Source organism: Onychomys torridus, chromosome 9, assembly GCF_903995425.1.
Source record: "Onychomys torridus chromosome 9, mOncTor1.1, whole genome shotgun sequence".
Taxonomy (NCBI): Eukaryota; Metazoa; Chordata; class Mammalia; order Rodentia; family Cricetidae; genus Onychomys; species Onychomys torridus.
Window position 1 is genome coordinate 59,186,973 of NC_050451.1, and position 143,491 is coordinate 59,330,463.

Below are 143,491 nucleotides of genomic sequence, written 5' to 3' on the forward strand. Positions count from 1 at the left end.
TGGAGCATCCCTGAACAGTGTTGGACAAATACTGACCCCTCCCTGCTTTTTTTCACTCATCTGCCAAATGGGTATAATGTCTTTCTTAACCATTTTGAAGCATCTCTCTGAGGGAGAAGCAAGATAGTGCCTTTTTAAAATTCATTCTTGGCTTCATTTCACAATGCATTTGAGGCAGCTTCTAAAAATACCTGTGATAGAAAGAGATAAAAATAAATACTATATGAAATCATCCACAATTGTACTCTAAGCACGTTTTTCTTATTGTCACTCATAGCTGTGTGGAAGTGATAATAGGAAGATTCCCAAACTCATTTCTAACTTAACCTTGGCCTTTGGGGGCTCTAACTGAAAAGCAGGCCTTATATGGGAATCTCAGACCCCTAAGCTGCCTAGCTGCGAGACCTGAGGTTTGGTTTTGTCTCCCAGGGGTTTGGGTAGCTAACTGGGGGTCAGTCCTGACTCTTAGCAGCTCCGATTGGAAGTGTTCCTTCATTTTCCGTTATCAGCAATGCCCAGTCTCTTCCGCCTGTGACCTCTTACCTGGCCCTGGGCTAGGTGCTTGCACACCAATAATTAAAATGCCCCAGTCTCTCCTACCGGGGATCAGAGGAGTCTCAGGGGTGAAAGCCACTGGCCACGCTTGCCTTGACTTGAAGAAGTTGACTCATTCCTTCTCACTTTAATTCTTACTCTGTAAGATGAGCATGACGATTCCACTGTTCCACCCCCAGCCCCTCAGCAGTGCTGGAAGGATCTGCTGAGACAAATTGCTATGCAAATGTATGGAATCACCATCACTCTTCAGCACAATTGGAAAGTGATTTCAAAAATATCAGGTCCATTTGGATTTGGGAGCAGACAGGACCCAGAGGCGCTTTCTTAAGTACGCCACCAGGGTTTTTCAGTTTCTTTGCAAGACTGGAAATCCAGAGCACAAAGTTTGGATCTTCCCGTGGTGAACATGGAGCACCTGTCACTTTCAGAGCACAGACTGAGCAAGGAATTATGTGCCTAGCACTGAGACTGGCAGTGTAGGGTAAGACTCCATTACAGGCTGAATTGTGTAGCTCGCATTTACATGTTGAGGTCTTAACTCAGGCTATGACTGTCTGTATTTGAAGACAAAAATTTTAAAGATGTGACTGAATAAAAATGACAATGAAACTGGAATTGTAAGTGGTCCACTAATTCAGTGTGACTGTTGTCCTCACAAGAACAGAGATTGTGGACACGTCAAGAGACGATGGGGATGTACATGCACAGAGGAAGAGTATGTGAGACCAGGCATGCATCAGCATGCCTGTGATCCTAGCATCTAGGAGACAGAGTCAGAGATGGGGGTCTGGGGGAGGAATCAAGAGTTGGAGACCACCCTGGGCTATAAACTGAGTTCCAGGCCAGCCTGAACTACATCATGAGACCCTGTCCTAAAACAACAACCACCAAGACATAAGGAGCATGCGTGGATATAGAGAGGATGGCATCTACAAGTCACGGAGAGAGATCTGAAGTAAACCCAACTCTACCCACACCTGAGTCTCAGACTTCTTGTCTCCAAAAAGTCTAGAAAGCTTATTGTTTAAACTTGCAGTTTGTGGTATTTTGTTATGGCAGCTTGGGTAGACTAATGTAGACACATAGGGAAAGTATGAACTTCTCCTTTGCTCCTCTAGTACTACTTATAACACAGGAAAGTCAAGGCCATAACAAGAATGATGCGGTTTCCGCTCTTAGAAAGCCTCGAATCCAGTGGAGGCAGCGGCTTCCTTCTACATGTGGGGCTGGGATTAACACCATAATGGAATAGAGGGGCCCCCTCATTATGTATGCATGTACATTACAAGATGACTTTGTATGGCATTGAATAGTGTTGACTCCAAATGATGAAAGCTTAGGGAAAATATAAATCAAAGAATACGGAAGGGGCAGAGTTGGTGAAGAGAGACTTGAAAGATCAGGGGAGATTCAGGTTTCAGGGCAGTTTAAGTTCAGTAGGAAGTGGCTTTGTGGAAGATGCCCACGCTAGGGCACCTGGCCATGCTCCAGGAGACTGTCTAAGACAGACTTCCAGTCTAGGGAGCAGCCACCCTCTGCTGTTCTGTAGTCGCTGGGGCTTGGCTGGCCCTTCTGTGGTTATTTGTTGCCGTTTTTCCAGGCAGATGGGGACTGCTGGCTGTTCATCAAGTTAGCAATTAACAAGTAATTCATTAGACACCTAATAAACAAATTATTAACCTGGCAAGCCATGTCCAGCCTCTGACTCGGGAGAAATGGCTATTAATAAGGTCTTGGAGTGGCAGTTGTGGTTTAGTGGTTAAGGTACTGGGCAGGGCGACAGGCGATGTGGGTTCTGGTCTCTTGGGCCAAGTAGCTTTCCCTTTCCAGCTCTTATTTGACTGCTCATGCAGTAGGGCTAATAAAACTCAATTAGTGGGCAAATGAAGTGTCAGGAACAGTCTATATGAATGTAGGGCATTGGATTATGTAAAATCAAAGTCCTCAGCCCACTGTACACTATTTCTGAGCCATCACCATACCCTCCCTGCTCCTGACATCTGGCAAGCATAGTCAGACCTTTATGTGCTTGGCTTCTACACCCATGGATTTCAAAAGAGTGCAGATAAAAATGTATGTGTGTGTGTGTGTGTGTGTGTGTGTGTGTGTGTGTATCCATTCATTTATGAGAGTGTATATGTGGAGGCCAGAGGCCAACATTGGGCCTTGAGAAAACATTTACCTTGTATTTTTAAAATTAATTAATTTTTGTGTATGCATGTGGGTATGTGTGTGCCATGGCATGTGTGTGGAAGTCAGAGGACAACTGCAGGAGTTGGTTCTCTTCTTCCATCATGTGGGTCTGAGGGATCGAACTCAGATTGTCAGGCTTGGTGGCAGACACCTTTACCTGCTGAACCATCTCACCAGCCCTTGTTTATTCTTTGGAGAAATGGTCTCACTGGCCTGGGGCTCACTGATTCGAATAGGCTGGCTGGTCAGTGACACCCAGAGATCTGCTTGTCTCCCTCTCTCCAGCACTGGGATTAAAAGTGTATGCCAATATGCTTGAGTTTTTTCCTCTTCATTTTATTTATTTACTTATTTAGTGTGTGTGTGTGTGTGTGTGTGTGTGTGTGTGTGTGTGTGTGTGTACACATGTGTGCTCTGGGGATTGAACTCAGGTTGTTAAGATTGGTAGCATTGTACTGTATTTTGGTTACTGTCTCTCTACCCCTATCAATCCCCTCTTCTCCCAACCTGTCTCTTCCCGATGTGTGACTTTTGTTGTGTGGTGCATTTAGTTAACCAGGGCCATTGGTGTGACCATTGGATTGAAACTCTCCAATGGAGTCTGGTAGAGGCACTAGTGGGTATACAACTGAAGGCAAGGACTCTTCCTGTCCCTGCATTTACCTTCGTCTGTCACTCTTCTCAGCAAATAGTTTAGGAGTGAGAGGTAGGGCCCCTGAGACCCTCCTCCACCCACTTCTGCCTAATGACAGGCCAATTCTTGCGTTCAACATGGGCACCCACTGCTCTTGTGTGTTCATGATTGTAAGGATTATATCCCTATCTATCTTCAAGCTTTGACAATCTTCCCCATCTTCCATAAATTTCCTTGAGCCATATATGGATAGCCTAAGTATCTCATTTAGGGCTGGTCACTTGTCTGTCACTCATTCTCAGCATCTTGTTGCAGCCACTGCATTCAATACCATTCACTGGGAAGAGAAGCTCCTCTGAGTAAGTCTGAGAGTAGCATTTGCCTGTGAGTACCTAAGTATTTAGAAGGTAGTTTGACAATCACTGTCATTTTAGCTAAACAACAGTGTTCTGTTGGTTCCCTACTCAGATCTGTGACCATCTCCACAATGGGTTTTTGATTAGTTTTACCATAGCAAGCATGGATTGTCTCCTGTGGAATGGGGCCTCAGAGTCAAACCACAGAGTGGTTGGTTACTTCCATAACAGTAATGCCACTATTATAATACCACAAATGGGCATCTTGCCTGGTAGATTGTTCTTGTAGGGTTCACAGCTGGGTAGAACTGTTGCTTTTTCTCCCTCAGCACTAGGATAACAAGTAGATGCCACCACACCCAGTTGTTTTTAATGTCAGTTCTAGAGATTGAACTCAAGCGTTATGCTTGCAGGACGAGTACATTACTGACTGAGCTATCTCCCCAGTCCCTAGCACAACAGATTTTTAAAAAATAATTTTGGGCTGTTATTTCAGAAGGGCTATGAAGGCTGCTGGGGTGGGGATAAAGGCATTATTGATTGCTTCCCAATTTGTTTTTGAGATGTGGTCTTTCACTGAACCTGGAGTTCATTGATTTGGCAAGTCTAGCTGGCCTGCAAGCTCCAGGGATCCTGTTGTCTCTGTCTCCTAGTGTTAGGACCATAGCTGTCTTTAATGTGGTTTCTGAGAATGTCAATTCAAGTATTTATGTTTGTGCAGCAAGCATTTTACTGATGGAATCATCACCGTAGTATAAAGCAGTTTATGAAATCCTCAGAATTTCTCAGTAAAGAGAGGACTGTAGGTAAGACAGGAGGGGGAAGGGCTCACAGGACAGCATGGACTTAAAGCATGACTTCATAGCGTTTTTCTGATTATAGAAATAACATGTTCTGGAAAAAGGGGGGAAATTGGAAAGAAGAAGATAGAGAGTCTAAAATCCTATCACCCTCAGATAACTGCTTTTGACATTGTCATGTGTGGCTTGGGAGGGTTTTGACAGACAGAGACAATGGAAGGCCATTCTAGGTGGAAAGGAGCCACACGTAAAAGGTTATGGGAGGCGAAGGAAGGTGATGGTCACTTTTGGGGATAGATCTATGGACTGGGCAGAGTGGACTGGGGTGTTGGGGCAGAATGTAATTAAAAGCTGGAAGAGGGGAGGAAGTATTGGAAGTGGCACCAAGGTTCAGATTCCAGGATAAGAGAGTGGGAGGGATGGTACGACTGGAAGCCTCAGGCTGGGCACTTCAATAACACCCATGGAATGATGGAAGTTACTGAGATAGGTGTCCCTTTGAGGGATGCTGCCAAAACCTCTGCAGGAAAAATAGACTGATGGAGGCCAGGAGGGGTCCATTGAAGGACCTGTTTTGATTCCTATCTAACAGATGTGACTTCCCTTCAGATCCTTGCTTCATGTCTAGGGGATATGTGATACACAGGTACATTTTTGTGTCATGCAATAAATACCAGGGAAGTTTAAGACAGCAAAACCTCTTTTCTATAATACATCAAAGGGAATGAATAATGGCCACCTCAAGTGGCCCTGTTTAATGGATGAGGAAATTTAGGTTCAGGGAGGTAACGTGACTTACCCAAGGTCATGAGTCTAGTGACAGAGCCAGGCTGAGAATTTGGGTTTGCAAACTGTGTGTAACTCGTGGACTGGTTCCATGGGAAATGACTTGTTTCCCAAAATGGATTATTTTTTGGAAACAATATTTCTGATAGAATCTGTTATTCTAGTTGGTTTTTCTAAAACTAATTTAAGACTATGAAGAACCTGATATTTTTCTCCAGTGTCTTCATAGATCAAGTGGCTGGCTGTACAATTGTTGGTTTCCCTAGGTTATTGTGAGGCTTAAATGAGCTAATACAGGAAATATATGTCTGGCATGTAGTAAATGCTCAGTCAGTGTTAGCTATGATTACTGTCATAGGTCTCTGCTCATTGGAATCACAGAAGTAATTGGAGTCTGGTGGTTCCTCTTCAGTTCTCTGCCGTGATCAGTTGCTCTGGAGTTAGCAAGAACACGTTTAGTCCCAGGTCACAGCAATTTCTTGGCCCCAAGAGAGTCAGATTCAGATGTCCTTAAAGGACCCTTGGCTTAATCAAACACCTAAGTTGTGCGTGTCATAGAATACCCAACTTTTGTCCCCTGTGATGTCCATCAGATATTCCTATTAGCCCCAGGGTTAATAGATGGGCCTGTAGAGTGGGTCCCAACTAATGGGTTATCACCCAAACATATGTACCGCTTCTGACTTGCTCTCTGTCCCCTAGCTCATGCTTCTCCTGCGTCCTTGATTGAAGAGCCCATGTACTCTGGGTTGACAAGCACTCATGGCCATGCATGAGTCATCCTAGATGTCTAAGAGGCTCCCTGAAGCAGAGGCATCTGCCAAGGTACACTGGATATGCTCCATGTAGAGAAAATCCTCTGAGTTGCACTCATTTGCTGTTACAAACCTAAACCAACATAATAACTTGGCCAGAGATAGACATTTTGCATGAACACTTTGTTCTGTTGGAGCTTTCTTCTGTTTATTATAGAGTAGTTTTGCATCCTTATCTTTTTTCTATGCTCAGAATAATTAATTTTATAGCCAAAATGTTCCCTAATTGTAGAGATCAGCAAAGTTTGTATGTTTAGGAAAAGATGTCTCTAAGACTCTTATTTCTATGTATATACATTCTCCAATTAGCTTTGTTTCCCCATTGGACACTGGTTCAATCATTGGAGCTTACAGATTCGATGACACTTACTTGTTTGTATATCTACATCTCCTTTCTAAGCTGGAGCCTCTGCTGCCTGTCATATTGAACAACAGAGGCAACATCTTATAGACTTCGTCTTTCAGTATAAATTTCTGTGTCCAGAGTTGAGCAAGTAGGCAGTACATTGTATCATTGAACACAGAGTGCAGGGCAGGGCATCTGGCAAGCTTTAACTCTGACAGGACTGTCAAGGAGGTGGCTGGCAGTGGAGAATGTGCCCAGGTCCCCTTTCTGCCCCTCCTATGGCTATGTGGATCTCCTGGGGCCTACTCAGTGTCTGTCTCAGAAAATGGCAGCACTGAGCTGGCTATCAAACAGCTGATGTTATTCAGGGCGGTTTTTGGTTACACCTGTGTGGTCTACTTAAGCACTTCCAGAATGCATAGCAGAAGTATAGCACTGGATAGCCTGTCTTTCTGCCTCCCACTCCTGGCTGCTCCCTGTGTACAGAGGGAAGATCCTATTTCCTTATCTAAGTTCAAGAGGCTAGTGGATGGGATACCTGGTGTAGACACTGCGATCAGAGCACCAAGTGGCAATCTTGTGAAGAAACGCCTGTTTTTCCCAAGCCTTCTTAGCAGGGATTTCTTTTAATGGGTTTTCAGAGTCCAGTGGGTTGGTCTCTGCCTACAAACCCCTTCTTTCCTATCCCCAAAGATGTGGAAAAGCGCCTCTCTTCTGAAACACATTGTAGATACCATACTGTCCTTTCATATGGATGGGCAGGCACAACACAGGTCAGCTTGAGTGCCATTTGAAGGATGCAGGGAACTGCTATATATCCATGTCACCGAGATTCCAGATAGATGGGAACTCAGGATTCATGGAACTGGCACTCACACATGAAGGAAGTGAACTCAGAAGCTGCAAGTGCCTAATGCTGCTGTTTTGTGAGCTGCTATGAGCAACGTCAGCTTGATCAATGAACACCAAATGTGTGGTAAGGGGAAGGAGTGGTCTGAGAAGGCTGTGGATTTTCTTCTTCATTTCATTCCAACCCTTTTCTTCTGGAGACTGACTTTGCCTGTCAGAGAGCCATTAGCTTGCATTAAGGCCCAGACTGTTAACATTTCTCCCAAATGCACATGTTTCAGAGAGAGAGAAGTAATAAGAAGGCATTGAAGAATCCAATGATTGATTGCTATTGATCGCAAAAAAAAAAAAAAAAAAAAAGAAAAGAAAAAAAAAAAAGCCCATGATCAACTTTGCACGTTCTGGAACACATTCCCCATTGGCAACTGGAACTAAATAGATTGTTGCTTCGCTTAGGATTTGTTTACCAGACTCACTTGCAAAGCTGCAGCTGGTGGAGAGGAAACAGGCAGCGGTCAGTGTGATGGAAGGTGAGGTGGTAAACTCAAGATGTCCCTGGCCAGGTTTTCCCTATGCAGTGGGATTATCAGGGGGGCCATCAGGTGAATAGAGACACTGACTCCACTTACTCCTGATTGGTTTTCTGTCCCACTGCTATGGTCACTGAGTGTGTGTGTGTGTGGGGGGGAGTGTCTGTTGCAGGAAACAAGAGTTCTCCCCAGGTTTCTTATTACCAGTTTTCTGTGGGTTGTATTCTTCTTATCCATGTTGGTGGAGAGGGGGTCAGTCAGGTCTGGAACTTGAAGTTGTTGCTTCTTTTTTCTTCTTCCAACTAAAAAAAAAAATATCGAGGTCCCTGGGCCAGAGTGCAGAGGTTGGAGGATTACACTACTAGCATGTTAGAATGAGGAGGTTTATTGGGTCAAGCAGGAATTCTAAAGGGTTGGATTCCCATTAGTGTGCTAAATCTTTGTAGAATTAGTCTTTAAAGTCAAGAGCATAAGCCAATCTAGTTTGAATTAAAATAATTTAAACAGTAAAAAAAATTCCTCTGGTCAGATTTATCAATTTTTCCTATGGAGAACAGAACAGGAGGAAGCAAATATATTTATTATATGAGTCAGTTAGATTCCTGAGACTTCTAGGACAGGAAAGAGGAGGTGGCGCTAGGCCCAGAAGAGGCATTATTTGTCCATCCATCCATCCATCCATCCATCCATCCATCCATCCATCCATCCATATCCATCCATCCATCTATCATCTATCCATCCATCCATCCATCCATCCTTCCATCCATATCCATCCATCCATCCATCCATCCATCCATATCCATCCATCCATCCATATCCATCCATCCATCCATCATCCATCCATCCATCCATCCATCCATCCTTCCATCCATCCATCCTTCCATCCATATCCATCCATATCCATCCATCCATCCATCCATCCATCCATCCATCCATCCATCCATCCATATCCATCCATCCATCCATCCATCCATCCATCCTTCCATCCATATCCATCCATCCATCATCCATCCATCCATCCATCCATCCATATCCATCTATCCACCCACCTAATACTTCTTGAATATCTATGTACCAGCCTCTGAGGGTATAGTGACAATGAAGATATAGGTTCTACTTTGGCTTTGGGTTGAAGGGGTATGACAAAACCATGAACCTTTTCAATAGGGTGTGAGAAGTGCTAACAGGGACTTCCACAGTGGGACCAGAAAAACTCAGTCTCTCCACCTGTGAAAGGGGATGCTCTTCTTTCCCACAGAAACCCATGTGCAATGGACATGGGGTGCTCATTCCTGAAACAGATGCTGTAAGGTGGGCTCCATGACTCACTGCTCAAAGATGTGGGCTGCCTAAAAAACCCATCATAGTTGCCTGTCCATGCAGGGTGTCTCATGCACTTCAAAGTGCTGTAGTGTTCAGCATCTCGCTTAAGCATCCTGCCTTGAGGCTGGCAGGGTCAGCAACTGCAATCCCAGAGGATCTGAGGTCACATGCTCAGCTGGGAGCAGAGTTGGTGGCAAATGCACTCCACTGGCTCGGTTCCCAGGTGGATTAGATGGAAGGTGACTGGAGAGCCTTGAGATGCTGCACAGATAGGCAAGAGGACAGAGGCTCTCATGGTACACAAACCCTCATCCATTGTTGGGGCAGAAACAACTTGAAGGAAGGGTTCATTTCAGCTCATGGCTTCAGGGGTGGTTATCAGGAAAGGTATGGATGGTGTTTGTGGTGGTACTCTGGCTGTGGTGGTGGGAGCTTGTGGTAAACCTTGTGCTAGAATCCCAGGTAGATATCATTTCCAAAGACCATCCCACCCATTTCTGCTAGTTAGGCATAGTCTTCAGGTTCCACAACCTCCCCAAAACAGAGCCACTATTTGGGAACTAGGTATTAAAACATATAGACCCGAGGGGAACATTTCAGCCTCACCCATCCCCCCATTTCTGGGGAATCATTCTGAGGTCTCACCATATCACTGTTATCACCTCTCATACAGTATCAAGCTTCTCTCTGGGCTAGCAGCAAGAGAGAACTCAAGCCTCCATCTGGGACTCTTCCATGATGCCTCATTGGCTGGCTAGGTGTCGTCGCAGGACAGCAAGAGGATGAAGGACTGGAGCCATCTCAGCACAAAGGGGCATTTTCACAGAGCATTTTGGAAGACTGCAGAATGCTGAGCTCCCATTGCCATCAGGAGTGAAGACCACAGTCCAGTCAGCTCCTTCTCCTTTTAGGAGCCGGGAGACAGCAGGTGCCTAAAGTGCCGACATTGCCATCCCAGGGCCCATCTGTCAAATGTGGTAACTTCCTCCTGGTGAGTACAGCCTGGAATGGGAGATGATGAGGCAGCCTCTGCCTTGCTCTGTTGAAAACAAATGGCATATACATCAGATCAGCACCCAGGCAGCGTGGCTGCCCACAGGTGTGTGCAGTCTGTGGGATGCCCTCTATACTCTCCTGATCACTGTGGGCATTATTCTTGTTCCTTACAACTTCTTGGGCCCGAGAGTCGATGATGGTCATGATTCCACTATTAGTCATTTGCTCTTTTGTGTTTGAACACACTTTCTCAGGTTTCCCTACCATAGGAAACCCAATAAGATAGCAGGAAAACACCAGTGCAGGGAAATCGCAGCCTAAGGAGAGAAAATTCTGGATCATGAGAAAGGACACTCTCAGAACAAGAGGTCAGGGTGATGGGGTGGATGTGCAGATCAATGTGGAAATGTAAAAACTCCACACTGGGCAGAGGGAAGACACTTCTGCTTAGAAAGCAGCACTCTAGTTCTCATTTTGTGTCCAAAGGCCCCTGCGAACTGCTTTGCAGGCCCTGGATACAGAGTTGGGCCTTTGAGTGACAGTCCATCTCACACCTAGTGCTTATGTTCCACCTCCTTGCCAGGCTTGGCTAAATAAAGACATGGTCCCAGTGGGGAGCCACTGGGGCTGAAAGCTCTCCTGGGGGTGCCAGGCTGCAGGAGCTGCTCAGGAGTCTTGGCAGAGGCAGTCACTGCCCCTGTCTGTCTTAGCCTTGAGTAACCTGGCAGATGGCCAGTGGCCTGTGAGAAAGGCAGCTGGGTGGGTTGTTCCAGGCAGCTGGGGGTTGTCAGGTACAGCGCTGGTCCTAGCACAGGGCTGGGTGTGGTAAATATGTGCCAGCCACAGGCAGCAGAACAGTCAGGGCAATAAGGAAGGCAAAGCCATATCTGGGGTTTTAGCTTGCCGTAGCTCTGCAGAAGGGCAAGTGTGCCGGCAGTGAGGAAGGACTGGGGTGTAGCCTTTTTTGGAGGTCTGATGTAGGGAGTTCAGGTCACCAGCTGTAGGGAGTTCTCTCTCCCCAAGTGCCTTGGGTACTTTTCCCACTGCTACCCCCCCCCCCCCCCCCCAAACAGCCACCTCTCCTGGGAGGAATTTTGAGTGATGTAGCACATCAGTAGGTTGGATTCTTTCTTTCCTTCCCAATTCTGAAAAACAGTCAGAGTTCATTCCTTACTGTAGGGTGAGAAGGACCTGCTTTCTGGTCCCAGATTTGAAACTGGCTGTGACCTTGAATGTGCCCTGACCTTTAGTTGTGTCATGGACAGACTTCAACCCAAGTTTGTCCACTTTGAAGGGAGGTTAGTTTTGGTCACGTGTTCCTCTGGGACGCCATAAGACCTGGATGGGGAGGGTGTTCCTGCTGTGCGGCACTGCATCTCCACCTGAGAGAGGGTACATGGCTTAGGGCAGCAGCTACTTCCTGCCTCCCGCACCCCTCCCTCTAAGAAATTGTAGCAAGCAGGCTTTTCCTTCTCTAATGGGCCATGCTGGAGCTTAGGGGGCTCCCTGGGATGGGTGAAGTCACAGAGCAATCCCTGGGGCTTGAGAAGGGGCTAAGTAGAGAGATTCTACCTTTTGCAGAGATCCTACCTCTACAGGGGATGAGAAATACTAAGAACACCGACTGAAATCAATTAGAGGAATCAATGCCCCTGAGTGCAGGATGCTCTCTTCCTCCTCTGGTCTCACTCACCCTGCTGTGAAGCCTTGTTCACTCTCAGAGAAGCAGAAGGTTTAGTTAACCCCCAGGCTAGCTCCTTCCTTCAGGGCTGTGCCTTGGGATCCCTAATGACTTGGACCAAGGCAATGCCAGTTGGGGCTCTGCTGTCACTAGAGAGCAGCAGGGGACTGGAAGAGGGCTGGTAAACCTAAGATAATCCAGGCTCAGGACACAGAGCTGGACATTATGAACCTGTTTCATGTGGACAGGATCCTTTCTAGCCTCAAGCTTTGAACTCCAAAGATGAAGCCAGACAGGCCCAAAGTATAAATAACAAAAAGGATTTTGAGTCTCATGATTTTTTTTTTTTTTTTTTTTTTTTTTTACACAGACAGGGAAGGGAGAAAGGGATTGTCTCAGATGTCCTTAATGCAGATACAGAATTTATAGGCCTAGAGAGCTGCTGTCATTTTGTTTACTCATATGGAACCCAGATTGTCTAATACAGGTCCCTGAATCTCAGCTGCCTGACTTTATCCCACTTAGAATAGTGCTTTGTTAAACCACTAACACAGCCCACGGAGTTAGTATAAGAATTAAAGGAGTATTAGCTTATATTCCACCAGTAAGTTCACTATTTTTTATTTTCTCCCCATGGCAAAGCCCACAAAATGAGAGTTGGTGTCTTTATCCAAGCCTGGCCATCCTCAAGGAGATGTCAATCCCCCTCTTCCCCTCTTCACTGTGTTCATATTGTTACCAACATCTCACAGATTCATTTTAGAATGCACAGTCTTGACAAACCCCCTTCTGTAAGGGGCTCTCATTACCTAAAGCCAACACTGTCACAAACTGCCCCCCAACTCATCTGCACCTTTCATACCCATGTCATATCTGTATACTAAAATTATGAGGTCGCATACTTGCCCAGTGCCACATACCAGACCAATGGCTGCTTGAGGCTCAAGTCTAAAGCCTGTGCTATGTGGCCCTGGACCATGCCTCCCAGTTGGATCTTTCAGATCTCCTCCCAATGGGTCTCTTCTGCTTGTGCTTTTAGCTCCTCTCAACTACTGGATGTCTCAGTCCTTCTTCACTGCAGCAGCCTCACTCATAACTCCCGTGCCGTCCCTGGACAAATTTGCTCACACCTCACGATGAGTCTCACTTCCACCAACAGTGAGATCCCTTTGGACAGCTGTCCTGAAATCTAGTGGTACTTCAGGTTGTGCCTGCTCTTTTCACAGAGGCGATGACTACCTCCATCTCTAAATGCTTCCCCGAGGGAGACACCCCAGCCCTCTGCCCACAGTCTTTGGTGCAGTTTGGAGGGGAGATAAAGCATCTGGTAAAATTATTCTGGTTGGCTGGTGGTGAATGTCCTGGGTTGGGCTGCTGTCCTGTGGTGGAGCACACCTCTGTGTTTCCTGGTGTGTTTTAGCACGATGGGGGTGCCATTTTTTTTTTTTTTAAACTCTTGGTTGGTTTTCTGCTGTAGGCAAGACAGCCCTTAGCCTTCGCCCTTACAGGAAGGAAGAGATTCTGCACTTTGTGTGGGTGGTTTACTCTCTACCTCCTTACTCTTTACTGCTCTTGCTTTGGATAGAATCTTCTCCATAAGACAAAGGAGAGGAGACATTAAGGTTCATGGTTCTCTTTCTCTCCCCCTGAACGCTGTGATGCTGAGTCTGTGTCCAGGGGCTGCCCACCCCCTCTCCATGCAAACACAGGTACAGAGAGGTGGGGCTCATGAAAACTGAAAAGGACACAGGGAATCTAAGTGTGTCATGTCTCATTTACCAAAGGACACCCCCCACCCCAATAACTTCCTCTTGTAAGATCTGCTCCCATCTTCTAGAAAACACTCTCAGCTTCTCTTGAACCCTTGCTGTTTTTTTAATCTGTTTCTCATTACACTTAGATCCCATAGCTTCATTCTTATTTTGGACCCCGGAGGGAAGGAGTGAGACAGGCATTCGACCAGCGGCTTTGTGTGCAGTATCTTGTCTAACTTGTACAAAGTTGCTTTTTAAGCAATCTCTCCACTTTACATATGAGATAATTGAGGGTTCGGAGAGATTAAATTGCCCCCGCCTAACACATTCTCTTCAGTAGAGCCTGCTGAATGGACTGAACCCTATCTAACGGCAGTTCAGATTGGCATTTGGAAGATGGTGATGGGTCTTGGTGCAGATAGGAGGGAAGAGGGTTCAAGGTAAATATGTCCCACAGCCACACAAGCCAAATGGTCATGGTGGTGAGTACTTTTCCTTGTCCTTTTGAGGATGGTCCTGAAGGCCTGGAGCATCTAAAAGTCACTCACTTCCTACTATCAGAATCCTATATCCCTGTTCCCACGGGAACTCAGTAGAGCTCATCCCTGGCTCTCTTCTTCTGCTTGCTCAGTACTCTTACTAAGTAAGTATGGTGGGGGACAAAACTGATGTTTTAGAGCCTTTTCCTTTTTATACTCAGCTAGTGCTTAACAGAGAAAAGATGTATGTATGTGGTCTGAGTAAAGGAAGGATTACTCAGCAGTAGCTTTGAAGCCTCTAGGGTATCCTTGAAAGAGAGACCTTTAAGGGATACAAATGGGTGGAGGTGGGCAATGCCTGGACCATCAGAAAGCTCTGGAAGTAGATGAGTGAGTGAAAGGCCTTTATTTATTTAATGACGAGGCTCTCAGCCTCTGAGGGCTTCTGAGCTAAGAGTCCCTAGAGGTATAACTCATATTGCTTTTCATCTTTTAACCTACACTTGCCTACACTTGGCTGACATCAGATCTGTAAATTCCCTACTTTTTGGAAAGAACCTAGGAGACTTCCCAAGAACCTTTTGTAAAACAGAATTGGCCTGTGGGAGGGCAGAGAGAAGCCAGCATTCTGCTGCTGCAGTACTGAGCATTTCCCCATTTTCTGCTGGTACCCTCCACTACCTAGATATCACAGTGGTTGTTATTGGATGTAGGGTCTAGGAACATTGTCTTTCAATGGGCTATATGAGACACCTATTAGGTACTCCCCACAGTTGGGTAAAGCTGCCTTCCCGCCTAAATCCACAAGATGGAAGTTGCTCCCTCTAGCTAAGGCTGCTGGTTTTGTGAGTGACCCCTCTCTTCACACTAAGCAGATTTCTAGCATTTCTTCTATTCCACCGCCTTGATATTTAGCAATATATTTTTTAAAAGATACTCTCAAATGAGCTTTGGATGTTGACTGATTTCTTTCTTTTCTTTTTTTTTCATCGTGGAAAGTTGATGAGACCCCGGTGTAAACCAGGCCCTAACAATTAGGGTGTGAGGGGCTGCAGGTAAGACACACAAACGCCAAAAGCCAGGGATTCAGGGTAGCTGAGGGTGTGTCAGAGGGGAGCACAGAACTAGGGTGCCCAGTGTACGTGGGTTGTATGATTCTGAGAGCGCTGCTGTGTGTGCACTGGCTGTCTGCCTCCCTGCCACCTCCTTCAGCAACCTCACTTCGCCTTCAACCCTTTCCCAGCCAGACGCTTCTTTTTCCGTAGTGCTTCTGGGCTTTTATTGTAAATTCCGTGACTCAAACAGTCCGGTGAGCGGGGCCCAAAGACAGATGGATCAATTGTCCCCTTCCCGGCTTGGGGAGGAATTTCTATCCGGAGGGCTCTCCACCTGCAGCCCCCCCTCCCCCCGCGACCAGGGAGTGGTCAGCAGTTCCCTGACCAGCTCTGAGGAGCCCAAGCAATCTCCGAATTTGGGGTGGGGGTGGGAAGGAGGCCTCGGTGCCCTGTGTCTTGGGACACCCCAGTAGGTTAGGGTGCGAACCCAGGCTAGTTCGCTGGCCTTGGAGGAGGCAGTTGGGACGCCTAGACAACGTTATTCTTTCTGGTCCAGGGGATGAGAGACCAATTGGGAAAGGAAAGTCTGGAATGGCTGCAAAGCTGGTATGTGTGTGTGTGTGTGTATGTGTGTGTGTGTGTGTGTGTGTGTGTGTGTGTGTGTGTGTGTGTGTGTGTGTTGGGGGGTTACTGGCAAGAGAGGCGCCAGTGTGCTGTGAAAGTTCCCAAGCTCCACATGCAGAACACATGTGTAGGAGCTCCGGGCTGGACCCAGGCTTTCAGGATGCTCTCCTGCTTGGAGGGCTGGCCTGCAGGGCATCTTTGGGTACCTTAGTTCCTTTGGGGTGCTGCCCAGACCGGCTTCTTATGAGGGATACATCATCTTGCAGAGAGTGATGCTTTCTTCCAGACCTCCACCAGGCCAGGGCTTTTCTACTGCCCTGCCCCCCCCCCCCCCCATGCATCCAGGATGGCTCCCGCACCGGGGGCCTCAGTGTCCCCCAGCCTCACTCAGCTTTCCCAGGCTTCCAAGACTTCATGGCCCTGGGGGAGTTGAGTGCAGGGGTAGTGGCACTTGCGAGGCGCAAGCCCTCGTCTAGGGGGAACGAGACATTGCAGGGAGAGGAGGGGGGCGTGGAGTCTTCGTGGGCTTCTTAGGTTGGAGAGTGGACACTAGCCCAGGGATCCAGTAGGTTTCTGGCCAAGGCGGCAGGCTAGTCCCAGGAAGGGCGGACAGCTGAGCAGAGGAAGCCAGCGGTGGAGCTCACCCCTAGGCCAGCGGTTCCTGGCGCCAGCACCACCGCCGCCTTGCTGCCACCACCGCCGAGTCTCCACCACGGCTGCAGCAGAGTGTCGCTGCTCCGCCGCGCTCCCGCGCTCCGAGCTGCCAGCCGCCAGGGAGCCGGAGCGCCGAGCCCCGGGCAGAGGAGTGGGGAGAGGCGTGAGCCTGGGCGAGGGAGCTGTGAAGGGGGAGGGAGCGGGCGGAGGGAGGAGCAGGGAGAGAGGGAGTAGGGAGGGAGAGGCAAGCGAGGGAGAGCGGAGATCGAGAGCAAAGAGCGAGAGCTAGGGAGAGGAGAGGGAGGGAGGAGAGAAAGACACACGCAAGCACAAGCACCCCGGCACTGGAATTCCATTAGAAAAAAGTGAGCCGAGCAAGGGTTAGCGGGAGAGATTCTTCTTCTTTTTTTAAAAAAAATCTTTTTCTTCGTCTTGGTGTCAAAGAAGCGACTCTGGTCTCCCGTCCTAGAAGCTCCTACTGGATTGCTCCTTTTCCGTCGGTGGATTTCTTTTCTATTTGCGTTGATTCTGACCCCCCTCCCTCGTTGCTTTCTTCTAGCCCTTCACTTTCAGATCGCCTCGCCCCCACCTCTCCAGTCCCCTCCTGGGAAGTGCAGGGGAATTGGACCCGCGGGGACTCACGCCTTCCCGGACGCGCGAAAGGCTGGGCTGACCTCAGGACTAGTCTGTTGGCTTAGAAGGCAGCCAGACACGTAGCTACGTGTGTTTGATTTCAGTGGCAAGGGGGACGTCGAAAGGCAGCCCACCACCCGCCTCCCACCCCACCCCCTCCAGCCAGCAGCCAAAACCCCAGGACTCCGGATCTTCCACCAGCGGCCCAGCGGGATCTCTGCATTGGATTTGGGGGTCATTATCATTGCTTGGCGGTTATTATTATCGTTGTTATTTTATTTTTATTTTTTTTTTAAGCCAAGAGAGAAAGACACACACACACACACAACTGTGGGATTTATTTAACATGATCTTGGCAAACGCCTTCTGCCTCTTCTTCTTTTTAGGTGAGTACCTGCAGGTGGCGAGTCTGGGGGCCACACGGGGCTGCGCGTCTTCAGGCGCCCGCTGGAAGCTGGGCACGGGGGTGGGGGGTGGGGTGGGGTTGGGGGCTGCAAACTGGGCGTCGCGGGAGACACCAGGAGAGCGCCGCGCTGAGAGACTGGGCCGGGGCTCTGGGGGAGACTCCGGGGAGGCGAACAGCCCGGGAGGTTCTGGAGGAGGGAGCCGTGCGGTAGCTGGCTGGTTGCACCGAGGACTGAGAAGGAGACTTCCAACATTCAAACCTTCTCCGCACGCACTCACGCGCGGCGCGCGCGCACACGCTTACTTGCAGCCGGTGATAACGCTCATTTCTCTCAAAATAATGGGTTCAATTTGCAGCAAGTTAGGAAGAAAAAAAAAATACAACTCTTAGTGTGGAAGAAAGGAGGGAGGGAAGAGGATGGCGGGTAGCTATCTAGCTAGTCTCTCCTTTCCTGATTGCTCTCTGAGTTGGTGGGTTTCTGCAGAAGGTCCTGGTTTGGATGTTTGCGGGGAGCCCTTGTAGTCACCTCCTACTTGCCAATCAGTCTCAGGAAAGCACCCTATTTCCCCACTCTCGGAGCACTTTGCAAGTTTCTTCCTACCCATTGACTCCTTTCCCACCTAGACCCAAGCCAGATGGATTAGCTTGAGCGCAGGCTTGCAAATGGGTGTTCAAGGCCTTCAGAGCAACCACCCTGGGGCCTGGGGCTAGAGGCATGAGGGAAGAGGCCAAAGTTTGCTCCTTGGGAAGAAGAAGATGGAGTGGGGAATGTTTGCAAAGGGGGAAAACAGATCTTAAAGACCACTCACTGCTCATCCGGTGGGCCCCCTCCCTCTGTGACAGGGAGGAGTGGCTGCCCAGCGGTTCGGAGCTCCAGCAGAGAATCCCCCCTTCCCTTATACTTTGTAAAAGCTCAGCTGCTTGGCAAGCAAGGTCTAGGGATAGATTCCGATTTCTTCTTGCATAGGTGAAAAGATGTTTACAAGGCTGTATGTGGATTCTGTGTTCTGGAAAGTGTGTGTGTGTGTGTGTGTGTGTGTGTGTGTGTGTGTGTGTGTGATCTGCTTCAGCGCAGGTGCTGTTCTGGGGGGTGATGGTGTCATGGCTTGCTGGCAGTCCAGAGTGACTTAGGCTACCAAGCAGGATCAGGGGATCACCTTTACCTCCAGCAGAAAGGGTTATGGTCAACCCAGACAGGGAGGTAGATTTTGCTGATGGAAGATGTGCATGGTCTAAGAAGTGCCCTCCAGATCGGTCCTGCAGATTGGTAGCCTGGTAGAGTCAGTGTTGGCTGTATCCTGGGCCCTTTGCTTGCTTACCGACTTTCTACCTCCCAGCTTTAGCACTCCCAGGGGACAGTGCCCTGCCCTGGGGCGTGGCCTTCACCAGGCTTGCTTTCACTAGAGGCAGTAACCCTGTAAGGTAGCAGGGACCGAGTAGGAGGGCAGAAGATGTTCTGGGTTCCTATTCATCCTGCAGCCCTTCCTTCCCAGCAGCCTTAGGGAAGTGGACTCTCATTCTGAATGAACTGTCACAAAATTTGACCTTTTCTTCATTGATGGTCTGAAAACACAGCTTTCTGGGGCATAGAATGATCAGAGCCAAGAGGAAAAGAAAATTGCATTTCAGGCAAAACCAGCCAGATTGCCTGCTGTTGAACTGTACCCTAGCACCATCAAAGATGCATGCTTCCAGGTGCAGGGGTCCTCCCCGAAGGCCAGCAGTAGAGGAGGATAGCCCCCTCCAGTAACAGACCTCAAGTTGCACATGGGGTGTTCCTAGCTGAGGAGACTGAGGAGTCAGCTCTTCACAGAAGTGGCCCTGGTCATCCTGCACATAATGGGTGTGTATGGGTATGTGAAAGCCATGTATGTGGAGTATGAGCAGAGAGCAGAGAGCAGAGATGTCCTCCACCACCATCTGCTATCCAGGGCAAAGTGGGAGAGGAGAGGGTTGACTGGCATTTCCTTGGGTCATGACTCTTCAGTCCCCTCTCCCTTGAGAAGTCCCTTTCTAAAGCTGGGCAAAGGGCTCAACGGAATGACAGACTGTGGGATTCTGAAAGGCTCTGATAGGACAGGATGGAGCGATGTGAAGGAAACTTAAATCCAATGGTCCCTTTCCTGGCTGCCTAGAAGACTATGGTTGGGAACCAGTTGGAAAGTCAATTCAGAATGGAGATTCCTTAGCAGCTTGAGATTTCAGCCTCAAGTCAGCAGTTTGGCTGGGGGCCATGGTGAAGAGTTATGTGTCCCCCCCACCCCCCATCCCAACAAGGGCCTTCAGATGCCTTTTCAAAGGCTCTGAGTGAGATCTAGTGTTAGAGGACTGCAGTGAAGAGAAAGGCCTTTTAGCCCAGCCAAGTGTTGGCATACATGGAGAGAAGGCAATGGAGAGTGACTGGAGCAGAGTGGCCAGAGGACCCATCTCTAGTGGCACTCTAGCACACATCTGGCTCTTGAGAGGATGCTGGATGTTGGAGGGCAATCTGGACCTCCACCCTCCTCTCCCGTGTTCCTTGGAACTGCTGCACACTGTCCATTCTTGATAGATCCAAGTTTTCTTCCTTTAGACCAGGAAGCCAGCCTTTTCTTGATTCTTGGCTAGCGGCTCCTGGTTGCTGAGATTCCCTTCTCTGCCCGGGCTTGGCTGCTTCTGGGAGTTTTGAACCTGAGTTCCAGAGGTAAGGACAGTTGGTGAAAGGATTATCCTGGTCCTTTGCAGAGCGTATCAGTTGACAGGACAGGGAGGCTCTTGTTATTGGCATGGGAGCCCACAGAGGTTTGTGTTAAGGACATCCTAGGGACTCTGGGCTCAGTTTCAGGGTAGGCAGAGAGAGTTGCTTTATCGCTGCACTCTCTGGGCCTTCTAGCCTGACTTCCAACCTGTGTGAATTCCAAGGCCTTAAAAGACCCAGGATGTGGGCATGTCCCATTCTGAGCCTCCCTTGGACAATTCAGCCTTTAGCTCAGTCAGGTAGAAGGTGAACTCCTGCTGCAACCTTGGGACAAGTCAGTGGGAGCTCAGGATTGGCTGACAGAGAGGGGCAGACAGGTGCAAGTTGGGGGCGTGGTGATTCAGCTGTTCCTGGGTAGCCCAGAGGCACTAGAGTCCTGTAAAGCGATGTAGGAATCTGCTGAAGCCTAGAAAGAGAGCTGCTACCTCAGCGTTTGTGGAGGACACATCTAAGGATAGTGCCTGGGCAGACCTTGCTTCCAGTAACTCCTGCTCCGTATAGGTTTCTATCTCATGTTTTGTCTCGGTGTGGTTATGTTCTTCAGCTGTTTCTGTTCTGGGACAAGAGTACGGTCAGTGAGAGAAGAAATTGCCCTGTGCTCTAACTGGAGCCTCCTGCATCGGGAGTCCAACTCCCCTCATCTCCTTTGCTGTTTCCTTGTGGGAAAGGCCCAAGGCCCATTGGGACTGATTTCTTTCCCCCCAGCGGGGGCTCTGGGGAATGATAGGCTTGCTGTGTAGAGCTCTACCTGTAGGTGTCGCTGTCTCCCTGCAGAAGCTCCCCCATGAGCAGGGCCTCCTAGGGAGAAGGCCGGAGAGTGGCTGGGCAAGAACGGGGTGGGGGAATTCTGCGGTATTCTGAGGAAGGGACTAATGGCCTAGAATTTTATTCTGTTTTGGAGTGGGAGCGAGTGGAGGAAGCCTCTCAAATTATTCTTTGGGTCTGCCAGAAGGCAGTCTTTGCTCTAGCAGTGGTGTGGGGCTTTTTTTTTGGGGGGGGGGGCGGTTTGGAAGGTCTGGAGTTTAGCAAGCACAGGGAGACAGAAGATGTCGTCCATATCTGGAGGAAACCATTTTGGGAGCTTGGCTTTGAAAGGGTCTGGCCAGCTTCTCTCTGCCCTTCATGTCCAGTCTTCAAGCCCCTCCCTTCTGAGGATACTGTTGGAAGCAGATAAGAGGGGTGGGTTAAAGCCAGCTCAGGCTGGAAGGCAGGGCCTGAAGGAGGGGAGTTATTATTATTATTATTTTTTTTCTGTAATTGATTGATTAGTTTGCTTTTGGAAGGAATAAAAAAAATAGGTCTTTCAGAGGAGTATGGGGGAGAAAGTAGGAAAAGGAGGCTCAAAGGGAAAAGGTGATGAGGTCTGCTGAGAACAGAGCCCCTGGGAGACGGAGCTGGCAGAGGCTAGTCCTGAGAGGGAAGGAGCGCCGAGGAGAGCGGTTTTGCTCCTGTGCTTGGCCCAGTGCATTCTCTTTTGCAGGGGGCTGGGGTGGAACTTGGCCATGCAGGCACTTGGTCAGGCCACCGTCTGGTGTGAAGTTGGCAAATATGGAGAGGCAAGTCCTAACAGGGGGCTCTGCTTCTCCCTCCTGGGCCTCCTGGACCTCAGGGTTAGGCTGGTTTCTGGTTGTCTTCTCAAAGCCTAACGATATGGAACGATGAGGCTAAGGGACAGAGGGGGCTTTCTGCTTCTCTGTGTGTGACCTTGAGTTGTCCCCCTCCTTTGGACCTGAACTTCCCTGGAGTCTGATGTTGAGGCTTGATTCTTGGGTCTCTCTGAGGTCCAGACAGTCTCTGAAGGTTCATTGACTTTTAGTGCCTTCAAACCAAGGCCTTGGATGGAGCAGAGGTTTGTAGGAGTTGAAGTGAGATCACTCCGCACAAACCCTACCACACAGTGTTAAGGCCCTGACATTCTGTCTGGACTATTGGCACGGTAGCCCACCTACAGTTTTCAGTGAAGGCCTTCCTGGATTTATCCTGAGGTGTTCCACAGCCTAGGATTATGCTCCGGAGGAGATGAATGTGAACCATGGCTGTAGGGGAACATGGCTGACGAGGTTGGGTCTGAGTTGACCTTGATCTTGGTGTTCTTTGGTATAAAAGCGGGTGAGAAGTTCCTTCAAGCCTTAGGCCTGCCTTGGGGTCGGAGACTATGGTAGCCCTCATTCATGCTTGTCTTCCCTCCCCACTACCCAGACGAAACCCTCCGCTCTTTGGCCAGCCCTTCCTCCCTGCAGGGCTCTGAGCTCCACGGCTGGCGCCCCCCAGTGGACTGTGTCCGGGCCAATGAGCTGTGTGCGGCTGAATCCAACTGCAGCTCCAGGTACCGCACCCTTCGGCAGTGCCTGGCAGGCCGGGATCGCAATACCATGCTGGCCAATAAGGAGTGCCAGGCGGCCCTGGAGGTCTTGCAGGAAAGCCCACTGTATGACTGCCGTTGCAAGCGGGGCATGAAGAAGGAGCTGCAGTGTCTGCAGATCTACTGGAGTATCCATCTGGGGCTGACCGAGGGTAAGCCTGAGTGGGCCCCAAGGAAGGGTGGTGGTGGTTAAAGGAATGCCTGCTGCCAGAGGTTCGGAAGGGAGGAGCTGGCAGAAGGGTGATCTGCTCTGCTCCCCGCGTCACCCACAAGAGGACCTAGAATCGAGGGGAAGTAGCTAACCGTCCTAGGAGGATGATGGCGATGGAGGAAGGGAAATGGCAAGGATGGAGGATGAGCTGGATGATGGGATGCGAGCAAGGGCAGTATGAGGTTGTGCCCAGGAGAGGGAAGAGGCACCAGGCAGATAGAGAACGGGAGGTACCAGCCCCTGCCACTCTGATGCCCTGTTGCCTGGAGCCGAGCCCAGAATCTTGCTCTCTTCACGTGGTCTCTGGGTCCAATGGTTGACCTAGGCACTTGATACAGAGCTTAGGAGCTCAGGATGGGACAAGAGCAACAGGTCCTAAGTCTCTAGGCAAGCTCCTCCCAAGTCTGCCCAAGGCAGAATCTGAGGGCCCCTCCCCCAGTGACATCTCCTCAATACTCCTCCTCTTTGGTCCAGACAGGGCCTTGAGATTTGCATATACTGCAGGATGATGGGTCACCTCGGCCAGATGTTCATTGACTAAGTCAGCACGCATTCGCTGAGAGTGCATTGTGACTTGTGTTACTGGGCTAGTCTAGAATCTGGTGTTGTCTTTGCCTTCATGGACCTTACAGCCTGGGATGGAGTGCAGTAAAAAAGGAACTTGCCATTTGAAGGCGTAAGTGTTATGATGGAAAAACCCAGGGCATGGTAGGACACTTCTGAGGGGCATCTAAGCCATCGTTAAAAAAATCTAAAGAGCCTTCTGGGAAGGTGCTGACTCTAGGCTGGGATGGAGTCACCACCCAGGTGAAAGACTAAGAGTGGGCAGGTGGTGGGAGAAGCAGGTTAGGGTCAGGCGTGGGAATTGAATCTTAAAGAAGAACTGGGAATAATGAGACAAGGCAGAGTGTGGATTGGAAGGGTTGGGGGCGAGGAGGGAAGAGACCTGATGGGCAACAGGAAGCCTGAATGGTTTTAATTCAGATTTCAAGGGAGCTGATCAGATTGATACTCCAGAAGAATGTCCATGTAGTTCTAGGGAAGACAGTCAGTTGTAGGGACTGTGACCCCAGGCAGGGACAAAGGCAGGAAAAGACAGGGCAACCAAGGGGAAGACAGATGTAAGTGCTTCTGAACAAGGTAGAATCAACAGGTTTTGGCCTGTGAGCTGGGAAGGGAAAGCATGGCCCTGGAAGACGCCCAGCTTCCCGTGCCTGCAATGGCTTTGAGTAGTAGAAGGCAGGAGATGTGGCGTTTCTCTGGGGCTCCCTACCTGTCATTGGGTCAAGCCCTGCCGACATGCAGGCACGGAGCTCAGGGGAGGATATGGTTCTAGAGAGATTCTGGAGTGTACATGAGCCTGTGCTTAGAAGCTGGAGCTGAGACAGAACGGTGCAATCACAGAACGAGGGTGGTGAGGGAGCTCCTGGACCATTGTCATTAACGGACAGGCGAGGGAAGGGATGCGCACAGGTGACTGGGAAGGCTCTGGAGGAGGATTGGGAGGACCATCAAGGGAGCAGAGAGGACTCTCAACAGCTCACACACTTCAGCTCAAACAGGAGAAAGGCTGAGGTATCCGTGCTGCCACTTGGGTAAGCCTCCTAGGAGGCTTCTGGGGACAGAGCCCTGGTTAGGGAGTGAATGGAGGCAGAGGATTGGACATGATGAATATGGATAACTTCTCCCAGATCTTTTTTTTTTTTTTCTTTTTGTGAAGAGAACAGAAGGATGACCTATTTTCTCTTTTAAAGGTGAGAGAAGGTGGGGCTGTCTAAACCCCAAAGGAGGAGAGGAGTGGTGGAGAGGCTGGGGCAAGACAAGAGGAAGGTTCTCTGTGCGTTTGTGCCTCTGGGAGTGAGGACAAGGGGTGGGTCCAGGGATGGAGCTGGTCCATTAGCCTAAGATGAGAGAAGAGTTCCCTTGCAGAGTACCAAAGGGAGGGTGGGAGGAGGGAGGAGTCTCGCTACAGAGTCCGAAGAGAGAGGGATCCCCAGCAGTCACCCAGATGGCTTAGATATGCTCTGAACGTAGGAAGTACATATGTTTAGTTATGGTATTACTGCCATCAAGAGCAGAGTGATTCCATAGGCATTAGGTGCCTACTTCTCCCCAGCAATTCCATCCTGGAGCTAGAAACCCTGAAGAAGGCAAGGCTGTCCTAACACACATGTTAGGACACGTGGAACTGCATACCTAATGGTCTGCCTCTGGTATGCACATCATGGAGCCTCTTGCTTTTCGGAGTGGATAGTTCTGTCTTTCGTTTTCATTTTTCAGAGGTTTTAAAAAGTATTTATTTTGATTACTTTTAATTACGTGCAGGTGTGTACGTCTGCACGCGGTTGTGAGCATGTGCCTGCAGGTGCTCATGGAAACCAGGGGCCCAGGATTCTCTGGAGTTGGGAGTTACAGACAGTGTGAGCATGCTGGGAACTGAACTTAGGCCTTCAGAGAGCTGGTGGAGGTGGGCTAGCATGGGTTGCGTAGCAGCAGATCGGGGAAGTGATGGAACTGAGTAGAAGGGCCTTGGGCTGATTGGATTTCTTAGCAGGAGCAGCCCTCTCGCCTTGGTGGCTCCCTTTGGCATTGTCATACCGGTGTACAGGACAACCTGTGATCAGAAGCAGTAGGAGTGAGACACTTCTGTGTGATGGTAGCAGTGAGCGTGATGCTGTGTGGATTGATTTGTCACTACCATGGGATCTTCAAGGCCCTCTTGGACTTGGAATACCTCACTGCACATGGCTGTCTTTGGTTCCATGTCTGGAGATGACTTTTGAGTTCATTCAATGACCACCGGTGACTACTACTGTATGCCTCTGAGGGTATAGGTCCCCCAGAAACTGTAGAACCTATGCTTGCCATGAGAGGGTTCCAGAAATACACTCCAGCTTGCCCCCTTCTATGGACGCTTGCCTCTTCTAAGAGGCTACCTCTTCAAGTCCTAGGTCTCAGGGCTGGAGACTTACTATTCAGGATCCATCAGGAGAAGCCAGGAGGCCTTTGAGCAGGAGGTTATATCCCTGTGAGTGATAAGGTCTGCCCAAGAGTTAATAATTCATGGTAAGGTTGAGTCATTTTGCTGGGGGAGGCTGTAGATACCTTCTCCTTATACCTTAATAAGGCTTAGTAGTTGGGCTGAGCCTGGGGCCCAGGGATGGGCAAGACCCACCAAGAGAGGAGAGATGGGGGGAGGGCATGGGACCTTGCTCCTATTCTTGGTTTCCCTTTGACCCTGAGGTGGGTGGGACTTGCCCAGGTTTTTGATTCCTCCATCCAATGCCAGAACCCCATACCTGTAGCAGGAGCTGAGGTGGTGCTGGAGGAAGGAGGGCCAGTGTGACAGGCGTATGGACCCCTGAAGACATGGCCACTGAGTGTAGGGAGTCAGAGCTGGAATCCGTTGACCCTGTTTGTAGGGGAAGCCGAGTCACAGGGGCAGAATGACTGTGCAGGGCATACAGCACGGTGGTGGCTGAGTCCAGGGTCCTCACACCATATCCAGGTTTCTTTTGGTGGTGCCGAGGGTGATCCTGTGGCCTGGAAAAGGGCTGTTGTGTGTGTGTGTGTGTGTGTGTGTGTGTGTGTGTGTGTGTGTGTGTGTATGGTGGTCTCTTTTTTTCTTGTCATCACAACCATGCATGGCCACAGCGGGGATGTCACCAATGGCTGCCCCAAAGGTGACTCTGAAATTCAGGGTCCCCGATCTTTAGACCATGAAGAACAAAGGCCCACCTCATGTGTCAGTGCCCAGGATCTGCATCCTGGATCTGGATTTGGTGGCCCAGGCTTGACATTACCTGGCGCTCCTAACAGCAGGAACAGACCATTTAAATGATAGTGGACATAGAGATGGAGGACCCCTGGTTAGCCAATGATGTGGGTTGTCCTACAACCAGACACAGGACCACAGGGCTGTGTTTCCTGCAGTTGGGCAAGGGGGCAGTTGGGCAGTGCAGGGCCAGCAGAACTCTGACCACAGGGCCTGTTGAAGAGCCACATGATACTTGGGAGAATGTCCCAAAGTGAGAGAGGACTGTACTCTAGTACTACCACCCCAGGTTTAAAGTCAGGTTCTGCTGCTTACTAGGCAATGAAACCAAGTCACTTTGGAGCAAGTTACTTCCCTCTGTGCTCCTCGCTCCTTGTCAGCATCATAGGGGAGCAATAGCGCCTACCTCTCAAGTGAAGAAGAGAGCAAGTTAGTGTGTCTGAAGTGTGTTTGGGGCTGCGGCATGCAGAAAGTGCAGTGCAACTTTAATTTTTTTTTTTTTTTAAAATCCTAACAGCAGTTCTCACACTCTTACATTGTTTGGGTCTATGTATGGCAGTGCCTGGGGGCCCCAGCCCCAGGAGTCTCCCAGGAGAGAGTAAATTAAGCCTCAGTGGGTGTAATGGGTGGCACTTAGACCATGAGAGGCGATGGAGGAAGCTGCAAACAGATTCTAGTGGAGCACACTCTGTGTGTGTTGGGTGCTGCCTGGCATTTCCTTGAAGCAAAATGCAGGCTGGAACCCCTCTCAACAGGAGGGAGTGAGCTTCTTTCCCATGCTTTGACTTTCTTTGCCCAAGGTTGCAGGTATCTTCTCTAATGAAGAAAGTAACTTCTCTAACAAAGAAAGTACTCAGTAGCTATGAACCATCCCAGGGCTAACTGGATCTCTAGTCCCGCTTCTCTGTGGCCTCTTGGGCTGGATAAAGGATCCTCTTATAGGGGAAGTCTCTGTTCCCTCTTCCAGGGACACCCCTCATAGATGCTGCTCACCCAGGCACTCTGTAGGCAAGGGTGCCTGCCTGTGGCGCCAGGCCCTGCTGGATAGGAAATCAATGTGTGAGGCTGTGGGTCACCCCCTGTCTGCCCCTCCCCATCACCACACACTCAGTCTGAGCAAGTTTGCATTGATTTCTCCTCACTGGTCAGGTCTCCTGGGGATATTTCCTTTCTTGCAATGTGTCCACAGAGGGTATGGGATTCTCGATAATGTGGTGGGGGTCTCCTGGGCTTCCCAGGCCATTTATTTCCTGCCGTTCACTTGCCTTTCTACCACAAGCCTCTGATGCCCTCTGAAGTTTTGAGGAGGCACATGAGCTAGCAGGTCATGGATAGGTTAGAAGGGTATCTGTTAGAGGCCAGGGAAATACCTTTCACCTAGTGACTTTTGATCTTCCTAGCTAGATTCTTTCTGGTGACATGACGTGAGGCAAAGGGGAAATTCTGAGTGTGGGTCTTCAGGAGACCGCATGAGCCCTGGGTCTGCCACACGAAGCTGTGTGACATCCCCACTCCCACATGCTACATTGCTGGGCTACCCATGAGCCTTCTCTTGTGAAACAAGGAAGTTGAACTATACATTTTAGTAGGACCTCTGTCTCCAGATTCTGTGATTTGCACTTGACCTTCCCAGGGCTACCATTTCTCCCAGACTCCTTTAAAGAGGGTTGGTCCTGCAGGGAAGTCACATGGCAAGCAGTCATACCTGCTCTAATTGGTGAGAAATAACTTGTCACTACATAGTGAACTTTTACCCCTAGCTTGCCTGCACAGCATTTTCCACTTCAGCAAGGGCTGGCCTCCCTCACACCCTAGATGGCTTGGGATGTGTTAGTAGAATTTTCTTAGGCAGAGTGCTGTCTTCTGGTTTGCCTGAGAGGAGCCTGTGTCTCATGCCCCACCTCTCTTCCAGGTGAGGAGTTCTATGAAGCTTCCCCCTATGAGCCTGTGACCTCACGCCTCTCAGACATCTTCAGGCTTGCTTCAATCTTCTCAGGTAAGTGACCCTCACTGGTGCTTGTCCTGTGTTTTCCTCTCATCCCTGTGATGTAACCCATTCATCTCTTGGACTCAGGGGTCTTTCTGGTCTTCTGTTGACTCCACCCTCCACCTGCTTGCTCCTTACCATTTTTGAGCCGTGGCTGCCGGCTGTTAGGAAGCTCCCTGGCCTTCTTCCTTTGGTAGTGCCTGGAACCTAGCCTCTGTCTGGTTCCTTGGTGGTCATGGATAGATCTTGAAACCTGATGCCGCTCAGATATTCTGTCACCCATCTCATCCCCATTTCTCTTTCTACTTCTCTGGCTCTTCGGTTTGGCATGTTCCTTGTTCAGGTTGCTTACCAACCTCTTTGTGCCTCAGTTCCCTCACTTGTGAGTGAGGAAGCCCTTACCTGCTTGGGTTAGCAGTGAGTCAGTGGACTGTAAAGCATATGGCATGCTGAAGGATCCTTGTGTGTGTTCTGGAAATATTGGTCATGTTTGTTGTTATAGATTTAGGCTCTTTCATCCTAAACATCCAAATCCAACACTTCTCTAAAATTTAAAACATGTTAGGTACCAAGATGATGCTGTGGGGGGCAAGCTCTACATGTGACCTTATGTGATGGGGCAAAGTGAAAAAGCAGGCATATTGAAAGTATTATATAAGAGGCCCTTCAGGCTGAGTGTATCTGCATGCATGAAACAAACCAATTTTGTGTTTGGGTCCCATCTCGATGACATCTCATTATGAATATGCAAATAGCCCCCAACCGGTGACCATTTGAAATACTGAGCATGTCTGGTCCTTAGCAGTTCAGATAAGGCATTCTCAGCTCCATTAGTGTCCCCACTGTCCAGTCTGCTCTGGGTTTCCTTTCCACTGCTTGAGCCACCAGAGAGGCATCTGAGGTGGGAATCACCTGCTCCTGGGTGATTCCTTGAGGAATGAAATAGACCGTGCCGGGCTCTTGCTTTGCCTGTTGGGCCCATGCTTGAGAATGAAATGAGGCATAGAGGAGTGTTTTAGCCAGTAAAACACTCCCTTTGAAAGCACAAGGACCTGCGTTTGATTCCCAGCACCCATGTAGAAAACGTTGAGCATGGTGGCACAAACTTGTAATCTCAGAGCTGGAGAGGTGGAGGCAGGAGGATTCCCTGAGGCTTGCTGACCTGCCATCTTAGCCTAATTGTGAACTCCGGGTCAGTAAGAGACCCAGTCCCCATGAAGGTGGATGAGATTCCTGAGGGTGATGTCTAACATTATCACCTGGCCTCTGTATGCACACACACCTACGCTGCGCATACATGAACACACATACACACACCTGTACATGCATGAATGTCCATGCACACACATATGAAAAGCATTAGAAAAAAGGAGTAGGTGAGATTTGTGCCTTTTTTTTCTTGTTATTCTCTCCTGTGTTTGGGAAGCGCTGGGGCCAGCATTCTCCATTCTGGAACTGTTCTCTGTCTCTTTCTGTCTCTCTGTCTCTGTCTCTGTTTCTCTCTGTGTGTGTGTGGTCAGCTCTTACCAGCTCTAGTGACTAGACTAAAGCTTGTTCTCTGAGTCTGAGTACAGGGATCTGGGCTCTAGGCTTTGGAACCTTCTAGGGCTCCTATTACTCTGAACTCTGGTTCTTCATAGCAGCAATGGGGACACTTTGGCTTTGTCAACAGTTTTTTTAGTGTGTGTATCACAGAATGTTTAGCATTGTCTGAAGAGTTGTCTCTAGATGCATTTACACATTCCCAAGGTGTGAAAAGCACAAATGTCCTCAGACACTGCCCAATGTCCCCTGTGGGCAGACACATTGCTTGTTAAGAAGCACTGCTCCAAACTGTGAGCTTCCAAGTCTCTAGAACAATGCTTCTCAATTACCCTTTGTTATTATTGTCCCTCTAAGGAGGGGGGAATAATTCCCTCAGGGAGAGAAATTAAGTACCAAGAAATAAAGTTGGTGTCATAGGGTTGAGTTTTGGATGGCCATCAGCCACTTGGAATGTTTGTTTTTGTGCACCCAGAAGACCAAATTGCTACTTTGATATGATACCTGCCCTTCCATCTGAAGATGCCTCCTTTAGATGATCCCAAGGGGGATGGAGTGTGTGTCCGTTGTGGGAGAGATTCTGGATTCTCATAAGAAGGGAGGCAGAGGCCAGTGTGTTGGTTGTGTTCTATTACTATACAAAATTCTCAACTTAGGGAGGAAAGGCTCCCTCTGGTTCACAGGTTCTGAGGTGTTAGTTCATGACTGGTTCACTTGCTGCTGGGCACCCACGGCAGTATAGATCCAAACTGTTCACTTCATATCTGGGAACTGAAATAGAAGAAGAGAAAGAGATCGGGACTCTCTAGTCTCTTTGAGGGCACACTCTCAGTGATCTATAGACCTCCCACTAGGTCCCACCTCTTAAACTTTCTGCTCCCTCTCATTGTGCCAACCTGGGGAGCAAGCCCTTCATATATGGTCATTTGGGGCCATTTAAGGTTAAAACTATAGAGCTAGGCATGGTGGCACATGCCTTTAATCCTAATACTCAGGAGACAGAAGCAGGAGAATTGCTAGTTTGAGGCCAGACTGGTGTACATAGTAATTTTAAGGGTATCCTAGGCTAATAATAAGACCCCATCTCAACACAACAAAGCAAACAAAGGACTCAAACTATAGTAGCCAGAGAGTGGTCACCTGGACATGGTCTTGGCATTATGGAAGTAGATGAAGATCTCATGGCTCCCACTACTATAGGCTCCCTATTAGAGTTCTATCCAACAGTAGCTTTGTGCTTAGAGTAGGCTTTATTCTGGCTCTGCTTGTAGGTACAGTGATAACTGTCTTAAAATTTTGGCCACCCTATGTGGCTAGGTTATATAATCGACTGACTAAAGCCCCTTCCAACTAACATTCCAAATCTTACAGTTTCGGATTAGATTGGAGTATAAATCCTCTATGGATTGGTCCTTCTGAGATTGTGCTCTGAGGCTCACATGCAGGATGAGGACATTGTTGGCGTAGCCTGCTGTGTTGGGTACACTTTGGAGGTCTAAATGTACTCAGTGTCCCTGCTGCCCATTGATTAGATGCCAGCTGATAATTACAGTGTAGATATGTGCTTTTTGGGTTTGCTCTGTGAATGCTGGAGGTCCAAGGTCCTCACCTTAACCCTGGCTCCTATTGTTTCCTGAATTCAACCTTTGAGTATCTTCCTAGTAGAAAATCTTTATGTAATAGACACTTGGACACTGTGGGACAAGGGTGTTGACAAGACAAATGAGGAGACCACTGGATGTGCAGCTTCCAGAGCCAGCATCTTGCTACCTGCTGCTACCCGCTGGCCCTGATAACTTGGGCCAGGAATAACTCTGGAACTGTATTCTAGTCCAATGCCCTCTGTAAGGCCCAGGCATCGGATGCTGTGGTGCTCCATTATAGTTTGGGTGTGATTTGTCCCTCATAAACTAATGTCTTTGAAGCCTGGTTGTGTTTTTATTTTGGGAAGTTGCAGGCTTCTGGATAGCACAGCTGGTGGAGGAACTCTAGGTTGGCCTTCTTATAATCTAGCCCTGCTTCAAGCCCCAGCCCCCAGATTCCTGACCCATGCTATGTGAAACCTGTTACTTCAGGCTTCCATTTTCATAGGCCAACTGACCCCCATATATATCCTGCCATGATGGATTGTGTCCTCTCAGACCATAAGCCAAAATAAACCTGTCTTCCTTTCAGTGGCTTCTGTCAGGCATTTGGCCACAACGATAAGAGAAGTAACTACCACATGGTTCCGTTGACCCTTTTGGTGGGCAGTGGACTGGATCAACACAGAGTCCAGAGCCATGCCTGGCCCAGTTACCACCGAGTAGCAGATAGCAAGATGCTGGTTCTGGAAGCTGCACATCCAAATGTGATGTCCTCATTTGTCTTGTCAACACCCTTGTCCCACAAAGTGTCGAGTGTCTATTACATAAAGATTTTCTGCTAAGACACTTCACCCAGACCAGCCCTGAAGTTGAGCCAGGGATCAACACTCTTGGGTGGGGGTGGCTGGGAGGGGAGACCCTGGCCTGGGCCCTACTCTAAGAAACCAAGGAAGCCATTGTGAGGAGTCAGCAGAAAGAAGGTAGGAACCAGAATCAGGAGGCCAGACTCCTGTGTGGTATGTGCCCCAAATCTCCCATGGGGCTTTGGGCACATGGCTTCCCAGCTCCAGACTTGAGTTTTTTGTTTTTGTTTTTCCCTCTGAGGGATGAAGACGTGAGTTTTAGCCCCCTCATCTTTGTCCCACAAAGGCATACAGGAAGTGGAAGCATCAGTAGGCAGTGCAAATGAGCTTGGACCTCAGGCTGTCATAGTTTCCTGCCTGGTGCTCCATGGGCTGGTGAGTCTTTGGACAAAGGTGACCTGAGATTCTGTACCAGAGCGCTGGATCTTAGTGGGTGCTGCCCTGGAGGATGACATGTAGTTGATAGCGAGTGCCTCCCCACCTCCGGATGTCTTTGCTTGGCTGTGTGCAGCACCTCTACCATTTCTCTGAGAAGTCTGTGTTGGGGAGTGCCAGGTCTGCCTATCCTCCTCTTAGTTCACTCTCGCTAACTGGGTTCCTATGGAAAGAGGGAAGCTGTTGTATCTTAGGGGTCCACTTGCCTTTATCTTTTACCATTTCCTGTCTGAGGTTGGAGGCTGCTTTTGTTACAGGGACCCCTAGAGCATGAACTCTTCCTCTCTGCTGGGTGCTTGGAAAGTCCTTTTGGGATTCAGTTGTCAAGAAAGGCTGGCAGAATTTTTACAACAGCTCTGGGGAAGGCACAACCTCATCCCTCCCCTCCTTTCTTCATAGTCTTACTTGGCAGGCCCTGGGTTCAATGACAGATCAGTCAGTCCCAGCCCAAGGCCAGCCGGGGGCCGTGTGGCTGTGACTGACCCATAACAACGGGGATGTTAGAAGCCTTTACTTTAACACGAGAAGAGAGATTTCAAGGAGAAGTTGGCCTTGCCTTTTTTTTTTTTTTTTTTTTGAATTCAAACTGTCCTTGAAAACCTAAACCACAGCATTTGAAGAGGTATCTGGTATAGGTGAAGAACATGTGCTAACAGTCTTGAGAGCAAATTCAGGCTTGGCCGCTGAATATGTTAATCAGCTTTCTACTATGGTGACAAAATACCTGAGATAAACAGTTTAGAAGGAGGGAACGTTCATTTGGGGTCATGGGTTCACTCCATGGTTGTTTGGCCACATTGTTTTGGGTAAATGGTAGTACACCATGGTGCAAGAGTGTGGAGGAAGGGAACTACTCACTTGATGAAGAGAGAGAGTGGGGTCACAGTCCTAGTACCCACTCCATGGGCATGCACTGTGGCCTAACTTCCTCCCTCTAGACCCCTTCTGAAGGTCCTACCAGCTCCAAGCTGGAGACTCAACATTTGGCTCTGGGAGGACTTTTAACATACAGGTCATAACAGATTGTGTGTGTGTGTTCTTGGACCTCACCATGGCCTCTGCACTGGAGTGGCAACATCTGTAAACTGGGCATATGCTGTATACCTTCAGGGGTGGTGAAGAGACTTTAGTTAAAATTGGTCAGGTAATTTAGCTTCTGCACATGGAGACCAAATTGGGCTTGCTAGTTGGTCATCTTCTCTCAGGTGGACCTGGGCCATGGAGATAGGAGGTTGTCTAGACAGGATGCCAGGGAGCAAGGTGCTGAAATTGACCAATATTCTTGTCTCAGGCTTCTGTGACCCTCTAAGTGCATCTGGAGAGGCAGGTGAGGGTGGAAAAAGGCAAGAGAGAAAGTGAGAGCTTTTAGGCAGAGAGTTTCTCTGGAAAAGGCTGTAGGAAGATGACCTGATATAATGGGGTGGGGGGGGGGGCGTGGGCCAGATGGAGAGTAAAGGACTTGGCTGGACACCAATGACCAAAAAGGACTGGTTTGAGCAAGCAAGGGTGTCTCTGACAGCTCTGGGGCCATGCCTAAGGAACACAGAGAAGTGATGGGTACATGGTACCATGTCATTAGGCTCTGTCTCTGCATTCTGGATGAGATCCCCAAGGGAGTCTCCAGGGTCTCTACATCCCATACAAGTATTGTTTGAGACATGTATTTGAAGCATATTTGGAAATCAACCCCTTACTTTGTTTTCTATAGCTGGAAGGGTGCCTAAATACTCAACAGTAAATAAAATTGAGGTTCAGAGAGAAGGGACAGACGTAGACTAGGGTTCAAGTTTTACTTTGAGCTATGCCTAGCATGTCCTTAGAAGTGTACATAGGCCAGCAGAAACATCTGTCTCCCAGGATTTCTGCAAAGACCAAATGAGATAATGTAGGTAAACACTCTACCTGGTGTGTTGCATGGAAATAAGTTCGCTATTTAGAAATGGCCGCAGAGTAACTTCTCCAAGGTCAGATGGTCGATAGGTCAGCCTAGATGGCATTTGAGAAGTGGTTGTACACCTCTTGTTTGCTGGACATTACCTCTGACAGCAGAATAGAGCTTGCAAGGGCTAGACTGGAGGTGACCAGGTGATTATTTTAGAGGACAGTGGCCTTACACTGTCCAAGTCTTACACAATGATAGTCTTCCAGTGACTAGGTGGGACAGGTGGTGGCTGGTGAGAGGCCTGAGCTCAGGGACTTTGTGAGGCTTGAGGGTAGAAGGCTGGTTGTGTCTACTCAAACTGGCCTCGACCTTGGATGCATCACCGAGAGGGCTAGGGACATTCTTACTGATGCTCCAGTTTTCTCCTTTTTGGGGTTGCAGGATAGGAGAGAACTCATGTCCAAGATGCCTCTCAGGCTTCTTAAGGGGACACCACTCTATTCTTGGTTCCAAGACATGGTGCTCCATCATGGTGCTCATTCTTAGGTTCTAAGCATGTGTGTAATTGTGGTGCACGTATTTTTGTGTCCTGTGTATACATTCTTTTCCGTACCTCCTGGGTACCTACCTCCATGCTTTACACCTATTATGTATGCCTTGAGAGCTCTGGAGTGAAGGATGATGTGGACTTTGAGGTCGGCTAGTTTAAGCATTGAATTCTGGTCTTGCTATATTCACTGTGTGACCTCTGGGCCACTTGGCTCTCCTGAACCTAATTTTTCTTATCTATAGATAGAGTAGGTCAGTTGACCTGTGTCTAGTGATGACATAAGGACAGCTCCTCATGTGGTATATGGCACCCAGGTGGATGGTGACCACTATCTGGGACTGGAGGGAGAGAATGACTCAGTGGGAGTGTTTGGCCTGCCCAGGTAAAGGTAACTGAGGTTTCCAAGCAACTGTGAGATGCTCCACGTGTGCTGGATCTTAGGAATTCTGAGGTGCAGAGATGAGACATACCTTGCAGGACACAAGAAATATACAGAGAAGGTGGGGTCAAGGTGGGCCATGAAATGAAAACCATTTTATTCAGTCCATATGAAGTGTATGTGGGAGACACATGCTGTACAAGGTGAGACCCGTGTCCTTATTGTAAAAGGGGACATACAGAACCTTGGCTGAGATACTCCATAGGTGGTTTACTGTTCATGTGGTTCAGACCAAATGCTGCCCCAAAATTTCAGGGGAAGCAGAAATCAGCAGTGCCTGGGATATCAGGGAAGTCTTAGACAATCAAGGGGAACTTGGGAATGACAATCTTTTTTCTTTGTATATATATGTGTGTGTGTTCATCTATCTGTAAGTGTGTGTGTGTGTGTGTGTGTGTGTGTGTGTGTGTGTGTGTGTGGTGTTCATGTGCACATGCACTTGTGTATACCCATGTATAGAGGCCAACGGTCAACCTTAGGTGTTGTTCTATAGGTACAGTGACCTTGTTTTTGAGATAGGGTCTCTCATTGTCCAGGAACTTGTTGTCTACAGTAGTTAGGCTGTGTGGCTAGTGAGCCTAGGGATCTTCCTATCTTGCCTCTTCTCATGCTGGGAATATAAGTATGTACCACCATTTCTGGATTTTTCACAACTATTCTTTGGTTTGAACCCAGGTCCTCATGATCTTATAGTAAGGCCTTTACTGACAGGTCTAGCTTTCTAGCTCTGACATTTTTGACAGTACTATGGCTGGGAAGCCTGGATAAGCTTGTGATGAGAGGGCCCCAAGTATCCCAAGCCTAGTGAGACAGGGAATGTTGAGTCCTGACCATTGTGACACAGTGGAACTTTGGGGTAACTGCTTGGTCAAGAAGGCTCAGTATCTAGGGAGGTGAGTGCGGCTGTCCTTTTGAGAAAGGATTTATCTCTAGGCTCCAGAGTCAGTACACTTTGAAGAGCATCCTAGTGGCTCCGGAGGGAAGGTTGAACCCAGTCTAGCTCTGCTGTATGTCTAGGGAAGCCCCTGTTGTCCCAGCCTGTGCTAGCTCCCTGGTCCACTGCGGCAGAGATGGGCCTTACAGCCTGGGCTGTGCAGAGTGATGGGAGGTTCAGCTTTATTGTCCAGAAGCCAGGCTGTATGATCTAGAGACTCCTGTCAAACAGCCATGGAATGGAGGATGTAAGCAGGTGGTTGGGCTGGAGGATCTGGAGGATTTGGAGGATCTGGAGGACCTGGAGGATCTGGAGGATCTGGAGGAGCTGGAGGAGCTGGAGGAGCATAGCCCCTCCCTGCCCCCTTCATGGTGGCTCAGGCGATAAACTGCTTATCCTCAGGTTGTCTCCCTGAGCCGAATGCAGAAGTGTGTTATTTAAATTTCAAAATCACATTCTTCTTCTAACAGCTGTCAGAGACTCTGAGTGTCAACGAAAATTGGGCTTTAGCTGTAGCTCTGTCATCCCTTCATTCCCCGCCCCCCTTTCACAGAGAACTCTGCTAGCCAGGGAGAGAGGAGGTGGGAGAGGGGACCATTAGTTGGCTTGGTGGGGGCGAGTGCCCCATGGCTATGGCCGTGCTGTTGGGTGTCTGGGACCAGCAGAGGATGAGCCAGTGTTCCTACCTAGGAGTACCAGAGCTGTAGAGATCTGTGTACCTCTCTTCTCTTCCCTGTAAAAGCTGGGGGACCTCAGGCTCCTGTCAGTGGATGGAAGGATTTGCTGGTGCTGAGGTGTGATCAGGGTGTTGATGACTTCATCTCTGGTTGCCTTTGTGTTCAAGGAAGAAATTTCTGGGAAAAATAAACCATCAAAGAAGAAATTTAACCTCAAGAAATGCTTTTTAGTGGTCAAACTTCAGGTGCTGTGGCTTGAGCAAGACTTTTTTGGGGGGAGGGGTGAGGGCATTTTTCCTTTGACATTCTTCAGCCTGTAGACAGCCACCAGCTTGCTCCTTTTGTGCATGATAGGCTCTGCTGGTAGCTGGCATGTGAGGTGGCCCTTAGCTGGACACTTCCTGCTGTCATCAGCTCCTGAGCTGGCTCTCTTGGGATTCTGCACTCCACAGTTGGCCCCTGCTTTAGCCCTTAACCTACTCTAGTTTATCCTGATAGAAGGTAGGCATAAATGACCTGAGTTCCCATGCTGGATACTCTCCTTCCTAGCATTCCATCCACTCACCCATCCATCCATCCGTCCATCCATCCGTCCATCCATCCTTCTGTCCATCCATCCATCCATCCATCCATCCATCCATCCATCCATCCATCCACTCACCCATCCATCCATCCGTCCATCCACTCACTCATCCGTCCATCCGTCCATCCATCTGTCCGTCCGTCCATCCATCCATCCATCCATCCATCCATCCATCCATCCATCCATCCTTTTGATCCTATGCCTGTAGGGAGTACAGAAAAAGGACCACAGCAAGGTGAGAGCCAGTGTAGGGACCCAGAATGGAGTGAGAACAGGGGTAGTGTAAGTATGTGTGGCATATGTGTGAATAAGTGTGAGTAAATGTATACATGCATGAGGTGGTGTATACAGGCCAATGTGTGTTGACACATGCTGTATGTATATGTGAGTGTGCATGTGTGGTGGTTTGTGCATGTGTATGTATATATATATTCTTGTATGTATATAGATATATGTGTGTCAGGATACATGAGTAGCAGGTACCTATTGAGTATGTGTATGTGTGTGTAGTTATATGTGAATATGTGTGAATGTGTGGTATTATGTGTTTATGGGGTGGTTGTATGTTTATTATGTTTGTGTGTGTGGTGATATGGATGTCTGGTAATATGTGTTTATGGGATGGTGTGTGTGTTTATTGTTTATGTGAGTAGCTGTGTAAGTCAGTATGTTGGTGTGGCTTGTATATGTGTTTAGTGTGTATGTGGGGTGGTGTGTGTGTGTAATGTGTGCTAGCATGTGTGTATGTGTGAGTGTGTAATGTAGGTTTCATGAGTTTAAGTGCATGGAGTGTTGTGTGGGTTAATGTGTGTAGTTGTATAGTGGTGAGTTGATATATTGGGTCATTTCTGTGGTTTTACATGGGTAGTATAATTGTGTTTAATGTGTTTGTGTGGTGCTGTGTGTTTGTGTGGGTGCTGGGCGTGTTTAACATGGCATGACAGTATGTGTGTAATGGTGTGTGTAGGTGTGGCTGTAAATCTGGGGCATCAGCTTTCTGTGGGCAGAAAGGAAGGGAAGGAGAGGAAGGGGGCAGAGTCAGGAAGGTAGAAAAGTAGAGCTTGGAGACACGGCTCGCCCCAGGTCAGAACAGAATCTAAGCTGCCGCCTCTTAGGGAGAACCACTCTTCCTAGCCTCCTTTCTGGAAAGTTCTGAGAACATGGTTTTGGGATGAAGACTAAGGACCTTTAGAAAATAGCAAGGCATTTTGGTCTGGCCTACAAAAAGAACTCGATTTAAATGTGTGTATAATTTGGGACATCCTTACCTGGAGGCTGTTTTCACGAGCCCTTTCCTAAGAGGCGTTTGTTTCCAAATATTCCCAGAAAACCCTGGTGTTCTTATCTAGGTGTAGAGGTGCACCACTAACTTGAATCAAAGACTCTCTGTTCTTGGAGCCGAGGTGCTGCAGATAGGGAAAACCAGAGACAGGCCCAGGAAAAAATTAACAGGAAATGCACAATTTTGACAATCACTAAGCCAACACTAAAATATGATGTTGAGTAAAGTGATTGTGAACATCTAGTTATGACTCACAGGAAAAACTTAGCATGGGGGAGGTCAGGGGAATGGCAGGCTTGAAACAGGTAGGGGAAGACCCAGCGGGGAAGCCATGTGTGGAGGTGGGACCTGCAAAAGGCCATGTAGCTACACCCCTGAGTGAGGTGCAGGATGATAATGTTATGGGGGGAGAATGCTGAGGTAGGTGGAATGATCTCTACATGATGTGGATCAAGCAGTTAGGAGTTGGGTTTTTAGTTGAGAAGTGATGGGGAACCATTGGGAATATGTTAGATGATTGAGCAACACAGTACGATATAAGCATTTGAAAGCTAGTCTTATTCTAGGGAGAACAGATGGTGAAGAGGAGGCAGGGGCATGGGCAGGGGTGGCGCTAGTTAAGATGTTACCACTGACGTCCAGGTTAGGGGCAGGCAGACAGAGGAGAACGGAGCTAACGAATGGGCTTGGGATAGATAGATTGTGTAGGTGTGTGGAATGAGAATTATAGCTCAGTCACAGTTTTGGCTTGCACAACAGTGATGCTGCTGTCATTTATTAGGATTGTAAAGATGAGGGAAAGAACAGCCTGGGGTGGAGTGGGCAGAAACCAAGAATTCGGTTTAGTCTATGTTAGGATTGAGATGTCAGGTAGGCCTTCACTGGGAAATGCCGAAGTCAGGGGCAATCTATAGAGAGATGTTAGTGTGTAGATGGCATTTTAAGCGGTGGAAGCAGAAGTTTAGAGCATGAGAAAGAGAGAGAGGCTAGGATCTAAAAAGCAGAGGGCTAAGGTGAGGGCTACAGAGGAGGAAAACCATGTGGGAGGGGAAGACTGGGTGGGTACTAGCTGTTGGAGAAAGAAAGTGAAGGGACGCCAGGTATAGCCATAGCCAAGCAAGAGGAGCTTGGAGACATGGCTACCTCCCTCCCTTATCCACATGGAGCAACCCTAGTCTCCTACTGAACTCCTAGGAAGGGTGAGTGAGCAGATAGATTTGGGGACATCACCCTCTCAGGCTTCATTATGAAGAGGAACAGGTAAGGGGGTCTGGCGGGCCAAGGGAGGTTTAGTTCTGTTTGGGGATGGGTAGCAAAAGCTGTGAGTTTGTTCACTGTGCTGGATGGAACGTGACAGGGAGAACTTGGAGGGCATAAGAGGATAGTGGAGGGGGCAGGAGGGATGTCCTTGAGCAGTGAGGAGGGATGAGATCCACATGGCAGACACAAGCACAGGAGGCCAGGTGGCCTTTGGCAGGGACACTTCTGCCTCCATAGTAACAGAAGGCAGAGCTGGGTTGCAGGTGAGATAGGCTGGTTGTTGCCAGGGAAGGAAGGTGAGGGAGTTTCCGTTCAGCTCTTTTGTGTCCTTATAAAATATGAGGCAAAGTTCTGTGCTCTGAATGTCTGTGCTCTGAATGTCACTCTCCCACCCAGTTCATGTGAAATCTTAATTCTGAAAGTGATGGTATTAAGAGGGCTTCAATTTATTATTTTTATGAGAGAGAGAGAGAGAGAGAGAGAGAGAGAGAGAGAGAGAGAGAGAGAGAGAGGAGAGTGTATATGCATGAGTTTATGTAATGTGTGTGTGTGAAGGTATTTGTGGAGGATAGAAGAGGTCATTGGATTTCTGAGGAAACAAGGTAATACCTTTTAGACAAATAATGACATAGGGAAACATTGTCCTTGTGCTGAAAGTGAGTGCTTGCTAGACATCTCGGACTTCCCAGCCTCTGGGGGGGGTGGGATTCTGTTACTTAAAGGCCACCTGATGTGTGTTCTTTTGTTACAGCAGCCTGAACATACTAAAACAATGTTGTCAGATCAGAACAGTGGGAAGGAATAGTCCAGGGAGATTGAGTCAGGAGAAGCTGTGAAGTAGCCTTTATAGAACATCTGCAACATAAGTATAGGCATTTAAAGTGAGACCAGCCATTTTGGATGGTGTGTCTCTGAGTGACACTCAGATGGAAGGAGGCTTTGCTTCCCTGAGATTAGTGTGTTAGAAGAGGGACTGATAAGGTGATGTGTTTGACTGGAGGCCAGGAAGTTAAGCCTGTAAAAGGAATGTTTGATATGGGATGGGATGGTAGAGAAGTGGTCAGAGCAGTGATCTATCCCAAATTTCGCTGGGAGTAGGAATTCCTGAGAGGAAGTTGGGGAGGTGAGAAGAAGGTGGTCCAAAGTTGGGAGGTTGGTACAGATACCTGTGAAAGCAAGGCTGGGAGCATGGCTGTGGCAGTGGGCAGCAGAAGAGTGGGAGAGGGTCATGGCAGCAGGAAGATGACCCATGTTGTCAAGACCATTTCTGTTGAGTGGAAGACACACGAACGACATGGGAAGACATGACAGACCAAATGAGTCACTCCTAAAAAGGAACGGGGGAGTTGATGGCTGACAGCCCCACCAAGGAGTGGGGGCAGTAGATGGTGCTATGACCTTCCTAGGAAGACAGATGGCATAGAAATGTGGAAAGGAAAAGAAGACCTCTCTTTCTGCCCTGGACTGAGAGGTTAGCTGTTCACCAGCTGGCCAGTGGCCTCTTCTTCCATAATTAGTGTGTTAAATGAGGAAGTCACTGGTTTTGTCAAATGTTTTTATTTATCTACGCTTAATCTACACTAAAATTTTTTTAGAGATTTGTGTTGAATGGTTTCCATGGCTTTTGAGCTTTTTGCAAATGTGCTTGGCAACTGTATTTTAAGATGTATTCAGTTTATTTTAGAAGCTAAGGGTTGTGAGTTGATGTATATTTCCTGTGGTGAGAAAAGTCTATTTCATAATCAGTAAACAAAGTTTTAGTTTACAGATTAGAGCCTCATGTCAGCAATCATTCATCACAAGTAAAAAATGCTGAAGAAGGTCAATCATACCAACATAAAATACCTCAACTTTAGTTTTTATAAACACAGAACTAAGACCGATATGCGTCTGTTGTATTTATGCAAACTCCATGTCCCAGAAGTATATTTCAAAGATGCAGAGACCTCAAATATGACTTAAAAAGTCCCTTTGCATGGGGGAAAAAGCTTAAAATTTTAATTTGCAGAACCACAAAAAGCAGAATAATCTTCCCTTTGATGAATTTGAGAATAAGTTTTAATTGTGTTTAAAAATTGTCAAAATATGACATGATATTAAAAAGGATTCAATGTGATTCTTGTTGTTGTTGAGTTCCAACTGCATTTTGCCATTCATCAAGTTGACTTCTGGTGGGTTGGCCTGCTTTCAAAACGTCTGCTTCCTCTAAAGAGTGCTTGTGGTTTTGTGCTGGGGTCACTGGACGTGGATTGAGACTTCTTGGACATGTCTGGGGAGGGCAGTGCTCTGGATATGTAGAGTAGTGGGGATGAGGATTGAGGTCCTCTCAGTTCTCTGGGCTTTGAGTGACAACAGAGGGGATTGGGAGGTGGAATGTTGGAATTGGTCCTGTTATCTCTTGGGAGAAACTAGAGTACCATTTTCTGTAGATTGGATTAGGAGCTTCAAGGATGGGGGACAGATATGATAAGGGGTCTGAGGCCCTGCTCTATCAGATTTCCTGTATGGAGAAGAGGAGCTCTAGAGATAGCCTCTTGCTCATGGAGGTGGACACCAAGGGGCCTTTGCTCTTTGGATGTAGTGTATAAAGGTAGGAACACATGGATCTGGTTTTTCTATTGGCAAGGAGTGATGGATGTTGCAGAAATGGAAAGATGGAAAGAGGCACTTTCCAACTAGGGATCTTATTTTTAAGCAGGCCCTTGTTGCTTATGTACTAAGAACTGGAGACTCTGAATGACATTGGTAATTAACTTTGCAATACTATCAGAAAACACTAGAGCCAGCTGATTATCAAATAAAAAAAAAAAACTCACTTAGCTCAGATTGAGAGGGTCAAAGCCCAAGGCTTGAGAGGGGATACTTCCTTGTGTGAGGCATTTATAGGAACAGATGGTTACATCTTGGACCTGAGCAGTGAGAGTGAGGCCAAACTCAGGCTTTTCTGACAATTCTCCCTCTCTCTAGAACCACCATTCCATTAGTGCTGCCTTCAAGAGCATGTACCAAATGATGAAGAGAACTCCCAGTAACCCCCACCTCCAAATCTTCCATCTCCCTGTAGTTGGGGATTAACCAAATTTTCAACCCATGGGCCCTTGGGAGACATGCAACTTACATTCAAACTCTAATGAATATTTTTATCTTCACCACTCCATCTCACCTTGGATGTTACTTGTTTATACACAGGGTGAGCACTGTGGCCCCATCTTGCACACGAGACAAATGAAGCTCAAAGAAGTTCCTATAACCTCTACGCACTTGTTATGCTAGTCAGTAGCCCATGTCTGGATAGTCCCACCTCCCAAGCCACAACAAGGCCAGAGGACCCACTCTTAACACTAGCCACCAGCAGAGAATGGGACCTAGGAGGCAGAAGGAGAATTTTTGTTTGTCTATGATTCTCATCTCCTCTGTTCTAGAATGTGAGCTTCAGGCAAGTGGGAGTCTTCTCAAGTTTGTTAATTTGTGGTGTTGCCTTTCCAGTCCTTGACCAGTGCTGGGAGAGAGTTCTGAGTTTTCTGGTTGCAAAACTGAAGCTGCAGTTGGGTGGCCTCTTGAGGACAAGAGGTGACAGATTGCAACATGGGCTCCCCACTTATGTCTCTTCTTCTGCCCCTCCTTTCCCATACTCTATTGTTCCAGTCATCCATCCTGCTTTGGTAGAGTTTGTTTATCCTTTATCTCGTTGTTAACACACCCCTAACTGCGTGGGTTCTGTTGACCATCCAGTTGACTCTCCTTTGATGATGCTCTTGACTTCACGACACCAGATTCTCTTGATTTCTTGATTCTCTTGATTTCTTGATTCTCTTGATTTTAAGTTTCACTGCTTCTCGGTCTGCACTAAACATTGGCATCCATAGTTCTGCCCCATCCCTGGACCTTTTCATCTTTACTCTCATCCTCAACCTAGGCAGTCTTGTTGAGTTAGGTGGCCCCTCATGTCACTTGTGATTAGTTTGGTGTCTAGCTCAGATGGATCCCTGATTCTTCTGTCTTGTCACTGTCTCCATCTGGCTACTTACGAATTTTCTCATACCAACTAAGTTTCATCCTGAAGTACCCAATCAGTTCTGGGCTCCTCTTTTCTTCCCTGGTATTCTTTGTCTAATGACATCATCACCATCTACCTGGTGTATGAAACTCTAGTCTTCTTGAGTTCTCTCTCCTCCACTCGAAATCCAGCCAGGCATGCTGTGTTATTCTCCACTTAATGTGCCAAATGAAAAGGAGCTACAGTGACCACCTGACCAAGCTTTCCCCTCTCTGACCTGCTACTGAAACACTCATCGCCTCTTTAGCCCATTTCTCCCACCTCCTTCTAGGTACTGACAAATGAGCTATTGTGTCTTCTCCTTACCTCCTCCAAGTGCTTATCATTTTAGAGTTAAAACCTAAAGTTCTTATCCTGCTCTACAAGGCCCCATGGCACCCCTCCTGACTGTCCCTCCACATTATTTTCCCTCTAATATTTTCCTTGTTCAAGAAGCTCCAGCCACCCCATTCTTTTAATTTATTCATTTTTTTTTTGATTGAGAACGTGCCCAAACCATGCCATCTCCTGACCTGTGCATGTGACCTTTCTTTTGCTTGTAATTCTTGGACCTTGGATTTCTGTGTGTGCTGTGCTGCATTCTCAAACTGATGTCACCTCCTGGCAGACATTCCACACCTCCTCTCTCCATCATTCTTTTCTGAATTTTCTATTTCCTCCATCACACTTATCAATCCTTCACATCTTTTTATGTATATGTGTTTTATTACAGTTTTCCTGTCACTGGAATCTATGCCTTGGCATGTAGTCAGTTCATGAAAATATTTGTTGGTTGATGGCTGTTTGACTGACTGCTAACTGCCAGGCCATGGTGCCGTTGATGGGGAGCCTTTGGGTGCACACATGTGCAAATGAGGTTGGGGGGCAAGTGACCCATGGGCAAGAAGGGGAGGTTTGTGGCAAGAAGGGCAATTGAAGTACCTAGGTCCCTGTGACTTGTGAGTGTCTCAGAAGGCTGTTTGGGATGGCAAAGTATACTTTGATGGTTGAGGGTAGGGAGGAGATAGGAGGAACAAAACATGCCTGAGAGTCATGCTTAAGTAATAGCAGAGCTTCGAGCTACCTTCTGCTCAGGTGGAACTGGTCAGCGGTGAGCTAAGTGGACTAGGTGTGTGTGCCTGTGTGCCCGTGGATGTGCCTTTGGGGTGTGGTCACTAGCACCCGAGCCTTGTTTCTAGGTGTTGGGTTCAAACTTTGGAAGGAAGCTTAGAATCATAGGGTAGGTGCAAAATCCAAGTAACAGCCATAGAGCCTGTGACTCAGTGGGTCTTGTGGATGCCTGAGATTATGAAGTCTGAGCACCTCTGCTCACAGATAGTCTCCTGCCTCTGAGTGCATATACAGTAAAGTTGAAATTTGAGATGGATACGACACACAATTGAAAAAAAAAAAACATGGAAAGTAATGGCTTTAATGTGTCAGATCCAGAACTAATGGAGATGTTATCATGTCAGACCCATCTATGTAAGAACTGAAAACTTTAAAGATTAAATTAATTAAAGAAAAACTTAAAAATTTCACTAAATAAAGTAAGGGAGTTAGTCAGGCCTAGTAGTTCAAATCCCAACTATGTGGGAGGCTGAGGCAGGAGGATCACATGTTCAAGGGCTCTCTGGACTATAGAATGAGTTCAAGGCTAGTTTGAATAACTTTGTAAAAAAGGCTGAGGGAATAGCTCAGTGGTAGAACACTCACTAAACCCACAGTTCACACGTTCACACACACACACACACACACACACACACACACACACATTCATACACATACATCACACATTCACACACACACATCTTAAATAAAAAAATAATTAAATATTAGTAGAAGTGTTATTGTTAAAAGGGCCTAAATTTGGTGGGTTGTGTTTGGCTGACTGTTTGGCGAACTCAGTTCTAATAAATACTGAACAGCTGTTCAGGGAAAGTCAGTTTGAGGGTGCCACACTATTTGATAACATCCTGGTTCTGAGGATGGACCATTGGCTCAGGGGTGTTCTCTGAGAAAAGGGGGTGGTGAGAAAGGAGAACTGACCCCAGGGTCTGGGAGGTGGGTGTAGACCCTGAGGCCCACTACCCATCCTCAGCTAGCCATGTCCCCATTTTCTTGGCCCTCACAGAGAGGAGGAACAGGGAAAGGGATAAAGAAGCTAAGATGTGTCTCTGGGAGCTGCAGCTGCTGGCAGGAGAGGTTTACCAAGGTTTTGGAAAGTGCCAAGTGCCACTGAATCCCACCTCTCTCTGCCCTGGGTGGCTGTTTGCAGTTTACATTTTGGCCTGTCTTTAGTTCTTTCTCTACAGGCCTGGAGGACCCACATAGGGCTGGAGTGGCAACATCTGCCAGGGATAGGCAGTCCTGGGTTAAAGGGCCTGGCATTCATTTTTCAGCTCACAAGTCTCTGTTGAGATCTGTGTGGTCTCAGCTATCTGCATAGGGAGTAGATGGGAACTGAGAGGGTCTAAGTTTTCAGATTCTTCATCCTTGTCTGCTATACATTTTTGTTTTGGAGCCATAGGCTGAGGAGGTTGAGGAACCTTTGTAGGGGTGGGATGGGGGGGAGGAATTTGTGTCTGGAATTGTCAACTGACTTACTTTCCAGGGATTAGGAGAGAGGCCATGGGGTAGGATGAAATGTGGTAGGCTGGAAAGGGGCACACTGCGCCACAACCCTGTTACCTAGGCTTACACGCACCTGGCTGTGCGCTGAGCCCCATTTTTGCCCATGACAGATGCTCAAGTGGGCAGCTAGGCCAGTTCTGAGGGGGTGGCTTTCTCCACCCCACCATCCCTCCTCCGTTACCTGCCCCCCTGCAGATGCAGAGGGGGCATCTTCCCAGTATTTCAGGCAGTTGTTCACATTGCTGTATTTCTTGATTTTTTTTTTTTTTTTTTTCTAGGAAATTTACCAAGTTGAGGCCCAGGGGTTTACATGTCCCACCCCATAGCAAACACTTTCACTATTCAAACTCCAAATGGAAGCCACTGGGGCTATAATTACACTGGCATTAGCTATGAGCACTGCTGTGAGGAGGGGAACAGAGCACCTGGGGGGGACCTAGATGCAGCCATAGGCCTAAATTAGCTGTTGCCCTGCTTGAGGTTGTCAACTGCTCCTCTGCGGAGACCACCCCTCCCCACTCCCGCCGTCCCCCCTCCCCCAGCCCCAGGCCACTCACTCTCCGCTCCTGCCAGCCAGCCGGCATCCGACAAGTGCAGGGAGGGCTGTCTGGTCTGGGAGAACACCCTACAGCGGCAGGCCACATCAGCCTTTGTGCTGACAGGCATCCTTGGGTCCTTGCACAGCCTGCAGAATGGTTGACTAGCAGCTCGGAGGATTGCTGCGGAGGTCAAGGCTCCAGCATGGGCAAGTTAACCACCTGGCTGCCCAGCACTCCCCCTCCTTTCCTTGCTCTCTCTCCATCTCTAGGCGTGTTTTTCTTCGTGTTCTCAGCCCTGTCTGACTGCCCCCTTGTGCCTAAGACCCCCTTTCCTACCGACCCCAGATCCACTTGGTCAGTTTTAGCAAAGAAATCATTGTGTCCATGGCCCCCAATCCAGACAGGTCTTTTCCTCTCTGCACCCTGAACTCTTCCAGGAGAGCTCAGCATTAGCGTTTGCACGGATGGGTGGCTCTTCTGTCCCTGGCTGTCTCAGCAAGGTGGCAGCCTAGTGGCCGGGGAAGTACCTGGTACATATACATGCATGTGTATGTATGCATGAATCTATTTAAATTTGTATGTGTTGTATGTGTATGTGTGGTGTATCTCTCTCTCTCTGAGTGTGTGTGTGTGTGTGTGTGTGTGTGTGTGTGTGTGTGTGTGTGCACTCAAATGTGCATGTGAAGGTCAGATCAACAAGAGTCTTCCTCAATCACTTCTCCACTTTATTTTTTAAGACAGGGTCTCCTCTTGACCCTGGAGCGTATCAGGTGGTTAGGCTGGCTGGCCAATGTACATCAGGGGCCTCCTGTCCTCTAATTCTCCAGCACTGGAGTTATAGATGCACCCCTAGGCTGGCTTTTCCTCCCCAACTCTCTCCCTCCCCCCTACATCCCTCCCTCCTCTCCTCTTTCTTTCCTTCTATGTGGATCCTGGGCACCCAAACTCAGGTTCTTATGTTTGTGTAGCAGACACTTTACCTACTGAGCCATCTTCTTAGGCAAAAGCTGTTTATTGAAAATAAATCAGGAAAATACAATCTTGATTCTTTTCTGCCTTATTTCCACCTCAACTTGTTTTTTTTTTTTTTTTTTTCATCTCTTTTCTTGGACCTCTCTTTCCTTCCTTCTTCTGAGACAGGGTCTCCCTCTGTAACCCATGAAGGCACGGAGCTCACTAGGTAGCCCAGCTTGACCTTGCACTCATGAATCACCCCGCCTCAGCCTCCTGAGCGCTGGGACTATAGAAGCGAGCCATCATACCCTGCTCCAATCCCATTTTAAAGAGAGTCAGTGTTTTGAGGGCAGTTTCACACTCACAGCCTGATTGAAGGAAGATATAAAGTTCCTGACCCTACTCCCCATGTCCCTACCCTCCCCACTGCCAACACCCTACTCTGGCCATGCTTTGTTCCAACGGACAGCAGCGATACACTGTTGGCGCTCAGAGCTTGTAGCTGCTGACATTAGGATCCACTCCTGGCATATTCCCTGGGCTTGGATCCTACATGCATCCTACCTGCTGACCATTCCAGTGCCATGCAGACTGTTGCACTGCCTTGAAAATACCCTGTGGTTTGCTTGCTCACCCCTCCCTCCCTCCCTCCCTCCCTCCCTCCCTCCCTCCCTCCCTCCCTCCCTCCCTCCCTCCCCCAGCTTCTGATAGCCACTGATCTTTTTAGCATCTCTCTTCTTTTCCCTCTCTCAGAATGTCATGGACTTAGCATCTGATGACCTGCTGCTTTCGTGAGTTTCTCATGGCGTGACATCTCATTTCCTTTTATCACCAAATAATTTTCTGTTGCCTATACTCCCTTCCCCTTTATTTCAACACTAGGAGAGGGAACATCGCTCTTCTTGGCGTTACAAGGTTGCTGTTGGCAAAGCCGTGTTAAAGCGGATGGTTCACTTCTGGTCTCTTCTGCTGCTGTCTTCTGATCGCTTCTTGCCTAGGCCATCATTAATATTTGAATACATGTAATCTTGTCCACGGTTACTTGGTTTATATCAATTTTGCTTCCTTCAAAATATAAACAAACTTGCAAGCGTTTGCTATAAACCATTGTTCTTGTAACATTTATTCTTTTCGTTATATGGAATACTTACTGAGTATTCATGTATCAAACTTTCGCTACATGGAGGATAACATGACTTCTGCCTTATTTTGATATAAGAAACGAGTTGTATATATACACTGTGGTTGCTGCCGATGTGTGCTGTGGGAAACACAGACCATTTTGGGGGTAAATGTAGTATTAGGGGTGCTGTGTACCAGGAGGCAAGAAGAACTCACAAATCAGCTAAAATTTGAGCAAGGAGATCTGAACCACCTAATCATTATGGTTCTATAATCCTTGGGGGAAGAGGAGAGCCTTGTAGACCAGGAACACACCAAGTACAGAGGCCCCAAGGCCAGGCTACCATTGGCCTGTCCTAGGAAGATCAAGGCAGCTAATACGGAAGTTAGTGACCAACAGGGAGGAGCAGGAGCGAGGTCAGGCAGAGAAATGCTGCTTGAAAGTAACACAATACAGCATTACACATGGAATTCTAAATGTTTTAGTGGCCACACTAAAAGGAAAAGAAAATAGGTGAAATTAATTTTGATACTATGTTTAATGCTTCGTGTCCAAAATGTTATCCCTTCAATACGCAATTAAAGCAAAGACACTATTAGTGAGATACTGTTTTGCTTAATGAGCATTTAGAATCTGGTGTGTGTTTCCTAATCTTTCCAGTTCAATGGCCAATGGTTATCATGTTGGACAATGCAAATACAGAGCCTTGTAGCTCATGCTAAAGCCACTGAGAGAGGCCAGTGGATGTCCTGGGACACTGGAGTGACATACCTCTCTCTGTGCCTTAGGTTCTTGAAATTCATGCCAGTTGTTGTGATGAGAGAAGATCATTGTGGGGTGCTGTGAAAGCTGGGGGATTGGGCATGATCACAACTTGGAGGAAGGTGGTAGTGGCAGTGAGAAGTGGTGTATTCTGGGTATGTTTTGAAGGTAGCTTTCCTGTTTTTCCTGATATGCATTGTGAATGAGCTGCTTTGGGGTGGCTGTTTTCAGAAGGATAAAGTTGACTATAATTGAGCCACTGGGGGTCAGGTGGTGGTGGTGGGGGGGTGGTGGTGGTGGTGGTGGTGATGATGGTGGTCTGAGTTTGACACAAGGGTCTTGGGTTTTCAGGTAGTATGAAAACAGTAGAGTAGAGGCGAACAGATGAATCTAGGATTTGTGAGAGAGGTCCCAGGATGTGGAAGGAGGCTGATTGATGGTGTGCAATGGCATGAGATAAAATGATAGCCCCAGATGCCTGGAGAGGAGGGCTGGGCCCTGGGGAGCACAGACAAGAGCCAACGAAGCAATCTGAGCAGGGAGGTATCAGGGAGGCCAGAATGAAGACAAGTGAGGAAGGAGATTCAGGTAGAAGTGAATGAGCTTCTGGGTCCAGGATTGTTGATACATCAGCTGGAAAGACTAGGCCTGCAGCTGCCAGACACAGATAGGGGAGATAACTAGTGGTTTTGCTTTAAAGGGGAGCAGAAAAATGGGGCAGCAGATTAAGGGACCCACATGAGACCCCCCGGACCCCCCAAGACAGCCATCACATAACCAAAGGGAATCTTCTAGAAAACAGGGCAAATTCATGATGCAAAGAAAGTTATGAGTCATTTCTCATGCTAACAAAGATGCTTTGTGGCAGGTACTATTTTGCAGACAAGGAAACTGAGCCAAGAATCATTTGACCTAATGAGCAGTTGAGCCAGGGCTTGATGCTGACTGGCTCTGTTTTACAAGGTCTAGCTCTGTCCTGGCTCTGCCTCTTGGTTTCTGGTTTAAGTAGTCAGCTCTTTAGTTGGGACTTGTAATACTTTTATATATTAAGCACCCAGCATGGCACCCAGCAGAGGACCATGCAGAGTTAGGGCTTTATAGATTTAGAGATATTTAATGATCCAGCAATCTGAGGACCACAATAGCATATGCAAATGCTGAATCACTGGGCATATCCATAGAGGAGTCATGGCCTCTACCAGCCCAGTTTTGAGTCTTCCATACTCTATGGCAGGTTCTTGTATAGAGAGGCACACAGGCAAGACTGAACATGGCAGGGTGGAAGAACTCACCTCTGACCTAGGCTGATATTCTCCTGGCATATGACAGTGCCTAGCAACTGACTTCTGCCTCTAGTTTTCTGTCAGTAATCTAGATGGCTGTGGCAGGCCCCTGCCCACACAGAATTCATTTTCGTTACCTGTAAAAGATTGGGTTGGGTGACCACCCACCTGACTGTCCCCAGAAGATCTCAGTTGAGCATGTGCAGATTGGGGTCCGGCCCCTCCCTCTGCCTGTTATTGAGTTGGACAAGAGGATCTCTCTAAGTGGGAACCAGCTGGTGGTAGAGTAGGTTTCTGTGCTGGACATCTTCTAGGTACAACTAGGATCTGTGGGGTTGGGACAGCCATCACAGAGTAGCCTTGTGATTTCTGGGAATCCTGTTGTGTACCTCAGACGTATCCCTCACTGTATTAAATAGAAAGCCACAACAGTATGGCAAGAGACCCAGCCTATCCAGCTCCTGGTTCGTCATACATCCAGCAGTGTTAGAGTGGTACACTGGGGTAATCCGCCCTTTACACTTAGAGGACTTGTACTTCCTTTTAGGTGACAGTGGCAGCCTCACCCTTCTGGATACAGAAGAACAGTTTTGATGGTTACAAGGGTAGGGGTGAGGAGGGTGGCTGGGATGTTCCTTGCATCCTTGTTGACAAGACTCAGTGATGAGTGTTCCTTACTCCAAATGCCAGTGATATCACTTCCCCAAAGTCCCACTGAACTGTGCTGCTGGGAGACTGGCAAGGGGCCCCTTGTTCTGAGCCAGACACATTATTTCTTGCCCTAGTAAATAGGGTCAGGAGCACCTACTTCCATGTTTTTGAGGTTAACATCTGCTTCCAAGCTTCTGAAGTTGGGGTTAGACCTTGGAATGAGTCTCCCTCTGAACTGCTCCTTGCATGTGCAGTGTACCGCTTTCCTGGAACTGTCTCATACAGTGTATCTCTTTTCCGGAACTGTCTCATGTACTTTGGGCACCTGCAAATTAACATCTTTAATGTTCGCCACAGCCATATGTCCTTGGAAATGCTCTTTATTCTAAGTCAAGGAAACCGAGGCAAGAAGCCTGCATCCGGTACCAACATTCAGTGGCCATGCATGTCCTCCCCCTGTGCACATGTGTACCTCTGACGAGTGTTCGCCTTCCTCCTTCAGGGACAGGGGCAGACCCGGTGGTCAGTGCCAAGAGCAATCACTGCCTGGATGCCGCCAAGGCCTGCAACCTGAACGACAACTGCAAGAAGCTTCGCTCCTCCTACATCTCCATCTGCAACCGCGAGATCTCGCCCACGGAACGCTGCAACCGTCGCAAGTGTCACAAGGCCCTGCGCCAGTTCTTTGACCGTGTGCCCAGCGAGTATACCTACCGCATGCTCTTCTGCTCCTGCCAGGACCAGGCCTGTGCTGAGCGTCGCCGGCAAACTATTCTGCCCAGCTGCTCCTATGAGGACAAGGAGAAGCCCAACTGCCTAGAACTGCGCACCCTGTGCCGCATGGACCACCTGTGCCGGTAAGAGCCGCTGAAACGATGGCCGTCTACTAGGAGTGTTCATGTGGATGGGCTGCGTTCTAGGCTCACTTGAATTGTGACCCTGGATGAGGCCAGCAAAAGGTGTTGAGAAAGTTAAAACTGGTTGGTCATAGGCGTGATCAGTTGTCACCTATTCACTTCATTCGTTCATCCACTCATCTGTCCATCTCTAATGGTTTCATTCATCTGTCCATCGCCCAGTTATTCCATTCAGCACGGGTTTATTATTTGTCTGCTCTGTGTGCAGGTTCATGCTAAGTGCTTCAAGGGATGCCAAAATAAACTACTCTAGGAACTTGCAATTTCAACTCACAGATTTCTAACAGGAGGAAGGGACCTGCAGAGGTTTTTGTTCCGCTTTTAGGGGAAACCCGTGCCTATGTCCCAGCAGAGGGATGTGATCTAAGAGCCAGATCACTGCAGACTGAGAGCAAAGCCAAGCTAGTGTTGGGTGAGGACTAGCTTCTGGAGTCTGATAGTGCTGGGTTCAAATCCTGACTTTACCACTTTCAAGCTGTGTGACTTTGAGTCAGTTTGTAAGACTTCCTGAGTTTTCATTACTTCACCTGTGATCGAGGAATAAAATAATATCCCTGCATCGTCGTGCACTTGATTACATGTCCAACCCTTAGCACAGAGCCTGGCATATAGCAAATATATTTAATAAGTATAGCCTGATTGTTAGGTGTGGGTTTTTAAAATTTGGTTATAGCTAGTTGAAATTTGCTTTTTTTTTTTTTTTTTTCAAGTATTGTACTTTTCCTGTTGGCTGAGTATTGATTTACTGAGCCATGTCATATGCACTGCTTGGTACTTGGTCCTGGCCATGGAGAGAAGAACACACTGCTTTCAACAGAGCACACATCCCATAGGAGAGGAAGTAGTCCCAATTCGGTGGAACATGGCTAGGGCTCACCAAGAAGGGAACCCAGGGAGGGCCATCTGACAAAGCCCAGGAGTCCTGAGGAGGGTCATTGACTTGATGGAATCTTGAGGACTGAGAAGAAGGCCTAGGAATGAGCCTGTCAGGAGATACTTGAAGGAGAACATGGGCTTATGGGGAACTTCAGAGGTGGATGATGGGTGAGTGCTAGTGAATGGAAGATTACAGTAGGTCTCAGTTGTCTACTGTGTCTGGACACTGTCTAAAGGCGTCCTGCTTGTAACCTATTAACCCTGTGGAAAGTCTCTGTGGTCATCTTTGAAGGGGAGGAAACAGACTGAGGAAGTCTCTTGCACCAGGTCATAAGACACACATTTTATAGCTGGGATTGTGTAATATTCTTTTTTGCCACTATGGCTGTTAAGGTGTGCAACCTGAGTGACAGCAGGCATATCACCTTGGACTAAGGGGATGGCTGTAGGGATGAAGAAAAGTGGATCTTTTCACTGAAGATGGTAAGTAGACTTGACTGGACTGTCTGTCTGTCTGAAAGTCTCCTGGTGGCAGGAACTCTGCACCTCTTCCTGAATTCAGAGTATGGCCTTGGGGAATGCTCAGCAGCACACTAATTGGATGGATGTAGGCTTGGCAATTACTTGTTTCCTAGCTGAATAACTGTGAGTCAATGGACTTATTCTGTGGGGGTGGCATTGGATATGCAGTGTCTGAGTGACCATTATGGCAGCTAGCATCTGAGGGGCTTGCATTGGCGGTTCTGGATCTCATTTAGGAAGCTGGAGAGAAGGGGTGGATATAGGTGTTCTTGGGTGCTTGGTTGTGATTAAAGCCCAGTCATGTAATGAGGAGGGTTAATGGAGCCCACGAGGGAGTTCAGACTGGAGGTGACTGGGGCATCATCAGTGGCCAGGGGAAAAGTGGAGCCATTGGTGTGGGGATCAGAGCAGGCTCTACTGGAAATGCCATATTTATATAAAAGAGGGACAGAAACAGTACAACAGAATACAGGGAGGCAGAGGAGGTTATAGGAAAACCAGGAAGTAGTGGCTCAGAATCCAGAGGAAAGGGGGTTCAAGATGGAGGGACCTGTCCAAGCCAGGTGCCTCAGTACATATGTGCATACATGTGTGTGTCTGTGTGTGCTGAAAGCCAGTTGCTGTGGCCCAGTCTTCTAGCTCCCTGTTGCTGAGGAGATAGAAGAAGAGGCACTGGGTTCAAACTGTTTTCTTCAGAAGACAGCAGGAAGACACAGGATGGAAGCTAGCTTCTTTTGGACCCTGGAGAGTTGGGCCTGTGTGCAGCTGGAATGGGAGGCTCCCCTTTTGTTTGGTTTGGAAAACAAGCTCTCACAGTATTTAGAGAAGGGATTGAGTATTGAGCTAGCTACAGGGCTCAGGGAAAGCCTTGTGAAGAAACAGACTTTTGAGTCTGCTTTTCAAAAAAGTGTGCATTAGATATAACAGATGAAGGATTTTGAAACAGGCCTGTGCCTACTACAATAGAGGGGTTGGCAGTGGCAACCAAGGGCCCTAGAAGGTAGGAGCAAGCAAAAACCTTGGCTGGCAGAGCTCTGAACATCAGTTCTGAGCTTCCTGGTGACTTGGATTAAGGGGAAGCTGGATGGACCATGTAATTCCTAAAACACCACAGAAGGGAGCATGCTAATTTTTAGGTGGAGACACAGTCTCCCCTGTGGGCTACGTGGTAAGCTGAGCTTGCTAGATTTCCGTCATGCACAGCAACTCATAACAACAGAATGGGTGAACAACAAAGCTTTGAAGAGCTGGCGCAGAGCAGCATGAGTACCGGCTCAGGACCCAGAGCCTGCAGGTGGGCCAGGCTTGTCCAGAAAGTCGGGTGCCTAGGCAGGTGTTTAGGGTGGAGCTACTAAGATAGATGTGTTTGGAGCCTCCAGCAGATAAGTGACAAGACTGTGTGCCTGCTTGTCAGTATCATTTTTGAGGAAGGATGGGTGGCCCACAGGACATGTGGCTGTGGTGGTTGAAGTCATGTGTGAGATGGAGGACTGTAGAGTATTTTGGTGACATTGTCTATCTATTTAAGGAAACAGATAGATTTTTGTTTGCTTATTTTTCTTGAGTTGGGGCAGCCATAATCAGGAGAACTGCGTAGTAAACAGCACATTGTGGAATAAGAACAGATGTTTAAACACCATTAGGCATTGTGAAGGTCCAGATAGAGGATTTTGAGGAGTGAAGAACTGGCCAAGAAAATGAGCTCCTTGCATTTGTGGATTTCAAGGACTGCAAAGCAGGGGTCTGTAGACAATACTATAGCAAGATTATTGACTTGGGGGGGACATGGCTTGGTTTGTCAGGTAGGACATTCATGATGGCTCAAGATGAGGCTATATGAGCTCTTTTCTCCAACCAGGCCGTTCCTCGAACCCATCTTTGCTCAGCTCCCATCCTACTCACTGCACTCTCCAGTATACAGAGGTAACATGGTGTCCCAGGGAAAGAAGGGCAGGGATGAAGAAAGAGCCTGCATCTAGGATGAGTCTGGCAGAGGCACTGGGGGATGTCACAGCATAGCCACATTCCCTGCAGGGGACATGGCTCTCAACTCAGAGCTAAAGCTTAAGGTATGCTGGAGGACTCGAGCTGGGGAGAACCTGGGGAAGGAAATGCATGGTGACAGGCAGGTGGTAGATGGAGTGGGTGGTACAGATTGGAGACCTGTGTGTGATCTCTTGAATAGCCTCCTAGTGGGCCATGTCTTTCCCTGGGCCCTTCGTTTCAATACTGATCAAGCAAAGATACTTATCCAAGGCATCTTTTGGGATTCTTTTCTTGTTGCCCAGGTGTGTGAGCTGGAGTCTTTCCAGGTGGTTTTCAGGATGGTTCCTGAAAACCTGTTGCTCCTGGGGCCAGCCTCGAAGGGTTTTCTCTCCAGGATCTTCCCAGGATAGGCCTAGAAGGAAAAGAGGCACTATATTTTGTCTAGCTCCCACAGCTCTGTCCTCTGACCCATGTGTCACTGCTCAGCAGGCCCTGGTGGCCCCGTCAGTGCTAATCTCAGCTCTATGAGGTCAAAGATGGCTTGAAAGGGCAACTGGAGCACATCAAGTTGGCCTTGACTCTGCACTGCACCCAGGAAGGCACTCTCTGTTCTTCCTTCCTCTGGCTCGGTCTTTGCTGGTTTCTGCCTTCCAGAATGGCCACACCGGTAGAAATCTTATGAAAATAGTGGCACCAAATGTCGTGGGGTTTGGAACAGGAACAGAAGACCCTCTCTTTCTTGGGTATGCTAACAAAATGGGTTAGATGGGATAAGGGAAAAACATTTCTGGGGGTTCTTTGGAAATGGGGCTCTCATCCTTAGGAATCCCCTATAGCCTCTCTCCCTCCCCTCTCCCACATGCTCCATTCTATAGCACCCAGTCCTGCCTCATCTACTGGTCTTCCTTCTGTGGAGGGGACCCATGCATCACTAGGCTTCTTCCCGAATCAGTCCTGGCCCAGGAATTCTGGAGTCGGAGCATCTTTGCCTAGGTGGCATGGCATGGGAGCTGGTCCGCTGATGTGCTGGGAGGCTGGCCTAGGAGCAGCCTTGTACTCCACTTGTGTGATGTACAGTAGGTTCTGCTGAGCTGTCTTGTTAAATTGCTACAATGAGGCTTTGGAGGTTTCCCTTGACCTAGCATTTGAAGAAGCATTTGTTAAATAGGGAAATCTGCTACCTGGGCCTTGGGGTTATTGGAAGCACTTCTGAATTCTACACTGCTCTTTGGACTTTTGGGAGTAGAAAAGCTGTGCTGTGCTCATGATGTGTCTAGATGGCAGGTTGGAGGTTGTCCCTTACCAGGCTCTGCTCTTTGGCGTTTGTCCTGTTCCAACCCTGAGCCTCAAGACTGTGGACCTAAGCTAACTGAAGATCTGAAGATGACCAGGGGAGACATTTCCTTTAGAAGCATCTGATAGGGAGCCTAGAGAGCTGGGAACTTTTTGGAATGAGTCTCTGGAATATGACTGGATTTTCTCCAGGTCCCAGTGGTTTATGAGCTAAGCTATTTTTAAAAATTTGAACATTATTGTTTATATCTTTTCAGCTTGAATTCATTGTAAGGATGTGCTCAGATTGTGTGTGTGTGTGCCTATGCGTGCATGTGTGCCTGTGCGTGTTGTGGTGGTTCTGAGGTTGTGGGGAGGATGATTGCTGTCTTACTATCTCTTGTAGGCCACATTTGGAAATGGCCTCTTGAAGAGCTCCGTTCTTCCTGGTCTGCCAGAAGGCTATAAATAACCTCCTGCTGGACCCATGCCATCTACAGAGCTGTGATTTAACCTCTGGATGCTGAGGATGTGCATAAATAGACTCCAGCCTGGGACTACCCTAACAGTCTTGGACCACTCTGTGCTGTGGCTGCTGTCTTTGTCCTAAAGGAGATGATGCTTGGGATATAGAGTGGAGGGAGGTAGCCCCCTCTCTCAGGCTGTCCTGAACTGGGGGTTGATTCTTGACTCCTTCGAGCATGCTTCTCTTTGACTTTATAGGATATGTTGGCTGGTGTTTTCAGCAGGCCCTCCTCAAATGGTAACATAAGACACTTTCAAAGGGATAGGGAGGCTAAGGACTTCCAAACTTTTACTTCCTTTTAAGGAGAGGCCTGTATGTATCTTGATGTAATATACCAAGTTTTGGGTACACATTTTAGAGAGAACCTTATTGTGTTCATTAGATTCTAGAAGGGTTCTTAAGCCTCCTAGAGCTTAAGAATCTCTGTCTTCTCTGGTAACATTATCTGCTCTCTGGGGATGGATACAGAATTTCCTCCTTGATTTGGTAGCAAAGAGCTGTTACTGACTAGTGATGTCTGCCACTGGCCTGGGAAGGTTAGGATGGGTCTTAGTTGGAACCCAGCTAGTCATTCTTAAGGCACTCAACTAGCTAGGAGAAGGGTGGTCATGTGACCATTCTTCATTCATTTCAATGCCATGTTGATCATCTGTTTTGGGCCTGGCCTTGTGTTGGGGAGTTTTGATGAGGGAATTGGAGGATCTTGGAGTCTCATGGTGCCACTATATTGGCTGGCTCTGCAGTGGGGGATCTCCATCCTCAGATGATGCCATTTTTCACTAAGCTGCTCTGGAAACCCTAGCTTTTCTTTGCTACCTTCTACTCTGGTGGTGTGGAGAGCACCCCTCTTAGGGAAGGTGGGCTTCAGTCTCCTTCAGGGACCTTTCTGGCCTGGATCAGAGAAAAGCTTCACTGCTGAGAATGCCCGAGGAGGGAGGAACTGTGGGCTGCCAGTGTGCGTGTCTCCTTTACCTTCAACTTTGCTACCGAGTGACCCACGTGGGCTCTCTTGGAGCCCCTGCTCTTCTCCATTCTGGGTCAAGGGAAGGGCTCTTCCTGGAACTTCCTCCAGCATGTTGACACAAGACAGGAATGTTGAATCTTACTTTACAAAAGGCTCTGGGGGATATCAACTCACAGATGCTCCAGCCTACATACCTAGATTATACGATAGAGTCTGTGCAACTTCCCGCTGTGGCTGCTGTTGGCCCTAGCAGCAAGGCTGCACTAAGGCGCCTTCCCCACCCATCCCACATTCTAGGTTTCTGGGCCCCACAAATTCACACCTAGCACTGATGAACTACAGTCTCTGTGTAGTGAAGGCTCCCACTGAAGAGCTGTGATTAAGGACCTACCTCATCTCAGGGGGTAGAGGAAGAGGATCCATCCACTCTTGGTACAGGGAATGTCAGGATACAAGCCCACATGGTCTGTTCACACTAGAGCCTCTCTTATAGGTGTGTGTGTGTGTGTGTGTGTGTGTGTGTGTGTGTGTGCGCGCCTTCCTGTGTCTACTCACATAGGGCTAGAAAGCCTTGCCTTTCTTCAAGTTGTTTCCATGGTATCTATGATTTTTTTTCTACTTCCTGTTGGTATGAGCTCTCTGCTTGATGTTTTAGCCATTTTTGGATGCTATCATGGAGTATTATAGACTGGATGACTTAAAATATGTTGTTTTCTACCAGTTTGGGAGGTTGGAAGTCTGGGATCAGGGTACAAGTGTGTTACATTCGAGTGAGACAATCTTCTTGGTTATGTTTTTCTGAAGTCGACAGAGAGAGAGAGAGAGAGAGAGAGAGAGAGAGAGAGAGAGAGAGAGAGAGAGTGTTTTCCTTTCTCTTAGGCCACTAATCCCGTTGCGTGTAGTGTTTCACCCCCAGGACCTCTAACATTAATTATGCCCAAAGGCTCCATCTTCAAACTCCACACTGGGCTTTAGTCCATGCTGGGGTTTAGGGTTTCTACGTAAGGCTTTTGGGACATAAATATAAGCCTCCACTCCTAGGGCTTCAACTCATCCCCATCCAGCCTGTGTCATCTTCACCTCTTAACCCCCTTTTGGCAGCTGGCTCTTTGTGTGGGTTTTTCTCTTGAGCATCTCTGTACCATTCACTTGGTAGCTGGTGTTTCCTTTTTCATTAGGTCTCTGCCTTTTCATATTCTATGTTACTACTGTGTTGGTTTATTCCTTTAATGAGTCTATATTGTGCCCCAATCTGCTCCAGGCACTGTGCTAGACACTAGAGGTACCTTGGAGATCACGGTAGGGATGACCACACCTTGTTGGAATATACAGTCTGATGGAGGAGACAGTGGAGAAGTAAGCAGACAGGTATATCCAGGTTGAGCAACCCATATCTGGAAATCAGAAATGCCAGACGCTCCAAAATCAGAACCTTTCTGAATGGCAATGTGACTCTACAAGCAGAACATTCCATCCTTGACCTCAGGAGATGGGCTGCAGTCCAAACACAAGTGTGCTAAAAATACTGCTCAAACTATCTCCAGGCTGTCTGTTTAACATGTATACCAAACAAAATCAAATCTCCCTTTTGGACTTGGGTCCCATCCTCATTATATCTTAATATCTGTATTCAAATGTTCCCAGATCTGAAAGGTAAACTACTTCTGGTCCCAAGCATTTTGGATAAGATCTGCCAAATTTTAATAGAATAGTTACAGTGAACAGGATATAGAAATAGAGCATTATAGTGGGGCATTTATCTGGACAGAGGTCAGGAAGACTTAGAGGAGATGACACTTGAACTGAGACCTCAGGCTGCTGAGATAGCTCGGTGGGTAGAGCTTCTTGCCACCAAGCACGACGATCCGACTTTTATCTCTGGTGGAAGGAGAGAACCGCCTTTGCAAATTGTCCTTTGGCCTCCATACATATGGCATGTGTACTCCCTACCACAAAAAATAAATAAATGTAATATATTAAAAAGTAAGCTGAGAGACGAGGAATGCAAAGTCAGAGTGAGACAGACAGACAGAAGAAGAAGAGGCATTAATGCAGAGGGTGTGTCACGGGCAGAGGAAAGACAGCATTGCCAAAAGAAGGGATGTGGCTGGAGCACAGGACTGATTCTGGGACCAGGTTGAAAGGGGCTTCTGAAGCTGAGCAGCAACATCACTAAAACCGAGTGAGAAGATGCCTGATGTTGTGTGGAGAGGGCAGGAGGGGCGCAAGAGACGGCAGGGTAATACCGAGAGCAAAGGATTTGTGTATCACTAGGTCAGCAATGATGGCGGCTCAGACCAGGGCGATGATTGTGTGGCAGGAGATAAGTGGATAAATAGAGAGATTTTAGAGATGGGTTTGGGAGTAGAGGTGATGGAAACTCCAGGAAGACTCAAGAGGTACATATATGCAGTAGCAAGAAGCCACTTTCTCAGATGGACAGGATCTGGGGTTGAAGGTAGACCAGAAATTCCGTTTGGGACATGGTTAGTGTTTTGGTGCTTCTAGACATCTCTGGTGCTTGACTGGGGTGGTGATTTCCAGAGGTCAATATCAGGGTATTTTAAAATGGGGTGGGGGTAGTAAGTTCCTTTTGGGGAGAGTCCAGTGAGAGAAGAGGCAATGAGGATGTGTCTGACCTATTAGGTACCTGATGAATGTTTGTTATTAATCTCATGAGGTCCAGGGTTCAGAAGAACTTGCAAAAAAGAAGCAGACAGCTTCTAGATGCTGCTGAGATGCTCACAGGATGGGACACCTGGAGAACCATTGCATTTAGGAATGTGAAGGGCTGCGGTGATGTTTCTGTAACAGTTTTGGTAAATTGGTGATTCCAGAAACCTGCTTTAGTGCTAAAGAAAGTCAGATCACTTGGTCACAGCTTGCTGGCATAGATGGTGGATGGAGAGCAAAAGGTTTGCCCTTCAGTACAAGGATGGCTAAAGGTACCCAACATTGGATTGGATTTGGGAAGTGTGGTGTGAAATGGAGGTGGGCAAGAGGTTTCTTCAACCACAGGTAATCCCAAGTTTTCCACCTTGGCACTCTGTAGGTCCAAGGACTGTGGCCAGATTGACTTAGCCAGAGTCAATCTGTAATCTTGCTGAGCCTCAGCCTTGGGATAGACATAGGGCCTCTAGCTTTACAATGGAACAGGAGGTGATACACACTCACTAGAAAATATCCTTGAATTTTAAACATGGCTTTGCTCCTCTCTGATGATGCTGACCTGTGGCTACTGAGCCACAGCTCCCAGTCATCCTGGGACCACAGTGATGGACAACTTACTGATGCTCCGAAGTGTCTTCACCAACAAGCCACATGAGGCGTTCACCACTCTATTATAAAGTAGGCTTTATGTTAGGTGATTCTGCCCAGCTGAAGGGTAATATAAGTTCTCTGAGCACGTTTAAGGTAAGCTGGGCTAAGCTTTGACGGTGTGAAATACAATTTTGACTTCTGGTATTTCCATCCTATGAGGGGCTTAGGGGATACCGCTGCCTTTTAAGTTGAAGAGCATGCATGTTACATTTCAGACTCTAGCACATCCCCACCTGGGCTCTGAAGGTCCTTGATATGGTCATCACTGACTTTGCCTCTCCTGCTCCAGGCCTGAGCCCTTCAACTTTGGAAGACGTCTCTCTATCTCCAGGTCATTGCTTTGTGAGCAGCCTAAGAGACAGTCTCTACTATTCAGCTCTTCCAGACTTCCACAAGGAGGCATTTAGTGTTTTATAGAAGGGGGTTGAAGGCTGTTCTGGGGCTCCTATGATGGGATTTTCTCCCAAGTGTTCTAAGGATGGTATGTGACTTTCCTGTGCCCAAATCAAGAGGGCTTGGCTTTTCTGTCCAGCAGAGGTGAAGTAGCCGTTACCTCCTGAGTACCCTGAGCCTCACTATCCTCGAGCCACATGCAGCTTCAAAGAAAGCCTGTCAGCTTGTTGTGGGATATTTGTATACTGTGTGAAGATGTATTGTTGTGAATGGTTTAATAAAAAGCTGAACAGCCAATAGCTAGTCAGGAGAAGTTAGGCAGGACTTCTGGGCAGAGAGGAACGCAGGGTTAGAATCTGGTGTGGCAAGAGACTCTGGTGAGACATGGAGGGAATCAGACATACAAAATGAAGGAGAGGTCAAGAGCCACATGGCAGAACATAGATGAATAGAAACAGGTTAGTTTAAGTTAGAAAAGCTAGTTGGGAACAAGCCTAATCTAAAGGCCAAGCTTTCATAATTAATGATAAGTCTCCGTGTCATTATTTGGGGGTTGGTGGCTGACAAGGAAGTCCAATTATGTAAGTTTCACATTGTCATGATGCAGTCTTTGACAGAAACAAGGGAACGGTTTATTTTGGTTCATGGTTTTGGGAAGTTCCAGCACATCATTGTGAGGACAGCATGATGGACTAGTTCATGGTCGGAACATATGTCGGAGGCCGTTTACCTCCTGGTAAAAATCAAGAAGCAGACTGTTGTAGGAGCCAGGGAATATTACCCTCAAAGGCTTTGAATGACCAGAGCCTCCCAAGATAACACTAGCAATTGGTGAAAAAGCTTTTAAAAATATGAGCTTATGTGAGTAATTTTAGATTCAAACCATGACAGGGCCCATTTAGGGGGTGTCTTGCAAAACTCAGAGGCCTTTCACCAGTAGTGCTACTGTGGAAGTTTCTCTGGTTTGGGTGAGCATCTTAGGCTGCTAGTGATACCCACTTGCCTACTGATGAATGGGGACACTGAATTTTACACACACACACACACACACACACACACACACACACACCAAACATTTGTTGCTCATATAGAGAACTTTGCAATATCTGCCCCAATCCTGCCTGGCTCAGGTCTTCCTGAGGTAGGGAGTCCTTCTTTCTGTCCTTGGGGGCTAGACTTTTGGCACCAAGATGTGCTTAAGAAAGAAATCAGGGAGCTGTGTCATGAATGGGGCAGACCTGGGTTTTGATCATGAACTTTATGAGTGTGCAGACATGCATTGATTGAAGAGCCTCTGTCTACGAAGACAGTAGCTTTGTAGCCCATTTAAGAAGATACATATGAGGATGTCTCCTAGGGCATCTAAAGGCATTGCTAGGCTAGTTCTAGCTACGAGTAGAAGGTTAGCCCTCACAGCTGGCAGGGTCACTAGAGAAGCCCTCTTAGAGGCGGTTTTCCTCCTTAGTTTGAAGGAGAAGTAGACTTGTATTTTGAGGTGACCCTTCTGTTTCTTGCAGAGGGAATGTATCAAAGAGGACTTATGTAGAAGGGGCAAGGGGACCAGCTTTTTCGGCCCTTCCATACTTTGCTAGCAAGTTTCATTTTCTCTGGAAGACAATGAGGAGCCAAGAAGTAGTTAAACAGGAGGATAACATGATCCAAACATCTGCCAGTTTAGAAAGATGTTGCTATGCATGAATGGGCTGGAGGATGCAGACATGGAGTCCAGTAGGAGACCTTACTGTGCAGGGCCCAAGATAAAGGCCAAGCAGGTTGTAAGCAAAGAGAAACTGGTCATAGGGATGACATAGGGTTCTTTGGGGGTTAGTTTCTAAGGATTTATTGGAGGCAGACAGTGAAGGAGGTTATCAAGGTCTCTAGCGAGGCAGTTGACTGGTTGGTGAAGCTATCACCTTGAGAAGAGAGGAGAAGAAAAAGGAATTTGCTAGGAGAAGCGGGAGGATGTTTGGGTTTCAGAGCTATTGTTTGAAAACCTTTGAATGTGCAAGTGTCAATGTCAAATACAAAAGGTATTTGTTATCTGGGAGTTCAGCAGAGAAGCAAGGGCTTGGATGGAGATGATGGGATTAAGGGAAATAGCTCATGAAAAGCTGTGAGTAGCCGTCTGGTGCATGGGCACGTAGAAAACATGAGCTCCTTCAAAGAGCTCTAAGCTCATTTGGGGAGTCAGGGCTTGCCCCTGTGAACCAGCAGCCATGAAGAGGAGGCCTGGTTTAATTAAGAGTTGTGAGGATTAAACCGCATGCTGCAGGCAAGCCCTGGAGAGCTAGGGAGGGCGGTGTGGAGAGCAGTCCAGTAGCTGGGCCAGAAGGATGGAGGACGCCTTAGGGCAGAGGCTTAGGGAGAAAGGGGCCTAAGAGGAAGAAGGGCATGGCTAGCCAGTGTGGGGTGTGTGTGTGTGTGTGTGTGTGTGTGTGTGTGTGTGTGTGTGTGTACTCTCCTGCTCAGAGCAGAAAGGGCTAACTTAATGAAGAGTTTGTGTATGGAGGGAGGAAAAGTTTGAGGCTGGGGCTTTAAGATGACCGTGGTGGTGGTTGGTGGGGGCCTGAACAGATGAGAGCTCACCTCCATCAATGCCTTTCACCTGTCAGCTCCCAGTTCCAATGGGTTAAGGATTCTCTCAACTTGCTGCATGATAGGACAAAGGAGTCAGGTGGAGCAGGCCCTAGTATAGCTTGGGAGTTATACTGAATCCTAATAATCCACTTGGCCCTCTATGTCTATATCTAAATTCCATACCCATGGTTCAGTCACTCATAGATAGAAGATATATATGTATATGAAAACCCCACAGTGTAACAATAATATAACAAGTAGCACAGTATAATAACTTTATAGCATGTAACATTATATTAAGCGTTATAAGTAACCCCACAATGATTTATAGTATATAGGAGGGTTATATAGATTAAATGCAGAATATATACAATATATACCATTTTACATAAAGGACTTGAGTATTTTTTTGATATCCTTGGATGTCCTGGAGCTGATCCCCTGGGGATGCTCAGAAACACCTCTGCTGCCCAGTTCATAGCTGATGTGGTGACACTGAGAAATTAGAACAAGTGACTTTTTTAGGTGTTCAGTCCCTGTCCTCAGACATTCAGAAAAAGAGACTGAGGCCCCTCTAAGCTTTCAGTGAGTGTGGGGTCAGAGACACAATTTAGTCCCTTCCAAGGCAGTCTGTGATACTCTTATCTTCTGTCTTGACAAGGAGCTGTGCGTCCCAGGATGCTCCCTGCTTCTCCTCCCCAACTGCTTCTTTCCTTTCTAGTTCTCAAAAGAAGATTCAGTTAGTTTTTATTTTTATAAAAGTATTATGGATTCATTGTAAGAAGTAATTAAAATCTGGTGTAGTGGCTCATACCTGGAATCCCAGCACTTATAGGGGTGGAGGCAGGAGGATGGATCATGAGTTCCAGGCTAGCCAGTGTGGACTATCTAGAGATCTTGTCTTGAAATCAAAAATAACAAACAACAATGAGGATAACAACAACAACCATAACCATAATAACAATGTGAAGGATCATCCAGGTAAGACTCAAATATAAATAATCTCTAATATAAATGCCCTGAAATAAACTTTGGATGGCACTTTGGGGAAACATGCACTTTGGGGGAACATACACTGTTGAACTTTGTTTTTACAGGATGTTCATACATTTTAACAAAAGGATGTCATGTTTGCTGTTCTGTAAGCCATTTTGTGCTTTCCTAATATGTGGTCCACATTTTCCCATGTCAGTACGGTATGCTGGCTTTCCCGGCTGAGCTGTGTCTCCATGGATGGCTTGCACAGCTTGTGTGTATCCACTTGTTAGTGTCTAAGGAATGTTTATCTGAGTTAGACAGTAGGAGATAGCCATATTCTAGTCCCTCTGTGGAGGGGGGTGCTCCAAATATCCTCAGAGAATTCTTGGGATTGATGTGTCACTTCCCCTAGGTGAAGGGAAACCATGAGCTAGAATGAAGTGGCTGCCACTATCTTTACAGCAGGCAGGAGGCTCTCCCATTTGTTACTGAAACTGCTCTATGCTCAGTGGTCATTATGGAGAGCAGAATCTGCTTCCCTTTAACTACAATTTTAGAGAGATACAGAGGCCTTCTTAGCCATCACCTGAGACTCTAGGAGAGATGATGCCCAAAGCTGAAGAGTTGAGGAATAGATCTATGTGTTTATATCATTAAATCACAAACCAGAAGGCTGTGTCAGGAAGGGATTGGTGAGAGGCACATTAGGAGAGTGAAAGCATTGTTGGTCTCTGAGGTCTGAGGTGTATACTTTCTTGGCTCTGTTTCCTTAAGGATTTTGCTTCTCTGGGGGCATGTTTTATTTTTAAAATTATTTTTTTATTGCTATTATTACTATTTTGCCTTTTGAATGTCTTACTTTTGTAACCCAAGCTAGCCTGGAACATACTGTGTAGACCAGGCTGAACTTGAACTCATGGCAATCCTCTTGCTTCAGCCCTGAGATTATGATGTGAGGTCCCTCACCACCCATACTGAGGGAGTTTTAAATGAGTGAGCGAGGATGCTTGCATGCTTTTGGATAACTCTCACCTAATTTTTTCAGGGACAATTTGAAATCCCTAAGACACAATAGGTAGTAGCTACCAAGTGTGACAAGCCCTGAGCTTGGAAGACTCCGGGCAGCAATTGTAGTTATTGAGCTGTAGCAAAGCATGGAGCCTTGCTTGGAGGAAGGAGTGGGCTGTTATCTCCTAGCAGGGGGGCAGGTGAGAAACAAGCTGCAAGGTACCATGTCTGGAACACCTGCCCCTTCCTCCTGGGTCCCCCTGGCCCTGGCTGGCATGTTCAGGAGCCTAGGGAGGAGAAAACTCTTTTGGCTATGCTCCCTCCTGATACAATTCTGCTTTTATATGCTTTTGTATTCTGCTTTCATATGGGCTTGTTCCTCTAAGGAGGTATGTGTGTGTGTGTGTGTGTGTGTGTGTGTGTGTGTGTGTGTGTGTGTGAATGCATGTGAGAGGGACCAGTTAGAGCATCTGCAGTGGGTGAGAAAGGGAGCCATGGCCCCTACTTCCCTGCTGTTTGTCTCTGGACAACTCCACCCTCTAGCCTTGGTCACTTTTGCATGGTCATTGAAAGATAAGCAGGTTGGTGGAAAGCCTGGTGCAGTGGTATCTAACATGGGGGTTGGGGGGTTAACGGTAGGGACTTGGTATTAAATGTCTTTAGTACGCCTTAGTCTTTCTTATTCTTGCCAGGATAAGGTATATGCTGTGAGGAAAGATGACACTTCTGGTACTGAAGGGGACATGGCTGTTCCTGAAACTGTGGCTGATGAAGCCCAAAGATACAGGACTTCTCCCTGTACAGGTAGAGGGGATGGAGAAGACCATCCCAACATAATGTTATTTTATAGATGAAGATGCTGAAGTCTGGAAAAGTAACTGAGAACCCCTAAAGGCCTGGATGAGAGGTGAAGTCTTGCTTCTTTGGACAGTTTCTTCTTTTGAGGAAGCTTGATATGGCAGAGTCAAAGCTCTAGGTACCTCCCAGCCTTGGGAGAGGTGACCTCCATGAGACGTCCGGTATTAAAAAAAAAACAAAACAATAGAGTTGGAGCAGGATGTGCTGGTGCATGCCTGTAATTCCAGCACTTTGGAGGTTGGCGGAAGAGGAAGCAGGAGTTCAAAGGCAGCTTGAGCTGAATAGTGACACTTTGTCTCCAAAAACAGCAAAATGGATACAAGTGACCCTGTCCTAGTCATCATATGAGGTTGTAAGAACTGGGGATGGTGAAGCTGAGCGTGCCTGCTCTGAATTGGGGGATCTGAAGTGTTTTAGATAAATTATTTTTAGTCTTTGCATATATATGTGTCTATATTGGAGGTGAAGTCCAAGTCTGTCTGTTTGGTTGGGGATTTGCTTATAATTTCAGAGGGTTAGTTCATTATCATCATGGCAGGGAACATGGCAGCAGGCAGGCAAGCCCTGGTGCTAGAGAAGTAGCCGAGAGCTCACATCTGAACCACAGGTTGCAGAGAGAAAGGCAGAGAGAGAGAGAGAGAGAGAGAGAGAGAGAGAGAGAGAGAGAGAGAGAGAGAGAGAGAGAAGGAGAAGACAGGGCCTTTTTGAAACCTCAAAGCCATATCTCCTAATCTTTCCTAAAAAGTTCCACCAACTGGAAACCAAACATTTTCAAATATGTGATCCTACGGGGCTATTCTCACACAAACCACCACATTTGTAAACATGGCCTTCATTTATGTTTCACATCCCTTATATACACAGACTCAAAGTATTTTTTTTTTTTTTGAGCTGAGGATCGAACCCAGGGCCTTGCACTTGCTAGGCAAGTGCTCTACCACTGAACTAAATCCCCAACCCACTCAAAGTAATTTTATGTTGTCTTTTCAATAACTTTTGCATGAGATAAACCTTCCTGGTGGCATCTTTTCACTTCTTGTATATATTGATGCTTAAATGTTTCAGATTTTGGAATGTTTCAGATTTCAGATTTTTGGATTAGATACTTGGAATACTGTAATGTTTATTTTTTAATTAAAAATGTGTGTGTGTATGTGTGTGTGTGTGTGTGTGTGTGTGTGTGTGTGTGTGTGTGTGTGTAAGGTTGGGTGGTTGGGTATTCTTCCTCTATTGCTCTCTACCTTATTTTCTGTGGCAGTGTCTTTTTCCTGTAGCTCACTATTTCGGCTCTCTATTCACTAGCCATTGAGCTGACCCCCTCAAATCTATCTACCCATTACCTAGTGGTGGGGTTTCAGGTATGTGCTGCTAAAAATGTCTCTTATTTTTATTTTTTAATTAAATTAATTAATTAGTTGTTTGAGTTTTTGAGACAGGGTTTCTCTCTGTGTAGCTCTGGCTGTCCTGGAACTCTGTAGACCAGGCTGGCCTTGAACTCACAGAAATCTGCCTGCCTCTCCCTCCTGAGTGCTGGGTTTAAAGACATGTGCTACCACCACTACCAGCAGGCTTATTTTTATTCTTTAAAGGGTGGCAGCATCTCATTTACTTTTCTTTTTTGAAATTTTATTTTAAATATCAAACATTCCACCATCTCTCCCTTTTCCCAACCCCTTCTATATGCCCTCCTAGCTTCCTCTCAAAATCATGGCCTCTTTCCCTTTAATGTATGCACACACATATGTCTAAATACATAAGTACGATCTACTCAGTACATTATTTGACTTGTGTGTAGACAATTTCAGCTCTGACCCCTTGGAATTACCTGATTAGCCAGGTGGCTCACCCCTGAGAGATTGTTCCTCCCACCCTCTCAGCATTGCTCAGTTGCCTATATTTCTTTGTTGAGGGGTGATGGTCCACGAGTTTTCCCATTTCCATGTTTGTGTGTCTGCTGATGTTCTCATTGTTCAGTTTTTGCCTAGGCAGCCATGTTGTTGAGCTATCATGAAGGCGGCTTCCTGTCAGCTTCCCAGGAGACACATTCCCATGGCAGATTTCTTGGTTCTCTGATATTTAAAATATTTCTGCCCCATCTTCCACAATGTTCCCTGAGCCTCAGGTGTAGAAGTTATGTTACAGGTACATTAACTGGGGCTGTGTACCCACAATCATTTGTTTTCTGCTTCTTTTCTTTTTCTCTTCCTTCCTTCCTTCCTTCCTTCCTTCCTTCCTTCCTTCCTTTCTTTCTTTTTCCTTTTTCTGGTTTTTTTTTGAAACAGGGTTTCCCTGTGTAGCCCTGGCTGTTCTGGAGCTCAATTAGTAGACCAGGCTGGCCTTGAACCTGGAGATCCACCTGCCTCTGCCTCCCAAGTGCTGTGCTACCACCACTCAGCATTTTCTGCTTTTGACTTGTGGTTTTCTGTAATGATCTCCTTCTGTCAGAAAGAGAAGTTTCTTTGATAAGTGGCAAGAGCTACCCTTCTTTGTGGGTATGAGGATGTGTTTTAGAATGCAGTTAGGAATTATGTTGGTTTAATATAGTGGCTGTGATAGGTTCTTCTCTAAGATCCATGACCTCACTAGCCCCAGGTAGTTGGCTAGGTTTCAAGTGTCTGGCATGATTTCCTTCCTATTGGGTGGACCTGAAATCCAATTACAGAGCTGTTGGTTACTGCCAAGTTGTGAGTGCCACTATTGTACCATGCCTTGCTGGTCATTATGGGTCACAGGTGTTACAGCTGGGTAGGACTTATTAGTTGCTTCCCTACCTTGGAGGTGTGCATAGCATCTTCCAAATTATAGCACTCCCTCCATTTTATCCATTTCCCATTTCAAATCTCTTGTGTCCTGCTATTCTGCTCTGTAGTGCCCCTGCCCCATGGTCCTCTCTTACTCTCCTGTTACTGGGGTTTCTGAGCATACCAGCCTTCCACATGTGTGCTGCGGATCCAAACTCTGGTCCTCATGTTTGTATGATAGGTACTTTACCCACTCAGCCATCTCCCCCATTTAGAATGCTGCAGAGTTTAAAAACATAATGTGTCCAGCCCTACTGCTGGCCTACAGACCCAGCTCTGCCCCAGTGGGAATGGAGGGAGTGCAGTGGGTTGGGTAGAGGCAAGCAGAGCAGAAAGGCAAGGAAGTCTTTCTTGGTGGGTAGCTAAACACAGAGTTCTGGAGGTGGCATGTGGCTTCTAGCTGTGGGCAGAAGGTTGAAGACTAGTTGGACCTCAGGTCAGCCTGAGCCTGGCAAAGGAGAAACCGTTTCTCTCATCTCTGGCCACATGAATCTGACAGACTTTCCTGTGTCCCTACAATACTGCCAGAAGCTAGCCAGTCCACGGGGTGCTGAAGGCTGGGTGGGGAGATCTCGGGATCTCAAGGAACCCAGCAGTGGGGGGGGGGGGGTGTCTCTAACCCTCAGTCCCCTTCCTTTCTCCATGAGGATTCAGGCCTGCTTTAGTTCCCACCCCTTTCCCACCCCTGTGGATCAAACTCCGGAGGTCAGTGGCAGAAAGGAGAGGGTAAAACCAAATGATGATGACTTTGATTTTTTTTCCTTCTTGTGTCAGAGCCCGGGGAGGGTGGTTGTTTTGCTTCCTGGACCTTGGTGGCGAGTTCTCTGCCAGACAATCATCACAGCGTTCTCATTGCTTTCTGATGCTCCTCTAACTGCGCAGGGTCGGCTATTAAATGGTCATCAAACCTCAGCCTCTATCCCATCAATAGTCATAAAGTTGGGGAGATAAAAGCCATCAGTTTTCCATTATAGCTGAAAGCAATACTGTGGATGGCTATTTTCTGAATGCTGCAGATAGATGTATTTTAACTAGAGCACAGTTTCCAGTGGGCCCAGCTCAGCTGTGGGCCCTGCTGGACCTGGGATAACCTGACAGGTGCAGGAAAGGCAGGCGTGGCTGGGCTGTTTCCTGATTGGTCCCCTCTCCTTGGAGATTCAGATGGGCAGGGCATCAGGGTTGGGGTGCTAGGTGGATGCTCCGGGGGTAGCACCGTGTACTCCCACTCTCTGTATTCATGAGAGATAGTGGGTAGGTGTGGAAGGTCGTGACAATGCCCAACACTGTAGCACCTGCTTACCTGTGGGGAGCCTGGTGGAGCAGGCGTAACCTACAGGCTGTGCCCAGTTGGACACAGAATGGTCCAGTCTGAGGAAGCTGGCACCTGGGATGGGCACACCACTGCTCCTGCAGGATATATGGTGTCTATGGCATCTCAGACAAGCAAGCCATCTGGAAAGGGATTTTATAATCACATAGTCTGGCAGTGAGCAACCATTGGCTGTGTTTGTAGAGTGAATGTGTACACTCTCCCCCACTTTTCCCAATCCCAGGACCTTCGATGCAAGTTTCAGAAGAATCTGGGCTCTGGCAACCCTGGTCCTCATGCCTGCTGCCATCCAGTTCTCCCTGAATATGAAACTCACCTCACTTTTCCTGTGTCTAGGCTATTGCAGGGGCAGGACCCTTGTCTGGATGTCCTGCTGGCTTAATGGGAAGTGCCTAATCATATTAGAAGTCCTTTGTGGTCACCCCCTCTTTGCCGCACCTCTGTCTTTTCCAGGAAGTTGCCATCTCCATTTCCTATACTGGTGTAGTGATGTGTTTCAATCCCATCAGAGCTATTCTTAGTGGCATCACAGTTGTTAAGTGTATGGACTTCTCTTTACAATGCTCTGGGGTCAGCTCGTGTTTCCTGGTGTCTGTGACTCTGCTAAAGCTGGCTCACTCTTCTGCCTGGCTGTAGGGATGCAGTCCCATGGGCTGATGACACTCTTGGGTCTGGAACTTGCAGGAATCTTCTAGATGGGGGCCAGACTTCAGTCTGCTCCTCCTGCCAGCCTCATGGGGCTGGGCTTTCTCCTGTGGACCTGGATTGGTTAAAGACTCTGCTGTGGGTGGAGTCACATGAACCATGGCTGTGACATCTTCTGGCATCAAATTTGCCTAGGGCTATTCCCCTCCTCCTCTCTCCCAGGTAGTTGCCTCAGACCACAGACTCCTTTAGGTGCCACACGCTGTAGCACCCTTTATCTGTATCCTAGTGGAACCCAGGACAGTACAACCTTGAGATTCCTATCCCACATTGATGACCAGTCCACTTCTCAAGAATTTTGAAAATGATCCTTTGTTTTAGCATGAGAGTCACCCAGGCCTTCCAGTTTCAAAAATCTTACCCATCTCCTGGAGTGGCTATGGGGTAGGTGGGAAGAAAGGAAAACTCTTATTATTTTTCAACATTCCTCCATCTTCTGCACCCTTAGGAAGGGAAGAGCCAACTGTTTCCACCATGCTGTCCACTCACATATGACTCTCCTCATGGTGAGACTGTGAGCTCTGGAGCTGGTGGCATGGTAGCCAGCTCATTAACCCTAGCATGTGGTACATGGTCTGGTGTGGAGTGCAGTGAACTCCCATGGCAGTCTTGAATGCTCTGTCTCCTAAATTAGAGATTGCAGCAGGTGCCTTAACCTTCTCCTGATGACACAGGATCAGCCTGGGTGACCAGGTAAAGAGTGTGGATGGTGAGCAGTACGTTCAGGTGCATCTGACGTCTGTAGAATGGTTCCCCCTACTCTGATGATCTCTGGAGCTGGAGCTGCTGGGGCACTGGTGCTTTCCTGTTGGTTTCTGTGCTCTCTGGGTTTGTAGAAGGTTCCGTTGCCTCCTGTGATCTTACTTCTGCCACTCCCCCTTTGCACATTTTCCAAGGAAGAGAAAACCCGATGACTGGGAGTGTGGGAATTACAGATGCACCGGGAGCCCAAGAACCAATTTTCTTAGGAGCAAAAGATCTCGTTTAGTGGACAAACTTCATCTTGCCTATCTAGGTGCCTTCCTTGTTCTTGGGAGGCTGCCAGATGAGTGACCTACAAATGTGCTGTTACGGTAGAGCCCTTTTAGATTAAAAAACATATTTTAAGATGACTTTGGAAAAGGGACTCGAGAGCTTCCTGAAAGGCTTGTGGGAGGGAAGTGGACTTGGCTGTTGAGATGGATCAGGTTAGTAGGCTCCTTAGATCCCTCCACGTCTCTGGAGAATGACATTGTCCATGATGGCTGGTACTGGAATAACTTACTCTGTCCTTCTTTCACCCTCTGTGGGCCCAGGAGTCGGAGTGAGGATGGTTTTGGTCTTATGGTATGTAGTGGCATCAGCATAGATCACTCATTTTAAGAATGGGGTTGGCTTGCTAAATGATGCCTGGACTGTTGGTGACAGTGTCAATAACAACCATTCTATCCAATGGCACCACGGGGCTGGGTAGAGATGCTGCACCATAGTGGAAGAAGCAGATTGAGTGAGGGCCAGAAGCACCAGAAGGGAAGAGGCTATATCAGAACTTCTGGGTCCTGCCTGAGCTTAAACCTGTCCATCTCAAGCATTAAATTTTTCTATAAGCTTTATTAGAAAAACATTTCCAAATAAACAAAAACATCACACACCAAAATTAATTAGACCCCAAGTCTATGCAAATCAATGAACTTCTATACAGTTAGAATTGGCATTCTGACTGGAAGCTGTGGAGGGTTATGTTCAATTTTACACTTTTCAATATTGAATATATTTTATGCACTCATTCACCACCCAAAACAAAAAACATGTGGCAGAATTAGAACAAGAAAAACAATCAGTTTATATCCTCTCTTGTAACTCGTGTTTATTACCTGTATTAAGTCTTGCCCTCTTTCCTTATTTTTCAGCCTTTGTGGTCTGTTTTCTTACATGTTATCTTGCACCTACATGTACATTTGTTTAATAGATACTTATATTATTGGCTAGATTCTGCATATGAGAGAGAACATGGAGTTTTTCCTTTCTGAGACTGTATGACCTACAACAATATATATTCTAAGCCCATCCATTTTCCTGTGATTTTTAAAACCTCATTTTTCTTTAGAGCTGAGTAGTATTCCATTTTATATGCATATACCAAATTTTTACTATCTTTTCATCTGTTGAATGACACCTAAGTTGAATGTCTTGGGAATGCATGCATGCAACCTCTCAGCCTTTGTTTAACAACAGAGAGCTGGAATCAGATAATACTCTCCCAAAATTCTGTGCCTCCTGAACAAAGACTTACTTATTTCTGGAATTTGGGAGTAGGAGTGAGGGAGCATAGGGTCTATGTTACTTGTTCTGTCTCACTGCTGTGACTAAATACCTGACCAAAAGCAATTTAGGGGAAGAAGGTTGATTTTGGCTCATGGCTCAAAAGAGTAGTGCCCACCGTAGTGGGAAAAGCATGAAGGAGTTCGTGAAATTCCCCACATCTTGGTAAATCAGGAAGGAGGGTAAAGGGAATGTGGATGTTCAGTTGACTTTCTCCTTCCCCCCTCCCTTTTAAGTCAATCTGGAATCCCATATCATGAGATGATGCTGCCTACCTTCAGGCTGGGTCTTTTTTCCTCAGTTAAATCCAGAGGTGTATCTCTGTACTGGCTGGTTTTGTGTGTCAACTTGATACAAGCTAGAGTCATCAGAGAGGAAAGAGCCTCAGCTGAGGAGAAACTTCCATCAGATCCAGCTGTAAGGCATTTTCTCAATTAGTGATCAATGGGGGAGGGCACAACCCACTGTGGGTGGTCCCATCCCTAGGCTGGTGGTCCTGGGTTCTATAAGAAGGCAGACTGAGCAAACCATGTAAAGAAAGCCTACCGGTAAAGCAGCACCCCTCCATGGCCTCTGCATCAGCTCTTGCCTCCAGGTTCCTGCCCTGCTTGAGTTCGTGTCCTGACTTCCTTCAGGGATGAACAGTGCTGTGGAAGTGTAAGCCAGATAAACCCTTTCTTCCCCAACTTGCTTTTTGGTCATGATGTTTCATCACAGCAATAGAAACCCTGACTAAGGCAATCTCCTAGGTGATTCTCAGTCAAGTAAAATGGACAGTGAAGACTGATGGATAATTATCACAGGATCTGAGGAGAATCATGGGTTTAAAATTTATTATCTTTTTCTACCTGGCCAGGCAGCAAAGTCAGGACTTTCGCATTTCATTGCCATTTTGTGTGCTTTGTGATTGTGGACTATAGGACCTTGAGTATAGGCCTATGTGGACTATGTGGACAGTGTGTGTGTATGGGTTCTGTGTATGTGTGTCACCAAGGGAGATGTGGACATGGGGACAGTGCTTCAGGGGACAAAGACTTCTTCTTCAGCTCTAATGCAGGCTCTTGATCTCGCTCTCACTCACTCAAGTGATGGGAAGAACTCAAAGGAGACCTTGGGTTGGCCACTTCCCTTCTGGACACACCTTCCTCATTTCCAAGGTGAGAGACAGGATTAACTGATTCCAGATGTCCCTCCTTATGCTGTGAACCCCAGGGAGCCCCTTTATAGCCCCTCTTCCTTGTGGTCGGTGAACATCTGTAGCTTCTCCTCTTCTTTGGACTTTCTAGGGCTTAGCATGACAGGTATCCTTTCTAGGGCATCCTGGGTTCCATATCTCTGAGCTAATTTGATTTTCCTTATCTAATAGCAAGTATTGGGGCTGTCTTCTGTATAAGCCCAGAAACATGGGTCCTGGCAGGTTAGGGAGGGATGTGGCCCTAGGGATTTGGGGCTGGAATATTACAGAGAGGTTTTCTGGTGACTCCATCTATGCTCACGAAGCCCACTGTGAGTGTATTTTCCTGAGCGAATCAGAGTGTAGAGTTATGAGAGTGGTCTATCGGTGTAGACATGTCTGTGGACTTGCCAATGTGTCTTCCCAAAGTGTCTATGAATTGTAGGTGCCACCTGTAAGGAAATCGCCATGTCTTTAATAATCACAGTCATATGCTGCTTAATGGTGGGGGTACACCTGAAAACCGTGTCACTAGGCAATTTTGTTGTCATGTGAACGTCTTGGAGCACATTCATGCAAACAAAGATGCTATGATGTCACTTGTGGGACCTTGTTGCTTTCTAGTGTTCACTCAAACATCATTATACAATGCCACTCGATACCGAAGCCTCGATCCTCTGTAGTTGTAGGATGAGAAAATCTTCAAGGAGTCAGAAGTGCAGTGGCCTCCCAGACCCCAGTTTCATCTGCTACAATCTTTCCCCAACTTAAGGATTGCTTACATATTGGTGAAATTATTAAGGCCACTCCACGTAGTTAAAAGGGTGGTTTATTTTGTGGGGTAACTTACATATGAAGGGATAGGTAGATTGTAGGGTTTGGCAAAGGTATGGCACAGTCTGGCGGTGTTCTCTGGAGAACTCTGCTTGGTCTACCTCCAGCGACCAGGGTCTGGGCACCAAGAGCTTCTTCTCATTTGGATCCTGGGTCTTCAGTGTCCTCTCTTGGCCCTTGTAGGCGTGACCATTACCAAAGCCTCAGTGCGGGTTGGAGCTTCCAGGCCAATGCTGGAATGGCTACCCACTACACTTACAGACAGCCATGGCAACTCCTCATGAACATTAAGTGGAGGGCTAACCCTTGCTCCCTATAGCATGTAGGCAGTGATGAATGGGTGCTTGTCCAAAATGCCCCCCAGAATAGCAAGAATAGGCTGAGAGGTTTATTATGGCTACATTAAGGCTCAGGAAGATGAGGTGATAAACAGAGAGTGGCTGCCATGTCCTGAGTTGGCCCTGCCATAGGATCAGCTTGTTCCCTGAGTCTGGCGGATCTGTTCTTGGGTCTTGATCTGCCTCAAGTGGTGGGCATTGTGGGGAGTCTTCCAGCTGGCCACTGAGCAACCTTGGGATGCAGAGTAATAAGGTGGAGCAGAAATCTGAACAGGTACAAGCTCTTCATTATTTTCTCTGTTTCTCCAAGCAAAGTCCACTGGTCCCAGACATCAGTCAGCTGCGGAGCTTAATAAAACCCTGATTTTGGATTTCTCTTCAAATCTGTGGAAACAAAATCTCTGGGTATAGGGCTTAGGAATCCATCCCCCCCCCCCCCCGTGTTTTCTGGCCAGTTTTCTTTTTTAGAGAGGGCTGAGAACCATTATAGATTTCCCATGCTCATTCCTGGAGTCCCTGCTGTGCCCAGCCTGGGAAGAAAGCTCCCAGGTCAGGGAACCCAGCAAGCTCATTCACTTCCCCTGATCTGTCTGTGATTAACTCCATCATGTCTGAATTCTTTAGAAGTCTGTCCACAGTAGATCAAGTGTGCCTGGATTTACCCACCATCGACCTGTATGCACCATCCAGACTTGTTTTATTATCCAGTTGGCATTTTTTTTCTTGCTGTTCAAATAACCTTATTAGCATATCCCTGGGAAAATAATCAAAATATCTTCTGTGAGTCCAGACAGACTTTGGGAATGGAATGTCATTGCAGATTAACTGTGTTGTGATCAGAACAGATGGGCTGGCCCAAGCCTCAAAGACTGAGCAAGGCCCAGTGTGGAGGCTGCAGTCTGTGACCAGGCAGTCAGTAGCAACACCTACCTTTTCTTCCCTGACTGACCATTACCCTTGTCCTGTGCGGGACCAAGCATTCTTAACCTTGTGGAGGTGGGATGGGTGTGCAGGAACATGAAAAGTAGAAATGGCTGCTCTTTGGCCTGTCTCTTTGGGAGCTGTGAACAGAGCCCAGAGTCTCACACAGTCTGCCCTGGAAAAGCTTAGAGAGGTTAGGGGATCAGAATAGAATTCACTCCTAGGACCTTTACACTGGACCTCATCATCTCCAGGGTAGCTGCTTAGCATTCTCAAAGGAAGCTGAGGTAAGGCAAGGCCTTTTCAGTTATCATGGGGAACAGGGTCTCGTCCCAGGTGTGCAGTAGAGACTGGGACACTTGGAGAATAAGTAGAAAGTGTCTGTGGTGGAGGCTACTCACACGGAAGGTTGAACTCAGACCTGATTCAAGCTAGGTTGTGAGAAGTATGTCAAAGGTAGCTGGGATCAGGAAGGGCTCAATGAAGATGGCAGATTGGGTAGCCTCTCCCCAAATTCATGTATACCTAGAACTTCAGAACTTGGTCTTATCTGGAAATGGCGTTTTCAGGCAGAATCAGTTAGGTGATACTGTAGGAGAATGATAGGACCATACTGTAGGAGAATGTTAGGACCATCCATACTGTGGGAGAATGTTAGGACCATTCATACTGTAGGAGAATGTTAGGATCATCCATACTATGGGAGAATGTTAGGACCATCCATACTGAAGGGGAATGTTAGGACCATCCATACTGTAGGAGAATGTTAGGACCATCCATACTGTAGGAGAATGTTAGGACCATCCATACTGTAGGGGAATGTTAGGACCATCCATACTGTAGGAGAATGTTAGGACCATCCATACTGTAGGGGAATGTTAGGACCATCCATACTGTAGGGGAATGTTAGGACCATCCATACTGTAGGGGAATGTTAGGACCATCCATACTGTAGGGGAATGTTAGGACCATCCATACTGTAGGAGAATGTTAGGACCATCCATACTGTAGGGGAATGTTAGGACCATCCATACTGTAGGAGAATGTTAGGACCATCCATACTGTAGGGGAATGTTAGGACCATCCATACTGTAGGGGAATGTTAGGACCATCCATACTGTAGGAGAATGTTAGGACCATCCATACTGTAGGGGAATGTTAGGACCATCCATACTGTAGGGGAATGTTAGGACCATCCATACTGTAGGAGAATGTTAGGACCATCCATACTGTAGGAGAATGTTAGGACCATCCATACTGTAGGAGAATGTTAGGATCATCCATACTATGGGAGAATGTTAGGACCATCCATACTGAAGGGGAATGTTAGGACCATCCATACTGTAGGAGAATGTTAGGACCATCTATAATGTAGAGAATGTTAGGACCATACTGTAGGAGAATGGGCCCCAAATCCAATAGCTGGTGTCCTTGTGGGGGAAGGGAGGATGTAGAGACACATAGGGAAAAAGCTTTGTGACAGCAGATCCAGAAACTGGAGCGAATACACTAAGAGCCAGGGAGTGCTGAACCCCTGGCAGTTGGAGGCGATGGTAAGGATCCACTATGGAACCATCAAAGGGAGCCCGGCCCTCAAAAGGAGCTTGGGCATCTCGTCTCCCAAGTTAAAAGAGGACAAGGAATTGCCATTTCAAGCTACACAATTTGTGGTAATTTCTTAGGTTTGTTCACAGAAGGTAATACAGCGAGGGAGGGGCTCCATGGGAATCACCAGCCAGAGAACAATGGTCATGTCACTATGGGTTCTCTCCCACATGGTGGATGGGGCCTGGCAAACTTGACAATGAATAAAATTCTGAGGAGCCCATCTGAGGATGGGCATGTGCAGCTAGAGAGCCGAAGGAGGCTTTCCTGGGAAGGGGTGCCAGAGAAGAGGGATTCCTAATGTGGTATCCTAGGTAGAGGAAATGACAAGAGGAAGCATGATTTTGAGGGCAGAGACCTAGAGCAGGTGGGCTGGCACTGTGTGGGGCCAAGCTTCTTTATGATAAGAAAGTCTCAGAACCCCCTGGGTGGAGTCCAGATGACTCAAGGGAAGGGCTACAATGTTCAAGGTCAGGCAGCTGTGGCCCTGCCTTTGTGGCCATCAGCTCCATCCTGGTGATTCGGTGGGACTCTGTTACCACTACCTATTCCTGCCTCAAAGGCAATGCTCAATGCATGTTGAACAGCAGCCAGCATTGCCCATCCCTCTGAAGGAGCCAGAATCCTTGGCCCTGCTCCGCTCATGGACCTGGGTTCCAGTCCAGCTCCAGCACTTTCCAGTGGAGCTATGAGTCAGCATCTCTGAGTATCACCTTCCTTCTCTGTCAACTGGGGCATTTTGCATTGCCTGCCTGTCTCGGGGTGTTTACTAGGATTAAGCATATTAATGCTTTTAGAAGTGCTCAGCAGACACATAGTAAACACTCCAAATTGTTAGCTGTGATTGTTTATTATTAGTTTGGTAGGTTTCTCAGCAAATGCAAAGGCAGGGCTAAAAAGAAATAATTATAGAAAACATAAATAGCATAAAAATGCCAGTTTGCAAAGTGCAGGTTTTAGTTCAAGTACCTGGGCTGGCTCAGCCTGGCCCTCTCCCCCACCTGGGATTGGGTACTGGGCTTCTTGGTAGGATATCTCTACTCTGGCCTCTTTGCCCCTCTTGAAGCCACTCAGCTATTCAGTATCCTGTCATTATAGCAACCCACTGGATAACCATCTGAGCTGAATTTTGGGAGGAACTCTAGAATCTTAACTTGGAAAGCCAGTGGTCTAGGGTTCTGCTTGGGCACCATCATAGCCTGCTTGAGACATGGATGTATCCTACAGAGTCTCTCTCTAGGATACTATTATGCATCCATCAGTGTTATAGTCATAGTTAAGGGTGTGTTCTAAGGAAGGACAACCCCACTTAGCAATTCCTAAATGCCCCAGACATGATTATTCTTGACTTTGTTTATATTCTGTGCTATGTACACAGATCTACCATTGACACCAGTCCTGACCCCTTGCAGATCTTTCTCCTACAGACCACCACCTGGTCTTGACTTACCATTCCCAACTTGTCTTTCTGTTCAGAAGGGCTCTGTTTAAGGACTCTGACAATATCTTCATCAGCTCATTATCTGCAGACGTACTTCTTCGGAGAAATATATCTACCAGACATTTGTAGAATAGCCCTCCTGGCAGCCATGCAGCTGGCTACCTTTCTCACCGCTGTATATTTTTGCATATCAGAACTCATTGCCCTCCAGGCCAGAGTGATGATCAGTCAATTCTATTCTTGCTTTCCTACGTGACCACTTCCAGAAATATCTGTATGAAATGCAGTTGTCCTATTAGGACATATACAGAAGGCTTAGTCTGGGGCAGCAAGAAGGAACTCCAAGAAATGCTCAGCTCCTGTAGAGGAACATCTGCAGGATCAGGCTCACTTCCTGTGTAGGAGGCAGGAGGATTATTCCTGGGGGCCTGAGGTCAGAGGTCATCAACCTGATATACTCCCCGCACATACCCCTCATCCATGTGATACTGAGGATTTAATCCTTTTGTGTAGGGCCCCCTCTTGTTTCCCTAGGTCTGGGCTGCAGTTTTTGGCTTTCTTTCCAAGCTGCTCCATCCTCCTCTGTTTCTTCTGTCTTGTTTGGCTTCTTCAGCTGGGGCTGTTTGTTGAATCAGTCCTGCCTTCTGGGGGCTTCTGGCTCACATAGTAAGATGCCATTTCTTACCTCAGATCCCCCCTCAGAAGTGGGATTAAGAAACTGCTTTGTTTTATAGGAAGTGCCAATGCCCAGTAGTATCAAGGCTTGGCCATTTTTCAGGTGACTGGGAAGAACACTAAGTGAGCAGTCTTGGGATATACCTTCTGAGTCAAAGTTTCTGTTGGGGCCCAAGGCTTTTCAAATGGTTGTTCCAGGGATTCCCTACTACTTAACCCCTGGGAGAGAATGAGAAGCTGTTGGTGGGCACTCAGGGGCTTCCTTCTTTCCTACATTGGAGTCTAGCTGTTCTGGGAAGGCTTCTGCATCTTGATAATCTAGGGTATCTCTTGATTTTCTTTTCAGGACCCACTCATCCATACTTTCCCATTGCCTTATTCCTTTCCAACGCTCTCCAGTACCTTTGGCTTTGCTGGTCTGCCATCTCTCCCTAGGGCCCCAGCCTCACTCCTGTCTCCATTTCCATCCAGGATTTTCTTTCATTTGTATCTTGTATTCTTGTACATCCATACCTTGAACCTTAGCCATGGCAGGGTCTTATGGGGCATGTATGAAGGACCTCAGTAGACATGAGATGTTTGCACGGTATTTGGATCCAAAGGCATTAAGATAAATGTATGCAAATGCTCAACAGGCTAAGGAATTGCCTCCTTGCTTCACCTTGCATGGAGTTTTATCATTACATAGCTGTCAACATCTTTCTTCTGCCCTTGAAGAAAGGACAGTTGAAGCCTCCTTGGCTGGAGATAGACATTTTAGTTCAAATCCTCAGAAACACCAGGAACCTGATGCTTAGTTCTGCATAGTAGAAGTTTCTAGAGGACAAAGGTTATAGTTTGAATGTGAAATGTCCCCTCAATGTGTTTGAGTAGTTGGTTTCCAACCAGTGGCATAGTTTGGAGATTTTGGCGGGGAGAAAATGAGTACACTTCCTGCATGCAGGTAAGCTGAAGGGTCTGTGCTCCATCCTGAATGCAGCAATCCGTGTGCCTGACCTTATGCTGACAGGTTGGAAGCCCCCTGGTTTATAGATTTTATTTTTGTTTCAAAGCCTTTTTTTTTTTTTTTTTTTTTGGTAAAACACTAACCTCAGCGAAGGAGAAAGAAGGAAGAAAAAGAAAAAAAAAAGCTGAGTTCAGCAGCTGCAGTTTGCTGTATTTTTCTTCTTGCATCAGCAAGTTGGGACCACAAATAATCTGGTCTTCTATGCTCCAGTGCTGCTGCTTAAGACTTTGCCCTCCCAAAAGGCAGTACTCTCCCAGGAGCCAGCCAATGCTCCCTTTCCCAGGATCCTGGCTTAGGCACTTGGAGGTGGGTGGACAGGGTAGGGGGTCCAAGGCAGAAAAATAGTACAAAGAGGAGAAAGTAGGGCCAGCAAAGGGGTTGGTAATTAATTTCTAAATGGTTTCTGGAATCAGCTAAACATTTCCTTTTAACCAGTTTCTCCAGCCTCACATCCTTTGTTAGTTCAGGAAAAATGTCATTTATAATGGATGTTGCCTTGATAAATTGCTCCTGAGAAACACAGTGTTCTCATTAGTCTATATAATGAGAAGGATGCCTAGTGGCAGTGTAGCTGCCCGGATATTTGCCTGATTGGAAAATATTTGTTTATGCAGTTCATTTGAAAAGGCTTGAATGGAAGCCCAGGAGGAGGGGGCTGAGGGCCCAAGGGTCCCTGTACTTTCTCAGAACAGACTCCAGCCATACCTGTTCTCTCTTGCTTCCTGGTGGCTCCATGCCGCATCATAAGCTTCTTTGACCTTTTCTTCCTCCAGCTCTTGCACAGGGGTCTTGTCTCTCCAGCCAGGCAAAGATGAGAATTGAACTGCATGTTCTTTTTTTTTTTTTTTTTTTTTTTAATTTTTCCTAGAAGGGAAGTGTGATAAGTGTGTACACACTACATTTTACTTTGCAGAAGTATTTGAGTAGATAGGGTTGTGTTTTGTCCGTCCTCCTCCTATGTCTTCTGGACATACGTGTCACAGCCATCAGGACACTAAAAGGTGCAGCAATGTTTTGAGGGTTTGTGGTATGTAAGCACAGGTGTTTGACCCCAATGCTCTGCTCCATCACTGGCCTCTTTGCTTTTCTGCTGGTTGGAGAGTGGATACTTTAACTAGCCCCTTTCCCCCATAGGGACACATTGGTGTCTCTTCTGTAGGTCCCCAAGGCACTTCTTCATGTTAAGAGTGGTGCTTAAGGATGTGTGTTAATTCTTGTAGGCCACTGGGGTCCCCTTTAGTGGATGGCTATTACCAGAGATGGCAGAAAGACATTTCTAAGTCCTAGCAACCACCAGGAAAGAGCATAGGATAAGTTAAATGCAGCGAGTGTTTGGGACTTAAGCTATCTTAGTGTCCAAGTAAATGCAGCATTGACACACTTTGCTATGCTGACAGCTAGAAATCTGCCCGTGATTTTACTTCTCAAGGGAAGCAGTGTTCTCTGATTTCTTGCTGCCTAAAGTGAAGCCTTCCATGTAGTCCCCATTAATCCATCCACTCACCCACCTACTCACTCACCCACCATCTGTCCACTCACATCTATATACCCACCTACCCATCCTCCTGTCTACCCATCTATCCATTCATTCTTTTATCTAGCCCTCCATCCAGTGTTGTACATCTCATATACCGTTAGGCACTGAAGGTTCAAACATGGGTGAGAGTGTTTCTGTTCTGAAAGAACCCATTGTTTAAGTGAAACATGAAAAATGAGCTACTATTTGTGAAGTAGAGGCAGGAGGATCAGGAGTTTGAGGCCAGCCTTGGGTACAGAGAAAAAAATGTAAATTACGATAGATGATACAAGCCATGACTGGAGTTTATGGAACACATTCAGAGACAGATAAAGGTATTCAGGCTTTCTGGAAGAGATGGTATGTGACCTGAATTTAGAATTTTTGGAACTAGCAGAGATCTTTAAGGAGGACATGGCTGGAGGAAGGTATTTTTGGCAAGTGGAATGTTAAAGGAGATTTATGAAACAAGGTTGGGAAATGTACCATTGATGTTGCTAGATGGCTTTGAGGAGTGAGAGAGGAGGAGTTAAGGAGAGATGAGGTGATGGAGGTTATTCCAGTTATGGCTGGGAGTCAGGGTGGTACATGGTGGGCCATTGAAGTCCAGGAGTTTCTCCTCTATGGGGCTGTTACTCTCCATATACAGAGGGATACTCACAAAAGCTGGGACCAACATGCTAAGCATTAGTCCCAGGTGCTTCATGACAATCCCTGTTATTCTTCTCAGAATCCATTAGCATCCTTTCATGGATGTGGATGCTCAGTCAATCAGTTTAGTATTCGAGGATGTACCTTTGGTGATTGGCAGAGAGGGGGTTTGAACCAAGGTGATTTGGGTTCAAGCGGCTCTTAACTATCGTGCCATTCTGCCTTTTTGGTTGGTCTGAAGTTGAGGTGAAGTATGTACCTCTGGATTTCCTTCCCATGTTAAGTTTGATGTAAGACTATGTCTGAATCTTTGAACCTTTAAAACAATGCTGTGGAGTGATGGGGTTTGTATGGGACACAAAGATGGAGAAACACATTCTGAGGGGGTTGAACGGAGGGTAAATGCTAGGAATAACAAGGCAGGCGATGGCTCTGGGACTTTGAGTAGGAGACCCTCAGAGTCAGAAATGGGAAGAATAAAGGCTGGAATTGCTATATGAAGAAGAGAGGCATTAACTGTATGAGAATTCGGCTCTTAGGGCAAGTTACCCGACCTAGGAAGACCATTTGAAAGGTCAACCACACAGGATCACCTGCTACCCCCAACTAAAGAGAGATGGACTTGAAATGCACTGCCCTGAAGCTGGAGGGAGGCAGGGGCGGGGAGAGAAAAGGGAAGAACCCTAACCTCACACCACTAGCAAGAACCATATCAGCATTCAGAGAAAGTTGAAAGAAATCTTTCAGCTGGCTGGCTACCTAGCTCAAGGCTAACCACACTCTTAACACAATAATAAGTCAATCCTCACTGAATAATTAAATAGAGAGCCTTCATAAGTATTGACTTAATGTGACAGCAAGTCTATAGTGACTTGGGGTTTGCTTATGTAAACACAATCTCCTGTTCGGCTTACTTAGCAGTTCAATGAAATAGAACAGTCCTTCAATTAAAATCAAATGATGCATACATTTAATTCCCTTTCTCCTCTTACCCAGTAATAATAGGTTTGGAACACAGGTGAAGGAGTGGGGAAGAAGTGGGAAAACAAGGATATGTTTTTGAAGGACAAGAACGAGTGTATCCAATGACAGTCTCTTGGAGAAAGACGTGGCCTCACTGCTGTCCCTGGGCATGCTCATGTGGAGATCCAGGTGGGCTTGGGTCGGCCTTGGCCCCACCTAGGTTCTGCTGACTCTTTCCAACAGAAGGTGTGGGTCCTTCACAGGGGTTGGCATACATACAGGTCTAGGACTAGGTCTGAGAGAGTGTGCTTCTGTCAGCCGAGGGCCAGTGGCTGTAACCAGACTCTTCCAGGCCATTATTTACCATGGACACCTTCTTGGTTCCCTTGGAGGAGAGATGGTGTGCACTTTAGACTGGATGAGAGTGGAGGAAGGGGGCACCCAGTCATTTTCTGGCGTGGCCCCAGAAGAGAACACTCTCTCTGTGGCTTCAGAATGTTGTAGGGTGGAAGTGAGGGGCTGAGAAAAATGAGGGAAAGTGATGGACAGCACAGCAGGGAAAACCTCCTGGTTTTGAAGTTTTGATATGAACTTAATAATTCGCTAACCTGGTACAGTGCTACTCAGTGAATGAATCTGTCTTTCTAGACCTCCATTTCCTTATCTGTAAAACAGCAACGAGGATGCTGATTTTGGATCACTGTTGTCAGGGCACTATATGGAGAGTAGTGAAGTGCTGTGTGGTACCTATTGGTCACAGATATTGTTACTCTGGCATGGAGGAACAGAGCTCCCACCCAGGTCAGTGGCATCCTTCAAATCCATCCCCTTACTAGCAAATGCTAGCAGGATACCCACTGTGCCAGACACTATCCAGACACTTCCACACCATCATCAGATAGCTCATGGAATCCTCCTAAGGACCACATGAGCTAAGTGCTGTTGATGCCTCAATTTAGTAGGTGAGGAAAATAAGGCCTCATTGAATGACCTGACTAGGTCATTCAGACCAAGCTGAGCAAGGTTCAAACCCAATGGGTGGTCGTGTCAGAGACTGGTTGTCATGACTGGATTCTTCCATGGAAGAGGGGGGTTCTTGGGCAGTTTCATGCTCAGAATGTCTGGAAACCTTTCCTCGGTCAGCATCAAGTCTTTCTCCAACATGGCCACTCCCATGAACTGGGCAGCCTGAGCATCAAAAGCTGGCCCTCTTAAGACTGGGGCTTCTCTCTGACTCTTTGTCTCAGGATAGAATGGGCTGGGTTTGCTGATACTCTTAGAACTGAGAACACTTTCTCTAACAGAAGGCCTAGAAAAATTATTGTTTATAATAAGCCAGGATTCCCAAGCCTTCGTTCAATTAAACTTCAAGAAATAATTACAACTTCCAAGCAAGTTTATTAAAAGAGAACACAATAAACAGTGTCTTTTGAAATTTCCTTATGAGTTTCCTCAGTCCTCAGCTTAACATTTTCCCTGTTTGTAACTAGGGGGCATAAACCACGCTGGCTGCTGCTTTTTAATCCCTTTACATGATTCCATATTTAACATTTTAGATACAGACATAACCCATAACCTCGTCATTTTTGATAGTGATGTATCTTTCTGCAGTGTTGAGGGCTTTCTCAGTGGCTCTTCCCTGATTAAACTGGCCAGAGGTTCCCTGGTCCATGCTGTCTTCTTGCAGAGGCCAGCTCAGTGTCTACTTCCAAAACTGTTCTTGTTGAATGCTCCTGGCATCCTCCTCTTTTGCATGGATTACAGACCCTCTGGGGACTTGATTCTTGGCCTGTGATCATTGTGTTTTCCATGCTGGGCATAGAACCCAAGACTAGCCCCTTCTAGACGTTTGTTCTACCCCTGATCTGCATCTCCATGTGAACATTTTTTATTTAATAAATCTTGTTCTTTAATAATTTAATACACGCATATAGTGCATCCTGGTTATTCTCCCTATCCCCATACCTTTTCTTATTTACCTCCCATCTTAGCCAGTCTCCTTTCCTTATCAATCTGCCTTCCCTATTCATGATTTTTTGTTTTATTTTGTGTCTAGTAGAGTTTAGCCAGGGTTGTCTGTGTGAATATGGCTTCGAACTATCCATCTGAGCCTGGTGGGCTCACCAAGGGTTTACAACTGTATATTATGATCCTTCTCCCACAATCTGTTAGTTACCAATAGGAAGTGGAAAAGCCCAGTGAGTTCCTTCCCTATCCACAGCTGACTGTTGGGTGGGCCAACAGGTGCAGCTGCTGTGGGTTTATGATTGCTATGTCATTCTGAGATGACAGCATTTTGTAGCCCTTCTCCCTGTCTTAAGGCTCTTCCATGCTTCCCCCTCTACAATGTTCCCTGATCCTCAAGAGAATGAAACATGTTCTAGTTTAATTTTGTTGCTGGGATAAATACTCCAACCCAAAGAAACTCGGGGAGGAAAGGGTTTATTTGGCTTACACTTCCAGGTCACAATCCATCACTGAGATCCTTCAGGTCAGACACTTGAGACAGGAATCACAGAGGAACACTACTTGTTTGTGTGCTCTCTGGCTCACTCAGCTAGCATTCTTACACAGCCCAGGCCCAACTGCCTAAGATGGTACCACTCACAGTGAGTTGGGCTGTTCTGAATCAATCAACAATCAGTCACTCTCACTCAAGGCCACAGGCCACTCTGATTTGTTCAATCCCTCAACTGAGTCTCCTCTTCAGGTGACTCTAGGCTGTGTCACATTGACAAGGCTAACCAAAAGAGCATTAATATCTTGTTTAGGGCTGATCCCTCAACCATCCTTTATTATTAGCATCTTGTGCAGCCATGGGTCTCTGCCTCCACCTCTGTTCATTGCAAAGAAAGGCTTCTCTGACTAGAGGCAAGAGTATCCTTTGACTGTGGGTGCAAACATATACATTTAGAAGATGATTTATGCTATGTCAGTCTAGCCAAGCAGCAAGAGATTCTTTCCTGGGGCCCAAGGGCTCTTCAGTCATAGTGCTTTCGAGCAGGTTTGCAGTGCTTGCATGAATTCATGTTTATTGATTTAGGGATGCTGAACTACCCCTGCATTACTGGAATGAATGGGTAGTCTTTTTGAGGTGATCTGGAATTCAGTTTGCAAGTATTTTGGTGAGAATTTTTGCAACTGTGTTTATAAGGGAGATTGTTGCATACTTTTTTTTGTTTACTTTGTCTGTCTGGTTTTGGTATTAGGGTAATACTGGCTTTATAAAAAGAGTTTGGAAGAATTTCCCCTTTTCTATTTTTTTGGAATAATTTGGATAGTATTGGCTGTATCTTCTTCCAGAGGTCTGGTAGAAATCTGCCATGAGTTCAGCTTGAAATCATTTTTGCATCTGTCTTAACCAGGGAGAAATCCTGAGGGCTTCCTGGTTTGGAGACTATTTGTTACTGCTTCTGTCTTATTGTTGGTTATACATCTGTTTAAATTCTGTTTCTTCTTGGTATAATTTTGGTAGGTCATATGCATCTAGAAATTCATTCATTTCTTTTATATTTTCCAATTTAGTGGAATATATGTTTTTAAGGTGCACCTTACTATTTTCTGAACTTCATTGGTATCTGTTATGTTTCTCTCTTCATCTCAATTTTATTAATTTAGGTGTTTCTCTTTTTTTCCCCTTTTTAATTTGGCTAACAGTTTGTTAGTCTTGTTTATCTTTTCAAAGAGCCAGATCTTTGCTCCATTCATTCTTCATACTGTTTATATAATTTATGTTTCATTAATTTTTTTGTGGTAGCATTGTGTTCCCCAAAATATTGTGCACCCTAATAAATTTATCTGGGGTCAGAGAACAGACAGCCACTAGATACAGAGGCTAGAAAATGGTGGCACTCATGCCTTTAATCCTAGCATTCCAGAGGCAGAGATCCACCTGGATCTCTGTGAGTTCAAGGCACATTGGCAACAGCCAGGCATGGTGACACATACTTTTAATCCCAGAAAGTGAGCCTTTAATCCCAGGGAGTGATGGCAAAACCAGAAAGATATATAAGGCTTGAAGACCAGGAACTAAAAGCATTTGGCTGGTTAAGCTTTTAGGCTTTGAGCAGCAGTTCAGCTGAGATTCCTTCTGGATGAGGACTGAGAGGCTTCCAGTCTGAGGAAACAGGATCAGCTGAGGAACTGGCAAGGTGAGGAAGCTGGGCTTGTTCTGCTTCTCTGACCTTCCAGCATTCACCCCAATACCTGGCTTCAGGTTTGACTTTATTAATAAGAACTTTTAAGATTATTGCTACATCTTTTGTTCTGATCTTAATGATTTTCACCTGTTTACTACTTCTGGATTTTGTTTGTTCTTGCTTTTCCAAAGCCTTACAGCATATCATTAAGTTCTTTTATTTGAAATCATTTAGAATTTTTCATACAGGCACTTAGCACTATAAACTTTTCTTTTAGGATGGCCTTCATTATGGCCTACATTTTGGTATTCCGTGGTTCCATTTTCATTCAGTCTTAGGTTTATTCCCTTCTTGGTTTTTTTTTCAGTGACTCCATTATCATTTAATAGGGTACCGCTTAGTCTCCGTGTATTTATGTACTTGGTGTACTTTTCTTCTCTTGATATCTAATTATATTCCACTGTGGCCAAACAGAATACAAGAAGTTATTGCCATTTTCTTGTGTTTGTTAAAGCTTGCTTTGTGTCCTAAGTTGTGGTCTGTTCTAGAGACTATTCTATGTGCTACTGAGAAGAATGTATATTACTTACTGTTTTGGTGGAACGTCTACCAGGTCCATTTGATTATAGCATCATTTGCTTCCAGTGTTTTTCTATCTAAAGTTTGTTTGGATGACCTGTCTGTTGGTGAGGTTGGGGAATTTAATTCCCTACAATTACTGTGTTGGGGCTAATTTGTTGCTTTACATCTAGTAGCACTTACTTTATAAACTAGTGCTCTCGTGTTTGGTGTATATATGCTTAGAACTGATATCCTCTTAACTGGCTGATTATTCCTCTGATAAGCAAGAAGTGGCTTTTTTTTGTTTCTTCTTACCAGTTTTGGTTTGAAGTCTACTTTCTAAAGTATCAGAATAACTATGCTGGCTTGTTTTCTAGTTTCAATTGCTTATAGTACTCTTTTCCATTCAATAACTTCATTCCAAGTGGATGTTTCCCTTGATGGTAAGATATGTTTCTTAGAAGCAGCAAAAAGATGGAGCTTGTTTTTTAATTGAATTTGATAGTCTGTATTTTTTTTTTTTTTTGGTTGGGGGAGTTGAGACCATTAGTATTCAGAATTATCACTGAAAGGTATATATTAATTTCTGTAGTTTTGGTGACTTTGTGATATTTTCTTAGTTTCTATGATGAATTGTCCTGGCATTGTATATTTTTCTTTCCAGTTTCTTAGAGGTATTTATCTTCCTCTCTAATCCCAAGTGTTCTATCCAGCATCCTCTGTAGAGTTGGCTTAATGGTCATAAATTCCTTTAGTTTGTTTCTATCATGGAAAGTTTTTATTTCCCCTTTACTTATAAAAGATAGCTTTTCTGAGTTTAATATTCTCAGTTGGCAGTTATGATCTTTCAAGGCTTGGAATGTATCTTTCCTAGATTTTCAGACTTTAAAGTTTCTATGAGTAATCAAGTGTTATTCAAAGGCTGACCTTTGTATGTGACTTAACATTTGTCTCTTGGAGCTTTCAGTGTCCTTTCTTGATTCTGTGGTTTTGTTTTTGTTTTTTATATTTTAATCATCATATGTGGATAAATATTATTTTTTTTTTGAGCTGAGGATCGAACCCAGGGCCTTGTGCTTGCTAGGCAAGTGCTCTACCACTGAGCTAAATCCCCAACCCAAATATTCTTTTCTGATCCTGCCTGTTTGGTGTTCTTTGGGCCTCTTATACCTGTATGGACATATTTTTCTCAAGATTTGGAAATTTTTATTTTATGATTTTATTGAAAATATTTTCTATGACTTTGACATGGAATTCTTCTCCTTATATGCCTATAATTAATAGATTTGGTCTTTTATGCTATCTCACAGACCCTGAATGGTCTGTTTGTGCATTAAATTTTTATTTTTCCATTTTCTCTGGTTGAATGGTCTAGTTCCTCTAATTCATCTTTAAGTCCAAATATTCTGTCTTCTACATGATCCATTTGGTTGGTGAAACTATCTTCTAAACTTTTTATTAGACTAGTGGAAAATTCCATTTCCAGCTTTATTTCAGGTTGCGTTTTCTTCTTTGATATTTCTACTTCTTCATTGAATTCTATTTTCAAATCCTGAATGAGCTTCTTTACTTCATTCAGATCTTTGTGCTTACTAGGGGCTACAATCAGTTTGTTACTGTTCTGAGTTCATTCAAATTTGTGGTCTTTAAATTCTCTGACCTCTTTGAACATATTTATAACTGTTCTTTTGAATCCTGTGTCTTGAATTTCTCCCTGGGGACTATGGGACTGGTGTTTTCTTTTTCTTTTCTTTCTTTCTGTCTCCTCCTCCTCCTCCTCCTCCTCCTCCTCTTCTTCCTTTTCCTCTTCCTCCTCCTCCTTCTTCTTCTTTTGTATTGCTTATGTTTGCTTTTCTGATGAGACCTGGACATCTGGAGTTAGGTTGTTTAATGTGTCTTGCTACATGTTATTTGCTCACAAAGCTGGGGCCTGGAGGTAAGCAGAGAACTGGGCAACTTAGAGAATACTTGGGGTAGAAGAGATATGTAAGGATGTGTGTGTGTGTGTGTGTGTGTGTGTGTGTGTGTGTATGCTTTACTGGTTCGTGCCAGTTTGGATTGTTTATAGCTGGTTAGGTGGGGCAGGACTTCCTGTCCAGATCTGTGCCGGGCCAGGCCAGTTTGCTCTGGTTCAGTTGCAGAGGACTCTAAGCAGGGGATGGCAGCTGTACACAGTTGCTGAGGCTAGCAGCTGTACAGTCGTGGGGGTGGGACCACTTGTCTGGGTTCTTGCTGCATTGTGTCTCATGTGGTAGTTTTGCAGGAGCAGGCTTCTTAGATGGGGAGGGGGTGAAGCTGCCTTTGATTGGCTTTGCTTTGGCTGGAGAATGCTCCTGAGGCAGGGGAAAGGTTGAGGTGTTGCCAGTATGGGTTCACGCCAGGTTGGGCTGTGTGTGGTAGTTGTCAGAAGTGAGCTCCTGGGGCAGGTTTTTAAAATTAATTAATTACTTAATAATATTATTTTTTAATGTGTGTCTATGTTTGGGGGCATGGCTGGGGTGTGTGGCCATGTGTAAATGTGGAAGCCAGAGGAGGAGATGAGGGACACTGTTCCCTTCATTTGAGCCAGGGTCTCTTGTCTCTGTTGGGCTTGGCTGGCTGGTGAGCCTTAGGAATCCTCCTGTCTCTGTCTCCCCAGCCATAGAACCACAAGCACATGTCACCATGCCTAGTATTTCATGTAGGTGCTGGGGATTGGAAGCAGGTCCTCATGCTCGTGGGGCAAGCACTTTATCCACTGAACCATCTCCGTAGACTTCCATGTAACTGTTTCATGGTGTACTTTTTCCTGGTTGCTTCAAGGTTGGCCACAGAAAGCCTTATAACAGCAGAAAGTGAAGCTAAGTAGTAGTCAATACTTTTTTTTTTTTTTTTTTTTAAATATTTTGACCAACAGACTCAGCTAGATTAAAAATAAAAATAATTGATTGGCTTACCAAATAAAATATATAAATGATAGAAGTATATCCTAGGAAGCAAGGGAGAAAGTCTCTCTCTCCCTTCCTCCTCCTCCCCTGTCTCCCCTCCCTTCCTCCCTCCCTCTCCATCCCCTCTTTCCTTTCTTCCTTTCTGTATTCAAATTACTATGTCAGTGTTCTTAATGTGACCCCAAGACCACAACTGTGGACTTGGTATGCTTGTGCTCAAGTCTGGAAATCAGAAAGCAAATAATGTTCTTTCTTGCATGTTGCATCAGGAAAAGCTTAGTCAGGGGCCCTGTTTGGACCATAATTACCAAGAGAAGGGTTTTATAGTTGATACAGTCTGGACCAGGTGTCCACTTGGTCCCAGAAGGTAGTGTCTATATAGTCCATCCTGAGTCAGTTACTCTTCCTTGGGAACACTTTACCTTCCGTGAAATGTTCAGGTGTCATCGACACTAAGCAGTGCTGGTGATGCTACCATTGTGATCGGCAGGCCCCTGGCCATGCTGTACAACTATAGACTGCCACTCATTAGCTTCCGTTATAGCCACATAGCAGGTACAGCTTGATAGATGGGAACTTTGGAAAGTTGAAAGAACTGCAAATCAGAAGCCATGCATGGGCCAGCATCGGAATGTTCTGAGGTTCTGGGAGAGAAGTTCACATTCTGTGTCAGTTTCTTTGTGATACTGTGACGAAATACCCAGCAGAAATAATTTATGAGAAGACAGTTTTATTTCCACTCATGATTTGTGAGGGTCTCAGTCTATCTATCACGGCAGGGAGGGCATGGCAGAATTCACGGTGGTGGCAGCATGTGGTAGAGGCTTCTCACATCACTGATGAGCAGGAAGGAGAGAGTAGCCAGAATTAGGGACCATGCTAAAACCTTCCATGTCCCACCTCTAGATGTTTGCTAGGTCCTATCTCTTAAGGCTCTACAGTCCCCTTAGAGCCCTCAGTGGCTGGGGAGCATGCACCCAAATCATGGGTCTATGCAGACTCTTCAGATTCAAAATGCAGCGCTCCTGAACAGACTTGGAAAGGTGTTACAGCTTGGGCCAAGAAGAATGTCATTAATAAAACATGAATCTGTGTCCTTTCTTTTGGATAGCACCACATACAAGACAGAAGGGCATGTCTGTATAACTGTGTACTATGTGTCCCTTTGGGGGAGTGTGTGTGTGTGTGTGTGTGTGTGTGTGTGTGTGTGTGTGTATGTGTGAGTGTGTGTGCGCGTGCACACGCACATGTGTATACTTGCGTGTATAAAAGCATGTATATTCTGCATGTAACCACAAGCCTCCTAGGGTTTTATTTCTTCCACTGGGGTGTAAAGTAGGGGTGTTTAAAGCTGAGGCCAGAAGGCAGGACATAAAAGGCACCCACCACCTCAACTCTGCAGCCTGTTCAGATTGCCACACTTCAGACAGGAGCCTGCTACCCTATTACCTGAGGCCTAGTGGGGAGATTCCTAGCTTTGTTGCTGATTTCAGGTAGGGTGTGTTTTGTGGTGGAGCCTAGAAAATTTGCATGTCCAACAATTTCTGGCCAATGGCAGTGTTGGTAGTCTGTTTACCACACTTTGAGAAGTGCCCCACCCCCTAGTCTGGGTGAGTGCTGCTGTTTGGGTTCCTTTTCTCATGCCCAGCTCTGCTCTTTCTCTTTTTGCTGGGGCACCTCTGCTAACAGATAAAAATATAGGATGCCCAGTAAAATTTGAATTCCAGATTCAGAAAACTTTTTTTTAGTACAAGTATGTCTTTTTTAGTACAAGTATGTCTAAGATGTATAATAATAATAATAATAATAATAATAATAATAATAATAATGATAAAAACCCCACATTCATCTGAAATTCAAATGAAATGGGCATACTGCATCTAATATGGCCACCTTTTCATCAAATTAGGGTCAAGTGTCTCTCTCCTGCTGCTTCTCTGTGATTGAATAGGCCACAGCTGTTGATGAAGCCGGCCCAAAGAGGGCTTGTGATTTTGGGGCAATCCACCTGCTCCCCTGAGCTCAGTGAAGAGGAATTGGTTTGTGTACTCTTCAGTGCTCTTGCTGGCTCTCTGTTCCTGTCTCTCTGTTTGTCTGTCTGTCTTTCCTTCTCATGATTTCTTTACATCATCTCTTTTTGGGGGGGGGGGTGGGGTCTTAAAGGCAGAAATCTGTGATGTGGGGGACTGATCGGGCAAAGATCAACTTTTGGCAGTGGTAACAGAATCCAAGAGACGGACGACATCTCAGGGTAGAGGGGATGAGTGACATTTTGCCTAGAGGAGGTGGAGATCACCAGCTGGCACCCCACATATTATGGGTTGGGCTGGAGTGTTCATGTGGTTGCTTCTCATTGTGTTGGAGTTGTTGGAGTTTGTTCAGGGCTTGAAGGAAATTGACTCCACTTGGTCTCTTTAGCTGGCAGAGGGAGCCCGCTGCTATGGGTTTATCACAGATTGAGAGGCAGAGAAAAACTTGAGCAATCGAAGGCCTCCTGGAGACTTGGACTTGGCAACCTCCTAAATGGCCCCATTTGTCCCCTTTGCTTGCCAAACTGTCTTGGTGCTGAGAGCCGTGAGGATGACAGCAGAAGGCCTAGCTGCTTCCTTTCCCTCCCTTCTCACCAACTGTTGGTCCAGACCCACGTCCCCCGCTTCCCTTCACTCTGAACCATTTCTTGTCGAGGGTCCTGGCACTAAACACCAGATTCTCCAAGGGCAGGAGGCTGGAGCCACACAGGACTGAGATGCTGATTTCCCTGCACATTACCCCGGGTTCTGGCCTTGGGGGCTCTGTGCACATCTCCAAGCTTCCAGGGCCTGTTCTCCCCACTTCCCTGCTTGCATTCTTCATGGAATGGAAAAGGGAGAGTGGGTTCAGGATGGTAGGGTCTTCGTGGGGCCCAGCAAGCTGCCTCTGGAGCTTTCCCTTCCCTTGACATGCTCACTTTCCCCGCAGGATAAAGTGGTGTGCTTTTCTTCTCTGTGGGTCATGAAAAGCTGTTCCTTGTTTGCACTTGTTAGACCCAGGCATAGTGCTGGGGAGCAGACATCTGCAGGGAGAAGGCAAGATGATGATCCTTGCCTTTGCTGATGGCTGGCGACTCCTGTTGAGCATCTGTCAGCATTTTATTGAAGCTCTGGGAAGACAGAGCTCTCTATTTGTTAAGTGGGGACACCGAGTACCAGAGACATGGCCAGTGAGCCCCAGGTCACATGATAGACTAAGGGACTGAGCACAGCCATGTGACAGATGGCTCTCACAGCAGCTGGACTGGCTTCCTCCTTGCCAGCTCAGGAGCCCCTCTAGCCACAACTATTGAAAAGGTCTGTACCCTTTTACCTTCTGTTCTCTGGCTTGTATCCTCACCCCTACTTCTCCTGCAGAGCCTGGCTGATCTAGGGTCTGCCAGGGAAATGTTCTAGATCTAGATCCTTCTCATATTTTCCCATTTACGTTTCCACTCCTTTTCCAGCCTTGGAACTGGAGACATTTTGAGAGGCTCCTTGGATTTTGAGGCCAGCTGAAAGATATGCAAAGTTCCCAGTGTCATTTGATCTTGGAGCCAAACTTATTACAGAGAAGGCCGCTCTGGATGCTGGTGGTAATTGGAGCAGTCCAGGAGGCTTCCAACAGCTGGGGGGTCTAGCTGGAACCCTCAGCTCAGTTTTGGGCAGATCATGTTATTTGTAAGGAAGTGAGCAGATAGTGACATTCCCCCAAATCTCTGTTCCCCAATCTGGGGAGGTAGGGGCAGGGTGGGAAGCATGCTGCCTTGACCATGTCACTGGGGTTTCTTTCTGATGTCACATTGGTGTGCTTACCATTCCCATCTTGACTCTGCCAGTCACATGCCAGGAGATATGCTCCAATATAGTTGGAGCAAGGATGAGAGCTCTATCTACCATCCCATGTTTAACAGGGCCTTGGAGGATATGGATGAATAAAGAAATAAAATTGCCACATTAGCGATGGATGTTCTCATTGGAGAGACTAAACAAGGCACTGTCTGCAAGTCTCTGCTGTTGAGTTACTGGGTCGAGACTTTCTGTGTAGTTGCATATACAAAGAGGACAAATCTGTGTGATCATAGCAAAAGATGGCCATGGAGAAGGATTGGGGGTGGCTTTGGGGATGCTGGAAGTGGGAGATAGGTTCTGTACATGCCCACGTGGAATTGAAATGAATTATTGCCCTTGCTTCCTTCTGGAGGAAGATTTGAGCAAAGTGGAGTCTTTAAAAATCCTAGTGTTTGCCAGGGATGTACCAAAGTACCAGAGACTAGGCAGCTTAAGACAGAAATAGCCTCTTATAGTTCTAGAAGCTGAAAGTCTGAGGTTGAAGTGTCAGAGGGACCATGCTTTCTTTGTGCTCTCAGAGACTCAGATGAGCTGATAAATGAAGTCACATGGCCAGGACACTCTCCTGTAGGAGGTGATGGTTGCCTTAGACATGATAGGGAGAGAGGTATCCGTTAGTCCAGGTTGATGGAAACCTCTGTGGCCAGGGCACTAGGGCGAGAGAGAGAAGGGGGCTCCTGTGGGGGTTAGACTTGGGGCCACATCAGCTCTGAGGCTTGTGGGTAGAGAACAGGCCTGCTCCTGCTCCTGGCTGAGTGTGGGAGAGCTGGGCACAGGTGGTCACAAAGCAACGTCACAGGTACTAACAACAGTGGGTGATGGCATGCTAGATCAGGAAGAGAAAACTTCACAAGGTGGGTTCTGCCTGGGGATGCTGGGAGGCAGGAGAGGGGCAGCCTGTTGGCCTTTGTTCTGACGTGATATTGAAGAGTCCAGGCAAGAACAAGATGTCTCACACTCAGGAGACTCTTCCTCCTTCTCCCTGAGTTCTGGCTTCTTTGAGCATCAGGCTAGGGTAGGGATCATTGGATCCACTTTGGGTTGGGAAGAGCCATGTGTTCCAGGATTTGGGCGACATTCTCCAAGGTGCTGGTTGGCAGGAAGCAGAACCTAGTTCCCTGCCCTGATCCTGGATACTGTCTATCAGCACACTCCCTTCCTCCTTTCTGCTTTTCTGATAGCAAGAACCAGTTAGTCCAGACACTGACATTGCCAGTGTCTTTTTGAGTTCCTTGTGTCCATTTGTCTCTGAGTTTTTTTTTTTTTTTTTTTTTTTTGTTTGTTTGTTTGTTTTTTGAGACAATTCTCACACTGTATTCCAGGCTGGACTGGAACTCACTGTGTAGCTCAGGTTAGCCTCAGACTTGTGATAACCCTCCTGCTCTAGCCCTCTAAGTGCTGATATTAGAGATGCGTGGCTGGGGCTTTTCTTAAATTGTGCTATGCCTGGCTCTGCCGGTCTCCCTTCACTTTCTATTCCCTCCTTTCCTGGCTTCCTCAGGTTCTAGGATCTGCAGTGTGGAGCTTCTATGCCCCAGGCAGTGCGGAGGAGGCTGGAGCAGGCTGCCAGACTAAACTGTTTCCTCCTTGGGTCTTTTCCTGACACCAGGTCCCGCCTGGCAGACTTCCACGCCAACTGTCGAGCCTCCTACCGGACACTCACCAGCTGCCCTGCGGACAACTATCAGGCGTGTCTGGGCTCCTATGCTGGCATGATTGGTAAGCTCTCCTTGCGTTTCCTGAGCTTTCAGTGCCCACCTCCCCAAACTCACTAGGGTGGGGATTGCTGCAGACCAGCCCAAGGCCGGTGAAAGAGATTCACAACATAGCCTTGCCTGTGGCAGATTCAGACAGAGCATTCAGGGGAAAGCAGAGGGAGACTACTCCTTATCGGGAGGGGCCTGTTTCTTTGTTACAAGGCTTTGGAAATTAAGCTACAGCCTTCAAGGCACTGCGAATCAGTCTGGACTCTTATATGGGAGCTTGGTATTTCTATTTCATAGGCAAGGAAACCCATGCTTAAGAGAAACAGTTCTTTGACCAGGTTCACTTATTTGGTAAATGCTGAGATCCAACCCAGGATGAGTGCCTTTATCTTTTTGATTCTAGAAGAATCACTCTGCATGTTTGTGAGGGAGAAAGCAAGGACCTCAAGGCTGGGCCTGAGCTGCTGGGGTCTTTTCTGCCCTTCTGATGACACTGGTGATTCTCTAGGCCGTTGGCCTTTCTGGTTCTGGGGACTCCACGGTCACCAGGGGTAATTGTGCTCAGAGTCAGGATTGTAAGTTGTTTGTGTTTTGTGTGGTATGTGTGTGGGGGCAAATATGAACCTTTGTCCTCAGCATCATCTTTTCCTTCCCTTCCTCACTCCCAGGGTTTGATATGACACCCAACTATGTGGACTCCAACCCCACTGGCATCGTGGTGTCTCCCTGGTGCAACTGTCGTGGTAGTGGGAACCAGGAGGAAGAGTGTGAGAAGTTCCTCAGGGACTTCACAGAAAACCCATGCCTCCGTAAGTCTGGGGAAAACTTTTCCTATCCCCTTCTGTCTCTTCTGTCCCCTGGCCAGCACACACTTCTGCCACCTGGGAGGGAACCTAGAGCTGCCCTGTCATTTTCCTCTCATCTTTTTGGGATGGCCAATGACACCTGTGAGGCTTCTGTATCATATAGGACTTCCCACAGAGGCCTGAAGTTTTGAACTCTTGGAGATTTCATACAGAACTGTCAGTGGGCTGCCTGAGCCTACCATCTGAGTCCCCAAGCCCATGGGAAGCCAAGAGAGAATGAGATTTGTTGGCTCTTCTGACAGCATCAGCCAGTTGCCTTTGGAGACAGAGTTTTCTCATGAGGACCACAGGCACCCTCTCCATGTAGTGGGTCTTTCCTCTTGGAATTGGTGACTTAAAAAAAAAAGTCATTTAACTACTGGTCCAAAGGCTGCAGAGAGACACGGTCCCAGTCAAGTTCAGCTTCCTTTGGTCTTTGCAGCCTGACATTCCTTGCTGATTATGCCACTGCCACATCTCTTTCCCTGTTCTTCCTCCCCCACTTTCCTTCTGTTCATCTCTCTTTACTCCCCTTCCCTTCTGTCTGGCATTGGGGATTCAGAGATAGATTACAGCGCCTGTAATTAAAGAACTGTAGCTAAATGGAGGTAAACAGGAGTCATCTGTGATCCCAGCGCAGTGGAAGTTGTAGGCTAAAGTTCTCTATGGTGTTAGAGTTTAGATACCCAAGACCTCCTGGACAAGAGAGGACTCAAGGCTTCCCAGAGGCTGTATCTCTTGAGGATAGCTGGGCATTAGCCCGTTGAAAAGGCGTGGACCATCTGGTGGTCTATTCTGACAGGTTTCTAGGGCTCCCTAGGAGAACACAGACTAGAGATTACAGAGGAGAGAGCCTTGTCACATAGCATTGAAGGTGCACAGTAGCATGTATCTGGACTGGAAGATAGTATACTCCTTCTGTAGATCTGAAAGCTTTGGGGTTTTCTTGCCTAAAAGTCATGGTGGTTGGTGGTAGTGTAGAGTAGTTAAAGGGTGCTGGCCAGCAGCTGAGCAGTTGGTGTTGGCATCCAGTCCAACCTGGTTGTGGGTAGATGTCATTGGGGTTATGGATATGACTTGGGTGGGTGACCTAATGCTGAGAATCCCATACTGTAATGGATTCCCATGGAAGAAGACTGTGTTGACTAGGGGACAGTGACTAGAGGTAGAATCATGACATGACTAGGACGTAGACTCAGATGATGACATCCTTGGGGAGGCTTCATGGGCTACTGCCTCCCAAGGTTCTTCTGCTTTGGAGGACCTAGCTATAGAAGACATCTCCAGGACTGGCAGTAAAGGGTAGAGAGCATTGTTGATGGTAGGACAGTATGTGTAGTCCAGAGACATAATGACTTGTTGAGTTTTAGGAATAATTTTATCCAAGAAGTGCAGTCAGTTTCTCCCAATGGATTAGTGCTAGTTGGTTGCATGGGTTATGGAGGCCATCCAGGAAAAGTCAGTGATGAGGAGAGGGAGAATGGCTGAGTCTGGGGTGGGGATAACATTGCACCTGAGTTGGCAAAGGAGCTGGAAGAACCTGTACCCAGGAGCTATAAAGATGGGGCCTTCTGCAAGAGATGTCTTCAGTACTGACCACCAAGATGTTCCTGCCATCTTGGCTTGGCCAAGTGTCTCTAGACTTCCTGGCTCCATTCCCCTTTTCCTTGTAGCAATTCTCATCATGTTATTTTTTCCATTTTAATTTTCTGTCATTTCTAGCTTTTATCTTGTGTTTTCCTCACCAACTGAGAGAGCATTTTACATCTGAAAGAAGACTTAGCAAAGTCAAACTCCAGTGTTCTACCATTTGTCTCCAGCTTCTAGGCTCCTTTGGGAGGGTAGTAGTTAGGAAGGAAGTTCATTAGGAATGATGGAAGTGGGCTCTGATTTTGCTATTTCTATCTGTGCTCTATCCAGGGAATGCCATTCAGGCCTTTGGCAATGGCACAGATGTGAACATGTCTCCCAAAGGCCCCTCATTCCCAGCTACCCAGGCCCCTCGGGCGGAGAAGACTCCTTCATTGCCAGATGATCTCAGTGATAGCACCAGCCTTGGGACCAGTGTCATCACTACCTGCACGTCTATCCAGGTGAGGCTGTGTCTCTGAAACTTGGGAACTGGAACTTGGGATAGCTCAAGATCTCAGAGTGCACCAGGATGTCAGACATGATATGGGAAATCACTCAAATGGGGCCATTGAAGGAACACTGAAGGTTCCTTAAGATTAGGAGCTCAAGGGGCGGGGAGTTGGAAAAGAAGATTTTTTTAACCTCTTTGTTCATTTAGGCATTTTCTTTGCAAATATGAAAATACTTGCTACCTATCAGTATTGTATTAAACAGACTGGGGCACAAGAGAAAGGTAATAGTTATCATGCTGGTGATTCTCATCTCATTGAATTCACAATGAGGTGACAACATTCCTTTTTTTTTGAGCTGAGGATCGAACTCAGGGCTTCACACTTGCTAGGCAAGCACTCTACCACTGAGCTAAATCCCCAACCCACAACATTCTTATTCAACATTCAGGAAACTGATCCAGAGGTCTCAGGTGACATACCCATGATCATGCTACTGACAGTTGGTGGTATGAGATTTCAAGCCTTTATCTGACTCTTAAGAGCTACAGTGTTCATTGGATGGTCTATTCATCCATCCATCCATCCATCCATCCATCCATCCATCCATCCATGCAATGTGACTTATAGACCCAGTATAAGCTGTATCTTTTATGAGCTTCTAGGGAAACATTGGTGAGTGAGATTGATACTATCTTGCATTGTACAGTGTGCTGACTAGAATAATGTCAACTTGACACAAGCTATAGTCATCAATTGAGAAAATGCCCCCCTAAGATCAGACTCTAGACCTAGAGGGTCAGTCTGTAGAGCATTTTCTTAATTAGCAATTGATGGGGGAGGATTCAACCCATTGTGGGTGGTGCCACTCCTGAGCTGGTGGTTCCGGGTTCTATAAGAAATTAGACCAAGCAAACCATGGGGAGCAAGCCAGTAAGCAGCACTCCTCCATGGCTTCTGCATCAGTTCTTGCCTCCAGGTTCCTGGCCTGTTTGAGTTCCTGTTCTGGCTTGATGTACTACAGTGTGGAAATAAACCCCTTTCCTCCCCAACTTGCTTTTGGTCATGGTGTTTCATTGTAGCAATAGAAACCCTAACTAAGACATATAGTCTTTACAGCCTTAAAGGTCAAACAATGATGTCCTTCACTGTAGTAGCTTGTCTGCTAAAGAGGTTGATCATAAATAGGCCAGATGCATATTCACTCATACGTACACACACACACAGACACAGATCTTAGACACACACAGATGCAGATGTAGACATAGACATAGATACACAAACACACACACACACACACACACACACACACACGCACATTTAGAACAAAATATTTGGAAGAAAACTTAGTCTAGAATGCCAACATGAACAGAGGGCAAACAGTGAGGTGTGTGTGGAGAGCACAGGAGATGTTTCAGGCAGGAGTTGTCTGGAGGACACCATCATGGGTACAGACAGCTAGAAGGTTTGGGAGGACCTGAGATGGTGGGCGGTGGGCTTGTCCAATCAGCAATGTAACATTCAGAGCACTAAGATGAGAACTTGGACAGGTTCCTCCCCAGCACCCATCAAGTCACAACTCTCTGCTGGTGACCCTGATGGTTAGGGAAGCCACTGTTCCTTCTGCTCCTTGCTGGGGTCTCATTAGCAGTGACAGTGGCCTTTAGTATCTTCAGTTGGAGCCTTTCTATTCCTTACTTCCTCCATTAAGGCATAGTGGTGGGTGAAGGCACTCATGTCATCTTTGGCTACCTCCTGGGCATACCTGAATGACTGCCAGGGGAGGGCTCAGGTTCCCTTCCCCATAGACAGCTGTCAGCTCAATTTCATGCTAATGTGGTAGACAGGAAGATAGGAGTTGTGCCACCTGCTTGATGACCAGGCTCAGGCACACTTTGCCTGTCCCATGCCTTACATAATCCAAGCTTCTTGGGGACAGCTCACCTGTGGAGAAGCTACATTAGCAGAAGGCAGTTGCTTCCATACCCTCCGTGTGAGCCCTTGTGAGCATGGAGAAGTTCAATGTTGCAGTGTGAGCCCTCACCCCAGACTCTTCAGTGTTTAATAATGCCAAGTCTCATTGTTTCTTCTTAGGAAAATTCTTTACGTATTGATTAATCAATTAATTATTGTTACATGTGAGCCTGTTTGTGTATGATGTGTATACACAGGTACACATGCCATAGCACATAGGTATAGGTCAGAGGACAACTTTGTGGAGTCAGTTCTCTCCTTCTACCACTGTGTAGATTTCTGGGGCTCAAACTAAGATGGCCAGGTTTGCACAGTAAACACCTTTACTGTCTCTGTCACCCCATGGATCCCCCATTCTTTGCTTGTGTTTTGGGTTGCTAAAGCATCCTCGCTTAGTTTTCCCCCTACAACATGGGCTTTCACAGGCTCCAGTCTGGGGGCTTGTCTTAATCTTGATTTGATTCCAGGGGAGATGATGAATGATCTGTATGGGAGATGGTATGAAAATGCATTGTATACTGAGGAATGGTGCCCAAAGGCAGGGATTATAAAGCTCTGGTAGATGGGAGGCTCCTGAGCAGATGGTTCCTGCAGGCCTGGCTCCAGGGGTTGTCAACCTGGCACCTATTGACTAAGTCATTGAGCAGGATACCAGGGACAGCCCTTCCAGAAGACAAGGAAGAAAATCGGTATTTAGGAGATACCAGCTCACCCTTCCACTTTGGATTCCTTCTCAGAAATGCAAGGCAAATGCCTCTTAATCACTGCTTACTATTTTTGCCAAGTTGCTCTGTCCTGGTTCAGATCAGGGCTAGCCTGGGGGCTCTTCATCTTCCTACCCTACACCCCTCCCCCATCTATCAATTCTGCTAATTTGTGATATCTCTGACTGATAGGCTCTATGATGGTCCTGATGGGACCCTTGAGAGTTCAGTAATACACGACTATAGAAAGAGTCCCTGAATGCAGGCAGAGTAGGAAGTTTAGGTCAGGGTTGGGGGAACCTGTGTGCTCCAAAATACGGCTCAGAAGAGGCCAGATTATGTTTCCTACCTCCTTTCATCTGTCTTTCCTTCCTTGGGGGAAGTTCAAGGAGCCCCTAGAGACAGCAGCCTGATGGGAACCCAGAGAGTGTCTAGATGTGAAGACTGGAAGGATCCTTTAGCATCTCTTTTCCAAACTGAAGGGTCCCATGGTGGGCAGTGACTTGTTTGTGACCTCATGACCGCTTGGTGGTTGAGCAGGGCCAGGACTTGGGCCCCTACTTGACTTGTGCATCCTCTCTCTCAAGTCTGCTCTGCACACAAAGTGCGTACAGGGTTGAGAACTCTTGTTCCCATTGAAGACTTGCTGGACAGGGATGCAGGAACATTATATAGCAGAGGGGAGCCCTGAGCTAGGACTTTGTCCAGCACCTTTGATGTAGTCTCAGGTTGTATATTAGAAACAACTGTGGCCCCCTTCCTGTGGCTCTCTGGCACTTGGAGAGCTTCTGGCGTATTCTGACCTGGTCTCCAGCCTCAGGATCTGTCTATAGCTGAACCTTGTCTGAACGTTCTTGCCTAGCCCTCCACCTCGCTGGTCTCCATCTGGGAGGTAGGCCGGTTTTAGATAACCAAGGTCTTTGTTTCTGAAGTCTGAGGCAGGAGGCTGTGCCCCATCACATCCTGGACAATTGAAAAGAGGTTTAGAAGGTTGCTGTAAGACCCTCACCTGATGCCTGAAGCAAACCTTGCAAGCAGCAGCATTTCTCTGTCTCCACTCATCCTACCCTCTTACTGTGTGGGTCTCTCTCCCAGGCCCATTAGTACTGGAGCATGGGGCTGGGATACACATTAGCACATGGCTTCATTTATTCAATAGAAATTCTAACTGCATATCACTTTATCCTGGATACTGAGACTGAGAGCCTTATTCAACCTGTACCCTGTTCCTCATAGCAGTGGGATAGAAAGGAGGCGCAGGTGGTCTACTGAGGTTTAGGGTGGGAGGACTTGCCTTATGTAGCAGTGGAAGCTGGGGACTAGCCAGCAAGGGGAAAGCTGCTGCCTGGCCTGGAGAAATTGGGGGAGCACTGAGTACATGATTTGGAGTAAACAAGGGTGTGGCAGGCAGAAGGAAGGGCTGAGCTGATGATACAGTGTTTGCATATTGTCTCTGTGTCATAGGCAGCATTGTAGGCAGTTATGACGGTCATTCCGGCTACAAAGCCTTTAACGGTCACTGCTGGCACTTTACTGAGCACAGTTCCAGACCCATGGCTTTGACTTGGAAGAAAAACAGGCATTGGTTTGGCAGGACAGTGAGTGCTGTGTGGGGAGGCTTGGGTCCTGGGTATGTGTAATAGGCAGAAAGTGGTGAGCAGCGAGCCCTTGACAAACTTGAGCTAGGGGGGAATGTGGGATCTGCTCAGAGCCAAGAGTGTAGGAGTCAATCCAACAGCAGGTAGGAATTGTTTGGCAAGGCAGAGATACAGAGTCAGGGAAGCCTGTTGGAAGATTCTTGGGATACACATAGTCACAAGCGTGAAAGGAGAGATTAGGTGGAGGGGTCAGGGAAGGAAGCAGGAGAAAAAGTGAGGGTCATTGTGGGTGGGGAACACAGGAGAGAGATGGTCCTTGGCCTGTTCCAAGGGAACAGGTGAGAGAGAAGGCCAAGGGATTAAGGTTGGTGATGCATTCCAGAACAGGAGTAGGGTACTGAAGAGAGCTGGCTGACTCTCCCTGCCCAACAGACTGGCATTGGGCCTTAGTCACTAGTATCTGAGCCAAGCCAGAGAGACTCTTGGGACTTATAGGCTCGGCTTTGGGACTAAGCATGGGGACTTCTTTTTAACTTCCTGGGCAAAAGAGACCTCCCTGGGAGAAAGTTCTAGAAGGATGAAACTTGCAGGTGTCACCCCTTCCTGTGTCATCTGCTTCCCCACCATGCTTCTGGTGGCTGTTAGCCAAGAGTTAGCTCATCCCACAAAGACCCTCTGCCCCACCTCCATGCGATAAGGGTAGGTGTTGGAAGTGCTGTACCAATATCCACCGGCCCTGATCCTGCCTGCCTTAGGAGAGGTTCTGAGCAGGGCAGGCACAGGACTCAGAGGACAGAGCAATGGTGTGTGTGTGTGTGTGTGTGTGTGTGTGTGTGTGTGTGTGTGTGTGTGTGTGTGAAGGATTGGAGGAAGATGGCCCCCATCCTGGGATTATGGCTGCCTAGAGACTCTTGTGTATAGGTTTATTTTTCAGATTATGTATGAGCTCCAGGACTCAGAGGACAGAGCAATGGTGTGTGTGTGTGTGTGTGTGTGTGTGTGTGTGTGTGTGTGTGTGTGTGTGTGTGTGTGTGTATCTGTGCCATGTCACAAATGTAGATGTCAGAGGACCAGCTTTCTCTTTCTACCGTGGGGTTTTGGGGACCAAACTCAGGTTAGTAGACCCTTACCTGCTGAATCACCTCATCTCCTGGGCTGAGATACTTAGGCGGGAAAGGGAGCAACCCCAGCAGTGAGGGAGGGAGGCAGTGGATCTGAGCCTCTGTGTGCCAGCATTAGGTGGTAGAACTTCCATCTCTCTGTTCCTCCCCACCCACGTGCCATTTTCAGAAAAGCCAGCCTGGGACTCCCCTCCCACCCCCTGCTGTTTTGTGTGACTGTAACTGGGCAGCAGTGGGGGCTTGGGTTAGCTGTTGGAGGGTCACCACAGCCATTTGCTAGCTACTGTTTCCTGGAAGCAGGAGGCTGAGGGTTGTTTCTCCAGCCTTTTGCCTCCAGAGTTGCCATTGTGCAGACAGGGTAGAGGAGTTCTTGGAGAGAGCAGGATGCTGCCCTGAGTTTCCCATCCCTCACTGGTCCCAGACTGCAGGCTGATGTGGGTTGTACCTTCTGACCTTAAGGCTCCTTCTCTGTCACTAGGATGCTTGGCTCCTGGGTTCTGGGTATAAAACTACTTGGTGCTGCTTCATGCTTTGTGTGATGAACAGGTGATTTTGAGATCTGTGGTGCACAGTGTCTGGCACCAACACCACTTAGTGATGTATGTATATCTGTCTAGGTTTATTTGATAGTGGAGGAAACCAAGGGTCAGTAAGTTTGTCTTGGGTAATCAGCAGGAGCAAGTCTTGAGCTCAGAACTCTGTCTTCTTAGGTCTCTGCTTCTTATTTTCTTCCAGACTACCTTAGAGCAAGGATTTAAGTCCTGAAGTATAGATAATCAAAGGGACTAGGCAGGTAGAGAGTTCTAGAACTAGATCTTGTAGCTCATGAGGCAGCATGGGCAGATCTGACAGGTAATCCTCACTACATGGGTGTGACCTCTCATGGCCTTGGACTCTACTGTCTTTAGGTTCTGAAGGATTCTTCTTTCTGGTTGGGAGAACTTGCTGGGCCCTGGTCACTCTGGGGAGGAACATAGGCCTAGGTCAGGGGCCCCAGAGAGCATGCGTGTTCGGATCCTATCTCTACACTCCTGGTTGAGCTGGAGAATGAGGTTCTGGCTTGAGGCCTGTGAACACTTTTGGCTTTTCCTTGTGGTTTGAGCCTGGTGTAGAATCCTGTGTGGCCATCACTGTCTAAGTCTAGGAGCCCATATGGGTTGCCTGAACATTTGTCCAGTCACAGAGTGCTGTGGCTGCCCCACCTTAGGTAATTGTTTAGTTGAGTTGTTCTATTGGATCTTAATTTTCTTAAGGCAATAGACTATTTTAAAACAATTTTATGTGTAACTCTAAAGTACATTAATAAAACAAAGACAGAGCACCTTTGATTGGAATAAGACAAGGACCTTGAATCCTGTGGGGCTGCCCTACTCTGTGATTTACATGGGCTGCATATCTAGTAGGCATTAAAATGGGAGTGGGGAGGGGGACATGGGATTAAGCCATGGAACCACTGAGGGCAGGCCAGCCTTGCCACACCCTATAATTAGAATAGAAAGTGGTGCTGGGTGCAGAGAGATTCTTGGCTGTACACAGGAAGGACAGATGTGATGTGGATGGTGGGGATTAGAGTTGAGGAGGGTGCCAGGTGGGAGACTGTGAAGACAGTTCATCCTCTGAGATGAGATGACATATTCTCCCTGAGGTTTCTGCCCAGAGCAAGTGGCTCTGTGCCTTGAGGAGGAAAGGCCCATCTTTGGGGATGCAAGGATGTAGAGCCCGTGAACCTCTGAAGAGAACAGCAGTTGGTGGCTTGGCTGGGCCAGATTTTGTCACCTGGGGACACTGGTACTGTGGTCTTGAGCAGGGTATCTCCAGTCTGGGTTATCACCACCCTTTCTTGGCCTGGATCTCAGTGTGACAGCTGGGGCCTTACTCAATTGACCAGATGCCCAGGATGATGGGTTGCCCATGGTGTCCAAAGGATTATTGATAATTCTGGCCAAGAACAATGACTTCCACATAATTTCTTGGGCTTCCTAGGTGCTTCTAGGGGCCAGAGTATCCTCCCTCCCCCAATTGCTGTGAGAACTGAGGTATTTGAGGCCAGGAGAGATGCACTATATCCCCAGTTTGTTCTCATGGGTCTCCATCACAGTGTTAGTAACAGAGAACTGTGGATTGTGCAAATCCTTTGGTCCTGCTGCCAAGTAGTTAAGTCAAGGTAGAGAATTCTGGAGCATCACCAAATCTGCTTTTCTTGCTCATTCCTCACCTCATCTGCAGAGGGCCCAGGTGCACACATCTGTTTGGCATGGAAATGACCAAGCACAGTTGCTAGATCGATCCCTAACGTTAGTGACAGGCATCACTAATAAATCACAGCTCTCATCTCTCCTGAACTCAGATGAGGGCTCATAATCTTTTTCTCCACAGCTCTCCAGCAGCAATGGCAAATGATGAGCTGGCACCCAGCAGCCATTTTTCTCTGTGGCATTTATTCATTTGCACTTGCGTGCACTTAGTAAAACATTAGCTGAGTTGCTCTTAGGAGAGCCAAACACGGCTCAGTGCAAGGAACAGGCATGTTCTCCGTCTTTGGGGACTTGTGAGTAGTATTTAGAGATGTGGGTGGCCGGTGACCACAGGATGCAGAAAACTGGAGACCCACGTTTTCTCCAGGAGTCCACAGGAGCCAGGATAAAAAATTCAGAGTGTTTCAGAGGTAGCAGGATGCTTTGTGCTGCATGGGACCCAGCCAGGGAGGCCTATTGTGTACCCTGTGCTTAATGGTGCTAGCAGTAAATGACAACACTGGATAAAGCCTGGACCCAAACAGCCTGCTAACCTGTCATGCTTTCTTTTCCTAGGAGCAAGGGCTGAAGGCCAACAGCTCCAAAGAGTTAAGCATGTGCTTCACAGAGGTGAGTAGGGGCACCGTCGGGAGGCTGTGCCCAGAGGAGTTGAACTCTTTAGGCGAGAGTTGAACTCAGAGCCCCTGGGTCAGCCAAACTTCCAAGCCCACTGGGACCTGAGTGAGAACTCACTCTATTGGGGTGGTAAAGGCCACAGCTGGAGTCTGTGGGTGTCTCCTTGTGGATGACAAATACCTGTTCCCAGCTGCGGCCTTCCCACAATCCCCTCTGAGACAAACGGCTTGAGCACTTGCTTGGCTCCAGTTCTGTGGTGGGTACAGGGCATGGAAGTAGAGAAGGACCCAGACTCTTGAGGAGCCCCCTTGCCCAGGACTGGGAGTGACTCAGAGACCCAGGATGATAACTTTGAGAAGAAAAGGGTGGTACAAGAGTCTGCAGAAGGGTAAGGGAGAAGCTCTGTCCGATGTGCAGGGGTAGGGATTTGGACAGGACGAGTGTTCTATCAATCAGGAGCAGGGAGAAGGTGGCCTTCTCCCTTTCCTATCAATAATCAGGCTCTTATGGACCCCAAAGCCCCATTTCTTTAGAATCTTATGTGTTTGTTTACTGCTTTTGAAATAGGATCTTACCTTATGGTTCTCACTGGCTTTGAACTCACTTTGTACCCAAGGCTACCCTTGAACTTACAATTTTTCTACTTCCACCTCCCAAAATGCTGGGATTACAAGCTTGTGCTGGGGTGCCTATGTTCTGACGCCTTCCTGGGGCATGTATCCCCATTCCCAACATGGGGACTACTGGTCCATTTGCTGAGGATTGCTGCCCATGGCCTTGAGGCTTAGAAGAGACAGAGTCCACCATTTGTCCTGTCTTGCCCAGTTCCGTGGAGGCACAGCTCTGCCTTCAGAGTGTAAGGGAGGCAAAAGAGGGCCTCTGTATGGTGAGAGACAAGGCCAGAGAAGACAGTTTTCTGTGTCCATTTCTTTGACTGACCACACCCTCCTGATGGGTTTCTGTTGTTTTCCTTGTATGTGTCTCCTCCTCTGCCGTGGATCAGCTCACGACAAACATCAGTCCAGGGAGCAAAAAGGTGGTCAGACTGAACTCCCGCTCCGCCAGGGCCAGACTGTCGGCTGCCTTGATGGCACTCCCACTCCTGATGCTGACCTTGGCCTTGTAGGCCTTTGAAACCCAGCGCAAAAGTTCTTCAAGCAACCCAGATGTGATTCCCGCCTGGCAAAATGGAGACACACACACACACACACACACACACACACACACACACACACACACACTCCCTTTGCACAAAACAAGACAAAACTGTTTTTTTTTTTTCTTCCTACATTGTCTCTGAACCTCTCTCCCCCCAAGTTTCTTCTCTGGAGAATTTTTCTAAACAAAACGGACAAGCAGGCGGGCAGCCTGAAGCCTGCCCAGAGGTCTCCTGCAAGGGACACCTAGCACCAAGGAGGGCTCAAGGCTCTGGAACAACTCTTTTCTCTTTACTGGTGTTTTCTCTTGGGACCATATGACAGCCTGCTGCGGAAGGGACTTTGCTGTGCCTGGTGTGGACTGGAGAAACAAACAAACAAACACTTGCAGCTGTTTCTTGAGCTGCCTACTCTGTGGACCTACCTGCCCAGGGACTAGCAGAGAGTATTGGTCAGCAAGGAAGCAGGGCTGGCCATAAGGACCTTGTCGCCTCTTCCTCTTGGCTTCAAAGATGGAGATGGTTTGCTGCCACGCCCAGCTCTTCTGTGACTGAGTGGGTCTGGGTCTGGAGTGGGCATTCCCACGGCTGCTCCGGGCCACAGTGCCTGTAGCATGGATGGGGTTAGGAGCTGTTACAGGAGGAAGCTCCCCCAGGGAAGGAGCAGGCCTTGCTTGGCACCAGCTCCAAGATGCGCCTTCCTCCTTCATGCCAGGAATCTTGAAGTCAAAGAGAAATGATCCTCTGTTGGCTTTTTTTTTGGATTTTTTTTTTTTGTGGGTCCATTTGGCGGGTCTCCCTCGGGGAGAAGGGTTGTTAAATAGGGCTGGGGAGACCCTAGCTGGCCTAGCTGGACATGTGTCCATAACACTCTGGTGGGCTCCCAAGCTTGCCTCTTCTCTCTTCTCCTTTTTCCCATTTTCTCTTTCCTCATTTCTGAGATATTCATCCACTGTCTGTACATACTGGGCCTCCTTTCTCCACATATGTGTATATCCATATATCCTGTGATGTCTTCTTTTTTTCATTTTTTTTTAAAGAAACAAAACTATGGAAATAATACCCTACAGATGAGCGAAAATGTATTATTGTAAAGTTTATTTTTTTTAATAATGTTGTCTATGATGGGAAGAAAGGTACCAGGTCCCCTGAGCTCTGGTCCAATTGGGCTAATGGGGCTGTGGCCGGGGACTCCCGATTGCATTCACTCTTAACCAAGCTCCAATAAATGTACTAGGAAGCGAGTTGCCTTCTGCCTCACTCCTGTGTGACTTTGCCTATGCTTTGTTCTTGGCCAAGTTGACCACCTGTTGAATGCTTACCTGAGGGTCTTGCTCAGCTGGCAGATGTTTGTATATATTTGTATATGTGGACTGGCATGTGTGTGTATGTATCAGTGTGTCTGGTCCACATGTTCTGGTGTGGGTGATAGATGGAACTCACATAGGATATATATATATATATTTTTGACTTGGTGGGTCTGAGGTCTGTGGCTGTGTTGAGTCTGTGGTGTCTTGTCCCCCTTTGCCTCACCTCCTAGTCAGCACTGATGTCAGCTTCTGTAAGACTAGAAGAGAGTTGAGACAGAAGTGGGGTGGGAGAATTGAGAGAGACACCCTGTCATCAATCCTGCTTATGTTTTTGTTTTTAAGCAGCCTGGGTGGACCTTGTCTACCTTATAGGCCACGGGGTGGGGTCTTTTTAGGACTTCTGGTCTACCTGAAGTGTGTGATTGGAACTTTAATCCTTGAGTCTCACCATAGAAAGAAAATAATTCTTAGTGTTTGGAGGTGGTGGTGCAAAAGATCAAGCAGTTTTTTTCCTTCTCTCTACCCTGTTCTTCCATCTCTTCCATTTGCCACACAGACCATAGTTGGATACTGGGACTGCATATACATATACAACATATATAGACAACATATATAGACATACACATGAACATGCATGAGTTGGGTAGGATGGAGAGGCAAAGTCTGGCCTACATCTTTAGGGTTGCCTGTGATCCTACCTTGTCACCCTATTGGGTGATGTCATTTTTCAGTTTCTCAGTCCTGGTTCTGCTCAAATGGCTCTTACTGATTGTACACATGTTAGTAACATCTGTTCACAATGGTGACATTGGCATGTTATGCTCCAGCTTTCTGCCTGGAGGAAGGACAGTAAGCTAGCCAGTCCTCTTCCCAGCCACCTCTGTCTTACTGTGCTGGCCGCTTGAGAATACGTGGTTCTTGTGACCAGCAAAGACTACATAGGTTTGGAAGGGATTTCCTGAGAGCTCACAGAATTGGAAAGGGATCCCAAAAAAAAAAAGGCTGGAGCAGAAAGTAGACAACACCTAAGAAACACTGGGGCCTAGACATGAGATTTCAGCTGGGGACAGATACAGGCAAACTGACCACAGGACCAGGAGCAGGCTGAAGGGACCCACAGAGAGCAATTTTAAGTTGCTTTGAGGTTATTTGGTGACTGAGGTGCCTGTGTGCTTACCTCAGTCATCAGACATTATGACATTAGCTTCCTTAGCCACCGACTCTTGAACATTCCTCATCCAGGGAACATTACTGTCTGCCAGGTTACCATAGCTCATGTTCCCTATTCTAAGACCTTGGCAAGTCTGAAGCCACATCTCAATGCTCTTCACTTGCTGGAGGAACATCTGTCATGGATGGTTATGTTCAGACAAGAGCCTGGAGATTAGTTTCCTATTGGCTCTTGCTCCTGGGTCTCCTTTCTAACAGCAGGTGGACCAGGCCAGGATGAAGGTCTAAGGAAGCCCGAGGTGGGGGTCTGAGGATGTCCAGTGTTCTGGACATCATGGGAACAGTACTACTTGTCTCATTCTGACCTTGTGGTAACCTTCACAGCTGGGTCTCTCTCTTATGTTGAGAGTAGTCATGGGGGCATTGTCTTAATTCCTGAGTCCTCAAACCCTGCACTTGAAGGAAATATAGAACAGGTTTCCCAGGGATGGACTTGAGCCTGATTTTACTGCTGTTTCCAGAAAACAAGCTTTGCACATTATCCTCAGGCCCAGATGTGTTCAAAAGACCCTTCTGACACCAGTAAGCCAGGATGACACCCTTGTGTCATCCCTAGGCTCTCACTAAGGAGATCCTGGTCACTGAGATGCCTGCTGATCTCTGAAGCTTGTAGTTTGACACACCATTTGCTATAGCTTGGCTTTGCTCCAAAGCTGCTCCATAGTGTGTGTGTGTGCATGTGTGTACGCATGTGTGTATACCTTGGTTTCTAGCTATGGACTGCCACACGCCCAAATGAGATAGACTTCCCTTTGCTCCTGGAAGAGCAAAGTTTTAGGCTTGCCTCCTAGCTGGAAAAATTCTTGGACCAAAATTTTCTAATTTGAGGAGTGGACTTAAGCAGCCCCTACCAAGTGGGTTAGGATGCCAGGGGATAAAACCACACACTCCATGTTAATAAAAGTGAATGTATTCATGGCCTGTTTTCCACTCTTATGGGTCTCCATGGGGGTTGATGTTCATCTTCTAAAAATGATTAAATTTTAAAGGAAATGTCAAAGCCATTTGAAACCAACAGTGACAAATAAGACTGGTGATATTCTTTGTGGTAGGTCTAAGCAGTGAAAAGCTGCCTCTTGGTCACTTATGGGAAATCTTGTCATTTTGTTCAACCTTGGTAGCTTCACCTATGAAGTTATATTAGACAAGCACCCGAGTCGTCCTTTTCAACTTTAAATGAGCTCTGAGAGAGAGGGCAAAGGCTCAGAGATGGGAAGAGATGGACAGAAGCCAACTCTAAGGCGGGTGCTAAGCAGTTGGCTTTGTTTTTCTGACTAGTGTGCCTACTGCTCCTTGAGGCAGGTCTCCAATATTCTAGACAAGGACTGTGTGTCCAGTTGCTGAGAGAGGGCTTGAAACGTTTCCGTGATGATGTTTTCTGAAAACTCAGCCATACTACTTTGAGTATCTGCTATATTAAAACAGGTAAATAGCAGAAAGGGCTTGGAGGTCTTGTCAAAGACATGGGCAAGGGGCTGGGGAGGTGGATCATTGCTATAACGACTGCCATGCATGTATAAGGACCTGAGTTGTGTGTTGTGGTGTAAATTTATAACACATTGTTGAGGTTGGGAAGATATTTGGATCCCTGAAGCTTGCTGGCCAGCCAGTTTGGCCAATCAGTGGAGCGCTAGGTTCAGTGAGAAACTCTATCTCAAAAGATAAGGTGGAAAGTGGTCAAGGAAGACATCATATTGACCTATGGCCTCCACACACATGTATTTACATGTACTCATATGCACATGTGAACACACATATACCACATACATGCATACACATACACACAAACACATAACTGAACACAAACTACACAGCGAATCAACTCCTGAGAATGTCTTTTACCACATCCCATTTTTAATGCAAAGTAGAGGTTTTATCCTGTGCCTCCCATGGCAAAAAAAGACAATCCTGCATTTTGAAAGGATCATAATAGGATTATTGAAAACAAAACCCAGAACAGTGAGGATATTTTGAAATATGCATATCTGAGAGATTTTACAAATGCTCATGTGTCCCTGTGCAAGATGCTATTTTGAAATTGTGTAAAAATCACCCCTCCATCGGTCGAGACTCAGGCAGGTTCATGCCATGTTTCTATTGTATATATTGAAATAAAGATGTTTCTGTCTTGGCACAGATATTGAAGAAGGTGAGTGGTGGGATTCAAACTCAAATTCAGGGGCTAGTACCAGAGGTGTGTTCCAACTGTTCCAGCAGGCAGCCAGTTTGAATTGAATTGCTGCATAGATGACCTGTCTCTGTTGGCTCATAGCTGCTCAGGGAGGGACAGTCACTTCCCTGGGCTTGTTGGTGCACCCTTCTCTCCATTTTCAACATCCTCATCATTATACAAATGATGGGTAAGGGTACCAGACCACTGGCAGACAGAGAGCTGAGTGTATCTGCAGGAACCTGCAGGACAGTGAGGAGGGAGTTCTCCAGACAGTTTCATAAAATCAAGCATGGTGTATACTTGAAAGAAAAGAGAAGGGAAAAGGGGCTGCTACTCAGTGACAAAGAGCTATGGCTTGAGGTCTTGCTGGTGGACAGGGGAGGATGCAGCTGGGCAATCCACAGTAGCGTCACCATCTCAAATTTCCTAGAGTAGATTCATGGCTTAGTTGGGAAATGGATTTTGTGGGAAGATGGACCCTTTAGGAAAGAAGCTGACCATCTGGGATCCTGCTTTCTTGACCTTAGACTGTTCTTGTCTTGGGGGCCCGATGGTTAAGAGGAGAGAGGCTGAAAGTGATGTGATTTTGGGACTCAAAGTGATGTGGTTCGAGTTCTAAATCTGCCACTGACCAACTAAGATATCATGTCCAGTCCCCTTGAATTGTCTCTTATAGGAAATGATGATATCAATGCTGGCTTTCTAGGAATGGTCAGGATTACATGGGCTCTTCTGTGTGCCTGCCATATAGTGGCCACTAAGCCATGCACTGTCTTACCCAGGGGTCAATATCCTGGGCCTCCCTGATTCCCTCAGCGCCTGCCTTGATGCCCAGGCTTGTTTGCTTGGGGTCACCTTTGGAACTTGTCCTCTCTTCCTTCTATAGCCTAAGAAGAGTTCCTGAATTTCTTGGGAGAGACAGGGTATGATTGTCACTATGCTCCAGGGCACTGCTCTTGGAAGCCCTGCCAAGTGTAGTTGGGTATACAGGGAGAGTAGGGACAGCAGAGAGCAGACATGCTTGCACTATTTGTAAATTACGGTTGATTTGATCTGAGAGTCACCAGGGGTGGTGGCTGCAGAGCATCCAAATGTCATGCTCTCTGGAGTCCTTTGATTGGCTATCCCTCTTCCAAGCATGAAGGTAGAGGACATGCCGCTGGGAAAGTGCCGTAGCTCAGAACTGAGAACAGGAGGCATCGATTAGACACAGAGCTGAGCTGCCAGAAAGGTCAGCACCTATGGGAGAGTGACTGCCATGTGGTTCCTCACTGAGCCCAAGGCAAGAATGGAGATGTTTTTACAAGATGTTTTCCATGGGCTCTCAGGAGTTCCCTGTAGGAAGGTAGCCTTGGGCTTCCAAATGCAGCTTCTGAGGCCTTGTTTGTGTGCTTTTTCTCAAGAAGCTAAGGTCTAAAGACATCAAAATATCAAAGAATATTTTGTTCTTTAGGAATCTAGGATGTTCTAGATTTGAACTTGAGTTGAATCTTGCCATCCGTTGGCTAGTGACATTATCTAAGCCAGTGAACTTGTGGGTTCCTTAATAGTTTCATTAGATTGTGATCAATAAGTTAGTTTTTAAATTTTATTAATTTTTTTTTGTACTGCGGATTGAGCCTAGGGACTAATGCATGCTAGGCAGGCACTACATCTCTGAGTTATATTTAATTAAAATTATTTTGAACCAGGTTAGGGACTCACTGAATTGCCTAGGTTGGCCATTTTGAACTTTCTTTCCACCTCAGCTTCCCAAGGAGCTGGGATTACGGGACTGTGCCACCAAGCTTGGCTAGCAATTTTGTTTTCTCTGTGGGCCTTGCTATCTTGTCAGCTCTGTTGCTATAGCCCAACAGCTGTCACAGGCACCGTGTCAAAGTCCAGACTAGGCTATGTGCCAATAAAACTTTATTTACAAAAACAGACACAGGCTCCCCTTGGTCCATGGGTTGTAGTTTGCCAAGCCTATCATCTCAAGACATTTTCAGAGTGCAAGCTGTCAATCCAAAGCATCTGGAGCACAGAATGCCTGGTGGAAGGCAATGGTTGACAACTAGCCTGGGGAGGTGGAGGAAGAGAGGGAGGAGTCAGCTAGCATGGAAAGGGATGTGAATCCACTGGCATGCTGGCAATGGAGAAAGTGGGGGAGGCATGGTCCTATAGTGGGACCAGAGGTGCAAGTGGAAGAAATGAAACAAAACAGGAGCATGGAGGCCAGCTGCACACAGCACTGTGAAGTTGTGCCCTGGTACTGGAACATTGGTCCAGCTGGGTGAATGGGGCTAACATCCAGCCACACTCAACTCATCCATCTGTGCACCTGCTCTGGGCCTCATGACAGGAAGAACATCATTTCCTCGTTTGCACAGAGGCTTCTGTATGTGCTGGCACAGGACCTACTGCCCATAGCAAGAGCAGCTGCCAGTTAGGGATTGGAGGGGAGAAGAGTCGCATGCTCAGAGATGGCTGCGTGTGTCTGCAGGGCTCTCAGTAAGTCACTTACATCTCCTGGACCCCACCCTCCTGGCTTGCAAAGGGAGAGAACAGAGGGCATGCTTGCTAGCCAGGTTTCTTCCACAATGGGGCTCTGAATCTCTGTCTCCAGTTGCTTCTAAACTCGCTGGTCTATTGCAAGACAACTTGCAAGGAGACAAAAATTCATCTTTCTTTCAGTAAATACTGACACCCTGCTTGGCTGTTTCAATCTTTATTCCATGGGTCTTGAGCTCTAGACAGCTGCCACAGTGTTCACTGTAGGTGGAGGTGGCAATTGCACACGTCACTGGCTGGCCTCTTCCTCCTCCTTCAAGGTGGCTTGCCTAAGGAAGCCAACCCTGGGGTCTCCTGGAGCTGAGATCCCCTGAGCCTTCTGAGGCTTCTTTCCCAGGGGAGCTGCACATATGAGTCTCCACCTTGGCTTGTAAACTACCTAACAGTCAGAGGTCACAAAGTCTCTCACCTGTGGCCCACTCAGACAGAGAGCAACCAATTCCCGTGACACATCTATGTAGGCAGGAGTTTGCACAACCACTGTGGTGAACCTTCGAGTATGAACTCAGTGTGTTGGAGCACCTGCAGCCCCAGGGAGGCTTCTAGAAGAAGCACCCCTTTGCTTTGTCCTCTGCTATCCCTCTCCTTGATCACCATCCACAGGAGGTTGACAGTTAAAGCCAGAGAACCTTTCACCCCGTTCTATCTGAAAACCCACATCTGGCCTGGTTGGCCAAGCAGATCTCACTGGAGGACACCTGCTGGCTCTCTTCATCCTTTACGTTTATTCACCAAGGAAGATGAAAGGGCTTTCCGAGGGACCCCAGTGACCTGGAGTTACTCATAATTCTCATTTTCTTAGAAAGCTGGTTGACGGTGAAGCCACCGCAGCAAGGCATCAGTGCACAACACTGCTGGGACGTGTTCATCGTGTTTGGGGGATGCTGAACCGACTCTCTCTTTCCAGTGGAGGTTTGACCTTGTTGGCAGTTTGAAGAGATCCAGGGACACTGCTGGTTTATAACACTGATGACACCCTATTTAGCTCCTCAAACTTGACTTTCTGTGTCTTACTGGGTGGATCTGGGGCAGGGACAAAAAGAGCCTGGGATAATCCGAGGAGTGTTGGTTGGTACATATAGCTAGCCTTGTTAGGAGGGCCTGCTGTGAATGGAAAGTTGGATATGAATGATCCCTGTGAAACTTATGCCTCTTTGGGTCCTAGCTGGCAGGATAGTAACTTCATATCCCTCAGGCTTTGCCTCACTGAAGATGTATCTTGCAATGAGCTCTACCCAGAGAGCAGGCCTAGCAACTTCCAGATACCTCTTAGGAAGAGCCTAAAACTCAGGCCCTGGGCCTTTTTGTGTGGACTCCAGTATCTCTAACTTCAAAATAGAATTTGACAGTGGCATGAATCATGGGACCATCACCTTCTCTGCAACCAGTCTGATCAACTGATTGATTTTTGGCATCAAGGTGACTTGCTCCCAGGGACTCCCTGAACAAGACTATCTCCCAGAGGGATCCCTCGGGGTCTGCTTGTCGTTTGCAAGATGTTTGACTTGTACACCTTGGTAGCTGCTACTCCAGGCAGCCTTCCTCTTGCCTCTGTCTTTCTGTATCTGCTGTTGGCAGGCCAGGATACCAAAGGCTTAGGCATTCCTTGTAAGAAGGCTTGGCCCAGAGGTGCGGGATCGTGGGTATGCTGCATGATCAAGTCTCCCTTCTTTGCTGGGGCTCATTACAAATTCAGCTCATCACAGACTCAGAACGCAATGGTTCTCTTCCTGGAAGTCCCCTTCCGTCTTGCTCCCGTAGACCTTTGTCTGCCTGGTTGTCTATAGCTCTCCACTTTCTACTGAAGGTGTTGCGATCAGCATTCTCAGGCCCTTTTTTTTGCCTTTAAGTTTCTGCTTCGGGTCAGACTTCTTCCTCTTGGCTGGCAGGGGATGGGGGCAGGGCAGGCGCATCTACCCAGAACCAGCTGCATTTTACTGCCCACTCAACATCACATCTTGCTTTCTGCCCATTGTTCAGTCCTGCCCTTGGAGGGGAATGGAGTCAAAAGCAGAGTCCCACCAGGCACACATCAACATGGCAGGTCACTTGCTTCACCCACGTGCTTTCCCAGGGATTGCTACATGGCTATATCTCCAGCCTCTTCATGTGTCACTCTGCAGCGTGTGCACCTGTGTAAAGAATCTGGGGCCAGACTTCACAGATTTAACTCGAATGAACTGGGAAGTTTTCGGGAGGCCCACATGAATGAATACAGGTGATCTCTGAGCAAGACCCAACCCTCACAACATCCTGCAAAGCCTCCTCGGCTCTGGTGACCTTGACGACCTCTTCTCTAGCTGTCTTCTCTGTGCAATCTGCTCCAACTACGGTGGCTTCTGTACTTGTTTGTGAGCATGCTGGGGACACTCATCTCCAGACCTTTGTGTGGCATGCCATCTGTCTAGTGGACTCATCTAGTCATGATGGTGACCCTCGTCATTTCCTGCAGGTCCCACTCCATGTCAGCTAAGAGGCCTTCTGTGTCCAGGACATCTCTCTTTTTCTCTGTCTCAGTATTTCCAATTCCTAGTGCTTTTCTAGAGTACTCCTGCCCTTTGACAGACCATGTATGTATGTGTGCATGTGTGGTTATACACAGACCATGTATGCATATGTGTTTGTGTTTATACGCAGGCACGCGCTGCTTAATAACAGGTTGTGCTCTGAGAAATGTGGTGAGAGGCAATTTCCTTGTATGAATGTCACAGAATGCTGGTACTAACCCCTACACAGTCTCGGTCACCGGTGGCCATGACCTCTGATACAATCAAGAGGTACAGTTAATTGGGAGTTGTGGGAAGCTGTTGCTGAAGCAACAGGGCATGCTGATTTATAGTCAATTTTTTTGTTTATCAGAAGGAGATACTCTAAAATAATGATAAAAACACAGCAAACATACAAGCCAGTAACAGTTGTTTAGTCTCATTTATCAAATATTATGTACTGTGCATAATTGTATGTTTTGCATTTGTATGTGACTAATGGTACAATATGTTTGTTTATACCTCAACCACAAATGGGAGCAATGCATTGCCCTCTGGCATCATGACAGCTCTTGTCACTAGGAGTCAGGACTATCTCAGCTCACTGGAGACTCCTGGTACCTCCATTATCACATATGTAGTCCATCATTGACTAACATCACCATATAGTGCAAGACTCTGTTCTCTGTGTGTGTGTGTGTGTGTGTGTGTGTGTGTGTGTGTGTGTGTGTGTGTGTGTGTGTGTGTGCCTGTGGTGTGTGTGTGTGTGTGTGTGTGTGTCTTACTTTCTCCCAACTAAAAGTTCCAAGAGGATATTCTTATTATTTCCTTTCAAGATCTATGCTTAGCTCCTGGGCTAGGAGTTCTTAGCAGAGAGAAAGTTTTCAGCTAACATTTGTTGCTTGACTGAAGGAAGGAAGGCATAGACAGAGAGGGAATTTCAGTATAGTGCTCAGGCAGCATGTTGAAAGGAGCAGGGATTCTGAACTATCCCTCCCACCCCCAACACACTATTGAAACCAGTCCAGAGTCTCTGTCTCACCTCAGGCTAACACCAGAGCTAAACTAGGACTCTGGAGCCTATTTCCATTTTCTCCCGCCCTGAAAAACGGCTTTATCTCGTAGGTAGCTGCATGAAATCGTGCAGCTTCATAGAATATGATTAATGTGCTTAGAAAACTTTTCTTGTTCATAGAACAAGATAAACTTTTAAGTGTAGCCAGCAAAGCCCCATTGGTTTAGACTCAGGATAGGAATGAGGTTGGATCAGACCCTCCAGGGTGGGAGGATGTTTGCTGGTTCAGCCTTGGATACCTGTTTAGGTAAGGTCTGCTGAGTTCTGCTGCCGACAGCCTACATTACAATCAAGCTCTCAGCTACCATATTTCCCTGCCCCATCTGTCCGACCTAGCCTCACCTTCCTACTTAAAAAACGAAACAAAACATCATGTTCCAGGCCAAAACCACATCTCCCAGAGCATTCCGAATCCCCAAATGCAGGGGTTGTACTTGTCTTACATTGCAGCCATGTACCTAGTAAATGAACTGGGAGGTTAGTGCTGTGCCTGGCCCTAGAAGGGTTACATTGCCAGCTGGGGAAGAGGGAAACAGCTGGGTTTTATTTACTAATGACAATAGAAGGGGAACACCAAGTCTTACTTGTTCAGGGTGTGTGATGGAGAAGGGCCATCAGCAGAGGCTGCAGCACTTGCTAGAAATCACCTGGCCATTATAACTGAGATCAACAGCTGCCTCTTGAAATGGAAAGGAAATAGATACCATCTCAGGAGGCCGATCAAAATGAAAGATTTCAACATGCCTGCGAACAAACCAAACTTCATAAATAGACTCCTTGAGTTAACAGCCTCCTTATAATAATGATGCCCCTCTGACAATTGATAATGGGACATGCAGGGTGTCATTTTGGAGCCAAGCATTGAGAGTCAGAGGAAAAGATAGAAAACAAATCAGCTGAAGGAAATTTGGGGCTACTCTCCATGTTTTGAAGATGAAGGGGAAGATGGGAAGCAGGGCAGCAAACTCCAGGTCTGTAGTTTTCTGTATCTGTTTACAGTTACGTTCTTTAATGTGTTTAGTATGTGTGTGACACTGTGTTGTTCCCTACCTGAGGAGAGGGATCTAAAGGCTCTGCCTCCTACAGCATAAAAGGCAGCTCCAGGGGGTTGAGGGGACCACAGGTCTTTTTGTTCTCCTGTGTGCCAAGTGTGCAGTGAGGGAACAGTGATGGGCTGTGTGTGTACCAGTGTGACTATACGCAGGAAGAAGTATCTTGGTGAAGATTAGAGAGTGGGTAGAGTCCTTTACTCCTTTGCAATTCTTTGAACCAAAACTTGGGTTGCTTTGGGGGAAAGTTGATTGGCTAAAAGGTCAAAGGGAAGGCGGCAGGAAAATGACTGGATCCCGGAACCCAGACCTGCTCCACCAGGCCTTGCCATGACCCAGCTGTTTGTGACCTGAGGTGACCATGATGACCATGACAGGGCCTGGTAGAGGTTGGGAGGATCCACCATGCAGATGGGTGCTGCTCTCTGTGTGCTTGTCCTCCTGTTTCAGGGGCAGCAGAGAGCCTGCTAGTTTGGGCCACTTGCCTTGATGGCCCCTTCTGCAGTTAGTGGAGAATCTTGCTAAGTCTCTTGTCATTAACTACTTGCACATAAACTCAGAGAGAAATCAAGGGGAGAGTGGCTGGAAAGATACTTCATTTTCCTCCCTGCACATTGCAGACACTTGTAATAAACATGGATAGGATTGGGGACACCACATTCTTTCAGATGGGGTCCACGATGTGTCTCTCCTTTGAGACATTCTAGGTAGGGCCCTCAGTGCTATTTGGAAGTGGCCATGTCTTTGAGTTGGGAACATGTACTAGTACTGACAAGTTCCCTGGTGACGCTACATTTGTAGAAGTCCCAGGAATCCCCACTCCTTAGAGATGGGCAAGATCTGCTGAGAAAGTTATATTCCAGGGGCTCAAGAAAGATCCTGGCCACTTACCTTTTGGCTGCCTCAGTTTCCTCATTTGTCAAGTAAGTGGTTTGGGACAAAGAGTTCCAGGAAACTTGGAATGCATGGGGTAGGAATGAGAGCTGAGTGTGGCCAGCTAACCACATAGACCAACTCAGTGTTTAAGTGACCTTAAAGTCTCAATTTGTTACTCGTGACATGCACTTTGAAGAGCCAGGATGGTAAATGAGCTAATATAGGAGAAGCACCCGCTTCAGGGCCCGTTGTATAGCAGGCTCTTAAAACATAGCTTCTCTTCTGATTCTCTTTGGTGTTTAATCTTTCACCGCCCACTCCTCTGTTCTGCTCAGTTGCTGAGTCAGTTCTGACCCCTGGGAAGCCAAGTAGGGATTTATTAGCTGACCTCCCTCCATCGATGTGTACCTGTAATCATTCCAGCTCCTACTCTTGGTCCTGCTGGGAGATGCTGTAAGTCATGGCCATTTCCTGAAGGGTTGCACTACATGAAAATCCATTCTGTAGGACACTTTCCATTCCAGGCAGTGTCCCCTTCAATCTGATGTATGTGATGGTAGACTTCGTATGGGAAAGGCCATCATAATTGATGTCAGACCACCTTGGAGAAGATTGCATTTACCCTATGTGATTTGATGCTGGGAAACTCAAATTAGACGTTGGTTCTAGAACTATAATGCCTCACCCAACCTCTAGTCACACTTCATTCTAGCTACCTTCTCTCTCTCTCTCTCTCTCTCTCTCTCTCTCTCTCTCTCTCTCTTTGGGTTTTGGTTTTTGGTTTTTCAAGAGACAGGGTTTCTCTGTGTAGCTTTGTACCTTTCCTGGATCTTGCTCTGTAGACCAGGCTGGCCTCTAACTCACAGAGATCTGCCTGGCTCTGCCTCCTGAGTGCTGGGATTAAAGGCGTACGCCACCACCGCTTGGCAAGCTACCTTCTTTGATTCCCCAGGACTGAGAGAGGACCACTCCAATGCCCTTGGATGACCCAGGTTTGCCTCTGTCTGCACACAACTAGGATAATTGTTTTTATTTTCTGTTCACCAACACAAAGAGAGAGAACCTTCTCTATCTGTCTGTCTGTCTATTTCTCTCTCTCTCTCTCTCTCTCTCTCTCTCTCTCTCTCACACACACACACACACACACACACACACACACACACACACACAACTTCAAGTTCCTTGAGGCTGGGGATTGTGTCTTCCAACTTATGGCACCCATCATAAAACGTGAAGCATCTGAAATTTATGCCATGGTTAAGACGGGCTTGCTGACTCAAGAGCTGGGTGATGGATGGTTAAAGCACGCATTTACTCCAGCCTTTCTGTACAGGTCTCCTTTCCTTTCTCTTTTGTGGGTTTCGATCTTTTATCATCAGTGTAGTGCCCAGCGTGATGGGGCATGTCTGCAATTCCGGCACTTAGGAGACTGAGGCAGGAGGGTCAAGAGGCCATCCTGGGCTCCATAGCTCCAGGTACCTACCTTTTATTATAAACACCATTTTAAAGCTTTTCGGGATGATGCGGGTGGGATGGTTAATCTTGCCAACTTGACAGGATTTAGGGCCTAAGAAGAAGGCCCATGGGCGTGTCTGTGAGGATTTCCAAACAGGTTCGGCAGAGGTGGGAAGGCCCACTCTGAGTGTGGACAGCACCGACCAGTGGACTGGGGGCTCAGGATGAATCAAAAGGGGAAAGTAGTGCCAGAACCTAGGCTTACTGATTGCAGACTCAATATGACCAGCCACCTCCCACCCCGACAATATGCCTTCCCACCATGATGGGCGGCGCCTCCTGGAATGGAGATAAACCACCCTCTTTATTTGGCTTTTGATGGGTATCTGAGCACAGTTCTGAGAAGTGTAACTAGTACAGTAGGGTTGAGACTGTCTACAGAAACAAGTAACTATATATTTCTTGTGCAAAACCTTCTCGGCAACTTCCAGCCTGCAGGTCAATGGGGCTCAAGACACACTTTGGAATAAACAGAACTTACACCTTGGTGCTGTTCTCTTATTTAATGTTCGTGGGAACCTGGCCAAGTCCTTCACCTCTCTGACCCTCAGTGGCCCTGTTTATAAAGTATCAGTAATGATATTTTCTTCTGGTAGTGGAAGATGATACAAAAACAGGCGAGTCAAGTGGATGATAGAGTGCTTGGCCCTTAGGAAGTGCTCAGCAGTTCCTTATGATGGAACAGAATGTCTCCATTAGAGAGGTGTACTATGCCCTGGCATTCTCAGCACTCTGATGTAAATGTTAGCTCATGGGAGCCAGCCTGCTTCTCCAATGCAACCTTGCGCATCTGGTTTTCAGATTATAGAATAAAATGGTGCTGGCAAGTAGTCCTCCTCCCTGACATGGAGAACAGAGTTGGGTAGACACTGTGGACATGAAGGGGTCTGAATCTGACTCCCCATGTGTGGGAGGTGCTGAGCTGACACATCTGGCCTTGAACTTGGGGCTCAGGCTTTGGACAAGAATGTTTCTCCTCCTTTGTGTTGCCAGCCTTGTCTATCAGCAGGAACCCTCCCCTTACACATGGAGTCTGGCTCCATCTTCACAGTAGCGGCTTCGGATGTAATGCAGAGGCAGCAATGGTATAGTGGTATTCAAGCCAGATCTGAATAGATAGAGTGAGGAACTGTGTGCAGGTGTGGATGCTCTGCTTTCAAAGTGCAGTTTCTGATCTCATCTCATCCCTACAGGGATGATGGGAGACTGACTGGCAGGACTTTTCGGTTGGATTTTATGGCTTGAGGGCCAGAGAGGTTAAATAATAGCAGGGAGTCCCCCCCCCCCCCAGGCAGTCAGTTCAGTGATGGAGCTGGGACAAGAACTGTAGCCCAGGGCCTGGTCAGTGCTCTCTACCCTGGGTCTGCAGGGATGCTGCAAAGGGTCACATGGAGCAGGTGGCACCTCTCTGATGCTTGCTTTTAAGATGGTCAGTGTCTGACCCCAGCTGGTCCAGCCTGCAGGAGCTGAAAGGCCCCACTTTCTGGTGAGGGCACCTTTGCCCTTGGTCGACATGGTCTGATGGCTCTAGGGGAAGATTGGAGATCAACTTTGAAGGCTTCAGTTTGTTTATATGGTTGGGTTCAAAGCCAAAGACTCCAACAGGCAGGCTTGGAAAAACAGTATTAGTGATGGAGTAGTGGGCAGAGGAGGCACAAGGTGAGGAAAGACTGAACTCAACCCCTGAAGCCCGAGCAGGTCCTCACACAGGCCTCCCATCCGAGTGTACCCTGGATATATGCACTGATGGCATTTGTCAGCATTGAAAATGTGAATCTCTGTATAAAATTAAACCCGTACGCAAGGGCTTTTAAAGCACAGCCTATTTATTCAGTGTCTCTTTATGAAGCACTCACCAATTTATTATCCAGACAGTAACTCATTCCACATGGCTGCGAGCTGGCCACTCACCCTTCTTAGTTAAGGAAGGCATCTTTCACTGCATGGATGGAGTAAGCCTAAGTCTCCTGGAACTCTGTGACAAAGGAGGTCTAGAAGATGGTCCTGAATCTGGGAGGCAGGTGGGCACACAGTATGCTGGGAGTCACCTGCCTGTCACCCTTCCTCAGACCTTGATGGCCATCTTCTTCCTTTTCTGTTGGGAATCCCTTTTGGCCTGAGACATAGGGAAATATTTATTTATTTAGAATCTTTTATCCACAGCCTATGTGCTGACCCCTGTGGATCCCAAGGCAAAATTTCCTTGAAAGTACCTAAGGAGGCTGGGCATGATGGTGTGCACCTATAATCACAACACCCAAGAAACTTAGGCAGGCATGATCACATGTTGGGATCTAGCCTGTGGTACATAGTAAATTTAAAGCCAGCATGGGCTTTTCCTCCTAATGTTTGGGAGTCTTATCCACAAACCTACAGCCAGCCATTTCCTCCCTACCTGTCCAGAGACTGAAGCGGCACAGGGAAGACCCTCCCAGAAGACTTCTGAACCCTGACCTGCTTTTCTTTCCATTGGCTTTGCAAGCTGTTGTCTGAAGCTTTCAAATTTCATAGATCTAGGGAGCAAAATTCTTGCCTGATACTTGGCCTAACACAGGAACTCTACTGCGGTCTCCTTCTAGGCGACAGAGCAGGCCCGAGGGACTGTTTTTTCCACTTCTGCTGGGGAGCATTTGTGCTAATTATCCACTGCCTCAGTTACATAACCAGGGCTTTGTCAGCAGCTTTCCAGTGGGACCTTATGTGAAGTTGGGGTTTGCTGTTCAGCAAGCATTTCTGATGAATGCTTTGGAAAGTTCTTGGTGCTGTGGTAGTGTTTCTTCCCTGTGGGGTATCGGGGTTTTTGGAGTATTAACGCACACTGCAGAACCTTTGTGGTATCCTCAGACACTCTGTGAGTGAGCATCTGCTGGGAAGAGGGTATACCAGGATCTTCCCCACCTAGTCATTTGCAGAGGCAGGGACTCTGTACATCTGGATTGAGGATAATTTGTTGGAAAGGAGCAGGGTACACCACAATGTACCTGTGCCCCTGTCCCTAGCAAATGTCCCTGACACCTGAGCCCAGCTGCAGACCTTTTTGTTAAACATAATACTCAAGCTCAGAACTCTATTAATGGAACTATCATTAGTGGCAATGATAGCAGTAGCTATTAATTCAGTGCTTTTAAGGCACCAAATACCAGGTCAGGCGTTTAACACATACATAATCTTATTTAATTGTATAAACAGAACCGAGAGTTCTATAGACTGTATAGACATGGAAAAACTGAGGCTGAGATGTGTTTAATATCATCAGGTGACTTTTCTTGGTGAGATGTGAACAGCTATCTCTTCACCCTGGATAGGGCACATAGAAAAGTCTAAAGCAATGATTCCACCCAAGTCTAGCTTGGGTTCAATTGGGATTACTTACAGGAACATGGGTGATTTATGGACAGCTACATCATCCAAGAGGAATGCATCTCCCTAGGCAGCAATTATTACCCAACTATATATCCCGGGATGTAGGACTGTGTGCTCCATCTCATGAACTGTCCCCTCTGTTTCCTTGGTGGAATGTTAGTGGGCCCAATCTTCTGAAGCTGTCATGCAAACAACCACAGCTGTTTTGATTTTTAAGTCAACAATATATGTCATGCCTGAGGTCAGAGTTCCACAGAAAACCCATGTCCAAGGTCACCTAATTGTAGTAAGAGTGCACGGTGGTGGTGGAAAGGAGAGAGTTGTAAGCAGGGCCTTTTCCTCATCTATTTGATTGCTTGTTCATTTTTACAAACACATACTGTGTATCTCATAGGCCATCATTAGAATACAAATGAAGCCTTTGTCTAGGGAAGCTGAGTTAATAGAGGAGGCCTTCTTTGCACTGTGGATAGAATACAAAGAGTATACAGCATGGGATGCTCCAAAGAGGTGGTGTATTATGGTCCACAAGAGAAACAAGCATCAGGAAGCATATAAGAAGCAGAACTTATTATACGGAAGTAGCTCATTTGACTATGGGGGCTAAGTCTCATGATCTGCCATCAAGCAGCTGGACAATCAAGAAATCCAGTGGTGTAATCTTAGTTCAAGTCCAAAGGCCTGAAATCAAGGAGTATTCATAGCGTGTCTGAGCTCATGACCAGAAGCCTGAATGGCTCAGGTCCAGACATCCAGCAGAGAGGGTGCATTTCAACCTTCCTCTACCTTTCTGTTCTTTTGAGGGTCTTCAGTGGGTTGTGCGATGCTGACTCCTATTGGAAAGGGCAAAATACTCCTTTATTGGCTTAAAAACGAAGGTCTTTTTGAGACACCCTCACAGAAACAGACAGATGGCTGGGTGCCCTGAAGCTCAGTCAAGCTGAGATGTAAAAATAATCATTCCATTGGCTGAGTGTCCATGAATTGTGCAAGGAGAGGCCCAAGTCGCTTCCCGAGGTTTGTCAAGTGCTGGATCTGAAGCCGGGCCACTAAGCAGGAGATGCTTGGCTGGGGGGGGGGGCGGGGGAAGGGGATGGCATCCCAGCAGAAGGAGCAGGTACAAGTGATGAGTAAGTGTGCAGACAGTTGAGGGAAATTGCCACCCTTGGCATGCAGCTAGAATCTGATGGACCATAGCTAACAGGAAGCTCTCATGCTGGGGGAAGATCCTGTTAGATGGGAGTCATGGTCTAAATGCAAAGATAAGGAGAAATTTAGTTCATGAGCCTTAATGTTGCGGTGGCACTCACCTCCGCAGTTCATGAACACCCCTGTCTCTAACCTTTAAGACTCAAAGCCCACTTTGATAGCATGTTCCCTTCAACGTCAATGTTACCTGGTTCCACCCCCTGAACTAGGTAGGGTTTGAATATAAGTCTCCCAAATTTCATACGTTGACATGTAGTCTTCGAAGTGATGATCATAAAAGGGGAGACCTCTTGGAGATGACTAGTTCATGAGGGGCTGCTCTTTCCATGTGAGAAGACACAGAAAGCACCATTAGGAAGTTCAAGCCCCCACCAGACTGGCACTCTGTTGGCAACTTTCCAACCTCTAGAATAATTAACAGTACATTTGTTGTTTTTAAACTGTAGTCTGTGGTATTTTGTTGTAGTGCTGAATGGAGTAGAATTAAGTGTTCTGCTACTGTAACAGAATACTACTGCCTGGGTAAATTATAACGGAAGTTTATTTGTCTCACAGGTCCTCCCTCCTCTCAGAGCTAAGTATTTTAAAGCCTGTGTTGAAAAATAATCAGGCAATACATGTAAAACATATCTGCAGGAATGAGAGAAGAATATGGAGAGACTAGTTCCAGGAGACAAGGAGGCACTGTGCAGTCTTAATCATTACGGCAATGTGGTATCAGCATAGACAGATAGGTAGGCTAATGGGGTAGACCAGCAGAACCAAGGTAAGTGCAGCCTATGTGCAAGAAAGTGGTGGTACAGATGGTGTCTTGTATCAGTGTGACAAGTGTGAGTGTGTGCAGGGTGGGTGCTGGTGGGTGGGAGCTTGTGTATGTGCACACATGTCCGTGTGCACGTGGAGACCAGAGGTTGATGTTGAATGCCTTCCTAGAATGCTCACCACCTTATCTTTTTTTTTATTTTCCCTGAGACAGGGTTTCTCTGTGTAGCTTTGCACCTTTTCTTGGAACTCGCTTTGGAGACCAGACTGGCCTCGAACTCACAGAGATCCTCCTGCCTCTGCCTCCCAATTGCTGGGATTAAAGGCGTGTGCCTCGCCCCCACCCTGTCTTTTGAGACAGGATCTCTTACTGAACACGGAGTTTGTGGGTTTTGCTAGGCTGGCTGATTAATGAGCTCTAGGGATCCATCCATACTTAACCCGCCCCATCTCCCCAGTGCTAAGGTCACAGTTGCTGTACATGTGGGTACTGGGGATCCAAACTCATGTCCTCATGCCTGTGTGGCTGGCATTTTTTTTCTGCCTCACCACAGGTCCTGCAAATGTGAATTTATAATCAATGATATTGGGACAGTAGAGAAACCATTTTGGGAACAAAAACAATCTGGCTGCATACTTCACCCCATGCATTGAGAAAAATATCCAAATGGAGCCAAGATTTTAAGCCCTAAAAACAAGGAATGTAAAAGTACCATGAGAAAACTTGAGGTCACTATGGATGATGACAGCCTTTGTAAAGTATGGTGTAACATCTAGCAACCATAGAAGTGATGGATACATTTGAGTATATGTATATATATTTAAATATTCTGCATATCTGAAATACCATATTCAGGCAAAAGGCATTTGACAATGTGAGGAAAAAGTATTTGCAATTCATATCACAAAGCACTAATCCCTTTAGTATAAAAAGACTTAGAAATTGAGAAGATCCATAACCCAGTGGAAAATGGTCAAAGGACATGAACGTTGAAATCACAATGAAAGAAATGCAAATGGCCTTCACCTATGGATAGGCGAGTAGCCCATTCACGAGGAGAGGGATGCCAATCATAACCACACCGAGAGATGCCATTTCTTACCTCTCCAGTGGGCAAAGACCCCAAATCCTGACAAAACGCAATGTTGGCAAAGTTGTGGGAGAGCATGAGTCTCCTTTACTCAAAGGTGGGAGTAAAACTGAAGAGCAGCTCTGTGAGAGAATGGCAGTGATGTCTACCATGTCACAAATGTGTCACCCTCTGGTCTCATTGCTAAGGATCTATCCTATAGTGTCTACCCGTAAGGGTGGGAAGCCACATATATGCAAAGTCATTCCATAGCACAGGAGACTGGAGCTTCCCGTTAACAGGGGGTAGAGGAATGGATGCATTTTGAGGAACTGGAAAATGCTGCAGAGGTGGGGAAGGAAGAGAAGAAGTTCCAGAGTGTTCTGTTAGATGAGAGAGCCATCAAACTGTAGCGTGTGAATTGAATCACTGATTTTGTAAAACGAAAGGAGGAACTATGACCATGTACGTGCATTTGCTTGTATTTACACAAAGAGACGTAGGGAGATGGCTCAGGGGGCAAGAGTACTTGCTGTGTACGCATAAGGATTTGAGTTCGGATCTGAAGCACCCGGAGAAGACTCTAGGTGTTGACATGCTCCTGTAATCCCAGCCCTGTGGAAGGGTAGAGATGAGATTCCAAGGACTTGCTGGCTTCCCTGCTGCAGGTTTGGTGGAAGACCTTGTCTCAAGGAATAAGGAAGAAAGGGAAATATTAGGACACTTGACATCTTTCCCTGCTCTCCACACTTGCAACTTGTTGAAATTAACCTGGAGTCCCCAGTTGCAGTAGTCCTCTTACCATGCATTTTCCCAGGGGTACCAGCTGACTGAATGCAGAAAAACTGAGAAATCACTGAGGTTCACTCCTTGAGGCCCATGAGGCCATAAGGAACCAGATAGAAGAAATTACCTCAGCATCATGGTCCTTCAACTTGCATCCTGCGTCCCAGGCTGATGTGTAAATGAACATCTGTAAGCTTTCTCTTGCAGCGACAAAATACTTGCTGAAACCAATTATGAGGAGAAAACTATTATTATGGTTCATGGTATCTGAGGTTTCAGTTCATGTTTGCTTGGGGTCTGTGGTGAGGCCAGCTGTCATGGCTGTCAGGGAATGGGCAGCAGAGAAAAACTGATTACCTCACAGAGACCTGGAAGCAAAGGCAGAATCAAGGCTTAGGGTCCTGATATCTCCTTCAAGGACATACCTCTAATGGCCTAACTGCTTTGCACTGGGAGCCACCTTCTCCAGGTTCCACTACCTCCAAGTAGTGCCTTCAGCTGAGGAAAAAGTCCTCAACACAAGAAATTGGGGAACCTTCCAGATACAACTATAGTAACATCCTATTCCTATACTTAGCTGTCCATCAGCACCCTGCATTGGGCTGGGCTCCATCTATCTGCAAAGCGCACGATGCTTGTGGAAATGGCTGTCTCCAGCAAGCCAGTGTGTTCTGTGTGGTTTTGATCTTCCTCAATTTACAGGATGAGAAGAGTATTCAGTGCATTTTGTTTTAAGTGTCTAATTGTATTAAAACCCTGGATTACTGTTGCAAACTCCTGTCTCTCCTCTGGGGTCTTGATAATTTTGCAGACATCTCCCTGCATGCACCCAAAGATATCCAACTCTCAACTTCAACCTTGTTCAGGAGAAATGAACTGGAAGGGGGGGGGGCTTCCAGGAGAGTGAGTTTCCTGTCCTTCTTCCCCTCCCAGGATCACTGGCCCCCCAGTTGGATAGTTGACAGGACAGTCCTGTGACTAAGGAAATTTCTTGTTCCAGCAACTCTTCCCTTCCTTTCTCGATCCATTCTTTCTGTCCCATGTACAGCTGGGTGGCAGTCACTGTATCTGCTGCTCTCCTCTTTCTCAACCTTGACCCTGGATGTAGGCACAAAGGCTCTGTTTAGGTCGTGACTGGAAGCCATCCAAATAGCTGAGAGAAGGAGGCTGGTCTTGGTCACTGGGTAAAGGTCTTGTGGCTGTCTCTGAGAGGGTTTCTTAAAGTTGAGAGGGATGTTTGTTAAGGGACCAGGCGCCAAGCATCAGCCCCTTACATCCTTAAGAAGCAGAGGCCTAGGCCAAGGAGCCTTCCAGTCAAGCTCATTGAGTCCAAGGGATGGGGGAACTGTGTCCTGAGCCCAAGGCCAGCTGCTCAGGGTGCTGCACCCTCCAGAGCCTGACCTTAGGCCCACTCTTCATCTTCTTTGCTTTTCCTGATTATTACCACGTGTTTGTTCTTTGTGTGAAGGAAAATGTCTGTATCCTTCCCACTTCCCTTGGAGGTCCTCAAGGACCCATGGGAATCTGTCTTGGAAAGACTTGAGAGTTTGGAATAAGTTGTTAACCACCCAGATTGGGAGGCAGATGGGATTTGCCAAGCCCCAGGCTGTGGTAGGTATCTAGTGAGAGGCATTGGCAAGAACAGCTTCATGCCTCCCCACCACCCTGCCTGGCCTGGATCACACCCCTGTCCCCTCCAGTACCTTGCTTGACTGATATTGCTGTTGCCCTGGCACCTCAGGGAGGAAGGAGGAGGAGCTGTGAGACCTGGGGAGGACCCCTCCCCCACTTCCCATGTTGACCTCAGTTCTCCCCTAGTAAAATGGAAGTTATCTTGGGACATCTCCAGAGGCTCTTCTGCCTGGGCTGCTATTCCTGACTGCTCTCTACTGCACAGAGTCCTCTCCACAGAAAGCTTTGGGGTGATAGGGAGCCCCTCACATAGGATACAGCAGCTCTCAGCCCTGGAAAGAATGTAGAGGTGCTTCTGAAGGATGCCTTACATAGCTGGGGTGCCTTACATGCCAGCTGTACTAGGGTGCCTTACATGCCAGCTGTACTGAGGGTGCTTGCATCATGAAGCACAGACTGCAGGGCATAGTGGGTATCCGGAAGCCCAGGGCAGAATGTGGCCCATGGCCGCTCCACCCACTCTGCCTGGCTGTGTGACTTTGCTCCATCAGCACCTAGGCAGAACAAAAGGCTGTGTCAACCTTCACCTCCATCTGGAAAGAGACTTTGCAGTTTCTTTTCTGTAGGCTTGTAGGAGGGCAGACCCACTTCCTGCTGCCCTGCCCGCCCTCTCTTGGCTGTGCTCCCAGGTTCTGAGCCAAACATGCAGAGATTTAGGCTCTCACTTGCAAGAGTATTTGGCCTTCCAGCAACCCCCGGGGGCCAGTGGGGCTCTCTGTTTACTTCTTTTTCCTTCCATTTTACTCTTTCTGCAGCATTAGCTTTGCTGGGATGTGGGGAGTTGGGGCAAACAAGAAGGTTTTCCGGGGAGACCCGAGCTGTTAGGAAGGGTCTCATGTTTGGAAGGGGGAACAGTTGTCCTGACCCTCCCGAGAGGTATTTCCAGGTAACGTGTTCACAGTGACAATTTTGTGGGCAGCCAAGGATGCGTTGGGGAACTTTCCTCCATGACTGTGCTCCGGTGCTCTTAGGGTCTCTCCTCCTTCTGATTCTCATTATCGTTCCTTAGACTTGCTAGAATAGGTAGGTACCTTGTGTTGTGAGTTCCCTAATCACATGTTCCCACTCAGAAGGAGAGGCAGTTGTGCATGCCACTGAATGACTTGTGTGCCAAGGCACACTGGGGACACAAGGGTCTAGGAAGAGTGGCTCTTCCTTTCAGTCAAGTGAGGGACAGGTGGGGTTCTAAAGCAATGACATTAGTGCTGGAAGTCCTCAACACAGGTTCCAGAAAACCTGGGAGGAAGAGACATGGCAGTGGCCTTTCTTTTTGTCTGAAGCTGGTCGTCCTGCAGTATCTGAATATTTGGAGAACAAATGATTGAAAAAGATGTATTAATGTTTGCATGTCTGTAACAGGTCCCCTCCCAATCTCTTCTCCCTGAAAGGACCCATATTGGCACAAGACACCCCAAGACCAAGTTCTCAGACCAAAGGAGATTTATTTGCCCCAGAGGGACAGAGGGCAGGGAATAAGGGACAAAGACAGACAGAGGACAAGGGAGAGGGGGAAAGGGACGAATGAGAGGGGGCAGGGGTATTTGTCCCAGGGGGCCTTTGAAAAGAGGGTGGCAGGCATGGCCCATAGTCAAATGGCAGTTTATAAAGGGAAAGGGGGAACCCCATGTTAATTTTAATTGGGTATATTAATTAGATAAACCAAGTGGGGCTTTTGACTGCTGGACTTCAATACTTTGACAGCTGGACCTTGGTAGTCAGCCCCAGGAGGAGGACGTGGCCAAATGAGGGAGTAGACCTTGGTGGCTGGCTTTAGGAATGTATCTAATGGTTTAGGAAGGAAGAGGGAGTGGGGGAAGGGCAGGACCTGCCCTGTCGGCCATGCTCTGGCCTGCTAGAGCCCCTTCATTGCCCACACAAAGGAGCTTGTTGAGCTACTTGGAGGAGTTTATGGTCTGAAGGGACCAAATAAGGCCTACAAGTCTTGCCCTTAGAATGTCAGGGTCTATTACTGGGGCATCTGGACTTGGGACAAAAAACTCCTTTGAGGAGATAGATTATTATATTTTAGCAAGAAAAAGAGAATGAAAAATAAGTTCCACTGTTATTAAGCCCCTATGTTCCTGGCACTGTACAGTGCTCTCTCTGTCTCTGTCTGTCTGTCTGTCTCTCTCTTTCTCTCTGTCACACACACACACACACACACACACACACACACACCTACACACCTTACATGATCCTAAAGGGAAAAAAAGAAAAAAAAAACACCCACCCACAAAACAACTGATGTGGTCGCTGTACTTCCCATTTTACAGATAAGAAACTGAGGCCTTACATAATTGGAGTTAGATTGAACTCAGGTTCCACTTCTTTCTATTCATTCTGTTGCCTCCATGGTGTTTATGGAACCTGAGCCTGACTGAGGGACACTGGTGAGCAAGATGCTTCTTTCTGCTGTCCCTGGGCTTGAGTGCCACCATGTTCATGGCCAAGGTCAATTTTGGGTGTGTTTTGGTTTTCCTCTGGAGGGTAGTGTGTGTGTGTGTGTGTGTGTGTGTGTGTGTGTGTGTGTGTGTGTGTGTGTGTGTGTGTGTGTGAAGGGGGTGAAGAGAGCACTGAACCTCTTATTTTAGTACTGAGGCTTGATCAGCAACTACCTTTCTAGACTTGGAAGTTGCTGAACGGGGGAGAGAAGCTGGATTTTTGTCTTCATCTGAGGCCCATTGCACTGTATGCTGATGGTTTTTGTCATGTCTTCCTTGCTCAAGGGGAAGTCTCTTCCCCATCAGACGACAGACAGTCTGCCTCCTCTTCCATCCACTGTGGCAGAGGAAAGATGGAGCACTTGTTTATTCCTTCATGCTCTATCAAGAGAAAGGACATGTGAATGTTATCCTGGGGCTGGGGACAAGCAATAAACAGAAGATTTAGGTATCATTTGCTTTTGGGGCCTCAGTTTCCCATTCTGTAAAACTGAGTTGACCATACTTATGTAGCCTTTCATGGGGTTAGTAGAGGACAGACTGAGAGAGCAGAAAGAGGCGCTTAGCAAGGAGTTTGGCCAAGCAGCCCCTTAGAAAGCCTGGAGATCACTCTGCTCCCCCCACTTCCTAGATGACAGCACGGGATTTCCCAGGCATTAGTGTTCATGTATAGGTGGCCACTCCTCTACAGGACAGGCCTCCTGACTGCTGTGCAAACAGCTCACAGCTCAAGTGTTTCCTCCCCCCTCTCCCCACACAGCCTTGTAAATTGCCTGTGCTGAATTCTACACACACCTCAGTGGAAGGGGAATTACTTGCCAGATATACGGTGTCTGAGAGAAGGGCCTCTTATGAGTCAGTGTTCAAATATGTTACTGGCTCAATAAACAGAGGTGGTTTGTTGTAAATTAAGGAAAGGAAGCGAGGTGCCTGCATAGGCGCTTGTTCACCTACTGTTTCCTATTAACACTCTTCCCCTAAGTGCCCAGTAATTCTCCGGGGGACTTTGCCTGGAAAGCGGGGAAGGAATGGCTCCTCACCTGTTAGGCAGAGACACACAGAGAGGTCAAGAGACAGATGAGGCAGTCCCTGGGGGCTTGGCTGGGCTTTTGGATGGGATGGGACATGGACTGCCCTTGGGATGCTGTAGGGCATCGGGGATGATGGAAGGAGGAGCATCCTGAGCAGGTGTAGGGAATGGCTCTGGAAAAAGAGCATCTGCCTGTCATCACCAGAGTGAATTGGAGTTGCTGCGCTCACACCCCAGTAAGAAGCTTGTGCTGATTGATTGGCATGATCTTGGCTGTTGCTGCTTTCTGAGCAGACATGGTAGGTTTCATTGGGACTGCCCAGACCAAGGATTCAGCTAGAAAGAATGAGATATGAAGGGGTCCGAGTGGAGAAAGACTGTGGGCTGAGAGGAAATGCTCATAGAACCCAGATGAGAGTCTAATGGGGCATCTGGCTGGTTGCTAAATCATGCTCTGGGGAGACATTTTCTGGCACTTTCTACTCTTTATCTCCCTTTTAGATAGGTGCTATGGGGGTGGGGTCCATCCCATTCATGATCCTCCATCCTGGTCAAGTCTTTGCCTGCCTGCCTATCACCCTGATGGGCTGCAATACCTCACCTTTATACCAGGCATCCTAGGTACCCAGGGAGATGTCATGTGAACTGTAGGGTGTGGGATGGAGGAGGGACAGACCCATCTGGTTTTGACATCAACTGCTCATGCTGGTATCCATTGAGATGTCATTGTCTCCATCTGTCCCTAGTCACCCAACCATGAGACTGCCGCTGGGGGATTCCTATTTCCACCATCTGGCTTTCTCAAAATCCCTTTTCTCCTCTTATGCCAAAGGTAGTACTGTTTAGAAAGGGCATCTTAGAACCCCATATCTCTGAGACAAAGCCAAAGCCTTCCAAGGGTCTCACAGGAATAAGCTTTTGACATACAAGGGCAGAGTAGGCTCAGAGTCTGTTGGTTTCCCATCCCAAAGTACCCTGAAGACATGGTTAAGGGAAGGGAAGTCACTAGAATGCGGAGGAAGGAGCAGACCATGGAGGACAGAGGAACAAATTCAGTGAATCAGAGCTACCAGGAACATGGGTAGCATGTCCTTCAGTCTCCTTGGATTATGGGTGGGGACCTCAGGCCCACAGACTGTAACATGAATGACACTAGCTGTCATTAAACCTCTATTAGCATCCATTCTACAGACCAAACACTCCAAGTCTAAGTAGTTAGAATCAGCCAGTGAACCCAAACAGCTGCCTTGGTCGAGGAAGACCCACTGAGAAGATGCCATGACAGGACCTAGCTTCCCATGGAAGGAGCAGGGGCAGGTGAGAGAGCCTCAGACAGGTGGTTCTGATGCTTGTGGAAGGAGATGGGGAGTGAGGGGCTCAGGCTAGAAAAGCCTCAGGTTGAAGTGTGACTCCAGGGATAATTCGTCTGGCCCAGTGAGGAGTCCTTGAACCAGAGTCATCACCAAGGGTGTCTTGCATCTCGCCAGAATGGATTTGCCCTAGTGACCTCACTGTGCTTGGCTACCATAGGCTGAAAACAGTCCATGGGAAGTGTGAATGTGGTGATGGAGGCCAGGGCTGAGACACACTTTTTCACAGCAAAGATAACAGTAGTAGTACTAATAGTAGTAGTACCACCACAGCGGACAGAGAATTCTGTGGACTGAGGAGAGACAGATGGCATTTAGTCAACATCAGCCTCATGGTTTGAAGAGGCTCACATGTTTAAACACTGGGACTTCAGCTGGTAGTACTATTTTGGAAGTTTATGGACCGTTTGGTAAGTGTGGTCTTGGTGGAGGAAATGAGTCAGTGGGGGTAAGCCTTGAGTTTTAGAGTTGGGACCCATTTCCTATCCACTTCCTGTTTCTGTATCATACTTCTCCTGCTATGCCCTCCCTCCAGGATGCCTTGTACCCCCTAGAATGGTCAGACAAAGTAGACCCCCTCCTCCCTAAGTTGCTCCTTGACAGGTGATAGAAACCAGGAAAAGAAGTAGTGCAGTCGATAAGCTAGAGGGGTCAAGGACCCCATGAGAATATGGCGGACAGAATCAACTTAGCAGGGCACAAAGGGGCTCACAGAACCCGAAGAGACAAACATGGAGCCTGTATGGATCTGAGCTAGTTTCTCTGCATATATGTTCTGGCTGTGTAGGTTGGTATTCTTGTGGAATTCCTAACAGTGGGTGCAGGGGCTGTCTCTGACTCTTTTGCCTGTGCTTGGGACCCTTTTCCTCTTACTGGGTTGCCTCATTGAGCCTTGATATGAGGGCATGTGCCTAGTCACACTGAAACTTGGTATGCCATGTTTAATTGATATCCACAGGAGGAGGCCTGCTCTTTTTTTTTTTTTTTTTTTTTTAAGGGAAATGGAGGAGGAGTGGATCTGGGGAAAAGGGTGGTGAGGGAGGGAACTGAGAGGGATGGAGGGAGAGGAAACTGGTCAGGATATAATGTATTGGAGAAGAATAACACACACACACACACACACACACACACACACACAGAGAAATAGATGAATGGCTGAGTTGAGAAGACAGTAGGATAGAAGTCGGCAAATTCTATAGGAAGTGGGGTGCATGAGGGTGACTAAGAGAGCCAAGTGGACAGGGAGGGCTGCAACTGAAGTAAGTTAGACAGAGTCTCATTGAGGTTAGTCTGGGTTGAACCCTGGAGGTGAGGGAGTTAGGTTCATAGCTGCCTGGTGGAAGAGTATTCTAAAAGAGAGCTCATTATAAAGCCCCTAAAGCAGCAGCATTGTGTGTGTGTGTGTGTGTGTGTGTGTGTGTGTGTGTGTGTGTGTGTGTGTGCAGAACAGAAAGAAGCCATGGTGATGAGTGTGGAGGGTGTGGAAGGTAGACAGGTAGGAAGGGCATCTGAGATGACTTCCCTGGAGGCCATTGTGGGGACTCAGCTTGCTTTGAGCAGTGTAAGCAGGTGGTTGAAGGTTTAAGCAGAAAAATGTGTTCCTTATGTTTAATGGACGGCCTTCTGGGTCTGTGCTGAGAACAGATAATGAGCAGTTAGGGTGGAAGCCTGGAGACCCTGTGGGAAGTAATGGCCTGAATTCAGGTGAGGGAGGTGTGGGTGCAGGTGGGGAGGAGAGGTCAGAGTCTGGATGTGTTTTAAAGATAGAACACTTTAGTATCATATCAGTTTACAATAATGTAAGTGGATTGGACTCACATTTCAAATTACAGAGACTAGATTTTCATAACTGAAAATTGATTTTTTCATACAATGATCAAGGTTTTGCTTCCCTCAGATCCTCCCAGATCTTCCCCATTTCCTCATCCTTCCAATTCCATGCCTTCTTTCTCTCTCTTAAAAAACAAACAGGCAAATAAGAAGAACCAAATAAACCAGAATATAATAAAACAAACAAACAAGCAAGCAAATAGCAAAAAAGAAAAAGCCTGAAAAGCATGTGCACGTGCGTGCGTGCGTGCACGCACACACACACACACACACACACACACACACACGTACACACTCACACACATACAGTCATGTACAATCACACACAGACACACTGTTACACACAGAAAACCCATCAAAACACAAAATTGGAGACTCAAGTTGGGATTCCGAGAGGGGATTGGGGACTCTGCTTTCTTTCTGCCAGAGACATGAAAAGAGTTGGCAGTAAAGAACAGAAGAGACAGAGCTAATGTGAATCAGAAGAAAATTTACAAGAAATAAAAAGATTACATTTCAGTAAAAGGAATACAAAGATCACGAAACTATAAAAATGATGAAAAAATATATACCTAGCAAGATAGCCTCAAATATCTATGTGTGCATAGTTAATATACATGCATGCACTTATAAAAAGTAGGTGCAGAACCAGAGAGAGAAACAGATAAATCAACCATTTTATTTGAATATTTTAAACATATTCCCTTCACAAGTTTACGGAGCAAGCTGACAAATTTATTAGCTATACAGAAGATTTGAACAACTTGTTTAATAAGCTTGAAAATCAGTGTATTGTTACACACAAATATGTAACTTTATAGCTAAGCAGAAAATATGCCTTTTTGGATCAGATGTAGAATGTGCACAGAAATGCTCATAAATTGTGGTACAAAGGCAGCCTCTATAAATTCCAAAAGATCAACATCATGTGAAGGTTTTTGACCAAAACCACAATGAAACTACAAGAGCTGGAAGCAAGGATTTTGAATGGTCCTTTCACAAAGAAATGCTAAAGATGAAAGGTCGCTTAAGTATCCTGAGTTGGTCAGTACACAATGTTGAAAGGACTTAAGCATCACATGGTACCCCATGAAGATATGCAGTTACTACTTGC

The 143,491-nt window shown here is 47.1% G+C and overlaps 1 protein-coding gene across 3 annotated transcripts; it reads left to right on the forward strand.

Annotated features, from left to right (window-relative positions):
- The first annotated feature begins 16,706 nt into the window (after nt 1-16,706).
- Gfra2 (GDNF family receptor alpha 2) lies at nt 16,707-112,639 on the forward strand. 3 transcript variants are annotated; one of them, XM_036199422.1, is made up of 9 exons: nt 16,707-17,452; nt 22,409-22,723; nt 28,470-28,553; nt 53,062-53,416; nt 100,115-100,224; nt 100,880-101,020; nt 102,977-103,149; nt 111,345-111,398; nt 112,408-112,639. In XM_036199422.1, exons 1-9 carry the CDS (start codon nt 17,413-17,415, stop codon nt 112,528-112,530), a joined length of 1,395 nt encoding a protein of 464 aa, XP_036055315.1. In that variant the 5' UTR covers nt 16,707-17,412; the 3' UTR covers nt 112,531-112,639. The 3 variants fall into 3 exon arrangements, with proteins under 3 accessions (XP_036055315.1, XP_036055316.1, XP_036055313.1); XM_036199420.1 differs by lacking the exon at nt 16,707-17,452 and adding an exon at nt 21,233-22,318; XM_036199423.1 differs by lacking the exon at nt 22,409-22,723.
- Nucleotides 112,640-143,491: the final 30,852 nt, after the last annotated feature.

What these genes read in the sequence shown, in the direction of transcription:
- Gfra2 (XM_036199420.1), top strand. Translation starts at nt 22,258, where the DNA reads ATGGCTGACGAGGTTGGGTCTGAGTTGACCTTGATCTTGGTGTTCTTT. An exon ending in GCTTGCTTCAATCTTCTCAG is followed by an intron (nt 28,554 to 53,061) that starts GTAAGTGACCCT and finishes TTCCTCCTTCAG; the next exon opens with GGACAGGGGCAGACCCGGTG. An exon ending in CTACCTGCACGTCTATCCAG is followed by an intron (nt 103,150 to 111,344) that starts GTGAGGCTGTGT and finishes TTCTTTTCCTAG; the next exon opens with GAGCAAGGGCTGAAGGCCAA.